Consider the following 118,012-nt stretch of genomic DNA (forward strand, 5'->3'; position numbering starts at 1 on the left):
TAATTAATCTCGAAAGAAGTATAAAAGTATTAACGAATTTATTTATTATTATTTATATAGGTACCGCAAACGCTTAGTTTACGAGATATTCGACCTTAAAGTTAAAAAATTCCCAAAATTCGAACATTTCAACAAGCTATTTTACCACATTAAACACTCTTTACTCACATTTTTCATTTCAAATTAATTAAATTAAACTATAAAGTTTTAAATAAATCTACATTTTACATTTTTAACTGTTTTTCTACCGAAGAAATCTTTATTTTAAAAATTACATTTTATACTCGTAGTGAGGAAATTCGCTGAAATGCCTTCTTTCCCAAAAATTCCTCTATCCATTCATGTGGATATGTTCTTTATTTAATTTAATAAGCAAATAAGTAATATTATATAGTAATATTATATAATAATATTATATATATTGTCACCTAATATACAAAAAAACGTATTATCAAAAATAAATGGAAAGCGCTGACAGATATAATAACCAAAATTTAACCATTTTATAACGAAAATTCAAATTTTGTTTCAATATCAGTGCAAGATAACCAAAAAATATAACGACTTTATAACAACACTCAATATATTTTTTTATTTTAACGCAGAAAGGAATACTATGAATGTCAAGAATCGATTCTTAATCGACTTCGACTACTGAAGATCGATTCCGAAAAATCGATTATTTTACGAGAAAACTCGATTTTCGAGTAGAATCGGAATCGAGTTTACCATCCCTACTGGCAGCCATCGCGTGCACATATAATAACCTCCGCACAATAACCACCACCAAAAAAAAAAAAGATTTTTTTTCCATGTAATTTAAATGGAAAACAGCAAATTTGAAATAGGCACCTCTTAATATTAATATTAAGAGCTCATCTTTTGAGTGACTTTCTTTTTCACATTTTCGAAAGTTTTTAGCCTGTTTTTCAGTTGAATATATATGTTTTCCTCTGTTATAGCACCTCTAATTTTACCTTAACTTGGATTATATATGGCCGAAAGTCATCTATTTTGATGGAGATTTATGGTGAGCATGCACCACCTGAGCTTGCGGGCTAAAAGTGGTGTGCACGATTTAAAAGTTGTGATTTTGATTTAATAGGCTAAGAACGTCCTAGGCGACCTTACTCGAAAAAAATTGCTTCAAGCAGCCATATCAAGAACTCTAGTAACATGGGCACATTTTCAAAGCTGATACATTTTTTGCCACACATGATTCAAATCAGTCCAGCAGAAAATTGCTGTTGTTTGCTGTATTCATAGATTTACCCATAGATTTACTCGTGGATTTACTCGTAGATTTACTCACAGTTTAAAAACTGAATACACTTGCAGACTTGCCTGTACTACATGTCAAGTATGACATACCGTCGCATCGTGTAAAGCCTGGTCTGCATAGCAAATTTTAGGTCTGCATACACGTATGAAAAAAATTGAAATGTTTCAATTTTTCTGTTGGTTGTTGCGACATGTACGTCCGTTTATTGTTCGCAATGCAGACAGAACCTCATACTTCGAAAGAATTCAGAGCGATAGGTAGTGCGCGAGTTAAGGAATGTATTCCTTATAATAGTAACAAACATCAAATCAACCTTTTGTTTCAGTAAACAGATTGCAGAAACAACCTTGAGTTGGAACAATTGAAATACACTATCACTACAACAAATAATCCTAAACGAACAAGTATCAAAACAATATTGAGTTTGAATACCACAACAACCTTATCTTAAAACAAAACAAATGTATCTAAGCAAACAATATAAGTATATGTAAACAAACCTAAACAAATAACACAATCTGTATTTAAACAAACTATCAACTAGTAATAAGTAAACATACTAGTTAGTATAAATAGAAGTAAGAAACATGTAATAAGTTAGTCTTAAGAGTATAAATAAAGAGTACACATTTCGGTGCAGCTCAAAATACTTATATTCTTTTGACTCATTTTTACTTATGGTAAAAATTAACTCGCGTACAATGGCTTTAACAGATAATGAGTTTTGGCGCGATTTTATCGAAGTGTTTAGAAATAAAAAAATATTATGGGAAGTAAAAAATGGCAACTACAAAAATAAATTAAATCGTTTACAAAGCTGGGACATTCTTTTAACAAAGTATACAGAATTTGATTCGAGTGCTACAATAAAAAAAATGTTACAACTAAGCGAAAAAGCATCAAGATAAGGAAAAAATGTAAAAGGTCATAAAAAAAACTGACACATACGAACGCCAAACCCTTTGAGGGTTTTACTATACTGACCTAGTACCATCACCCTGACTTGGAATTTCTCACCCCCCAGATTAGCTGTTGTACTGTGTAATCATCCGACGCTGACATGATGACCGTTCGCTACGACCTCAAAACCAGAGATAAAGAGATCCCCAACTTTCCTGTCACTGGAAATGTGAGAGCCGCTCACCTACCGAACTTTGACAATTGACTGGATTGGGTAAGTTTTGACGTTTCGCAATTGGAAGAAACGAGACGACCGGATTGACATCCCGCCAAAATAATATTAGAATTTAGGAATTCGTAACGGCCATCGTTTCTTCGCAGAAAAAAGAATTCGTAAAAAGTGAAGTTGTGAAGAATAAGTGAATAGTGAATGAAGTGAATGAAAATTGCTTAAATATGTAAGTATATAAATAATAATAAATATAAATCAGCAAATGTAAACGTAAGTACCATAAAAGTAATTTGCGTACATAATTATATATAAATCACATATTAATTTACAGCGAAAATGCCGAAAACACCAATGTGGAAAAAGTGCATTGTGGGCTGCAGCGAGGGAAATACCGTATTTAGATTTCCCAACGAGGGATCGGATCTCGAACGGTAAGTAATTTTAATAGACTATAAATAGTGCAAAAAGTGACTGAATAATAAATAATACAAATCCGGTGTTACAATATTTTTAAAAAACAGAAAAAGTGTAATAGAATTATCGATACATTTCGATATTTTGAAATGTAATTTCTTAAATATATAAATGAAACGTTAACACGGGTTCGTTTAAATATTTGCAATGTGATAGCACTATTTAAATAATATTTAATCATATAATTTAAATAATTAAACTCAATTAAGCCGAATAAAAAAGTGTAAGAAAAAGTTTCGATATTTTGAAATTTAGTTTTTTAAATATTTAAATGTAACGAATATACCGTTTAATTTGAATAGATAAGTTTATATGTTTGGTATTTTTGCACTATATGTAATATACATATGTAGTTATATGTTTCCGATGAATCACCTAAACATATTTTTGCTTGTGAGCGGCATTTTTCGGCAAAAATGCGCCTTGAAAAGCGATTACGTTCGAGGGCCGTTCCCGATATAAATTTAAAAGTTGAGCCTACATTTGACGTCCCAAATTCCGAATTAAAAAATACAATTTTATTGGGTCTAGAAGATTTTGCTCCCCAAGTTGAAGAAGCTGTCTCAAATGCACAAAATGCATCGAGGCAGCTTTTTCCAAGTATTGAAAATGAAATTGAAGATGGAATTTTAGAGCCTCTTCCATTTTTTGAGGAGGATGTATCTTTTAATTTTGATAAGGCCGCGCAAACAGGTAGGGGTCTGACCGCAGGTACAGAAAGGAAGAAGAAATTGAGGGAAGAGAATAGGTTTTGAAAATAAAGTTAGATCAAAAAGAGCAGGAAAATAGAAGTTTAAAGGCCCAGTTAGTTGAAATGGCCGCAGAGTTAGAAAGATGTAGGGAACAGCTAAGGAATAGCTCATTTAGGGAACAGTCAGACCCTCTTTCTTTAGTTTGTAGTAAAGTTCCTCCTCAGTTAGGTGCTTGCATTAGGAGTAGTTTTATAAATAGTAATCGCCGTACCCATGGTCGGCGATATGACAATTTTTTGAAAACGATAGCTTTGGGTGTATTTTTTCTATCGCCAGTTGCTTATCGGCACTTAAAGCACCAATTAGATTTTCCATCCGAAAGTACTTTGGAAAACTTTGTTACAGACTGGCCCCGTTTCCCAGGTTGCACCCAAAGTAGCATAAAATCGTTAGAGATTAGGAGTAGGGGATTCACTTTCGAACAAAAGTTCGTGTCGGTTTCATGTGATGAAATGTCACTGAAACGTCATTTGCAGTATGATAGGAAATTCGACAGGGTGATAGGTATTGAGGATTATGACGATGAAAATCGCACTTCTAGATTAGCAACTACTGCAGTGATTATAATGGTGCAAGGTATAGGTGGAGAGCCTTGGTCCCACCCATTGGCTTATTTTTTCGTAAAAGGTTCCTGCAAAGGGGATGTCCTCAAGAAATACATTTTTGAAGCCATTACCCAACTGCAACATATAGGACTAATTCCTTGCCATTTTGTTTGCGACCAGGGCACCAATTTTCAGAATTTCGCTAATTTGTTAGGTGTTTCAGCGTCACGGCCTTTTTTTAATGATAATGGCAAGGAAGTGTATTTTTTTTACGATAGCCCACATTTGATAAAAAGTAGTCGTAACTGTTTACAAAACTTAAAAAATACGGTTTTCTTTAAAAATAGACCGGTAAGTTGGTCGGATATTGTTCATTTTTATGAAACCGACTCTAAGTCGAGTTATCGGTGTGCGCATAAATTAACCGATGCTCATATTTATCCAAATACCTTCCAAAAAATGAAGGTTAAATTCGTGTCTCAAGTATTGAGTAATACGGTCGCTTCTGGTATGTTGTCCCTATATAGCTCGGGAGCCTTAAGCTCGAATAGTAGGAGCTTTATTAATACCGCGGAATTCGTTTCGGTTTTTAATAAATTATTTGATATTTTAAATAGCAGTTTCGTTGAGGCTGTTGTACCCACTAAAAAGTGTTTGTAGGTTCCCCTGAACAATTAGACTTTTTAAATGAGGCAGAACAAGTTTTAAAAACTATTCGGGTCGTAGACGAATTAGAAAGCAACACAACCAATAATTTTAGTTTTATAAAGGGGTGGGTGTTAAATATTAACAGTTTTAGACGATTGTGGCGATTTTTGTCACACTCATGTTTTCCGTACTTGAAGACGAGACGACTATGTCAGGACAGCTTAGAACAACGCCCTATATGTTCTCTAGTGTGTTTAGGAAATCGTGGGGCTTACGTAACGTAAACGTCGTAACAAAAGGAAACTGTGAGCTGCCTTTAGAACCTGATGCTACAGTAATTTCGGAACATAGTAATAATGTTCTACGTAATGTGTGTAATGATTCACTATTGAATGACCTTTCTTGGCAGGATTTTCAAGGTCTACCACGGCCTGAACACTCCCTCGTTAGATCAATAACATTAGATAGCAGATTTTTAGAAGAATTCGACAGTAATTGTCATAAAATTGGAATAGGAGATATTCTTTTTAATAAAATGGAAGATGTTAGGCCCTTTTTGTGTTGTGATAATTGTGACCCAAAAATAGTTATAGCCCTTTTTATTAGAATTAGAATATATTTCTTAACTAAATTTTTAAATAAAGACCTTTCTGTCCCTAATTTTAAAAATAAAATTTTGTGTGTTTCACACCTATAGGTTTCAATTTTTTTTTATTTTTTAGTGGTTACAATATGCGAACTCAAACTTACGATAGAATATAAAAAAGTAAAAATTTTTTAACAGGTAGGATAAAGAGGCTTCAAAATTAGAAAGCAATTTTTTTAACAAAAATTAGAATTTGGGATTTAAATGTAGGCATTTGTATATATGTATATATGTTATTTGTTATTATGCTGTGATATTTTTATATATTTTTTAAATGAATTGTTATTGTTTTGTTTTTATCGTTATATGTATTCACTTATCGTTTTGTTTTTTTTCGTTATATAATGAATTGTTATCGTTTTATTTTTTTATGTAAATAAATTTTTAATGGGTGATATAGGCCTAAAGGGGAACCGAGCACCCAAAACTAACTTCGGTAACGCGCCGTTTTGCATACCTCCTGGGTGGTGTGGAAAGTGCAATTGGGCATTTTAATTTAAATGCCCAAAAATTCTTATTTCGTTCGATCTGGCCACAATGGAAAATGTTATAAAAAACGCTTATATTCCTGCAGTTTGTATAAATTTATTTCAATTCCATACAGACTTATATACACACATATATTGAATAAAAAATATTCCGTTTTGTTTTCATTCATGTTTGTTTTTTACTGTGTTATAATAATAATTCATTATATTCTAAATAAAATAGTCGTTTACAAATCATATTTATTGAAAGAAAATTAATACAAAAATTCGAGTGTTTAGTAATCATGAAAATTATGCAAAAAATACGTTAAACTTTTATGAAAACGGTGCTCTAGTTCTCTGCATGCATGTATTCTTAAGACATTAAATACTTGGTTCATTCTGGATGATGTTTAGTGGATGTCTAAAGTTTGTGGAAGGTAATAAAATGGTACAGGGCTCAATTTTGCTTTCATGAACTTCGTTGTTTGAATTTTACTAACCAGAGATAAAGAGATGTTTAACTCCTCTCTCACTGGAAGTGAGAGAACAATTGCTAAACGTCAAAACCTCCTGAACTTTGACAGTTGATCGAGTTCAGGAGGTTTTGACGTTTAACAATTGGAAACGAGCGATGGCCAGATTGAAATCTTACCAAAAAAATATGTAAACAGAGGGATTTGTTGCATCGTTCAAGACCTCTTATCAAAAATGTAAAACAATGAAAATTAAATAAATTTGTGAAATTTAAAGGTATTTGATGAAATGTTTTGTAATTTGAAACATCATAGTATTATTTTCAATTGAAAATTATTAAAAACTTTTAATGATTGAGAGCTAACAAACTTAAATCCTATTATTGGTTATTGAAAGGACAAAAGTCAGTTGTTATAATATTCTTTAAAAAGATTTAAGTAGTTTCTCCATATAATAAATAACCACTATTTAGTAATTTTTACTCGTACTAAATGTTGGGTATTGGGTTGATAAATGCCCAAAAATTGTTATTTTCTTCAATCTGGCCATAATGGAAAATGTTATAAAAAACGCTAATTTTGACGCGCTCTCACACTGGAATAAGTTTAACATCCCTTTATTCCTGGTACTAACCATCTCCAACACCAAAAAGAGATGCTACTTTACGAATCGAGAGTCCGTCGCCTGATGCCCTAACCGATAAAACACGATTTTAAGTTGTCTATCAATTGGGATTTGCGCTATATTATTAGGATTGCGAAACATATCATTATCTTTAAATAAATTTAAAAGATAGTCAAATTCTTTTCGGGATACTCTCATTATTTGATAAAATCTATTATCGTCAAAATATTCGAATACATTCATTTCCGACAGGTTTGACTTTAGGGCTCCTAAGTGCACGCTTCGACGATTGTGCAATAATTTAAGCATATTTATTCAAAAGTTCTCCTCGATCTCCTCCTGTTCATCATCATCACCTAAAACAAACCTCATTTTTAAATAAAATCTATTCAATACATTTTTGATATTCCTTTTTATTTTAATTTCTTTTCTTTAAAATATATTTATATATATACTGTCATTTTGAGCTGAAAAAGGATATCGCTTGACGTAAAATATTAGGGGTATTCTCTTGCTCTTGCAAGATTGCAGATTGAAAAAATATACAAGAGCACGAGAGCACCCATTGCTGAATCTAGTGATATATGAACGGCTGATTCGCTCAATGTAATGTGAATGACTATTATGCATGGCTATTTTGAATTGACGCAGCTTCTGCATAAATTTTTAACAAATAAAAACTGCAACAAATCTTTATAATTTAAATAGAAATTATAAAATCTATTTAAAAATTACCTTCTTCAAAAATTAACGACGCAATATGTCTTTATGTAAAATGACAGCAAAAACAGGGTTGCAATTATATATTTGCGTGACATTGCACGCAAATATACATGGGTTTTGGTCTGACATACTTTACAGCCATTGCAAATAATTTGCTGAGTGTTTTTGTTGTTGTGTCAGTGCACCAAGAGGAAATATATGCAATTCTTGCACCGTGCTAGGGTTTTGCAAGGGCAAGAGAATACCCCTATTATATTATTTTTTCTAATTAATTGCCGAAATAGTTAATACAGTAGAACGAAAAATACTGGGGTACTCGCTTTCTCTTGCAAGATTGCAGATTGCAAAAATTATATACAAATATGCAAGGGCACGAGAGCACCCATTGCAGAATCTAGTGATATATGAACGGCTGATTCGGTCAATTTATTGTGAATGACTATTAGGCATGGCTATTGTGAATTGGCGCACCTTCTGCATACATTTTTAACAAAAAAAACTGACACAAATCTTTATAATTTAAATAGAAATTATAAAATCTATTTAAAACTTACCTTCCTCAACAATTTAACGACGTAATATGTCTTTATGTAAAATGACAGCTAAAACAGAATTGCAATTATATTATGGGTTTTGGTCTGATATATTTTACAGTCATTGCAAATAATTTTCTGAGTGTGTTTGTTGTCGTGCCGGTGCACCAAGAGGAAATATATGCAATTCTTGCACCGTGCAAGGGTTTTGCAAGAGCAAGAGAATACCTCCACTTAGTATGTGGTGCAACACGTTACTATAAATAAAGCAATTGTACAACTTGTGAACTCTCAAATAATTGTTGTCGCAACGGTTATTTAATTATCGCTAGGGTGATAAGATTTAGGTTGGTTGTCATCGAAGTCATCTAACGGTAGGCTCAAGAAACGTGCTGTTTCGACGGGGTCGGACCATAAGGACAGGGGTGTTAGATGAGTGGGGTTTGATGGGAATACAAAGAACTAGTTAAAGTCATACGGGGACTCATTGGACGCACTTGACGGTCAGTGCGTGTCTGAAACAGATTGCGTCCGAAATTCAATCGGCGTACTGTCTAATGTTGTCGACGTACCTTTTGATGTTCCTAGAAGGCGGCTCCGCTTCAAAGCAGACGATTTCTGAAGACATCAATAGACATACTGTAATCGGCCAGAATACAGTATTTACAAAGGTCTGTGTTCCACTACATCCAAGGGACCATATCTTTGGTTTTTTGTCTTTTCCATAAGCTGCCCGCTAACGACTTGAGGATGCGGCTCTGTACTTGGGCAGTTATCGGCACAAACTGTCGAATAAAACAACCCAAATTTTAAGGATGTGGGACGGATATTCGACTGTGGTGTTAAGATCCAGTCTGTGCTATTTCATCGAGTTCATAAATATAGTAGTTGTGACTAATAAGGGTGAATGGTTAAATTCATTCTAAATTAGTTAAAATCATTATTATGAAATAAAGTTCATTTTGAAATGTATTTTTGTTTGTTTATTTTCTTTTGCTAACCTACTGTCAAATTTATTTAACTACAGCTCAAGAAATAAGGAATTTTTTTCTTGAGCATTTACTTGAGAGCTGGAACCCAAATTCAAGAAGTTAAAACCTGCGCAACTAAGAATATTTTCTTGTTTTCGTACACCGCAGCTATCGATACGCGTCTTAGGATCTGTGTGAACATACTTTTATAGTGCAGTCGTGATTTGTTGCAAAACTATCGGAAATCGATGTTGTAATTTAATCGAATTAGTGTAGAAGGGTATATGTGTATGCGTGTTTCTTAAAATTATTTCTGTGAGTTGAGAGATTTTTTACAAATTATAGATAATATTTAGATTAACGCATGTGAATTGATGTTTGCTGCGAAATCTACAAAGTCTAAAGCAATACCCCAAAGTTTTCACAATGCCTAAAGTTGTTTCGCGTAGTATAGTGTGCTCTGATTCTAAAGATCAAGAAGAATATAATGAAGAAAAACCATTAAATATATACTACTGCCTCTGTGGGAAACTGACATTAATCCTCGGTTAGTAAAATTAAATGTGCCGTTAAAATTTTAAAAGTTTTTAATTTATACGCCAGATTGTACCATTGATATCCTACCACTGCGGCCTGCGGATGGAGCACGTGTTATTGATGGTAAAAAGCATGCCCATAAACTAGCTTTTCAAGAAGGACATTCTCTATATATTAAACGGGAAAAAGGATACGAACAGCAATTTCGCTTAAATGTACGTGGTAAATTTTAGAATAGCATTCCCCAATTTCCGGGTTAATTAAGATTAAGTAAATATAAAAAGTCCGTTGTACGCCATGTAGGGATTTACATCCATTTTTATTTTTCATCTCACTTTGGAAGTGCTGTCAAACTTTATCATTTCAAACTTGTCAACTGCTAACAAGCGGTTGTAGTTAAACATTAAAAAATTTAGGAAAAATATTAATAGAAATTGGGAAGATTAAAGGAAATATTGGCTGGGATTTAGAATAGCATCCCCGGATTTCGGGGATAAAATGGGTATCACTGGAAAGGTGACGTTCTCCAGATCACGGAAATATATATATATACATATAGTTGCCGCTGACTTATAGTTTTAAAGATATTTGCATTTAACCCTAGAAGGTCATCGCTATTTTTATAACGTAGAGGTCATCCCTCGTCGATTCGACGACGGCATTACTCAAATTCCTTAATATATTATCCTACCTATCAAAACCTACTAAAATCAATATATTCACATTACCTGGTTTATATATCTTCTAAATAAAACAATATCAAACAGTTTTTCTTATATCTTTTATTAAATAAATAAAATTTTCACAGCTGTGATTCATTCGGCTTTTGTACAAAATACAAACTAAGAAACTTAAAAAAACTAAACAATTTAATAACATATTTTCACTGAGTGGTATTTTGTCATAAAGGTAATAATATTAACTGAAAACATAAAATACTTTACGGAATGAAAGTTCTCATTTTGTACAGGAGGCACAAAGTTCTATTTTATGCTCCCCACAAAGAATTTTTTACATTTTGCACAAAATGATTTCGTCATCCGTCTCTTAGCAGGCGGACAAATTGCGCAAATCTTTCTCTTTTTTGTTAAATTTTTTGGGCGGTTAGTATCTGTGGCATTTTCATCAAAAGAAACACAACTTTCAATATTTGATCGCAACGACGTAGACATTGCTGGTACTTCAAGTCTGTTTGTCAAATTACTTTGAAAAAGGGCAGAATGCAATTTTTTCATAAAAGCGGAACGACTGAGAGGTATTTTATTTGTTTGAAATACGTTGTGTGAATAAATAATGTAGCTGTTAATAAAAGCCATGTTCAGTATACCAAAAAATTGACACATTGGCCATCGGTTGGTTTTGCGTGAACAGCTCATGACACTACACATTTGGTCAAAGGTGTCAACGCCTCCTTTCGCTTTGTTGTAAAATTCGATCATGTAGGCCTTATTTGATTTGGGGTTTACTGCTCCTTCCTCATTACAGGATGATAATAAATATATTACCTTACTATATTACGTAGTACTCACCAAATGGAAAGGTGGTTTTGTTTGATCCTTTTCCCAAATACGGCATAGCATCAACCATGTACTTTGTACCGCTATCACATATCATGACCATTTTGAGTCCATATTTTGCTGGCTTGTTTGGAATGTACATCCGGAAGCTACATTTTCCCCTGAACGCCAGTAGTTGCTCGTCGATCGTAAGGTATTCTCCAGGCTTACAATTTTCCCGGCACTTTTGAATGAACATCTCCCAAATTTTTCTAATGGGGGCAAATTTGTCTTCAACTATTTGAAGGCGTGCAGATTTATCGTCGAATCGAAGACACGACATAAGAAATTTGAACCTTGCTTTTGTCATTATCGAAATATATGTTATTCCACCATAAGATCTGTCAAACAATTCATCTGCAGACAGGTGCTGATCTTTCTTGACTGCTGTTAGTACCAAGAGTCCAATTAAGGCAGAAATTTCATTTGAATTTCTGCATCAGATTCTAGTTCGCTGCTGTCTAACTCATCGTCAGTTCTTTCTTCTGACGAACTTGCATGCCATATCTCATCGTCTAATCCATTCTCGTCGTCGCTCATTGCAAGAAATTTTTCAATTTCTTCGTCAGTATAAATTTTGCTGCCACTCATCTTGTATTACAACTATACAAACCAAACAGATAAATAAACAAGAAAAATAATTTCGGAACGAAAAACTCACACAAAGTTCATCGTTCGTCTTTTCGACTACGCCTGTTTAAAAAATAGATACTTACACAGATCGTACGAAGCCAACCAACTTCAAATATTAACAGCTCAACAGTGACTAACGCTGTAAAAAAAAGAGGCACTGTACAAACAATGGAACAGTGCGATAACGGCAAAATAAATACCCGCGTCGTCGAAACGACGAGGCATGACTTTCCAGGGTTAAAGTTGAAAAATTGCCAACCTTTACATTGATAATTTGTATATTGTGAGTAACTTTTTCACTTATATTATGCACTTTTTACGTACTAGCACTTCACTATAACGTTTCTGCATATTATTTTTTTTAATATTTGTTGTAAATAAAGCGCGACGCGAAAAAAAAGTAACCATGGCAATCCTTTTCTTATTGTGCAAATGCAGAGAATTGTAACTAAAATAAAATAATTGAAATAAAGCTTTGTATTTTTTGTATTGTATTTTTTTGCTCCTCTTAAGTCATTGGTGTTTTATCCACAGCACACATACATATGTACATATATAGTGGATACAATGTCTACTGTTAGTTAAACATTGAGAAATACCATGTGCAATTTAAACGAATATTTAAAAAAATATCATCATTATATTTACATATTTCTCCTCTGGAGAAGCACGGTTCCGATTACTTTGGCGAAGGCGTAAAAAACACGAATTTCCGTACGATTTGCAATCAGCACGCGTACTGAGCGGGCAGATCGACGAATACCGCCCTGTACCAGCTAACCTCGGAAATACAGAGCTCGCTGGATACGGGGGAGGTGACGTTATGCGCCTTCCTAGACATCGAAGGTGCCTTTGACAATGCGTCCCACGGGAGCGTGGCAAGGGCACTGGAGAAAAGGAATGTGGCACCTACAGTGCGCAGGTGGATAGAGGCTGTACTGCGCACCAGAATAGCTGAAACCACATCAGGAGGCACCACTATCAGTCTCGGAGTGCTATCCCCCCTGTTGTGGAGCCTAGTCGTGGACGAACTACTGGTGCTGCTAACAAACAATGGAATCCGCTGTCAAGGATATGCGGATGACATTGTTATCATAGCTAGAGGCAAATTTGTGAGTACTCTCTGCGATATCGTACAAAGGGGACTAGGTCTAGCCAAAGGTTGGTGCAACAGTGTTGGACTAAACATCAACCCCTTGAAGACGACCATCGTCCCATTTACGAGGAGCAGGTCTCTGCCTGGCCTAAGAAACTTAACTCTCGGAGGCAGAGAGATAGAGATGACAAACATGGTCAAATACCTAGGTCTCACGCTGGATTCCACGTTAAGATGGAAGCAGCACATTGACCTGACCATGGTCAAAGCTACTAAGGCACTGATGGTGTGCATCCGGCTGGCTGGTAGATCCTAGGGGTGCAAACCAAGGATTATCAGATGGTTGTACACTATGATATATATGTGCGTCCAACTGTCAGTTACGGAGCGGTGGTTTGGGCACCGAAAGCAGAGCAGACGACGGTAGCACTCAAACTATCGAAACTGCAAAGGCTCGCGTGCGTCTGTATGACAGGAGCTATGTGCACCTGCACTTGAGGCCCTGCTGGAGCTCACCCCGCTACACCTAATTGGTCAAGTCGCCAAGTACACTCTGCTTCAAATGACAGCAGAGGGGACTGGCAAAGGTAAAATAATCTCGTCCCAACGCATGGAAAAGCTAAGTGGCATAATACCACTGGCTCCTTTTCCAAGGGACGGCATTAACAAAAAACTGAACTTCACTAAGAAGTTTAAGATCACCCTCGGCAGCAAAGCCGAATGGAGCGACTCCACTCTCGAGCTGCTACTCAGGGATAGCTCTATCATGTGGTACACCGACGGCTCGAAAACGTCGGAGGGAATTGGCGCAGGGGTCGCAAGACCACGCACGAAACTCTCCATACCTATGGGTATGTTTCCGAGCATATTCCAAGCGGAGGTATTTGTTATAAGTCGGTGCGTAGAGTTAAACCTCCAACGCGGCTATTGCAACGAACGTATAGCTATACTAAGCGATAGCCAAGCGGCACTTAAGGCGATCTCGTTATACGAGTTAAAATCGCTATTGGTGCAGGAGTGTATAGACCCAATAGTCTTGCAGAATGCTACCAGGTGCACCTTATTTGGGTGCCAGGTCACAGAGGCATCGACGGTAATGAACTGGCCGATGAGCTTGCCCGCTCTGCAGCATCCACCAGCATGGTAGGACCGGAACCTTTCATAGCGGTGGGTCCCCACACCATAAAGGAACAGTTCCGCAATGATGAAGCAGTGGGTAGGGAGATACATTGGCAACACCTTTCAGGCTTGCGGCACGCAAAGTTGCTGATGAATGGTTATAACCTCAAAAGGTTTAAAATCATAATCAATCTCTCAAGAGTTAAAGTCAGGCTACTGATCGCCTTCTACACCGGCCATTGCAAACTCAAGAAGCACTTATTCAACATGGGCCTAGCTTCTTGTGCGAATTGCCGGTTCTGCGATTTGGAACCCGAAACTCCAGAACACCTGCTAATGGATTGCACAGCAATCTGTAGACGTAGGACCAAGGCCCTTGAATCCATGTTTCTAAATAGGGATCACATCGCCTCAATTGCACCTAGCAGTACTATATTGGAATTCATCAATTTGCTGGGGCTAGCTGAGACGCTGTGAGTCAGGAGAGGGCATAATAGACTCTAGGTCGCGGTGCAATCCTCATTAATTTATCTATCTAACGATTTTTCTTTTTTTTTTTTTGCGCGGTTTTTTTTCTGTATTAACTACAATAAAAAAATACTTTCCAACATTTTTCAATTTATAATTGAGTCGTGAACGCTTTTTTCATATACATACATACATATGTGTATGTATAACATGTGATTTATATTTAATAACCTATAATATTGTAAAATTTATATCATATCGGGGTGACCGAAGTACTTTCGCGTAGTACTCCTTTCTGCGTTGGCGGCCTTCGCCCGCGCTCTAAAAAAATAATCCTGATCAACCGAATACCCGGTGTTTAAAAGGTTACAAAATTTATTTTATTATAAATTTTATTTTTATTTTAATAATATAAAATAACGAAATTATATATTTAAATATTAAAAGTTTTATTTAAAAATGTTATCAAGCGGGGCGGCGGAACTCCAATGCCGAAGATGATTTGACGCTGCTGGTGATCGAATTTCCGCGCATCGATATCAAAAGTAGAAATCGCGGTGGAATAGCGTAGGTATCGACGCGGCAGTGTCTATGCGAAACTTGGTAGCGAATTGTCTGTGCGAATTATGATGTGGGATGATTGTATGACGAGTTGTGTAAACGAATGTATCTGCTTTCCCCTTGTCCATCCATTTTGATGAGTGGGTGCATGAGTATGGTGAGTTGTGTTGGTGTCATAAGCTGTGGTGAATTAAGCTGTCTTATTAGGGTGCGCCAGTTTTCACGGGTAGAGTGGGGGAATGCTTAACTCATTTAAACATCCTGGGCCCTCTAGGCGAATATTTTGTCTAGTTTTATATGGCGATCGTCGGATATTTAGTAATGGAGAATTGCTCCATATTTGCGCCTTTGTGTAGAAAACAGTTTTTCATTTTATATGAATTTTAATATGCGTCTAGGTGCTTGAGATAAACACCTTTAATTTGCTTGTTTATTTAATTTTACTGACGACTTATTATATATGCGAGTTTTTCTTTTATCAGTTTATTGTGCGGTTTATTTATTATTTGCCTTTTCTGTAGTTTTGGCGATTGTTGCAAATTTTTTTTTTTTTTTGATTGGCTTATTAAGGACCGCAACTCCATGCCTGTCTCAGGTATGGCCTGAATGGGTGCGCCTTTGAAAACATACCCTAGGGTACTGTTATATGAGAGGGATCTTGCGAGCGTACAGTGAATGGCCGTTAATTGAAATCGGCTTCAATTCTTGTTAATACTGTACACAACTGTTCATAGTTGTTTGATTAACATGGGGAATGCACCGCGACCTTTGGTCTATTGTGCCCTCTCCTAACTTACATAGACTCACCTAACCCCAGCGCATCGATGAAGTTCAATAGACTTCTGGGCGCTAGTGAGGCTATGCGATCCCTATCCGGAAACATTGATCCGAGGGCCTTAGTCCTGCGTCTACAGACCGCTGTGCAGTCAATTAGCAGGTGCTCCGGGGTTTCAGGCTCCAAGTCGCAGAACCGGCAGTTAATGCAAGAGGATAGGCCCATGTTGTACAGGTGCCTATTCAACTTGCAGTGGCCGGTATACCATGCGACCAGTAGCCTGAGTTTGTTCCTGGGGAGGTTTATTATAACCGTGAACCTGCTCAGATTGCATCCTCTCATTAGCAGCTTGGCATGTCTCATACCACGCGTTTGCCGCCAATGCTCCTCTCTGCCCACTCCTTCTTCCCTGCGAAGTAGCTCCTTTATGGTATGTGGACCTACCCCAATAAAGGGTTCTGGTCCCATCATCTTGGTGGAGGCTGCGGAGCGGGCTAGATCATCCGCCAGTTCATTACCGGCTCTACCGCTGTGACCAGGCACCCAGATTAGGTGTACCTGGTTACGTTCTGCAAGGCTGTTCAGCCTCTCCCTGCACTCCTGCACTAATAGCGATTTGATTTCGTAAGAAGAGATTGCTTTTAGCGCCGCTTGACTATCGCTGAGAATGGCTATTCTCTCATTGCGATAGTTGCGATGGAGGTTTATTTCTATACACCGACTTATGGCAAAAACTTCTGCCTGGAAAATGCTTGGGAACTCTCCCATGAGTATGGAGAGCTTAGTGCGTGGGCCCGCGATCCCCGCACCGATTCCCTCCGACATTTTCGAGCCGTCGGTGTAGCACCTTAGCGTACTATTCCTCAGCATCAGTTCGAGATTAGAATCATTCCACTCGTCTTTGCTGCCGAGGGTGACCTTAAACTTCTTCTTGAAGTTAACTGTTTTGGTAGCGCTGTCCCTCGGGAGGAGGGCTGATGGTACATCGCCACTTATCTTTTCCATCCTCTGAGACGAGATTACCCTACATTTGCCGCACCCCTCTGCCGTTATTTGCAGAATTGTGTGCTTGGCTACCTGACCGATAACCAAATGAAGCGGAGTAAGCTCCGTCAGAACCTCCAGTGCTGCCGTTGGACAGGTGCGCATTGCGCCCGTCATGCAGACACAGGCTAGCCGCTGCAGCTTCGATAGCTTGGTCTTAACCGAAGTCTGCGACGCTATTGAGGCCCAGGCCACCGCCCCGTATGTGATTATTGGTCGCACTATCATGGTGTACAACTACCTGAGGATCCTTGGCTTACAGCCCCAGGACTTGCCCGCCAGCCGGTTGCACACCATTAAAGCTTTTGTTGCCTTGTTCAGGGTCAGGCTTACATGCTGATTCCACCGCAAAGTAGAATCTAGCATCAAACCTAGGTATTTGACACTGCCGGTCATTCCTATCTCTCTGCTCCCAAGTGTAAGGTTCCTGAGACCGGGTAAGGACCTGCGTCTCGTAAACGGGACTACGGTCGTCTTGGAGGGATTGATGTTTAATTCAACCTCTTTACACCACATCTTCGCCAGGTTTAGACCTCTTTGTATTAGGTCACAGAGAGTGTCTTCGTATTTGCCTCTTGCTATAATTACAATGTCGTCCGCATACCCTTGGCAGCGGATCCCATTGTTAGGAGTACTTACAGGTCGTCTACAACTAGACTCCATAGCAGGGGTGAATACACACCTCCCTGTGGGCAGCCTCTTGTTGTGCCAAGACGAACCCTCTTGTCACCTACTGTGGTCTCAGCAACTCTGGTACGCAATACAGATTCAATCCATCTGCGCACGGGTGCTGCCACATTCCTTCTCTCCAGTGCCTTGGCTACACTTTTATGAGACGTGTTGTCAAAGGCACCTTCGATGTCCAAGAACGCGCAAAGCATCACCTCTCCATGCTCCAGTGAATTCTCTCGTTTGTGCCTCTGGCCAGAGCTTTATGCAGCCGGGCCGCCTCTGGCGTTGAGGTAACGTTCTCGCAGAATCTCCTGAAGCTAGCCTGCTTTGCAGACCTGATCTCCTTATTGTATAAAGTGAAATAGCTACTATGTTCGTCCCAGACCCTCGTACGTTTCGCTTTGTTGAATAGTCTGCGTACTTTTTTCCGGAGGTCTGATAGTTTCCTTGACCACCAGGGACTGTTTCGCCTGTCTGTGGTCACTTGTAGGGGGCAGCTGCAATGATAAGCGTTAATGACAGACTCGTTTAGCTTAGATAGCCTAATCTCCAAGCCTGGGCCTGACACGCTGTTATCAGTCTGCTCCCCCCTGCCCAGTTCCTCACCTAGTATAACCCTGAAGGCATCCCAGTTCGCCTTCCGGGGGGGAGTTTCCTGACCTTGCGCGCGAGCTGGCTCGTTGCTGTCGTTTCCCTTTGCCGGAGACGCGTTGTTTTCTTGGCTCTTGCTCCTCGCGAGAGCCTCCGCTGCCTCCGGGGTTTTCCCATCACGGAGGTGCCGTAGGTACCACTTCATGGTGGAACCACTCATACCTTTTCTGTGCGGGTCGTCGCACCCGCCGGGTTGGCCAGCTTCTGGGAGGGGGCGTTGCCCACCTCTTCTGCGCCTTCTCCTCCTCCCTCTTGCGCCGTCAGGCTCTGCCTGATGCGACTCGCTCGAGGCCGACCCACTACACCTGCCGGCGGGGGTCTTGGTGACCTTAGTTTCTGCTGCAGCGGCACCAGGCGTTACCACCAGGTGAGCTCCGCTGCAAGAGGGCACGTCGTCATCGTCCTCCCTGGCGTGCTCCTCTGGCGTAAGAGCGTCGAGGAAGCTAAACTTCCGCCTAGCCCCTCGACCCCCCTTACCTTCCACTGCCTCGATCTCCTTCTCTTTTTCCACTACCGTTGTCCTTTGTCGTTGCCCTTGTCCGTCATCGAGTCCAGTGCTTATGTTTGTTTTATTGTTGTTGCTGTTCATCTTTGTCTTTCGACCCTTGGCTCAAACATGGTGAGCTGTCGGGTCTATGTTCTGTATGGGGAACTGAAAAGTCCGCCACGCCAGAGCCCCTTGGCGCGGTAAGGCCACCGTTACTTCCCAATACGGCCCGGTGTTGGGAAGGCTCCGTTAGAATACAGCCACATTAACCTCCTGGCTGCAAAGTTCCAATGGGCACGGGAGTCGCATAACACCCTGGATTAGGAGGTGGTAGCTCTTAGTTAGCGCACGCATGCGGCATCCGACATCTCGCGTGGTCCGTGCTTAACAGCACCAACCGCACAGGATTGGGGGGCGCCGAGTATGCCTTGCGCCTAAGGCCCTGCACCGCGACAAGGTGCCTACCTTTCATAGTTAATTTGAAGCTTTATTCAGCTGATTCCCATAACCCACCCATATGAGGAGCGGTCGGATAGTTGTGATAAGAGCAACCTTAGCTTTTGTAAGAGTAGGTGCGTCAATGTATCCCATTGGGAGTATGCTGAGCCATTAACTTTCTTTTTGATTTTATTTATTTGTCGGTATGTGTCGGTTTTTCGACCTTTTGATACAACTGTGTTATATTTTCTGTTTTTTGTGCGTATGCACTAAATTGGCGTTTAGTAGTCCGCCACCGCTCTAGGATTTGTTCAGAATTGGTTTCTTGTTTTCATTATTGGCGAAAGCCATCCTGCGGGAAAGAAAAGTTGTATGTGTTTTTAATATAGGAGAAAGTTCCCCTATATCTCGATATTTCCTTAATTGTGAATTAAGGTTTGCATTATCCTCAACTTGAGTTGGTATGGTGGTAACTGGTTCTGAAACTAGTCCAATTTGTGTTTCGCTGTGCAGCGTTTGAATTTTTTGTGCCTTTGAGCGACATGCTGTCACTTGGCAATTTTTACAGTTTTGGGTTTCAGGATTTGCTTTTGCAATTAAACCCGTGGTTTTTTTAGTATGCGCCCTTTTTTGGGGTGATAGGGGATATGTGCTATAATGAAGCATTGTATGGTGCCTTTTATGACAATATAAGCATTTAAATTTGCGTTTGCAATTTGTAAATGTATGCGCATGTGACAGGCAATTTGTGCAAAGTCTTTTTGACCTGACAAAATTATTTCGTTCGTTAACTTTTAAGCTTTTAAACTTCTCGCAAGATATAAGTTTATGCCCTCTTTTACATAGTTCGCATGACGTTTGTATTCTTTGTTCGGATGTGAACGTTTGTGTTTTGTAAAAGCTTTTGTTTAAATTGTTTTTGTTACTAACTTGGGGTCTATTGAAGCTTCGGTTTTGGTCGTGTTTAATGTTCTTAGTTTTGATTATATTATATTGACGGTGAGAAAATCTTTCATTTGTTGCCACGTTGGGCATTTTTTTCGTGATGAGAGCGATTGCTCCCATAGAAGTAAGGACTTTTCTGGTAATGCGACGGTGCAAATATTTACCAGAATTGGGTCCCAGCTGTCTGTGGGAGATAAATCGAAAAAATATGATTTATTATGTGTATTAGCCATCAATTTGTAATATAAAATGAAAAATTGTGGAAATCATTTTTTATAATTTTTTGTTGAACTTTAACTACGAATAACTTTGAATGAGTTGACTCAGCCAAAAAATGTTCTAGACGTTTTTTGTAGATCGCTAAATTTCCTATAAGAGTAAGTGTTGATTATCGCTTACAAATTATTTGTTTCTGTACATTAAAAATCCAAACAAAAAGAACAAAATTTCCTGTATTATTTATATAGGAAATCGAAAATGTCGACGAGGCACCTCTTAATATTAATATTAAGAGCTCAGGTTTTACCAGAACTTGTTTTTAGTCATGTCGGATGAGATTTTCATGGTAACTAAGAAAAAAAAAATTAAAACTTTTTTTGGCCCACCTTAATATATATATATATGTATATATATGTGCCCATGATTTTGAAAGTGGTCATATTTTTTTTGTTTCGAGATGTTTAGAGCTTTGCATTTTAAAGGATTGAAAAAAATTCTTGCATTATCGATAATGATTTTTCGACAGTAAAGTAGTCCCAACAAACAAGTATTTATTATGATTGTGAAATTTATAGCCATTTTTTAAAGAAAATGTGATTTTGAAAGGTTTAAATGACTTGTACCACTTTCAAAATTAACTGCATGACTTTATAAATGACTTATACCACCAATGAAACAATTTTATTAGTAATTAACATTTTATTCAAACTCATTTCATTGTGACTAAGTAAATTATTCATTAGTATTTAGGGAAATAAAGTGTTTGTGAAAAATTGGTGGAATATAGGGTAGTAGATCCATCATATCTTTACGTTTTTCTTTTGTTATTGGTCTAATGGTTGTGTATAATGGAAGTAAATCAATATTTCCGTATACTCTAGGTTATCCTTTTTTAGGTGAGAGGTCTAACACTTTGAATTCGGAGTTGTCATCCAAGGAAGTTTTATAAAACATCTTATATGGGGCATTTTTTTAGAAATCTGATCCATTGTATTTTTAACCAAGGCACAGCTTCTCCATTGATGTTTTTCTTTCTAATATTCGTTGATTCTTTTAGTTGTCTTGTAGAAATAAAATCTTTTTGATCCATTTGTACTACCGAAAATGGGTTTCTCATCTTACATGATTTTATTAAATTATAATAATGCTCAGGGATGTTATTAATTATTTACGATTTTTTAATTTTAGTTTCTATCAAACCAAAAATCGCGATCATTTGGCAAAAAAGGATGGCCGGATACCATAAATTTATGATCAATTGTTTCAACATTATTATCAGATGATCGAACAATTTTTAACCATATTAAAGCTCTGTTAATGTTTCGATTTTGTCCTGAGCAGGCATCACTGTAAGCTATTATATGCTTTTGAGTGGTAATGTCCCGAATGTGCTTTAAAATACAGGACGTAACTTCCTGTGATGATCTTGAGGCGATTGTTTCATCCCATGCATACATTTTAGCATTTCCATTGTTGAAATTATGAAACCCTAAATTGTATACATACATGTTGCGCTTATAGTAAGCTACCGAAACAGAAAGTTTTGGATAAGGAAGCGCTTTCTATAGCTCAAATGTGAATCCGTAATTTTCACTCGGGTTATCTTTTGTTTTTTGTATATGATTTGTTAAACTTTCTCTAGCCTGTTCGGCACTTTTAAGATGTGAATCATGAATTTCCATAAGATGCAACTTCTCGTCTTCATTACTGGATGCTTCAATTTTTACTTTTATCGAATCACACAAGTGTCTTTACGAGGAGAATGAAAGTTTAGGTTGAACTCAGTATTAAATATTTTTCTATAACCTCTTCAGACCCGAGCATGATCTAAACATGGTTTTAATGTTTTTTTTTTGGTTTTTTGTAGTTGTGGAGGTATAAAAAAAACACATGCTTTGAAAGATATAAAAAATTTTATTTGTGAGTATGGAAAAAATCGGTTGCACATGTGTGTACTTCAGGTCTCACTTATGTTATTTCGAGTTGAGATTTTTCATGGTGTGATAGTCTTCAAAACAATTATTTTTTAAAATACATATTACATTTTACACAAATGGTGCGGCAACGTGAAGAGCACTTCGGATGACGACATTTTGAGACGAAGTTATTGTCTACGAATCTCGGCTGATGACCAACATTGTCCAGTCTGGTTTCGGTTTGTGGCTGTGGGATAATCTGGCGGCGTTTCTTTGCAAGAGGCTCATCATCATAGTCTAATTCGTCGTCTGTAACATTCAAACGGGATCTTTTAGAGGCACTGGTGCTGGAACGAGAAGTGGTTCCAGGAAGTTCAACTCTTCCGCCTGCATAGTTCATCATCGCTTTGGCCAGATCAAGTCTGTATGGGAGTAGTTCTAATTTGTCCTTGCGTTGGATGTCTTCTTCAGCACAGCAACGCCTGTACATAATCCAACAATTGACGGCAATTAGGTCAAGGAAATGACAGAAAGTTCTAACTGTCCATTTATCCCAGTCAGAAAAATGCCATTATTTTTTTGTAGCAAAAGCTCGGCCAGTTTTAGACTAGTAAAAAACCTGTCAAAATCCAACACCAGCCCATCTCGGGCAGCCAGTACAAAGTTCTTAAGACCAAGAGGATTTGGCTTAGAAGGCACATATTGGCGAAATTCACATCGTCATGAAAATGGAATCATTTGTTCGTCTATGGACATATTCTTAGACCGTGACAACTTATGGCATCTCTTCAAAATGGGGTCTATTAGTGGTCTTATTTTCCATAGTTTGTCATCAGCATTTGGCTTATTTAGATCTACAAAGTGAAGATAATTTCGAAGCTCAAAAACTCCGTCTCGGTTCATTGTATCCGCAATAATAGGCACACATAACTCTCTATTGCAGTAAAGCTTACCTTGAGGATATTTGAGGTTGCCCATCATCAAGTGCACGCCTGCAAATTTAATCATTTCAATAGCGTTCGTGTTCAACGATTTTAAATCCCGCTTTTGTGCCGAATATAGGTTGCTCTGCTCTGCTACTAACTCCCAGAATTCTACGCCCAGATACTCAAAAAAGCAGTACAATATATTCATGTCTGAAGTACCCTCCGAAACAAGTACATCCTCTGAAATGTCTGGCCCACGAGGAGTCATTTCAGTAGTGCGCCACAACGCTGAACGCAGTGTATTCTGCGATTCCTCTCCTGAATTCGTCTCGTTCTGTACCAGTTCCACACCTGCATCTTCGCCATCCATTTCCATGACATCTGCACCCTCTTCGCCACCCATTTCCATGATACCTGCACCTTCTTCGCTGTCCGTTTCCATGAAATCTGATGGTAGGTACTCATCATCGCTTTCTCCAGAGAAGTCCAAGTCGCTATCATTCAATAAAGCCTCAATTTCTCGGTCGTCCATTTTGAAGCTGAAAATCGGTCATACATTACACAAAACTAATGTTTAGTCCTGAGGTACACATATGTGCACCACAGAAAATAAAGAAAAGTTACGCGGGTAGAATTAAGAAAAATGTAAAACCTACCTTTTTACACGATAATCCAACACTTCGACTGTAGTATCCACTTTGATTTACCAAAAACAAGTGAACAATTGATTTTTTATTGATTTTCAAAGTTACTGACTAGGCGTCTCTTGCAAAAATTCTCAACTGTCATATTCAAATTAGATAAATACACAAAAAATAAGTGTTTAGGGCCACTTAGTGATAAATAGTGGAAACTTTAATAGCTTTAAAAGAATTTGTAGTACAAACCTTTACCATAAGATGTCACTAAGATGATTAAGTTCAGTGAAATTTAAAGTGCACATATGTGTACCCAGGGTCTGAAGAGGATAAGTCCACTCCTTTACACATGATGTAGTATTATTTTCACCTGAAGTGTGATGTGATCTCGTGTAATGACTCCCACATGCTGGAAAACTCAGAATATGATCTCGTACTACTTTAATTTTTTCTTCATCTGTTTTTCTAGATGAACTAGCCATTTTGCCACGACCATCCATTCCAGGCGTTTCAGAATTTAAGGCACGGCTTAATCTTCCGTTAGATATTTTGAAAGTATCCAAAAAAAAGTTTTGCAAACAGAAACTTCCGAATTCATACATACATATAGATGAAACTTAAGACTCCATTTTCTCATATATCCTTTGTGATTTCTCGAGCGTTTTTGTTTTATTGATTGTTTTCTAATCAAACCATACAGAAACATATTCTGTTTTTCGAAACTTGCTAAATTCCAAAAATAATCAAAATTAGCTTTCCTGTATTCTTATCCGATTCCATTTAAACACTTTTTGGAACAAAGACAATCTATATTTTCGAAAAGTTTAGCACTCACGGGATTAGAGTTTTTTGTTTCATATTCCTCTGCACGATATCTATGATGCACAAGATGTGTGTCCTCTTTCTTGATTTCATTTTGCTTTCTTCCATTTGTAAAGGTTCCGAACTCACTTTTAAACTATGGGCTAATTCATCAGAAGACGATATCATTCTTATTCGTTTCCATTTCTTGGGAGCATTACTTATATTTATTCGCCGTAAAATGTCTACAATTAACTTTAAATAGTAGGTTTTTACATTAAAAATTTTACTTCATCATACCTGAATCACTATCTGAAGACATGACAAAATTACTTTTTGAACACACTGACTTATACCACTATCAAAACGAACAATATCTGTATTTCAGTTAACAACTAAAAAATCTCTTCAGATTATGTTATTTTATTAAGATTTGATAAGTAATAGCTGATAAAATAGATTTTTAAAATTTTTGACTTATACCACTTACAAAATCAAGGGCTCATATATATATATTTTTGCCGAGTCACCACACTTTTTTGCTTTTTGTTTTGCTCCACTAAACTTTTTAATTTTTTTTTGTCTTTTGTTGTATATGTTACTTTTGTCTGTACATTTATTAGTTAATAATTTTGTCACTTCACCACACTTCATCGGTTTCTGTTTTGCTTTAGTTTGTGGTTTGTCTTGTGGCTGTTAATTTATAGTGCCTTTCTTTTAGGCTCGAAGGACCATGTTTAAAAGGTGACAAAATTTATTTTATTATAAATTTTATTTTTATTTTAATAATATAAAATAACGAAATTATAAAACGATTTTCGCTTTTTTTAATATTCAGAAAAATACTTCCACAAATTTTTTTACAAAATTATTATAAAAAATAAAGAGTTGTACACTCACAATGTGATAATCTGAATAACAATGAAAAATATTAATTTTTACTCGAATATTCTTCAGTCTTTGAATTTTTCTCATATCTTCTGGTTTATATCTTTCTTAAAAATAGTGATAGAACTTACAGATGCACTTTTCTAACTTAGTCTGGCGACGTGTCACTCTCACAGTTACCCTATGCTTTGAATGTAACAAATACTTTTATTTCCCCAAATTTTCAAAAATGGCATTTAAAAACTCCAATTCTGGCAAAAATTCCTGCAAATTGTGTCAAAGATATAGGGCGAAAATGGTTTTTTTCTATGGCTTTTAATAAGACGTCTTGTAAATTTACTATCAACTTCCTCAAAAACCGTATTGTGAGAATTTTGGAATTTCAGAATTTGCGTGGCTTCTAGTTCCTAAATTTTATATACTTAATATCGAAGATATTTTGTAAAAATTCACTTTTGTTCGAACCACCTCATGAAACTTGTAGGTAGGTAGATAAAGGGGGGCGGCAAAACATCCTTGGCCCCGGGCGCCCAAAGTTGTAGCTACGCCACTGACGCTGCTGTTGATCGAATTTTCGTCCATCGATATCAAAAATAGAAATCGCGGTGAAATAGCGTAGGTATCGACGCGGCACTGTCTATGCGAAACTTGGTAGCGAATTATGATGTGCGATGATTGTGTGACGAGTTGTGTAAACGAATGTATCTGCTTTCCCGTTGTCCATCCTTTTTGATGCGTGGGTGCATCGGTATGGTGAGTTGTGTTGGTGTCATAAGCTGTGGTGAATTAAGCTGTCTTATTAGGGTGCGCCAGTTTTCACGGGTAGAGTGGGGGAATGCTTAACTCATTTAAATACCCGGGATGACCGAAGTACTTTCGCGTAGTATTCATTTTCCTTATTATTATTAGATATAAAATTTGAGTTTTGGTTATAAAGTGGTTAAATATTGGTTATTATAACTGACAGCGTTTTCCATTTTTTTATGATACGTTGTTTTGAATTTTAGGTGACAATATACATATATAATGTTATTATATAATATTGTTATATAATATTATTACATAATATTACTTATTTGTTTATTAAATTTAAAAAAGAAAATATCCATGTGCATGAATAGAGGAATTTTCGCGAAAAGAGGAATTTCAGAGAACTGTCTTGTTATCGTATGGCAGCGCTCCATTTCGTCGTAATTGCCAGCACATAGATGTTGTTTACTACGAGTGTAAAATGTAATTTTTAAAATAAAGATTTCTTAGGTAAAAAACGTGCAAAAAGTGTAAAATATGGATTTATTTAAATGTTTATAGTTTAATATAATTCATTTGAAGTGAAAAAATGCGCCCCTTGACGTATTTCCACGAGCCTGGCTCGCGGTACAATTTGTGTGCCTAACATGATTATCACGAGCGTGGCTCGTGGTGCAATTTCTGCGCCTAATATGATTATCACGAGCCTGGCTCGTGGTGTGTAGAAGTGTACATTTGATGAAGATAATTGAAATTTTCCCGTTATTTTCGGCAAATAATGTAAACAAAAAACATTGCTTCAGTTGAGTGCATTATCTACTGCAAATCAGTTTTATAATGATTGTATTAAATCGTAGTATTTTATTTTATGTAAATTTTTAAAACAAGTGTGCGACAGTTCGTAAGCATCAAAACTGGTTTGTTTAGTGCAAGTTGCGTTCGAACAGTTGGAAGCGAATTTTGTTGCGACAGTTCGTAAGCATCAAAACTGGTTTGTTTAGTGGAAGTTGCGTTCGAACAGTTGGAAGCGAATTTTGTTGCGCTAATTGATACGGCAAGGGATTAAAATGTTACAATTTTTGAACTTTAACTTTTCGGTATATATGGTACTATATATTTTTTTATCGGACGAACTTCCTCTTTACAACGGTACGTTCAGATCGCGGCGCTAAGGAAATCGGAATTTTGCCGCTATTTCTTGTGATAATTCGTGTGGTCGAGCACGGTGTTCCGCTCGTTCCGTGGTTGTGATTGCCCGTGGGGAAATGGACGGCACAAATGATTCCACAGGAGATAATAAATAGGAACAAAAACTTTCTGGTAATAAATATAATTTTATTATAAAAGTTCAAATTGCACTTACCACGTCCTAACGGCCGAGTGACGTACGCGTACATTCGGGACGTTGGGTTCGTTGAGCATATCTAAGACTTCAGATTTTGTCTGAGTCTCGATTTTCTGCTGCATTTTGCATCAGAGGCACCTATCGCATAGATCGGGTTGTTTTGGGGGGGCGAGATTAGAAGATTGTGTGTATGTGATGTGTGCATGGGGTCCAACCCCTGGCCACCAGTCCAGAGCTGTAAGAAAGCTCAACTGGTAGTAGCTTCGGCTACGAGGTCTGACCAGAGACTTAATTCTGGTACCACGGGGAGCAGGAGCCCTTGGAATTTACTCCAACCTGCTCATGCGAACTGGCCCCTCGGGGAGTATCGTGGTGGTTGAGGTTAAAATCCAAATGCGGGAAGAACTGACTTTGTCAGTTGAATGTGGATTCAACCGGGTGCCGAACCCAAAGCACGGCCGCTGTACTTTTTAGCGCCGTGGGGTAAGACTATCGTCAGCAGGTACCCACGTTAAACCCACAAGTGACGTTGTTACCACGTCTGGATCGGGTGAGATGTCGCAAAAGAAAAAAGAGCGCAAATTTTAACCAATCAATATTTGGTTGTGTTCGAATTAAAACTTCGAAAGAACTTCGAAGAAGCGATAGCTCTGCCGACACAGACGTGACAAAAGAAATTGGGCAGAGGCAGCGTCAACATCATGTTAAGTTGAATGGATTTAAGTGAGCAGGAGGGCTTATACGCAGCACATAAGTTTTGGCCGCAACATTTTTGTCATCGTAATATGAATCAGAACTTATTCCTATTTTATTAATTATTCAACTTTTTGAGACCAATAACTAATTTAAAAGGTAAATTTTAGAACAGCATACCCCGATATCGCGCTCTAGACAGGGCATTGCGGGCTCAGGAAACACTTGTCAAACATGAGCATAGTCTCTTGTACGAACTGCCGGTTCTGCGACATAGAACAGGAAACCCCACACACCTGATTCTGGATTGTACAGCAATTTGTAGAAGCAGGCTTAAGGCCTAGGTTCCATTTAAGTGGATAGGGATCACATAACTCTAGTAGCGCACAGCAGGCTCCTGGAATTCTTCCGGATGCTGGATCTAGGTAACCATATGTGATTGTGATGAGGGCACAATAGACCCTTGGTCGCGGTGCAATACCTCGTTATTAACTATCTATCCATATATATTTTTGAGATATTTGAATTTAAAGCTCAAAAATCAATACAATGCGTGTTTCTCCGATTAATATTAATTTTTACGCTTATATTTTTAACTTTTATATCCACTAACACTTCACACTAATACGTTTCTACCCATTTATTTTATATTAAATAGGGCAAAAATAACTTTAATAAAATAGCAGGGGATGCTATTCTAAATCCCAGACAAATTAAATAGTCTTGATGTTCTTTTAAAAATTTTCAGCTGTTATTAGTCTTTTCCTCGTTACTCTAGCCCAATTTCCACGCAAGTCTCGTATAGGCATGTTGGAGTCAATTGGTGGCTTCATTAACTTTTGGGCTTTCCAAAGAGAATTTCGCTCGCCATTAACCGAAAACATATAAAGTACCATAACTAAGCACTAAATTAAGATATAAAACTGTATTTTGGTACAGAGGATCGCAGCAGCAAGGTGCACCTGTGTGACCTCAAGTTTAATGTCCATATCTCCTAAACCGCTTAAGCTACAACAACCAAATTTGCTGAGTACAAATCTTATAAGAACTTCTACAGACAGTGTGAAAATGGAAATGAAATCGGAGGATAACCCCGCCCACTCCCCATATAACGGTACTGTTAAAAAGTACTACAAGCGCGATAAATCAATAAATAAATACGCCAGAGACATTAAATTTTACCACCGAGATGGTACGGGAGAGCTTTATGAGAGCAGTTGTGAAAATTGGACGATGGGTGAGGCACTGACCACTTTTTGGTGAAATCCAATATCTTGGGTCCAGACCAACCGATTTCGACTAAATTTGGTTATGACATACTGTGATCAAATTGAAACTTTTAATTTATATTTCCAGTGTTTTTCGAATCGGTAATTTTTTTTCTGTAAGTTGGTAGTACTGTTAGTGACATCTATGCTAATTTTCACGACAAAATATTCATTAGTATTTGAGATACGCGTCGTTTTGTGAGGCTCTAAAAGTGAATTCTTTGATTTTTACTATGTCTGAATTTATTGAACAAAGAAATACGATAATGCACCGTGATCATTTCGCCACATTTTCAACTAATATCGTACCGCAACCTCCAAGGTCGCCGTTTTGACTCAATTGTGGATATAAAAGCTGAATCGAAGATTGCTTTCATGGCCATCACGATGGAGGATTTTCTAAGTGCTATGATCACCTGAAAACTCGTTGGCATAATTGTATTGCAGCAGAACCGGATTACTTTGAAGGTATGACAAAATTCCCCTTTCAATTTGACCACAGTAGTATAGCAGAATTTTAAATTCCACTTGATTCGTTCAGCTTCCAGTACGCAAATCAAGAAGCAATTTATATAACGGGATAATACAATGCACGAATAATGTCTTTAGTGTGTGCCACTTTATGACCAAAAATTATTTAAATCCAATAAAAACTGTTAAAACCCATAGGTACCGAATATTTAGACCCCGGTACCTATAGTTGACTTTTGATCGAAAATGTTGGTCAATGTGTGATATGTATAACTGAAATTAAAGGATAATCCTTCTCTTATTATGGTATGTCTGTATGTCAAAAATTAGCCCCATTATACCTAGTGTAAAGATTTTCGATCTTCGGGGTGACTTTCCACCGCACATACCGGCCAATATGGGAGTTATCTCAATGAAAATAAGACAGCGGGTTTTATTCATAACAGTGTATCGTTGTACCTAAAATAGATAAATTTGACCGAAAACTTGACCTATCCCCTTTATAACTAATATGAGGATTTTCGAACATCCGGCTCTCTTTACTCTATATGATTGGTTTTACACCGTAAAGTACTTCCCTGGCTTTGATTCTTGCAAGTTGTAAGAGTATAAAATGTTCGGTTGCACCCGAACTTAGCCCTTCCTTACTTGTTTATAGATATTATTGTAGCATGTAACTGCGCTGTAACATGAGATTCTAATTAAATTGATTTCATCGTTTTCTAACCAACACTGCTGTTCTACTATGTGTCCTTCCATCTGTGTGGTTTGTAACATAGACTCTTTAATCTCGGTATAATGAAATTTTTTTATTCCTAAGATGAGTTTCTGACAATAGCATTACATCTATATTATTTTCATCTAGAAATCTAATAAGTTCCAATTTATGTTGGTAAACACCGTTAGCATGCCATATACAAATGTTCAAAATGATCATTTTTTATTTAAAAAAGTTTGCAACGTATGTTTTTGTGCTTTGATCATCTCTTGAATATTATTTTGCATTGTAAACATAAATTGGGTAAGGTTGAAAATCATACTTTCAGCGCTTCCATTTGATTGGTTTTAGGGCAATTGCATTTGTGCAGTGTTGCCTTTCACCACGTTTACATAGCTCTCTTGTGTAGCATTGTCTTTAAGATTTACTGGTTTTAAAATATGGACAGCAGTTTATGGCGGGAATCACCAGACAATAGTATTATTGCTCATCCAAAACATCTCGAGTCATTGCGTAGATCTTTCAATCTGCGGTTAAGTGCTTCAAATGCTCGTTTGTGAACCATTGTGCATTAATGATGATTTTCGGTGCTTATAAAACTTGCAAATGAATACATTTGGAAGCAGTCTTATTAAAGTTTTTAATGAGTTCCACTTTAAAGGAAGATTTTAAGAGATAACATATATCGAATGAATAAAGACGCATTTGGGTGTTAAATTACGTTTTTTAAATCTTCTTTAAGTGGGGAGTCTGCTTTAGAAGCTTAAAAAAATCGATTTTTTTCTTGATTAAATCTCTTTAAAAATTATCTAGGAATATGCCCCCAAAGTTATAAATGGTAATTCGAAATAAAAAAAATAAATTTGAACATACGTTTAAACAACATAAAGTACAATTTTTTTGGTAAAAAACCACTTTCAAGTTTTGGGAAATTTTGGAATTATACACTTTTTTAATTTTCTTAGTTCAACAAGAACATTAGTTATTAACAAATATGAATCTCTTTGATTTTTTTTGTTTGCGCTAGAATTTACGGCCTGCATACTGCCATTTTTTCCAAAACTCAATAATTAAGACATTTCGTGTTTTATAATATGTTTTCCCCTTTTCGGCCCTGTCGTAGAATCCGACTTGGAATTGGTTTTTGCCGGAAATGAAAACCGATATCGGTTTCATTTGGTGTCGCGAAATTCTATCGGAATAAGCTTTTTTCGAACATGAGCAAAACCGATATTCAAATCAGCTGTTCCATTGATGTGTTAAATTAAATTTACGCTTATTTGTAAACAATAGAGCATTTTTAAATTATTTGAACTGTTTTGTGAAAATTCAAAGAAAATAACTGAAATATATTATGGCAGCTGCAATTGCCATATTACTTATGATGGAGGAGGAGCAGCAACACAGTTTAAAGCGGCGAATATTGCGAGATAAGAGCAACCCTCTCGAGCTGCCGGAGTCAACGTATACAAAACTTTACTTCAATGGCTATGTGTTTATAACTCACTTATTTGCAGATTTATTGCTCAATATCGCTTAAACAAAGAAGCTTTTGTTATGGTATTGGACAAAATTCAGCCACGCTTACGTTCATCGACGATTCCCGCAGTACTTCAACTTGCTGCAACGCTTCGTTTTGTGGCCGAAGGCGCATATCAGCGATCAGTGGGAAATGATGCAAACATAAGTATGGCAAGAAGCACTATATCTGAAGTGCTAACACGAGTGATAAAAACATTAGAACATTCTATATGTAATCAATGGATACAACTTGCAATGGGAGCCAGTGAAAAACAATACTCCAAAGACTATTTTTATAACAAATATAGAATTCCTGGCATCATTGGCTGCATCGATGGAACACATATTAAAGTTATAAAGCCTTCCACTGATGAACACCTCTACTTTAATAGAAAAGGATTCTTCAGTATGAACGCTATGATTGTAAGAAATAGAACAAGTTTATGCACCAAGTTACTATTAAATGTATATGTGTTTACTTTCAAAGGTTTGCGACAGTAATATGACGATTCGTGCAGTAGATGCAAGGTATCCTGGATCCAGTCATGATGCGTTTGTTTGGAGCATAAGCACCGTTCGACAGCACTTTCTTAGGGAGTACGAAATTGGCGATCGAACTTCCAGGTTACTAGGAGACAGTGGATATGGTATTGAACCGTTCTTGTTAACTCCATACAGAGATTCTGAGTACGGCTCACCGCAAAATACTTTTAACAGGGCTCATTCTTCGGCACGCAATGTGATTGAAAGAACGATAAGCCTTTTAAAAAGTCGCTTTCGATGCTTACAAGGTACATTGCAATATAACCCACAAAAGGTGGTTAAAATTGTCAATGTTTGTTGCGCACTGCACAACATCTGTCGGTGCTATAACATTGAATGCCCCAATATAGAAACTATCACCGTTTCCACAGAAGTTTACGAGGAAAATTGTGAAATTTTATCACATGGTAGAATGCAAAATGAGGGCCAACGGATCCGAAACGAAATAGCAAACGCTCTTTAAATCTATTGTTCTTTTGTTAAGGCACACAACATGAAATTGTTTATTTAAATACGTAAATCCTTAAATTAATTAAAGTATAGAATTCATTTTACATATGCAAATAGTTTTATTTTAACGTATTTTAAATCAGCCATACTCTTCCAAGGGATCATACTCCTCCTCCTCATGTTTGCGTAATACTTCAAGCATTTTTTTGCTGAATTTTTTGAATTCCTGTGTTAGGTTATTAACCGCGCTAACTAAAGCCTTGTCTGTCTCCCTCCCAATTTTTTGAAATTCGAGGATAGCATCCATTTTGTTAGATATATCCTGCTTCCATTCTTTGTCGTACTCAATAAACTTTTTTAGCCGCTCATTTGTTGTTTCTTTTGGCGTAGGTTTTTGAGCGATAGAGGTGTCAAGACGAGGACGTTTCGCAGAAGTTGAAGGGATATCGTCATCGCTTGATATTAAATATTCTTCCTCGAGACCAAATGATAGTCCCGAAACCCCTCCAACACTCTGAGCCATTCCACAAATGCGTACAATGGTTTCCTCCGTTTGGTTCAATGTATACTTAGAAAATGGTCCTCCACCAGTGGCTCGGGCTTCGATTTTATTCTGCGCCAACTTCTTTTTCACTTCGCTTTTCCAGTCCGTCCATATCTAAAAATAGGAGAAAAGAATTAGAAAATGGAATAGGATTTCCACTAGCATGAGTATGAAAGCATTGTTGATTACCTTCTTCCAACCGTTCACATCCTTTATTGGCGGGCCTGCGCTGTTAAGCGACTCTGCTAATTGTTGCCAAAGGAGTCCACAAGCGCCTTTTCTCGTTTGGTAAACCCTCTGGCGATGTCGGGATACTTCTCCATAAACTGCAACAGTACATCATTTTGTCCTCTATTTTTATGTTTTCCCCTGGAAATGTTGAAATAGTATCAATGGTATGTTAATATTCAAATGTGAATTACATTTTACACTTTGTACAAAATATATGTATGTACTTACATTTTATAAGAAATAGTAGCTACAGCGTGTAAATATGGCACATAAAATAAAAACGTTAGCGATCGTCTGACCGTTTTGTTTCCGATAAGAAAACCTACAAACCCGGAATTCGCGACACCTTAAACCTATAAAAATGCGTTTCGAACATGAAAATCGATAAGATCGGATTGTGCGACACCTTTCGAAAAAAACTGTCGGATTGAAATGCGATACCGAGAAAATCGGATTCTACGACAGGGCCGAAAGATAAATTAATTCGAAATAATAAAATAACTTGATTTCTTAACTTTCATTTCAATTCTGTGAGCAACTATCTTCTTGCTTTGTTTCTGATAGCAAAACCGATAAAATTATTTTCCGTGACACCCAAAACCGATACAAACTCTGTTTCGAATATCAAACCAATAATATCTGAATTCATGATACTATCTTCTTTTTTTTATCGGTTTAAATTCTGATTCCGAGAACTATCAGATTCCACAACACCCCTGAATGTGTCTTGAATGTTTTGGAAATAAGTGGCGCAAACGAAACAATCCAACTCTTGTCGTCAACGAAATCCATTCTGTTCAATTTTGTTGTAGTAGTTCGACCATTATCATCTGGTGATAGATGCTGATACAATGTATGACCACTGTTGCTTTCTTTTATACATATATTATATATAGAGAATTAAATAGAATTATTCTTCTCAATATAAACTATTCTTTAGTGTAAGCATTGCAGTCTGCCTTTATACTATCGCCACGATCCAGCATCTGATGTTACATTTATTATTCGAGGCTCGTTAGTTCGCAAAAAGACGGAAAATTTTCTTGAGTCAGAAGAAGTAATGACAGCCGATTCATCTATTGAGGGTGTTGGATTTGGTACTAGCGAAAAAATTATGGTAACCCGACATACAAAGCACATGGGGAAATTCAGTTCAGTTACTGTGTCAACCATTGACGAAGAAGAGGACGAAATCGAAGCTGTAAGGAAATTACTTATTATTATATATTTTTAATTTGCGTTTTTTTCCTTTTATATAGCGTGAAATTGCAGATAGTTACGCAAATAATGCAAAAATTATAGAGAAACAACTGCAGAGAAAAGGAGGAAAGTTGACGGATTTGACGTTACATAATAAAAAGGAAGAAGCACCCATTATAAAGAAAGCAAGAGGAACACTGCTTGATGTATAAATTATTTTTTTAAATAAATATCCACTTTGCATGAATATAATAATTCTAGTCATAATTTCTTAAGATATATATATATACGTATAATGAATGTTTCCAAAGGGGTACAAATCTGGAGCCTTCCTCCCTACAGGAATGTTTGCATTGCAACGGCACAACAACAAACACACGCAAAAAATTATTTGCAATGGCTGTAAAATGTCAGACCAAAAACCATGGTTATTTTCGTGCAATGACACGTAAAAACATAATTGCAACCCTGTTTTAGCTGTATTTTCACATAAAGTTACGTCGTTAAATTGTTGAGGAAGGTAAGTTTTAACTAGATTTTAGAATTTTTTCTTAAATTATAAAGATTTGTTGAATGCAGAAGGTGCGCTAATTCTCAATAGTAATGCACAATTGTCATTCTCAATAAATTGACAGAATCAGCCGTTTATATATCTCTAGATTCTGCAATGGGTGCTCTCTTGGCCTTGCATATTTCGGTATAGGATTTTTGCATTTTGTGTCATCGTGTAATCTTGAAAAAGCAAGCGAATCCCCCTATAGTCTTATTTTTTAAGATTACATATATCGGAATATGTGAATAAAGGGATAGCAAGACTTAACTTTATAAAAAGACAGAAACATAAGTTTTTGAACATTAAGTTTAAAATCTTACAATCAGCCATTAATTGGAACTTAGAAGTCAGCTTTTAGAGCAGCAAATAATGCGTCTATAATAGTAGTAGTGTAGCTAGTTCCCAAATCCGGCTTCAAACAGAAACGAATAAAGTGCAAAATACTATCAAAGCGATACCAATATTTGGGAAAAGTGTTCCTAATTTTGGTGCATGGATAGCATTCAATAAATTGTATGAAATAAGTTGACTTCCAAAATTTGCGTCGTAAACGTGGCTGAGGTGCTTCATTGGCAAAGATAAAATGATATGAAACACCTTTCTTACTCTCGCTTTGCAGCTGGCAGCGGACCATGATCTTTTTTCTTAGCTGCAACAAAACACAATCAGAACTGCCAAAACCAGTGCGCTGTTGATATTCTGTAGAATTAGATGTCGGTAGTTTGTAAAATTATTTACATTCCCCTACTGGGGAACCGAGCACCCAAAACTAACCTTGGTAACGCGCTTTTTGCATACCCCAATGGTAATGTGGAAACTGCAAAATTTCTAAATAAATATTTAATAATTGGCAACTCCAATTTATTTAGAGTGGCATCACTGATAAATACTATAAAAATGGGCATTTGGACAGCGCTCTCACCAAATGAAGAGTTTCGTATAATTTTTCTTTGTCATTGGACTTCTGATCAGATACATCAACGGAATACTTTTTTGCTAAATTTTTTTCAGTTGCGTTGAGTTCATCTCCTTTCATATTCTACGATATGATACCACAGAAATTATAACGATTTCTTTTGAATTCAATTTATTTTTTACGGCAATTATCATTAACTTATTTATGTAGGTTTTTTTTTTCTTGTTGATGGTAAAATCGCATCGACATGTTATAAATTTTCTGCAGTAATCTTGCATTCACTCTAAATTGCTTTAGGCCAAATTATGGTATCACAAGAAGACTTTCTATGTTTCAAACTCAGCGGCGATGGAGGAATTGTTGTCTTGAAGGGCCATGTTTCTGATGCATTTTAAATTCAAATCGCACACAAATTTGTTCATATATTGCAAAATTTCATAAACGTCTCCACGAGTTTCTGCCATAAGTTTGAGTTTTTTAACTTTTATCAATCCGGGAAGATTTTTCTCAAATGCCTCGGCGGCATTGATTTAGGAAGACCACTAAAGAGGATTCCGAATTTCTCAATTGAAGCATTTTTAAAAGACACAAAAAATTTATTGCTCTAAGTCAGCATTTACACGAGTTGGCTCAACCAAATTCAGCGTGAAGGCACCGCAGGGCTAATTATTTTGTTCTGTCCATGGAAATCTTCCAAAGAAATTATTTATTTTCCAATGTTTTGCAAATTAAAGAGACAATATATTTGCCGAATCTTTCCTGACAAACTACAATAAATTTTGCACTTCCTTTGCTTCTAATAACGTCCCGTTTCTGAACCGAGGTATTTTTGACGGATAAATCTGCAATTTCGACGCGAATTGTACTCTAACGCAAACGAAGATTTCAAGCTGCGTAAAATTTCGATAACAATAATTCAATAATTTTCGATCTAGTCTTCAACTCGATTGGAGATAACCATAACCATGGGAATTTTCTGCCAAAACACCAACAACGGTAGCGACGGACAAACCTTTATTTTTTCTCTTACTTTTTTATATACATAGTACATATGTATTTAAGCAAATTCTTATTTATAGATTTATTTTTCTGCGGCTGTACGAACTCTTCGGATCGGACAAGAGTCACAAAACTGATAACGCTGCCTTTGGCGCATTAGTCAAATTTTACTTTACCGCTAGTTTTGATGACGACGCATTGGTAACGATAGCATAAAATTATATAAATATTTAGTCCGATTTGTGTTTAACTGCATATGTATGTAAGATGGAATTTTGTAAATCATAAAGAAAAGACATTTTTAGAAATATTTTTTTCTAGGTTGATTATACATAGATTCTATAAAAAATAATAAAATAAAAGAATAGTTCTCTTCCGGGGAGGATGAACTCATGAGAAATTCACGCAAGTGGGGAAAGTTCTCTGATTGCCATTCACTAGGGAGTGGCCAGAAAATATTCTTTTACATAGGCCTCAAGCAGCTTCCAGTCCTAGACCAGCTAAAGTGGGAAGGCGAAGCATCACGTTCACAGGGTTGTGCGCTGAGTTTGAGACCCGCCACAATGAAAAGGAACAAAAAGCTTCGGAAGAAATATCTCTCTTTTAATAACGACCATGGCAAAAGAAATAATGATCAGTCACCGACTAACATTCGTGCTGAGCAGTTGTGTCGTTGTTATTTCCCATTTTCCGCTAATCATTAGCAACCCGCGTGTGCTTCAACTTTGCTTAATCTACTTTTGCAAACATATTTGGTTTGCCGTATATAAGTGAGTAAGAAAAACTTAATCACAGAATTGTGAGTGTGTTTTGATCAAAAATGCCCCAAGGGGCTACCCATTTCGGGGACAATAGGTTTGCTCTGCTTGCCCAGAGTCCCCAACCTAAGCGTAAAAAAGCGAATCAAAAACTGTCGGAAATTTTTCCTACTCTTCCACCTACAAAAAAAGACGATCCAAAATTTATTGTGCTAAAATCTGACGATATTTCCAAGCCTCTTTCAAAAATCTCGTGTTTTCGTGTTCACAATGCTATATTAACCATAAGCAAAAACATAAACAAAATCAGTGAATTGCGTGATGGAAGCCTACTTATTCTGGTAAATAATAAACTCATTGCTGAGAAATTTATAAAAACCAAACATCTTCCCTCAATTGGATCAGTCACAGCGACCTATCATGAACACCTTAACTCCAATAAAGGTACGATCTATGCACCATTCCTCATAGACGTCCCGGAAGATGAAATAATTGAAGGCCTAAAGTCATATGAAGTGTCCTCTGTCTACAAATTCAAACGAGTAGTTGATGGTGTAGAAAAATACACTGGAGTAATGCTTATCTCTTTTAACTCCTACTCTCTTCCGACTAAAATTGACATCGCATGGAGAATGACCTCTGTGCGCCCTTATGTTCCAAATCCAATGCGATGCAAATCGTGCCAGAAATTGGGACACACGGCCAAACACTGCCGTAATTCTCCAATGTGCGTTATTTGCAGCCTTCCAATACACTTCCCTGAGAACTGCCAGCGTACGATGTGTATGAACTGCTCCGGGGATCACCCGTCTTCCGCCAACTCTTGCCCTAAGTTTCAACAAGCAAAAGAAATACTGAAAATAAAAACCTTGGAAAAATGCAGCATGCGAGATGCTGTTAAAAAGTACAAAGAAACTCTTCCAACCAACACCTTAACTGAATCTTTTGCTAATGCACTAAAAACAACAACTCAAATTACACCGCACTCAACCTCAAATAATACAAACAACAACCAAACCCCAAATAAAAAAAATAATCAGTACACAGAAAACTGCTCAGCATCTATCTCCACTCCTTCCATAAGTGAACACAACTCTCCTCCGACAATAAATAACAACGATATTCCCATAGACAATAACTTCGCAATTGGTCTTACCTCTCTCAGTCCAACAACATCTTCCCTAATTTTCAGCACTCTAAATTCCATCAATAAACTTCCAACCGCCAACAATAATCCACCTAACGCAATGGCATCTCACAATAGCTATATGCATTGTTCTGATACACCCGCTATACACCAACATTCCAAACAAAAAGAACAAAATAACACAGAAAATAACGAAGTTGAATACAGCAAAGATCCTCAATAATCACTTGAGTGAGCTTTCAACAGTTGACACTCAGCCAAGCTGACAACTCATTCTAGTTGATATCTCATTCTCTCTTAAGCTTTCTCATCTTCTCCCTTCTTCAATATTTCTAGTTATCTTTAATCCAAGCGCTTAATAAAGTACTCTCCTAACATGTGTACGATAATGCAATGGAACCTAAATGGCTACATTAACAATTACAACGAACTCCAGCTCTTAATTAAAGATCACGCACCATCAATAATACTCTTAAACGAAACACATATTGCTTACAAACAGACTGCTCATACCCCCAAACAATACGATGGTATATTCCACAACCTTCCACATAACAAAACAAATAAACAAGGCATTGGAGTTTTAATAAGAAGGGACATTCCATACAAAGTGAAACATATCCAGTCTAACTTGGCTGTGCTATCGATTGAAATATTTCTAACACAAAGAATTCACGTAATATGCTTATATATTCCACCTGACCAACACTTCACCACCAACGATATCATGCAAATAACCAGTCAATTTCCTTCCCCAATGATCTTGGCCGGTGACTTGAATGCATGGAGCCCGATATGGGGTTCAACGACAGTAAACACGAGAGGAAAACATATAGAAGACGTAATCCTTTCCTCAAACTTAATCTCCTTAAACAATGGCTCAGCCACCCATTTCTCAACTTTCTCCACTTTTTCTCATGTTGACGTTACTTTGTGTACAGATACGCTCGCCGCCAAATGTGAATGGAACATACTAGACTACTTACATGGAAGTGACCACTTCCCCATAATACTAAAAGTGCACTTGGGACCAATAAACAAATTCTATAAACCAAAAAATATTTTCAAAACCGATCACGCTGACTGGGTAAAATTCCAAACTCTCTGCAGAGCTAAATGTGATAAAAGCCCAACAGCAGCAAATCCCAACCAGGAAACCGCTCGAATAACGAAAATTATTCGCGCAGCAGCAAACGATTCCATTCCACAAACTAATCATTCAAAAATTTCTAAAAACATCCCTTGGTGGAATAAACAATTAGCTTCTTTAAGAACAAAAAAACAAACTGCGTGGTATGACTACAAACGATGCCGCACACTAGAAAAACTCATTTGCTTCAAGAAAGCCAACGCCTACTTTCGTCGATCCGTCAAACAAGCCAAGCGCAAATGTCTCGAAGATTTTACGCTCAAAATCAATCCTTCTTCCAATCCGAGACAAATCTGGGCTGACCTCAAAAAGTTAGCTGGTTCGCCCACCACGTCAGCAATCAGGTGCTTAAATTTGCCTTCAGGTCACTTAAACAACCCAATAGATATCGCAGAAGAATTAGTCAACCATTTTTCCAACAACAGTTCTGACAACAATTTCAGCACTCAGTTTCAAGCCCTCAAATCATCCACACTTTCAGAAAACGCCTCTATGTCTCCATCTATGTCACCCTCAGCAAAACAAATCGATTCCAGTGTTCAATTAGATGAGTTTGAGTATGCTCTATCCGGAGTAAGCGGCAAAACCCCCGGTTTAGATAAAATATCTTACCCTATGATCAAAAACTTGCCAATTGAGCTCAAGCAACGAATCGTCAAACTTTACAATAAAATACTGGACACCGGTATTTATCCCCAATTTTGGAAGACATCGGGCGTAATCCCTATTCTTAAACCCAATAAAGAATCAACAGATATCGACAGCTATAGACCAATCTCTCTCCTACCATGCTTAGGCAAACTTTTCGAAAAAATTATTGCGAACCGGCTGTCGTGGTACGCCCAGCGGAATAAATTGATGACACCTAATCAAGTCGGTTATAAAAGAAGCCAAGGCACGTTAGATGTATTACTCCACCTCGACCACTCCATATGCAACGCTCTGTCCAGTAGGAATCATTTATCTATATTATCCTTAGATTTCAACAAAGCCTTTGATAAAATCGGTGCCCACATTGTGCTGCGGCAATTAAAAAACTGGAAGATCGGTCCAAAAATTTTGAATTTCGTTAAAAGCTTCCTCACTAACCGTAAATTGAAAGTAAATGTTAATGGATTCTTCTCCTCCACACTTCCACTCTCAAACGGCACGCCGCAAGGTTCGCCACTTTCAACATTCCTCTTCATCACTGCCTTTGATGAAATAAGTCGAATAATAAACACGCACAAAGGAATCGAGCACCAAATGTATGCAGACGATGTCGTTATTTACTCCAACCGTTCTGACCTCAACGCAGTCGAACATACATTTTCCAATATCCTTAATGAAATCTCTGAATGGTCGCTAGTTTCCGGTGCACAGCTATCACTAGAAAAAACGCATATCCTCCATATATGCAGAAAAACAAAATGCAGCGGAATAAAACTTTGCTTTAACAATACTAACATAGAATGCACAAAAGAATTAAAAATCCTAGGATTAGTTTTTGACTCTAAGTATAATTTTAATTCGCATTGTAAATACATTAGAAACTCTTTGCAATCAAGATTAAACATTGTAAAATATCTTTCGTCAAAATACTCGTTAATACATCCAAATACGCTCATCAGTGTTGTCAGATCGCTTCTTCTTTCAAAGATCGACTATGCGCTTCCGCTTTACGGACGAAGTTCGAAGAACAACATCAAGCTTATATGTGCCCCGTACCACTGCGCGATACGCCGTAGCCTCAGAGCTTTTCCAACATCACCCATTGAAATCATGCTTGCGGAGTCAGGTCTACCAAGTGTACAAAATAGGATTGTAGACGAAACCCACCGACTACTATCAAAAGCGGTTGAAAGCACAAACTCATCGCTGACCAAGGCCTTTGCTACTTCGCTGAGGCGTACCAGGCTACCAAGATTTCTTTCAGCAATAACAAAATGCGTTATCTTTGCAAAAAAAAATGCTCTTCCGCTGTCGGTGGGGAATAAAGTAAAGCCCCTTCATCCTCATTGGCTAATCCCGTGCGAATCACTCCCCAACAAACTATCCAAGCTGCCCAAACAGAACACACCAAACGATGTTTACAAAAAAACGTTTTTAGAAATGGAGCATGAATACGAAAAAAATGGCTGGAAGTCGATCTTCACAGACGGATCTAAGTCATCCGAATACACTTCCTTTTCCGTGGTCACGAACACAGGTAATACAATTTGCAACTGGCTTCTTCCTCATATGTGTTCGGTTTTCTCAGCAGAGGCATCTGCCATATTGAAGGCGGTCGAGCATGCAAAAAAACACAATGGTAAATATCTCATTTGCACCGACAGCAAGTCTTGCATCTCAGCCATTAAGTCGTTATCAAATTACAATCCGATAATAAGCAAAATCAGAGACGCCGTGATCAGCGCCCCGAGAAAAATCAAAATAATGTGGATTCCGGGCCACGTGGGAATAACTGGCAATCACCTCGCTGACGCCGCTGCCAAAAGTGTCAAAAGCATACCGGCTCTTACTTACAACTATCTTTCGAAACAAGACATACGCAACTTCATCAAACACAAAAGGCTCGAAGAAAACTTAAATGCTTGGAAACTATACACCCATAGTTACGCCATCATCAACCCAGATAGAATACCAACCGTGTATGGGCCCACCACGAAAATAAGCGCCATCAAAGCATACACTCGCCTCAGGATCGGACACACCATCCTAACTCACTCGCATATACTTATGGGAAAATCCCGTTCCAATTGCCCTTTTTGTGACAACTCCGTATCAATTCAACACATACTAGCAGACTGCCCAGTAATCCACTCAACAACACACTACTCTGACAACATTGACTTAGCACAAGCATTAAAAAATCCCTCAGATAAAAACGTAATGAATACATATAAATTTTTAAAAGATAGAAATTTACTAAAATACATCTAACACACTAATAACTAACTAACACAATAATAGTACCTAAGCTATTAATAAGGCGGCTGAAGGCCTAGTAGCCAGTGCTGCGATTTCATGTATTTATATAATAAATATTTTATTGTATAAATGATTATAAAATAAAAATAAATAAAAAAAAAGAAATAATGATTACTTTTTAAGGACGTGCACCTGGAATGTCCCATCCCTTAATTGGGAAAGGTGCCGCTGCCCTCCTGAAAATAAAGACTGACATCACCGCCGTCCAAGAAATGCGATGGACGGGACAAGGACTGAGGAGAGTAGGTCCTTGAGGCACTTACTACAGTGACCATATAAAGAGATTCGTGGTGGGAGATAGCGCATATATGAGAGCTGCCCACAGCACGATGTCAAAATCGTGCATGGCGTCTTAAACGCCAGGTTGGGCAAGGATGGTATCTTTGGCACAACAGTCGGAACACTCAGCCTCCACGATGAAACATCCCCAAATTGATTAGGGCTGATCGACTTCGCCGGGAACCGAAACATGGTTATCTGTAATACTAGATTCCAGAATAAGAAAATACATCAAGCTACCTGGCACTCTCGAGATAGAAAAGCCACCAACCGGATCGATCATGTTCTGATAGACAGAAGATACGTCCCCAGTGTTCTAGACGTTCGTACGCTCCTCGGGCCACTATCTTGCTGCAATCAAGATTCGATCGATCACGATGGGATAGATACCGAGAGTTGAAGAGGGAAGCAAGGCGCATTTGCAGGCAGAAAAAGAAAGAGAAATACGTGAGTATGAAGAGCTTGACCAGCTGGCCGACAGGGATAATGCTCGAAAATTCTACGAAAAAATGCGGCGACAAACAGAAGGTTTCAAGACCGTAGCATACTCTTGTAGAACACCTACAGGTGATCTAGTAACCGATGCCCAGAGCATTCTAAAATTATGGAGAGGACACTTCTCCAGCCTGCTGAATGGCAGTGAACGCACAACGCCAGGAGAAGGCGAACCCGATTCCCCAATCGATGACGATGGAGCAGACGTTCCATTACCCGACCATGAAGAAGTTCGAATAGCAATTACCCGCCTGAAGAACAACAAAGCGGCGGGGGCCGATGGATTACCGGCCGAGCTATTCAAACACGGCGGCGAAAAACTGATAAGGAGCATGCATCAGCTTCTTTGTAAAATATGGTCGGACGAAAGCATGCCCAACGATTGGAATTTAAGTGTGCTGTGCCCAATCCATAAAAACGGAGACCCCATAATTACCGTGGGATAAGCCTCCTCAACATCGCATATGAGGTTCTATCGAGCGTATTGTGTGACTGTCAACAATCTGATTGGGCCTTATCAGTGTGGCTTCAGACCTGGCAAACCAACAACTGACCAGATATTCACCATGCGCCAAATCTTGGAAAAGATCCGTGAAAAGAGAGTCGACACACACCACCTCTTCATCGATATCAAAGCTGCCTTTGACAGCACGAAAAGGAGCTGCCTTTATGTTGCGATGTCTGCATTTGGTATCCCTTCAAAACTAATACTGACATTGAGCAACACCAAAAGCTCCGTCAGGATCTGGAATCACCACCGTTCGATATGAAACGAGGTTTCAGACAAGGCGACTTTTTTCGCGTGACTTCTTCAACTTTCTTCTGGAGAAAATAATTCGAGCTGCAGAACTAAACCGAGAAGGTACAATCTTCTATTCATTTTAGTTACAATTGGGAAATCTTTTATCAAATTGTGGGCTTTTATACGTACATATGAAAGGTACTTTTATTCTGTTGATAGTCTGTTTTTTTTTTTTTGCTGTTGGTAGTAACGGTGCAATGCTATGTTTTTGCACTTAAAATGGTTTTAAGTAATCATTAAAGAATGCCTTTTGAAGCAGCTGGAACTTTAACCAAAGAACATCTTCCGAAATATTTATTATACGTTTTATTATCTGTCTTACATTTTATAAATTGATGGTAGTTATAAAGAAACTTAAAATTGTTAGGCAATTTTACAATTGTTACCCACAGTGCAACTACCCAGAACTACCTGTTGCTCTCAATTCTCTCTTCATGTTTGCCCGCATTGATCCTCTAATCTAGCCCTCAAAAAGTGCATGCGTGAGTTAAGGAAGATAACATTCCTTATCATCCTCACGAACCCAAATATATCAACAAATCCGTATCAGCTGTAAACATAAAAACGTGTATCATGACATATACATATATGTACATAATAATGTATTGTAATTATTAACAGATAAGAAGTTATCCAAATATATTTATCAGCTTAACTACACAACAGAAAAACATGAATGTTCTCTCGATAGCATCGTAAAGGAGGAGTAGAGTAACTATCAGCTGATGTTATGTAAACAAAGGCACAGCTGAGAGGTGCCACTGTAAACGTCAAGGGGAGTCCGGGGTTGAGTTTCTATTGGGATCCAAGATGGCCGACTTTTAACCGGAAAGTGGTATATAAATCTTTAATATATTTTCAAAAGAAAATCGTTTTATTTTAATATATATTCATAAAGATGAGAACAATATGAGCAAATACATGAGAAATTAAGTTTTTTATTTATGCCTCTTTTTAACTGTGGTAAGTTAATAAACGTTCACCACAGAAAAATGTTACGAACAAATAAGTAACCATGCCGAATAGTGGGGTCCAGATTATGCTCATTCACAGCCATATTTATATTTTTGCCATCGTAACGGAGGTTTTTGCAAGACAATTTGTTTGAGTTTATTTCTTGGTACAATCCTTTACTTGAATCTGGAAGAAGTGTTTGCAAATTTCCCTTCTTCTTCTTAATTGGCGTAGAAACCGCTTAAGCGATTATAGCCGAGTTAACAACAGCGCGCCAGTCGCTTCTTCTTCTCGCTACGTGGCGCCAATTGGATATTCCAAGCGAAGCCAGGTCCTTCTCCACTTGGTCCTTCCAACGGAGTGGAGGTCTTCCTCTTCCTCTGCTTCCCCGGCGGGTACCGTCGAATATTTTCAGAGCTGGAGTGTTTTCGTCCATCCGGACAACATGACCTAGCCAGCGTAGCCGCTGTCTTTTAATTCGCTGAACTATGTCGATGTCGTCGTATATCTCGTACAGCTCATCGTTCCATCGAATGCGGTATTCGCCGTGGCTAACGCGCAAAGGACCATAAATCTTTCGCAGAACTTTTCTCTCGAAAACTCGCAACGTCGACTCATCCGTTGTTGACATCGTCAAGACTCTGCATCATATAGCAGGACGGGAATTATGAGTGACTTATAGAGTTTGGTTTTTGTTTGTCGAGAGAGGACTTTGCTTCTCAATTGCCTACTCAGTCCGAAGTAGCACCTGTTGGCAAGAGTTATCCTGCGTTGGATTTCTAGGCTGACATTGTTGGTGGTGTTTACGCTGGTTCCAAGATAGACGAAATTATCTACGACTTCAAAGTTATGACTGTCAACAGTGACGTGAGTGCCAAGTCGCGAATGCGACGACTGTTTGTTTGATGACAGGAGATACTTCGTCTTGCCCTCGTTCACTACCAGACCCATTTTCTGTGCTTCCTTGTCCAGCCTGGAGAAAGCAGAACTAACGGCGCGGGTGTTGTGGCCGATGATATCAATATCATCGGCATACGCCAACAGCTGTACACTCTTATAGAAGATGGTACCTTCTCTATTTAGTTCTGCGGCAAATTTCCCTTGGGACGATAAATAACAGATCGGCTGGGATTTTATTCCAATAAAAGTACGAAATAACTAAACATGGCTTCGTTAATATTGCTGCGTAATGGGTCAGGTGCTGTTCCTATTTTATAATTTAAGAGATGAAAAAGCGATACGCGATGCTGTGAAGTACTCAAATGTAGTTATCAACTTAGTTGGTCGTGAATTCGAGACAAAATTTTAAATTCAATGACGTGCCCGTAGAAGGTGCACGTCGCATTGCTGGGTAAGCTAAAATTAAACTTTATTTCAATAGATTTACCATGTTTTTTTAATTTTTTTTTTTATAGAATCAGCAAAGAAGCTGTTGTAGAACGTTTGATTATTTGTCTGCTTTAAACGCTAGTCCCAAACCAATGAGCTTTGTGCTTGAGGGTGGAAGCAACTTTTTGAAGAGCAAATACTACGGTGAATGTGCGTCATGTGTGAATGTGTGTCAATTGCGCTAAGGATCCCGATACTGCTGGTCAGGTTTATGCTGTTGGGAAGGTTTTGAGCAAAATTGAATTTACATACTTTCTAATATGCTAAACACTCAACACACACCTTGCAGACCAAAACGTTACGAGTTGAGCGAATTAATTGACTGGTTTCATCGCGTTATGCGCAAAGATGAAAAATGGTGGGGATACCGTCGTTAAGACATGCGTTGCGATCCTACCTTGCTACCTATTCATCGAGCTTATCTGTCCTGGACAACCTATTGGTGAGCTACATATGGAACGTATCGATCGCGAATGTATTACCGATGTCGTTTGGGTTTACAATTGACCTCCACGGAAGAGCATGGGGATTGCGACCATATCGTGCTGCGTAATATTATGATGCCGAATTGGGAGAGTGGGAGGAACCAGCTCCACCAAAACCGCTAGAACATCGGGAAGAACTACGTATGTTTGCATAAAACTACTATAATGGCAAAAACGCTAACAACAACAGCCAAGCAAATAATAAACCACACTCATCAAATGAAAGTTGGTGGCGTTGGTGGCCAAGCAGCGATTTGAAAAGAAACATTTGCATCTACGCGAATTACAATTCGTCTTTACATCTAGCGAATTCAGGTCGATTATGAACGATGTGGGAATTTATAATTAAACTTTAAAAAATAAATAAATGTAATTTGGTTAATAATGAACCGCTATTAAAAATTAAGGAATTTGAGTTGTATTTTTATTTGGGCCAAACAGGTTATTTTCGATTAGGACAATTTCTAATGGAAGATATTTTGAACAATCGATGAATTTGTATAAACAACATCAAACTATTTCTTGCATAAAAATCTTATATTCACGTAGGTGTTAGTACTTTTTTAAATATGAAAGTATATAACTTATCGCAATATTCATACGTGCAGCAAAATCCAGTATTGCTATTGAGCATGTCAAAATAGTGTTGCGTAAGCTAATTTTTACTAATATATAGATATTGCAAATTCAAAAAATAATTTCTTTAAGAAACCTTTTTTATTTAAAAACTTAGCTTAGAACTAAAAAATAATATGGTAAATCTGTTAGGATGGTCAAACACTCCATTTGGGAATTAGTAGGATTCCTAATCGCCGGCGTATAGCTAAAATCTGACATATAAAACGTGTATGTAGTTTGTGATTACAAAAATTTATACTTAAAATGTAGGAAACATGACTATTATAATTATCTCTTGATTTATCTTATAATAAAAAATTGTGTGTTTACTGTTCAGACAAATTATTATGATATGTAATACCAATTTTTTCCACAATAATTATCTCTTTTGGTCCACTCATTATCAAAAATAATTTCCAATTTGTCCATTGAATAAGTTAACTAAAATGCTTAAAAATATGTATATAGCATATTTATTTATATCAAAAGATATAATTAAATCTTATGATAACAGCATTAAACTTCATTCTATAAGCAAAATTTAAAATAGTATTTCTAAATGTATAAATATAGTACTGTAAATTTATAATTTAATATTAAAGCATTTTTGCTTTAAGCAACCCGTTTGGGTCTGGCAGTGAACGAGGGCAAAACGAAATATCTCCTGTCATCAAACAAACAGTCGTCGCACTCGCGACTTGGCTCTCACGTCACTGTTGACAGTCATAACTTTGAAGTTGCAGATAATTTCGTCTATCTTGGAACCAGCGTAAACACCACCAACAATGTCAGCCTGGAAATCCAACGCAGGATTGCTCTTGCCAACAGGTGCTACTTCGGACTGAGTAGGCAATTGAAAAGTAAAGTCCTCTCTCGACGAACAAAAGCTCTATAAGTCGCTCATAATTCCCGTCCTGCTATATGGTGCAGAGGCTTGGGCGATAACAGCAACCGATGAGTCGACGTGACGAGTTTTCGAGAGAAAAATTCTGCGAAAGATTTATGGTCCTTTGCGCATTGGCCACGGCGAACATCGCATTCGATGGAACGATGAGCTGTACGAGATATACGACGACATTGACATAGTTCAGCGAATTAAAAGACAGCGGCTACGCTGGCTAGGTCATGTTGTCCGGATGGATGAAAGCACTCCAGCTCTGAAAGTATTCGACGCAATACCCGCCGGGGGAAGCAGAGGAAGAGGAAGACCACCACTCCGTTGGAAGGACCAGGTGGAGAAGGACCTGGCTTCGCTTGGAATATCCAATTGGCGCCACGTAGCGAAAAGAAGAAACGACTGGCGCGCTGTTGTTAACTCGGCTATAATCGCGTAAGCGGTGTCTACGCCAATTAAAAAGAAGAACCCGTTTTAACCTCTCGCCGCCCTTATTCACCAGAGGTGGTCATGATGTTTTTATTGTGAACGTACACTTGGGGGGTAGGTTAAGGACTGTGAATGGCTCTTTTACTATGGTGAATGGGCACTTTCCCTACTCCCTTGTATCAGGGTCGATAGTACAAATAGTTGTAAACAAACCTAATGTCCTTTAGTCTTAGCAGAGATACGGAGATGTCCAACTCCTCTCTCACTGGAAATGAGAGAACAATTGCTAAACGTCAAAACCTCCTGACCTTTGACAGTCGATCAAGTTCAGGAGGTTTTGACGTTTAGCAATTGGAAACGAGCGATGGTCAGATTGAAATCTTACCAAAAAAATATGTAAACGGAGGGATTTGTTGCATCATTCAAGACCACTTATAAAAAATGTAAAACAATGAAAATTAAATAAATTTGTGAAATTTAAAGGTATTTGATGAAGCGTTTTGTAATTTGAAGCATCATAGTATTATTTTCAATGGAAAATTATTAAAAACATTTAATGAATGAGAGCTAACAAGCTTAAATTCTTTTATTGGGCATTGAAAGGTCAAAAGTCAGTTGTTCTAATATACTTAAAAAAGATTTAAATAGTTTCTCTATATAATAAATAACCACTTAATAGTAATTTTTATTCGTACTAAATGTTGGGTGCTTAAATTTAAATGCCCAAAAATTATTATTTTGTTCAATCTGGCCATAATGGAAAATGTTACAAAAAATGCTAATTTTGAAGCGCTCTCACACTGGAATAAGTTGGGCATCCCTTTATTCCTGGTCTTAGAGTTGCCATCAAGCGTGAAGGTGGAGTTATTAAACTCAGCAAATAGATAAAATAGTAAACACAATAATCTTATTATTTAACTGGGGGCTCAACCGGGATCGCAAATCAACTATCAGCGATTGAATCAAGCCATTCGTTTAAAGGAGTATCGACGGTCGATCAACACGAAGCAATACGCTTGCACATTAACAACCCCATGGAAATTGACGTGGAATTATTCAAAGCACTTCCAAGGTTCGATGGAAACAAAGATCAATATAGATCCTGGAGATCGCAAGTATGGACCTTTATGGATGGTATAAAAGGATTCGCCAACCACCCTAGATACTACAGTGCACTTGGTGAAGTACGCACAAAAATAACAGGATCAGCAGCAGATATTACAAACTACATCACGAAGATGAATTTTTATTCCATAATAAATAGATTGGATTACACGTTTGTGGACCAAAGGCCACTATGCGTCCTTTTAGAGGAAATGAGAAAGACCGTACAAGGAAGGAAAACCTTAGCCGAATTCCACAGTGAAGTGAGCAAAGCGCTTAATTTGGCATTATCAAAAATTGAGATGTCCGAAAACCAAAACAATGGTTCTATGAAAGACTATGCGAATCAGGAAGCAGTAACGACCTTCATCCTAGGGTTAAATAGCAAATATACAAGTGGGACATTGAATAGTCATAACCCTAAAGATTTGGAAACAGCTTACGCAGTAGCTAGTACTATTTACCACGACAATGTGAATCGCCAATTCGAAGTACATTCTAACCTCCCAAGGGGGAACGAGCAACAAAGATTCCAGCAACCTGCTGATACAAGGAAATATAGTATTTGCTTCAACGAAGGCCAAGTTCATTCACATAGAGAGGACAGACAACATCATCAATACAGACCAAACGTCAGAATACAGAACAGTTATCAGCATAGAAATTATAATCAACCGCAACAACAACTTGCAACAGAACTAATGGAAGTGGACAATTCGCAGCAGTACCAGAGACCAACACATTATTTCAAACAAAGTAATCCGCGTCACCAACCTAATCCATTTAAAAGGGATGGGAACGTCTCGTCGCAAAACTTCAATCAACCAAAAATGCAGCACATCAATCAGACCGCACAAGCAGACTACGATGGACATTTTGAGACACGGAGTACTTTTTTAAAGCGAGTAAACGGGTTGCCTTGTATCAAAACAAAATGTGGGTTAACCGGCACACCCGTTACAATTTTAGTGGACACAGGATCAACTAATAATTATATTAGCAATAAATGTGAAATCGGTAAGTTAATACAAATTATTCCTTTTAAAATAAAAACTTTACATGGCTATTCAGTTATTAATTCAAAAAAAGTGACTGGGACATATTTAGTATATTATGAAATAGATAAGCTAAATGAATTCGATAGGACTTAGAACTCTTAAAGCAGAAGCGAATTTATTTGATTATGGTTTAAAGTACCAGAAGGAAGTGACCCATAACGTAGAGCAAAAAATTTATTTTACTATCCATAAGCCTCAATACGAAGAAGACATTAGAAAACTAATGCTAAAAATGTTCAAATAAGTGAAACTCTTCCTTTCACCACAACTATTCTGGCGACCATAAGGACCCAGACAGAGGATCCAATATGGACAAAACAATATCCATATCCCATTGCGGATAACGACTTTGTGAATAAAGAAAAAAGTTATTAATAAATGGAATTATTAAACCTAGTAAAAGCCCATATAATTCACCCATATGGACTGTTCCAAAAAAAGACATTGACAAACAAGGTATGCCAAAAAGGAGAATGGTAGTTGATTTCTAAAAAATTAATGCTCAGACATTCACAGATAGATATCCAATACCTTGTGTAAATATGACTATCCAAAATTTAGGAAAAGCAAAAGTATTTTCAACCATAGATTTAGAACCAGGACTCCATCAAATTTTAATAAAGGAATCAGACTCAGTCGAGTATCTTGGCCATATCATTAAGCATAATAGGATTACTGTGGATCCAAACAAGATTAAAACAATAAAAAGTTTCCCAGTTTCAAAAACTCTTAAAGAACTAAGATAATTTTTAGGATTAGCTAGTTATTATAGAAAATTTATTAGGAATTTTACATCTATCACTATTCATCTAAGAGGAGATCAAGGAATGATAAGAAAAAATCAGAGCGCCAAAGTAGAAATAAATTTAGACGAGGCAGCACTGGAAGCACTACAACAAATAGCACTTCGGGAACAAACCGAGCTCTTTCAACCAGATTTCTCGAAACCATTTGATTTAATTACTGATGCAAATAATTTTGCTATTGGGGCAGTCCTATCTCAAACTAAAAAACCAATTGCCTTCATTTCAAGAACATTAAATGATACTGAACAGAATTATAGCACAAATGAAAAAGAACTATTAGCCATAGTTTGGTCACTTCAAAAGTTACGAAACTATCTATACGGCAGCAAATTTAACTATCCACACAGACCATCAGTCCCTCATATATTCAATATTAGACAAGAATCCAAATACGAAATTAAAAAGGTGGGAAAATTTAATTGAAGAATATGGAGCAAAACTTGTTTCTAAACCAGGACACCAAAATGTTGTAGCAGAAGCTTTATCCAAAACAACAAATAAATGTTACTACTGATTGTTTTCAACATTTGGCAGAAAGTTCACCTATAGAACATTTCAAAAGGGTAAACCAACCATTGAATTCATAGTAAAGACACACAGACGTGCGTACCGCAATTATAAAAATAACACACAAGAAATTTATTTACACATTTTTGGCCCAACGTGAAGGAACGACAGTACAACAAAACTACAGTACAACAAAACTATGCATTCAACTACAAACCGGAAGACGTATTCTTCAATCGGGAAAAGTATCCGGAGATAGAAGATATTTTACTCAAAAATTCAAGGAAGAGTATTAAATTATCACAATAAAGATAGAAAGACAATTACATATAAGTCAGGTGATATAATTTACTCCCGAACGGACAGACGGAATAAAAGTGCCAATAAATATAACAGCCATACTGTAAAAGAAGATCACGGTGCAACCATTCTAGCTGAAAGAAGAAAAATTATCCACAAGGACAGCATTCGAAGACAGGCTACAGCATGTACGGCGGTATAATAATATTATTTACAGTTTACTCCTATTTTGCGGATTTAGGGACTGACCTCAGTAATAAAAATTTTGTTTTGACTGAGACAGACATAGTGTATTTAAAGACACATAATTCTTGTACCATGTAGCCAATTTAACGACTATACTTACACCGTACGAAAATATTATGAGAAACAGGTATAATGCAAATCCGAATGAAGAAGAGGCTATTCTTGTCAGTAAAATAGGGGCTTTAAAATGACAATTAATTCCCACAAACTACAGGGCACGACGTTCACTAAACTTTTTAGGCTCAAATGGAGAAATTTTATAATATATTAGAATATTCGGATATCCACTTTTGTATGTACAGGAATGCGATAATCACAGTATATAAATACCCTATCATTGATAATAAATGTAAATTATACAATTTAATTCCGTTAGCCTACAAACATGGAAAATTACAATTTCAAAGAAAAATAGCAAATTGTGAAAATAAATTTATAAGAGTATCCAAGTGTAAAAATAATGTAGGAATAAATATTTGTGAACAGGAATTGCAAGATAATTGGACCATCCCTTTACTAAATAAGGACAAAGCATATTGTAATATTGTTCAAGAAAACAATGTGCCATTATTAATATTAGATCACGGAAATATTATAATTGACGGAAACGGCCAAAATATTACAGGCACAAAATTAATTCAGTTTAATATTAGCTTTTATTAACTTTAAATAATAAGACATATTTTAACCATGATAAAAAAATAAAAAATATAATACATGGTCATCAAAATGAACAAATCAAAATTATGAAAATATTAGAATCCAAATCGAATTATAAATTTTCTAATATACAAGAAATGTACAAATATCTAATTTGAGGAACGCCTTTTACAATTTTTAAGCTATGCTATTACAGCGACTCAAAACACAGCGCCTTTGAAATGAGGACATTTCAATTTAACAGAGGGAGAGTTATAGCCCTGACAGACGACAGCGCTAATTCACATTAGCGGGCTTAATTTACATTTACTTGCGCATTTGACCCTTGTTAATGCAAATTTGTAATAGCCCAACAGGCGACAGCGCTAATTTGCATTAGCGGGCTTAATTTACATTAACTTGCGCATTTGACCCATGTTAATGCAATTTAGTAATGCACAAAAATTTCGTGCATTCAGCTGAATTTACTAAATTTGAGTAGGCAACACTGGTTAAAAATTGCCGATTTTTGCTATTGTTTGACAGATGTCGCTTGAAGTCTGCCGCCTCCTTTGCGTTTACAGCATCAGAGGATAATAGCCCTGACAGACGAGCAAAATTAATGCGCCTTAAGCAACGCTAATGCGCATTGAAATTTCATGGTGACAGACGGCAGACTTGTGCATTTAGACAGCTGATAGTGCAATTTGTTTATTTATTAAAAAACAAAGTGAAATAAAAGTGAGCGAAAAAGTTAGGAATATTGGAAAAATGGATAGCAAACTGTGCGCTGTTTATTTTCTGCCATCTAAAAATATTAAAATTTGTTTTTATTAATATACTTGCACATAATTTAATTAGCAATATAAAAAATGCTTACCTCTGAAGCTGTAAACGCAAACAAGGTGGTAAATTTCAAGCGACATCTGTCAAACAATAGCAGAAACTAGCCATTTTTGAGCAGTGTTGCCTACTCAAATTTAGGAAATTCAGCTAAATGCACGGAATTCTTGTGCATTACAAACTTGCATTAACATGGGTCAAATGCGCAAATAAATGTAACTTAAGCCCGTTAATGCATATTAGCGCTGTCGTCTGTCAGGGCTATAACAGTTTTTATATTGCTAATTAAATTATGTGCAAGTATATTAACAGATACATATATCCATTTATCCAATATCCATTTTTCCAATATTCTTAACTTTTTCGTACATTTTTTTCGAGTTACAATCAAGTATTGCTTTTAATTGCACTTTATTATCTTTTAACGTATTTAATAATAAACGAATTTTTTCGTGAAATTTATATTGATTTTCCAAAAAATACCGAAATTGAAAGTAATAATTTTTTCTTATCCATTTTTATTTCCCTTTTTTTTTAATAAAATCAGCTGTCTAAATGCACAATTCTGCCGTCTGTCATCATAAAATTTCAATGCGCATTAGCGTATCTTAATGCGCATTAATTTTGCTCGTCTGTCACGGCTATTAGATGTGTTCAAAACTATATATGCGTATTGAACAGTGGCAACATTGTTCAAATGAAAACAAAAAAGATAGCTGATTTCTACGGGCTCAACTTTTCACACATTTTGCTCGTTACGGGTGGCAACTGAGGAACGGAGGAGCGGATTTCGCTGATTCTGTTATTAGTCTTAGTATTGCCATCAAACGTGAAGGTGGAGACATGGATAATATGATACGAGACTCTTTGATTCGAGAGAGAGCTGTCAAAACTCGCATTTTTTATAACATTTGTCAATGATGCCACTGCTGAAAAACATTATATTGAGTATGTAATAAATTATACAAAACACTAAATAAAACACTTTGAAAATGCATACATATATAAAAGCTAAAATGCAAAATCATTAATAAATTTACATAAACATTTATTTTGCCAAAATATGTTTGCACAGTTCAATGAAATTTCATTTCACACTAATATCGTCAACTAATTATAGCGCTTTACTTCTGGCATCCCGCCTTTTCTGAAATCAACTGTCAAAAATTCTCTGATCTCCTTGGCTGTCAAAAAATCAGGGAACGCGTTTGAGGGAAAAATGAGAGCCAATATGAGAGTCTCGTATCATATTATCCATGGTGGAGATATTAAACTCAACAAATTAATAAAATATTTAACACAATATTATTATTATTTAATAAGATGCAATGTATTACCTGGACGTAAAACTATATCCAACTATGCTAGAAACGGCAGAATTCCGATTTCATTGGCGCCGCAAACGCTTAGTTTACGAGATATTCGACTCTAAAGTTCAAAAATTCCTAAAAATCCAAACCGGAAAATCGGAATTTTGCCCTTAATATAAATCTAAATGTCATAATGTAATTCTATTATCAATATGTTAAACTCTATACAACTCTGTCATAGCTTTAACCCTGGTCGAGACCAACGGTCTGATACACTTAGTCGAGACCAATGGTGCTTGGCTAGGCCTAGGCTAGTTTACATACATTTGTATGAAAATACGTGTTGTATTTACGCTCATATATGTACATACATACAATATAGATACATTTTTGAAATTTCTTACTTCTCGATTTGGTTGAAATCAAATTGACCGCCTTGTTCACTCTTGGCGTGGCAATAGCGTTCACTAAAAATTTAACATTTTGAGAAAAATTACATTTTTTCTTAACCTTTTAAAACGATCTAGCGGCTAAAGTATTTGACCTAGATAGACATACAAACCAATTTGGACATGTAACGAACAAGAAAACAGATAAATCAACCGTGCGAAGTGATAGAAACATACCAAAGACCTAGGTGGGTCAAATAAATTGCACCGGTTAGGTAATTTAAAGAGCTTTCAGGAAATGTATAATTCGCCCCCAAGGCCCCACCGGGGGCGTGGCAATAGGCGAAAATGGGTTTTCACCATATCCCCCCTTTGGTTTCACTACAGTTGTGGGGGCATGAGACCGGGGGGATCAAAACCATTTTGCGAGTTAGTTCACCCCTGGGGCTTTCAGGAAAGCCCTCAACCTCCCCTCTATCCCTACCAGGGGCGTGGCAATAGCGTTCACAAAAAATGTAGCAGTTTGAGAAAAATTACATTTTTCTTAACCTTTAAAACGCTCTAGCGGCTAAAGTATTTGACCTAGATAAACATACAAACAAATTTGGACATGTAACGAACATGAAAACACATAAATCAACCGTTCGAAATGATAGAAACATACCAAAGTTCATATATTTTCATACAAAATATATGGGGTCTAGCCAAGCACCATTGGTGCACTAAGGTGTAATATTATAATATCCTTTTTTCGTCCTTTTCGATACAATATCCTTGAATTTTTTTCTGAATTCTTTAGACAATAAAATTCTAGGAAGCTACCTGGAAGCGCAAGTCGTTTGCTACACTCTAAATATATTTAAATAACATTTAAAAACAAAATATGCCTGGCCAGACCCCAGGGTCTCGATGAGGGCTAAGAAAACGCCTTAGAGCACTATTACACGAGGCAACTTTTGTTGCGGCAACTCTTGGTTTATAGGCGAGGGGGCGACGAGGAGAGGAGAATCGCGCCGAGTTTCCAGTGTTCAGCAACTCGCTTTGTGTTCTTATTCGTAACAGTTCGCTGCGACGTTTTTCGGCATTCGTGTTCTTTCTTTCGTAGTACATAGTTGCATTTGCGTATCTTTTTTTTTGAAATTAATATTTTGAATATATTTAAAAAATTGAATTTCATCTTTTGGTAAGTAATTTGCAAATATGTATACAAATATACATAATATAATATTAATATTTTAGAAAATGGAGTATGACGAAAAAATCGAATTAATTAAAGATATTGTGAAATGTATGGAGGAAGCCATACAAATTGATTCAGACGATAGTAAAAAGGGTGATATATCTTTGTTTTAATAAATTGACAGAGCTGATTAATATATGTGATAGAGTGGCCCAAATACCTATAAGGAAAAAGAAACGACAATGGGTTAAAGTAAAGTGAAAGAGAAGGAGAAAAAAACTCGAACAGAGTTGCGCAACACAAGTTGCTCGTGTGAAGCGCTGAACACATAGAGCCCGACAGACTGCAAACTACATCTGTAAAATATTAAAATACACACGTTCTTATGGACACTGTTATTTTGACAGCTGCACGACTACACGACTGCAGGCCGACAGTTGTCGTTCTCGCTAACTTCAGTATCCTCCTATATTTGCCAACGACAGTAGGACGACAGTAGAGTTGACAGTAGAATGGAAGATAGAAAAAGGAGGTAGAGGGTGATGCCACTAATATGTAAAATGTAAAATTATTCACAGCTCTAACAGACTTGAGTTATTTTACAAATAAAAGCATAAAATAGCTCTACTACTGCAGTCTGTCGCAGTCATTGTGTTTACCACTTGAAGGTAATGGGCGACAGCAAAAGAGAATCGCCCGAGAATTAGCAACAAAAGTTGCTTCATGTAATCGCGGACTTAACGATTCTGAAAAACAGACGTTCGGCGACAAGAATATGAATAAAGCGTCACTTTGATTGAAACCAAAGATAAAATGATAGGAAACTCTTTGTTTGGTGAGAGCACTGTCAAATACGCATACGTATTCATCAGTGATGCCACTCTAAATAAATTGGAGTTAGGCATTATTATATATGTATTTAGAAAATGTGTAGTTTCCACTTCACCATTGAGGATTGAGATATGCAAAAGGCGTGTTACCGAAGTTAGTTTTGGGTGCTCGGTTCTCCAGTAAGGGAGTGTAAATAATTTTACAAACTACCGACATCTACAGAATTTCAACAACGCACTGATTTTAGCAGTTCGTTTTAGCGCTATTCTTCTCAGATCCTAGATTTTTTACTAACAGCTAATTGACGGGACCCTGATTATGTTTAGTTGCCAGCTCAGAAAAAAGATCAGGGTCCGCTGCAAGCTGCATAACTAGAGAGTAAGAAAGAGAGTGTAACAGTGAAAGCGGCCACCAGAAAAGTTCGAAAATCTAAGTAACCAGAAATATTTTCGTGTGTCTTTATTTCTTACAGTGTCAAACTAAGTTCAAAGGCTAATAGTTTGCATCCTTAGATACATAAAGAGATTATATCATTATACATTTCGTAATAAATTCTTTTATTCTTAAAATGCCAACCTTTATTTTATATTTATAACACATTTCAAATACAGCGTTAGAATGGACATACATACATATGCACTTATGTACATATATACATATATGTTCTATCTGATGTATCGAATGTGCACAAGTAAAACAGAGTTCTATAATGTTGCAGCAAATCCCCATAATCATATATGTTTATTTCTTTTGTTTTTTGAACATTTCTGTTACTCTTTAAGCAAAATTACGGTGTTATTCCTAACCTTTATATCAAATTTTAAGTTGAAAATTTTACATTTGTTCACCTTTGTTATTTTGAGCCCACTGGCAATTTATGAAAATGTAATATTTTCGAACGGCAGTTACTTATGCGCTGTCTATAAATTCTTATTAGATAAATCATAAGGCTCTAATTAGTACATTCGAAATTTTTTGCAGATCTTAATATTTTGTTGTTGGGCAAAATGTATTTATTTCTGTGCAAAAAGTTATGGATACATATTGAAAAATGAAGTTAAGACTTTAGAAAAGTAATAATCGAAGACGAAAAAATGAGACTTTTAGATATGCAATGGAATGAATATAATTTAACAAAACATTGTGAGCAATAAAAAGTTCAGTTATGTGTTAATATTACATGTATATTACTACATAAAATGTTGGTGTGCACAATTAATTTGTTTCTTTTTGTTTCATAACGATTTAGCGAAGATGGTATTTAATATGTACGCGCATTGCATGTGTCAAGCTTTATATTCTTTCACTATTTTATCAATATTTCGCTGTAACAGTTTGATTGGCTGATTATAATATAGTTTTGTGATTATATTGTATATCATGCGCATTTTTGACTCATCTTCTTACATCAGGACATCATATCATTACTTTCATTACATCACCGTGCACAACGGAGTCTCTCTTTTTAGTAATCTAAACGCGTTTACTGATCCTCATCACCAAGTTCGTGTTTAATTTTTGAAAAATCAAAATCTTCACCAGTGCCTCTTTTAAATATATCTAATACATCCAAACAAGTAGTCTCGAAGTGTGTAGTAGCGTCATAAGATTCCGAAATAAAAATCTGTGAATCAATACCATTGTCAATTGGCTCCAAATAATCAGAGATCGTAATAAACTTTTGTGCTATGGGTTCCAGCAAATCAAGTCCAGGCTTAATTTCATTCTCTGGTTGGTCAGATTCTACAGTAGTCGACACCATACCAACAAACCAGCCTTTAGCAGCTACCTGATGAGTATAGCTAACAAGAGATACATATATGTCCGATTTACGTCCAACTTGCTTTTGTGGAATGATTATCTGAGTAGATAGTGCGTCCTTGGTGTTCGCAACTGGGTGATCCAAAATGCAAATGCAACGAATTACTTTGCCCTTCTTGCGTACCTACACATATGACATATTTATTTATTAATTCTCATAATACTATAAGATAAAGCTTATAATATTTATAGCAAAATGTTACTATCTCAAGTGACAAAAATTAGTTTTCAAATGCCGTTTTAAAATATTCCCTTTTACGGTTTGCAACTTCACTGAGTTTAATTGAAATTAAAGCTATTACACTCGTGACCACGCAAAGCTTACCACTAAAAATTTTCAAGTATTGTGCATATTTGACAATACTTTATAGCTGCTACTTTTTGCGGTATAGACATTTTTTATTTAGAAATAAGTTAATGAAATATTATTTATTTAAACTATTAAAAATTAAAAACAAAACACATTGAGCTTTAGACAAAATCATTTGAAAAGTAGTGAGCTTTACAAAATGAGCAAATGAGAGAATGACATGCGATGAAAAATTATATTTTTAAATTTCATTTAATTTACACTATGATTGAAATTAATGTTTTATTTTATTTTTTTTTTTAATTGAAACACGAAGTTAAGTCGCGGTATTACTTTAAAAACAATAAAATCGGCCGCTTTGTATAAGCACAGAAAAGCTAGTTTGTGTTTTACTCATTAAACGTGATAAATTGAAAACTATAATTATAATTAGATAATATAATTTAGTTTACTTCTGCTTACTAAAAACTTAACAAAAAACATAATTGAAGAAAATCCCGAACGAACCAAAAACACCTAAGAAAATTTAAGAAAGTATAGTAGTAAGCTTTGCGTGGCCACGAGTGTAAATTTCAGATCATTCAAGTTTTTTTTGTATTATGAACGTTACTGTTAACTAAAGTTGTTAAGAAGATTTTAAATGGCATGACGCTACATTAAATCTCAAATTGACTAAAAAAATACATTCCTAAGAATAGTAGATGTATCAACTCCTAATGTTCGCAATATTTGTTTATTAATTTTATATTTCTTACATCCAAATTGATTCGAGCAGTTTCGTAATTTTTCCATGCTCTTATAGAAAATAACTGATCAAAATAGTTTTAAATTATTTTAAACAGTTTATTTATTTTTTTTCCAATTAATTAATTTTTTCTGGAAATAAGTTGCCTAGAACTGCTTTGAATAATTTGTAATTTTTTGATAATATAGTTGGAAACCGTAATTAGGAATTCAATTATGCCCGACTTATTTTTTATTTTTCTTAAATGCAGTGAGATATTAAATTTTATCATCGTATTCTTACCCTATCGGGCACATAGCTGGGGTCACAATAGATTTGCTTGCATTTCGCGACTTCATCTCCAGAGCGCACACCAACCACTTTACCTCCTTCGCCCAATACTATTTCATCAATTGGTTTATCTAACATATAAGTTCCCCCATAAATTGCAGATAAACGTGCAAACCCTTGTGGCAATTCACCAAGTCCATACATGGGGTACAAATACGGCGATTTTCCATACCGAGCCAAGGAGTCTGAATATAGCTTTATACGGCGAATTGTATTCGCTGCTGGTTCATTCAAATACTCGTCATCACGGAAAAGAGCTAACGCATGGCCAGTGAAATCTTGTGTATTCTTATCCAAGCCAAACTTATCGTAAAGTGCCTGCATATTTGACTTAGATGGATCGAAGTCTTTCCAGGTTTTTGGATCATCTTCCTTAAAGTCCTGAACGTAAACTAAGAAATTACGGAAACGACGTTTCTCAAACATGCCTGAAACAAGAAAAAACATATTTATAAAATATATTACTACTATAAACTCCATATGTACTGGTATTGTTGATTATATCCTAAATAATAACATACATTCGATTGTTATTTTGTTAAGCTATTATTAAATGTATTGAAGAATAAAACTTTAAAAAAATAAAAAACCTTCTTCAGACAGTTTACAATATTTCACAAAACCCATGAAATTTAAAATTAAATTAAAAGAAAAGCCTTGCTTTCTATTAATTAATGAAATTTTAAAATTTATTTTGAAGTTTCAATAGAAAAAAATGTATTTTGTAATAGATAACTTACGTTTTGCACGCTTTATCATTGAGCACTTCTATAGAATGCCATGCAATTTTCTTACCAGACAAGGTATCGCCAATAAAATTATCAATTGTTGTACTTTGAAAACGGTACTTTCCTAACATAAACAGAAAAATTTATATCCGATAAAGCGAAAAAGCATAGAGCATTTAAAAAAACGCTTGTTTACCTACAGTATATCCATATAATTATGTATATAAATACTATACATCTCGACAGACGATGTACATTGCTAACAATGTGTCAAACACATGGCCAATGAGGTTGGCAATATTCTTGTGTCAGCATTTGATATCATGAAATAATCATACGCTTAAAAATTTGAAAATACTGTGTTCTGGAGTTTAGAGATCTTTATGCTATGGAAGAGCATCTCCTAAAAGATATTTTATGGGAGGAACGACAGGATTTTAACAATTTTTGCAGAATGACTATTGCGCTACTAAATTTAAAATATCCGACATGAAACTGCCTTCGGTATATAAGTACATATGTAAATGAACTATGTTGACTCTTCGAAATTTTTATAGAAATGAAAACTGATCTGTCTCACTGCTAAAGTGACAGTTCACTGCATGCAATAGTTACGGGGCATCTCAACAGGCAAAAATTTATTTTATACTAACAACGTACGTATTGCCTGTGGAGATTCCAAATTGCTTTAATAATTTGTATGCCATGTATGCTCATATTAAATTTATTTTAATTGGTATATAAAATTTTTCTCCTTTTTTTTCCACATAAATTTTTTTCATCCATATAAAAGTTTAAACAGTTTAAGATCTCAAAACATGCGCTACATCAGCTCGAACCTACCTACCCGACGCCTTTTTAGCAATTGACAGTTGACAGAGTTCAGGAGGTTTTGATGTTTAGCAATTGAAAAATAGGAGGAAAAAATATGTAATCGGAGGAATTTGTTACCGCCGTTGAAGACCACTAATAAAATGTGTAAAACAACGAAAATTGAAGAAAATGTGGAATATAAATGTATTTGATAAAACGTTTTGTATTATGCTGCATCATAGTATCAATTTTTAATGGAATTTTGATTAATGGAGAGCTAACAAGTTTAAATGCCTTTATTAAATATTAAAAGTTCAAATAACAGTTGTTTTAATACACCATAAAACATACATATCACTGGTGTTGAAACGCCGTTTTAAATTTTTTATGACGATGGCAAAATTTATGTGGAAAATGAAAAAAGTATAATAGTGGAGCGCCGTAAGGTTTATAGCTCGGAACCCAGGGACAGTCAATGAATCCGTATAACATGTGTTTGACTGCATTATTAAAACCTCAAATAAAAAAGTTAAAAAAAAATTGGCCGCATATAACAATCCGCGTGATACTTAGCTTCCTGAGCTACTAAATCTAACACGCCTACAATTCTTTTATGGATATTGCGACAATATTCACTTCTCTCTTCACTTATCAAATTTAGTATCGTTTTCTTGAAATCAGAATTAGTTACGTAGCTGATTTGTTGTCCTGACGATTTGGATTTTCTTTTTTCCTTCCTTTCATCCGCTTCTTTTTCACATAAAAAGCACCTATTTTTCAAATCAAAATCAATAGGAGTAGCCGCTCGAAGTTTTTTATAGGTGGAGAGCAAGCTGGTGTGGTTTTTTTTTAATAAGAATTAATACACCCTTTATTTATATATTTTTGTCTGCATACTGAATGCACGTAGACAAATTCGCGGCGGCTATATTATATTCTTAATCTGGAACATCTGCTGTTTACAACCATATCACTTTTAACCCTGAAATCATGGGATAGTATGCTAAAGCTGTCCCTTTTTATTAAATATAGTACCTTATTTTAAAACTTATTCTGTCCGTATTTTGAATTGCCGGCATCTTGATTTATCGGTATTTTGATTTGTCGGTATTTTTATTGCTGAAGTTCTAAATTTCGAGATTTTAATTGTCGGCATTACGTTATATACAAGCATTTTTTCTACAAAGTTATTTCTCGGAAAAAAGATTCCATGTTTTAAGACTTAAATAATTGTTGTATAATGTTTATTTACCAATTCAATTAATAAATGTTTGATCAAAAGTCTATTATTGGTACTGGGGTCCACATATTCGATACCTACGAACTTGAACAGGTTTGGTTGGATTTGGACACCTTTTCATTATAAAGTGACACACTTTTATGGAATTATTCGTGCAAAGCTTTATCCCGTTATATTAATTGCTTCTTGATTTGTGTACTGGAAAATGAAAGAAACAAATAGAATTTCAAATGGTGTTATATTCGAAGTAGGCGTGGTTGTAGTCCTATTTTTGAACTGTGAAAAAGGAATATGATAAGAATTATACGTACTTAATTTAGTAATTTTCGAACTGTCGGTATGATTTCATATAGGATTTTGAAATTTGATTTTGTGGCTTTAGTGGTTTAGGAGATACACATTAAAGTGTTACATAGGTTTATGGGTTTCAAAAACTCGATTTTTTAATGTCTTATTAAATTCTACAACACCTTTAGAATATCTGTCTAAATTTTCAAGTTGATCCGGGTATAGTATCGGAAATACAGCTTTCAGAACTTGTGCGACAACTAGGCTAAGCGCGCCGTTTATTTTTAAACGAGTTTTTCTCGAAACTGTTGTTGTTTTAATGGTTTGTAAATCCTTGTTAGGATGGTAAGGTTTATCTGTTTGTCGTCGACGTCATCTAACGGGAGGCCCAGGAAACGTGCTGTTTCGACGGGGTCGGACCAAAGAAAAAGGGTGTTAGATGAGTGGGGTTCGCAGGGCATGCAAAGAGGTGGTCAGTGTCATGCGGAGACTCGTTGCATGCAGGACACACATTGGATATGTCGGGGTCTATTCTGGATAACCTAACCTGTAGTTTAACCTGCTACAATATCCAGAACGAAGCTGCGCTAGGGTCACTCGCTTTTCTTGAGGCAACTCGAGCTCTTCGTCTGCGATGGGTGGTGGTTTGACTCCAAGAACGCCAGGGAGTCGTTGAAGTTGTTGATAGCTCCACTGTGAATGGCGGTCAGTAGCTGTCGGAAGTCAGTTGCGTCCGAAGTCCGGTACTGTACGATGTCGTCGATGTAGTCAAGAAAAGACCTCTTGATGCTCCTAGGAGGCGGTTCTGCTCCAAGCAGGTGGCTGCAAGGGTGATTTCTACGAAAACATCCCAGCAGGAACTGCTTAGAGAGGAGTTCATTATGCTCCTTAACTGGGACATCAAGAGGCATCCCGTCGTGGTCCGGAGTGCAGTATTCTGACAAGTTTGGAGTTTCCTCATCTGCGTACCACTGTATCCAGGCGACCATATTGGTGCTGCGTAATTAAGGACCAGCCGGCCGACTGCCTTTTATGTTGCCAACAACGTTTCTTTGTCTTGTCCCCATGTGCTGCCGGCTAGCGACTTGAGGATTTTGTTGCGGCTCTGTACCTTGGCGATAATCACGGTCGTATGGGGAGTGAAGGAGCATAGACTATCAAAAGTTACACCTAAAATCTTTGGGTTATTGACAGCTGGAATTTTGACGCCATCGACTGCAATATTGAGTTCAAGTCTATACAGCTTCGTCCAGATCGTAAAAATGGTCGCTGTGGATTTTGTGAGAGAAAGTGTGAGGAGTGAGGAAACGAGAAAGACGCCATCGATTCCATTGCCCGACGTCAATATCGTGCAATCATCTGTGTACGAGATAATGGAAACCCCCTCTGGTGGCTGTGGGAGTTTCGAAATGTAGAAGTTAAACAGTAACATGGAGAGGACATCACCCTGCGGAACCCCCTGTTTAATTCTTCTCAGTTTAGATGTTTCATCTCGAAATAGTACGGATGATTGACGACCGCTCAGGTAGTTCATAGTCCATCTCTTCAGTCCTGGAGGAAGCGTAGTTTTTTTGATGTTCTGCAGTAGGGTTGTGTGGTTGACTGTATCAAAAGCTTTTGACAAGTTCAACGCCACGAGGATCGTTCTCTTTCGGGATGGTTTCTGCGTGAGGTCACGAACTATCTGAACGTTTATGACGCTAAGTGCTGTGGTGGTGCTGTGTACTTTTCGGAATCCATGCTGGTGGCTGGCTAGGCTCAGGTGGAGAGTGAAGGTCGGGAGTAGCAAGGCCTCAGGCTTTGCTTGACGACAAACACAGATTTACACTTACCGATCCAAATAAGGTTAGATCGCCGAAAAAACAGGTTCGGATGAAATCCGAGTCAATTCCGGTGCGTAGAACCAGCTGTCGTGGGAATCTCGAAACTGTTTTTCAAGCCGGTTGGCAAAATTACTCGAGTACTACTCAAGCGATATCGTGAAATTTTCCACAGATCAATTACAACTATTTAAAAAAAAATTTAATTTAAAAAAAAAAATGTCCTCCAAAAATCCAATTTTCGGTTTTTTTTACATCCAAATTTTAAGTCATGGTTTTGACTAGAACACTTATTTTTACCCTTTATATAAGAAGTTATCTTGCCAAAGCTGGCTCATCTTTTTTCCAAGGGGTCACCGGAAATGGCGTCACAATGGTCGAGTTTAAAATATTTTTTTCCAAAAATTTCGGAATTTCCTTGTTAATGGTTAATGTTTGTAACAATAAAAAACTCTAATAATATATTTAATTTTTTATATGAGACAAAAAAATTGAAGAAAGGCTGTTTTTTACCCGAGGAAACCCCCTTAAACTTATTAGAGGGCGACGAAACGTCGCCTTTTCCAAAATGTTTTCCCCACGGGTGCTCCTTGCAACTGTGATCCCCTGTGTAAAATTAAAGTTTTATATCTTAATTTTGTGCTTGATGACACTTTATAGGTTTTCGGTTTAAGTCGTTGTGTGGGGGTGGTAGCCGTCCGATTACGCCTATCTACGAACTCGTATTTTTGTTTACTAAGGAACGCGCGTGCCAAGTTTCTTCAAGATATCTCAATTTTCACTCAAGTTGCAGTTTGCACAGACAAAGGGACGGACGGAGAGAAAGACCGTCACCCGGATTGTAAGCATTGTAAGAAACCGCTTGGAGATAGCAATCCAAAAAGCCGGCGGATTATCAGAGAGACAATACGGCTTTATTAAAAAGAGGTCCACTATCGACGCACTAAGAGAAGTAGTCGACACTGCGAAATGTGCAATAAGTGGAAAAAGATGGAAAGGTGGTACAAAAAAATACTGCGCGCTAATAACCCTGGATGTAAAGAACGCGTTCAACTCCGCAAAATGGGCAAATATAATAAAAGCTCAACACGATATACACGCTCCTCATTATCTAATAAATATTATAATGAGTTACTTTCAAAATAGGAGATTGCTATTCGAGACGGACGAAGGCACTCAGAGCTACACTATCTCCAGTGGAGTTCCGCAAGGCTCGGTTTTAGGCCCGCTGCTATGGAACCTGATGTACGACGGAGTGCTAAGAATACCGCAATCACAAAGTGTGAAAACAATCGCATATGCGGATGACCTCATAGTGGTAGCTGTAGCTAAACATCTGGATGACCTTCGGATCAAATGCAACGACAGCATAAATGGTTTGCGCAGATGGTTCGCTACCATGAGTCTAGAGCTCGCTGAGCAGAAAACAGAAGTCCTGCTCATAAGCTCCAGGAAAATTGAGGAGAAAATATCGCTCACCATAGGAGAAAGTGAGATTACTTCACAGCCGCAGTTGAAGTACCTTGGGGTAATAGTGGACTCGCGACTCAAGTTCAAGGAACACTTGGAAAATGCGACGCGTAAAGCAAATAAAATATATAATGCGTTATCTAGAATGATGGCAAATAAAGGCTGTGTGCGTTCCAGCCGACGATGTTTAATAGCTAAGGTAATAAGTTCAGTTATCCTGTATGCGGCTCCAATATGGATACAGGCGCTAGAAATAAAATCATATGCTAGACCAATTAACACAGTGCATAGGCTTTCAGCAATACGCGTGATAAGTGCTTTCCGAACCATTTCAAATGACGCTGATGAGGTACTAGCCAGTATGGCACCGATTGACATCCAGGGAGACGAATTCGCGCGAATATATAACTTGTCGGAGATGTCTACCACAGCAAAAAGAGGTGAGAGAATTAAAAGCATTGAAATGTGGCAGCAGCGGTGGCAAACTTCATGCAAAGGACGTTGGACCTACCGACTGATCTCGGACATACATTCGTGGATAGGTAGACAATATGGGGACCTTGATTACCACCTTACCCAAATACTCAGTGGACATGGTTGCTTCAGAAGCTACCTATTCAAATATCGTCATGACTTTAGTCCATACTGTCCGACGTGTACAGAGTGTATAGAAGACTCTGAACACGTGTTCTTTTATTGCCCTCGGTTTTCAAGAATAAGGGAAAAGTTGAAAACCACCCTGGGGGGTAGTTTCTCGGTGGAAAATTTGACTGCACTTATGTGCGAGTCCTCTGTAAAGTGGAAAGCTGTTAGCGGAGCGGCAAATCTAATTATGACAAAATTGAGACATTTAGAACAGATTAGGCGTCAGTCAGTCAGTGCAATAAGGAGACTTAAACGTCTTCTTCTCTCCCATGAAGTAATACTTTGTCCAGTGGTCCCGTGGGAGAGACATAAGGTGGGAGTAGGTTAGGTTTAGCGGATTAAAGTCCCGCACTCCGACTTTCGATGCTTCCTCCTACTATAAAAAAAAAAAACGTCACCCGGATTTCAACTCGATTTCATCCTGATGATTTATATAAAACCCTATGTCTATCTCGCTTAGTTTTAGGTGAGGGATCACCAACCGTTAGGTGAACAAAATGTTGTTTGTACATGTTGCCTCTTCAAAATGTTAATTGAAATGAAAACCGCTCTATCAAACCATATAACAATATTGTCAGCAATCCAGATTTTAAGCAATCTTAAGTTATCTGTAGAGATACCCTTTAAGTAATATATTCATTAATGTTTGTTGCTCATGCTTCCCTCTTGTAAAATTTATTAAATACATTTGTTCATCAATGAATTATCTTCTTTGAGAATCGGTCGGACATTAATGTATGATAGAGAGAAGCCCTTCAATTCTAAGTTTTTATTTATATACATAACCAAAAATTTTTTATTTTTTTTTTTTTATTTTATAAAAGCTTACATAATAATACAATTATTATACAAACTTAAGAAACTACGCAGCACTAGCATCATGGGCTATCGGCCGACTGGTTATGTTATATGCGTCGAAGAAGGTCGCTGTCTTTCAAAAAGTTGTAGATTTTCGAAATGTTGTTGTTTGAGGGATCCATCAATAAAATTATTGGATCAGTATTATTGAAGTTTGACAGTCTATGAGTTTGAAGTGCTGGACAATGTTGCAGAAGATGCAATAGATTTAAATCTGAATCACAAAATGGGCATTGGTAGATCTGAGTGCCATTTAGTATGTGAGCGTGTGTGATAATGGAGTGGCCAATGCGAAGTCTGATATATGGAATGATATAATTAGATGAAAGCGATGACGGAAAGGATGGTTTGATACGATTTGAATTTATTCTAGAGTAGTGGTGTCTGTAATTCATCCAATCAACCGCCAATTTAGTGGATCTTTGTTGAATAATAAGCCGTTTTATATCACTCTTAACAAACAAGGCAGATGTAGTTGTTGGAGTGATGCACACCTCCTTAGCCACCGAGTCCGCAAAAGTATTTCCAATGATTCCAGAGTGACCGGGTATCCACATTATTTTTAGTCTATGTGCTAACGAAAACAACAGCGATCTAATGCCAATAATGACGTCATTGTAGTTACTGCGGTTTTTTAAAGCTTGAAAACACGATAGACTATCTGTACAGATGATGAATTTACCAAGGTTTTGTTGGGCATACTGGACAGCTTTGAGAATACCCGTAGCTGTAGCGGTAAAAATTGAACAAAATGGAAATAATAAACCATACGATTTTCTTTGTTGGTTATCATCAACTACAGCAAAAGATGTATGCGACGATTTGGAGCCATCAGTATATATAAACTGCCAACCAAAAGATTTGAAGTGCGCAGATAATTCCAAAAATCGAGATTTATACACAGTGCTTGGAGTGATGGATTTGCGAAGAAAAGTAAGATCACTAATGAAAGAAGATTCATTTACTTTCCACGGTGGAATATATTTACTGCAAGGCAGCAATATTTTTAAGCGGCAACTCATTGGTTTTAGCAAACAAAGCGCTTTTAAAAATAGAAGACGGTATTTTAGGAGACCTCTTTCTGCAAAGTGATGATTGAAAGTCCTTTTTTATAGTAAAGTTCGTGCTGAGTATGAGTTTTGAATAAAGCTTATTTAAGCTATCTTCCACTGCATCTTTTAGAGAAGGTAGGCCAGCTTCCGTCAGTATGTTTTTAATTGGCGATGTTGGAAACACTCGAAGAGAACAACGAACTGAAGAATGATAGGGCGCAGCAAGCATCTTTAGATGATTCTTAGAATGATGTCCATAAATTTCCAAGCCATAATTAATTACAGATGAGATGAGGGCTTTAGTGACGTTGACCAGAAGTAAGAAAGCCGAGCCGATGAGTGAGCACTTACATAGAGAGGTATTTAATAATATTTAAATTAACAAAAAGTCTTTTTCTTATATACTGACAATGTTTCTTAAATGTATACTTAGAGTCTAATACAATACCAAGGAACTTAATACTATCTGTACACAAAATGTTTGTATTATCAAATGTGAGCGTTGGGATAGTACATTGATGTTTTTTACAAATATGAAAAAGTTTCGATTTAGGAAAAGATATTGATGTGCCTGAAGTAGAGGACCAACGAGAAAGACGCAATAAAATTTCAGAGAAAGTAATTGTTACTGAAGTCAAATTTGAAGTTTTTGAGAATAAAATTAAATCATCAGCATAAATCTGATGCCGGATAGTAACAAAATCTGATAGAATGGTACTGATTTCATCAAATGCAATAGTAAAATGGGATCACCGAGAGCGGTGACCCTTGTGGGAATACCATTATCTAATGGTAGAACAGAGGATGAAACATTGGATATGATAACACTTAATTTACGGTTGGATAGGAAAGATTTGACAAAGTTAAAAATACGAGAACCCACTCTCCACCTACTAAGCTGTCTTAACACTACGTGAATCCCAATCCTGTCAAATGCTTTTAGGAAATCTAAAGAAAGAATAGAAACATGATTTTTGTGGGACAGAGTATCAGAGATAAAGTGATCAAGGTGCAGGAGAGCATCCAACGTACCCTGCCCCCTCTTGAACGCAACTTGGTTGTGCGAAATGAGATTATTAGATTGAGCATACCAGGCGAGTCTAGTAGCAATAATCTTTTCAATCAATTTACCAAGGCAAGGAAGAAGGGAAATGGGACGATAACTGCTGACCACACCAGGAGGTTTACCAGGTTTTAAAATAGGAATAATCGCGCTAGTCTTCCAGAGGACAGGGTAGTTGCCACTGAGAAAAATACTATTGTAAAGTTTGACTAGACGGGATATAAGGAATGGAGGAAGGTGCTTGATGATAAGGTAAGAGATTTTATCAATGCCAGGAGTTTTGCCCTTGACTGACGAGAGGGCTAAATTAAAATCAAGTTCAGATATATCGGCATCTAAATATTCAGCTGATTGAGATAAGGTGGAAGGAGGAAGGTAAGGAGAGCAAAGATAAGAAAGTTTACTAGAGGAAAAATCAGAAGAGAAATTGGAGTCCAAAGAAATATTGGAAAAGTGGGTGGCAAACTCTAAGGCTATATCTTTGGGATATAGTAGAGTGCCCCGAGGAGTATTTAAATAAGTGATAGGAGAAGAAGGTGATAAACCAGCCAGTCTTTTCATATCAGTCCAGATTTTTCTAGAATCCGAAGAAGAAGTGATATTATTCGTAAATTCTTGGAAACAATGAACCTTAGCAGCCTTAGCTTTATGGCGAAAAAGTGCATTGTGGATTTTTGTAAGCTATTAAGTTTGCACTAGAACGTAAACGTTTAAATTGATGCCATGCGATCTGTTTCAGATTTCTTAGTGCAGAAAGCTCATTATTCCACCAAAGAGGAGCAAGCTTGACTGGTTTAGAAGAAGAAAGGGGAAAAGAATAGTTAGAAGCAGAACGTATAATTTTTTGGATTCTAGAAGCCTCTTGATTTATATTGGAAGAAAATGGGAAATAACGTGAATGCGAAAAACAGGCTTCTTCAAACCTATCCCAATCAGCCGAATCAGTTCTAAACCGAATCCTGGGCTTAAAAAATGAATGAGGGCGAGAAGTAGATATTTTGGAAAGGATGGGAAAATGATCACTGCCATGGAGATCATCAATACAACACCAGGATATTTTTGAGGAGAGGGAGGCAGAACATATGGAAAGATCAATATTAGTGAAGGTAGAGTGAGTGGAAAAATGGGTGGGGGAACCATCATTTAAAACAATGCAGTTGGATCTTAGTAAGGCATCCTCAATGCTACGTCCCTTGGAGTTAGCCGAAGCAGAGCCCCAAAGGGGACTCCAAGCATTGAAGTCACCACACAAGATAAAAAGGATTTGAACCGGAAGGAATAAGATTTAAAAATTCAGTAGTAGAAAATGATTGATCAGGAGGGGAATAAGCACAGATGATTGAAATTTTATAGGGGGCGAGGATCTCAATAGCTACAGAAGAAAAAATTGAAAGGGGTATGGGAAGTAATACGTGAGGTAGATTTCTTTTAACTAGGATGGCAACTCCCTGCTTGTTGGTGGTGTTATGTGGGAGATTAATAAAATATCCCACATAAGCCCTAGGGGTAAAAGCTGAGGCATTATAAGATAGGTGAGTTTCATTCAACAGGATAATAGATGGATTGTACGATCCCATAAGTAACTCTAAGTTAATATAATTATTAACATAACCGTTAATGTCCCATTGAAGAAGTGTAATCATATCATATGTAAACTTATAAAAGAAAAAAGTTAAGCTACGAATATTTTATTTAAACTAAATGTCTTCATTGTAAGAAGGAAAATTGGGTAATGCAAGAGGATCTTGCGAGCAGGAGAGGGTGGGGGAGGGTGTGATAGGACAGGAGGAAAGGATATTGAGAGGAGAGTCAGAGATGGATAAAGGGGAAAAGAGAGGGGAAGGAGAAGTGACAGAAAAGGAGGTAGGATGGGTTGGAAGGAATTGTTTAGATGAATTGATGTCTGTAGTTGTTGTTAGATTAGTTTTGGTAGGATTGTTGGATTTGTTATTAGGTGTTGTTTCATTATTGATTTGATTAGTATTGTTAGAAATTTTAGCTATAGAGGCAAAAGAGTTTGCATTAGAAGTTGTATGAGAAAATTGAATTTTATACTTGGTAACAGCTTCACGCATACTACATTTATAAATAGTTTTAATTTTTAATATTTCTTTGGATTGTTGACATTTAGGGCAAGTATTAGATGATGCCGGGTGGTCGCCCGAGCAATTTGCACACATTATTCTCTTACATTCAGTAAGGTGGGGTATGATCGGAAGGGAGGTTGCAGAGACACAAGAAGGTGAATTACGGCAGTATTTTGCTGTGTGGCCAATTAATTGACATTGCTTACAACGCATAGGATTAGGGTAATACGGACAGGACTAAGTGAGGTTCTCCAGGCAACATCAATTCTTTCAGGAAGTTTGTATTTATCAAAAGTTAATAAAACTACACCCGTAGGATACTACGGGAGCCGTCAGCAATTCGTGAAAACTTATGTACAGCAGAAACACCCTGCTCCTTAAGACCATCAACAATATCTTCTTCTGATAAGTTATTCAGGAATGGGGCGTATATGGTGCCTTTAACCGTATTCAAAGTATTATGAAGCTTGACATTGATATGACCTCCGCCAGGTAAAATTTTTGCAGAAAGAAATTTGCTAGCTGTTTTGTTGTTATTTACAAAGAGCAGTAGTTGTCGTCCAGCGATGACATGACCAAAAATTTTGGATCATCCGTGTTTGAGACTGGTAATTCTGGAAATTGGTCTAACGGGATCGGATTTGGTTTTTTTCTTTTCTTTTTCATTATTGGAGATAATAGGGAAAACCTATTATCCCCTAATTTGGTGGCCCCAGGGGCCATAGTAAACGCGAATTTTAGTTTAACAAATTAAGAAATTAAGTGATTGAAAAGATATAAAACGATAAAAAAATAATTCACAAACAAAGCACGAGCGTAATATAAACGCAGAACAAACCGTTATACTGTTTTAACAAACTCAATAAGCACAGAGCGAAAAGCAACCGGTTACGATGACAGTTCGACGGTGTATGTAACCAAAAATTAATATCGGTTTTTGTTTGCAAATTCCTTTTCGTTAGTTGATCGCTTGCACATAGTTTCTATAAAAAAAATATTGAGGTAACCAAAGAACATGGTATATTTATTTACATGACACGACAAATACCAGTGTTGCCACATATTGTGTTTTGAAAAAATTATCATCATATCATTTTGTGTTTAACATACATATATGTATGTATCGAGACAATGGTACAAATGGTTTATGTATCTTATGTTAAGAACACCATTATATTTGCATACATTTACAGTGCACTATAACATGTAATTTAATTTACATAGGACATTTAGCGTTGAGCTAAGAAAGGTGGAGAATACAGTGGACCAAAAAAGTTTACATACACCTAGTTCTATTAAATTTCGACACGTTTATTTGTTTCAAAATGGATAAATTTTGTGGTTTTTTTCTATCCATTTCATGATATGTATATTTAGCATTAAATATAGCATATCAAAATATTTTTTTTTTTTACACAAATAAAAAAAATTAAAGTTAAAGCTTAAAATGAGCATAATTTATATCAAAAAAGTTTACGTACACTTATGATTGTTTACATAAAACAAAAGTAATTACAATACTTTTAACGGGTTTTGGCCTACATTTTGTTGCTATTAGTGTCCCTAGACATCGTTGTATGCTCCCCACTCAATTTCTAGTATTATTTCCGGATGTTTTGACCCATTAAGTCCATGATCCAGCTTTTTGGCCTTATTTTGATGAAATTCGATGTTTTCGAATACGGTTTTCCAAAAAGTTCCAGATATTTTGAATAGGATTAATGTCTAGCGATTGCGGGACCTATGGAGTTATTTTTATTTCCATAACAACCATTCACGTACAAGATAAGTTGTGTGTTTTGGGTCGTTATCCTGTGGTAAATAGAAATGGCTGCTATTAACAGCCGATTTAAGCACACTTAAAATTTAAATTTTTTTCCTAAAATGTTCAGATACATATGCTTATACATTTTTGAAATGTACACAAAAAAATAAATCCCCAAACAGTAAGGAATTTGTTGAAGAGTGCTGGTTATCATAGACGAGTCGCGCGTCGTAAGCCATACATATATAAGGTTAATAAAAAGAAAATGTCGGCGTTTGCTAAACAATATTTAAACAAACCGTATTGGTTTTGGGAAAACATTGTGTTCACCGACGATTCAAAATTTAATAAATTTGGTTCGAATAGATCACGAAAAGTGTGGAGAAAGATCAATGAAGAGTCGCAAGGACAAAATGTATTGCCAATGGTAGAGCACTGTGGGGGTAATGTTATGGTTTGCGGGTGTATGGTTGCATCTAGAGTTGGACATTTGGACTTTATTAGTGAAAACATGGATAAGCATATGTATCTGAACATTTTAGGAAAAAAATTTAAATTTTAAGTGTGCTTAAATCGGCTGTTAATAGCAGCCATTTCTATTTACCACAGGATAACGACCCAAAACACACAACTTATCTTGTACGTGAATGGTTGTTATGGAAATAAAAATAACTCCATAGGTCCCGCAATCGCTAGACATTAATCCTATTCAAAATATCTGGAACTTTTTGGAAAACCGTATTCGAAAACATCGAATTTCATCAAAATAAGGCCAAAAAGCTGGATCATGGACTTAATGGGTCAAAATATCCGGAAATAATACTAGAAATTGAGTGGGGAGCATACAACGATGTCTAGGGACAGTAATAGCAACAAAATGTAGGCCAAAAACCGTTTAAAGTATTGTAATTACTTTTGTTTTATGTAAACATTCATAAGTGTACGTAAACTTGTTTGATATAAATTATGCTCATTTTAAGCTTTAACTTTAATTTTTTTTATTTGTGTAAAAAAAAAATATTTTGATATGCTATGTTTAATGTTAAATATACATATCTTGAAATGGATAGAAAAAAAACCACAAAATTTATTAATTTTGAAACAAATAAACGTGTCGGAATTTAATGGAATTAGGTGTATGTAAACTTTATTGGTCCACTGTATGTACATATACAGAAATACAAATTCTTTTAAAATGTTCTAGCCAGATGCATAGTCCTAGTAGGAGTTTCTCAAAAACCATTTAAAATAGCTATTTCGAAATGGCGTAATATCCTTTGTTCGGATGAGTCCCAACTGTCAGATGGAGTAGGACATGGAGCATCTTCCAAATAATACGGCCAAGGTAGTAAATCTAAGTAGCCTTAAAAGTTTGGTATGGCACTCTTTTTATTATCAATAAAAATGATGGATAGGATCATGGATCAAAATACACATTTTATGGGGATATTCAGGAACATTGTGCAGCCATATGCCAGTTGAAATAAGCATCTTAAAATGAACATTCCAGAAGAATTACGATCCAAAACAGTCTCTATATTCTTATTGCTTTAAAACTATGTGCAAGTGATCAACTAACGAAGGGGAATAAACAAAAAAAAAACGTTTATAAGTATACATATATTTTGTCATATACAGGGATGGCACACTGATTAGCACACCCTCCTATATACACTAAAATAACAGAAAAATAAGAAAAAAAAAATATCGTGAAAGGAATTGAAGTATAGGTATACTGAAACTTTTATTAAATAATGTTCAACGAAAACAAATCAGTAATTATAAAAAACATAATAGAATCATAAGACAGGCCAACTCAACAATGGACTTTGGCATCCACTAAGTTTGTTTTCCTAAAGTCGCTGTCTAACAGTCATACTAGGAATGTTTCGCCACATTCCTCGTGCATTGAAGCTCGTATTTGTTAGGAAGTTGCAAATGGATCTTTAAGCACCTGCCGAACAATGAGGCCTTTTTGAGTAGTGGAAGTTCTCCTAATTAAAAAATATATATGGTTATAGATACCGCAAACGATTAGTTTACGAGATATTCGACCTTAAAGTTCAAAAATTCCTAAAATTCGAACATTTCAACAAGCTATTTTACCACATTAAACACACTTTACTCTTTATTATCACATGGCAGCGCTCCATTTCGTCGTAATTTTCAGCACACACATGATGTTCACTACAAGTGTAAAATGTAATTTTTAAAATAAAGATTTCTTCGGTAAAAAAAATGTTAAAAGTGTAAAATGTGGATTTATTTAAAAGTTTATAGTTTAGTTATTTGAAGTGAAAAATTTGAGTAAAGTGCGTTTAATGTGGTAAAATACCTTGTTGAAATGTTCGAATTTTGGGAATTTTTGAACTTAACCCTTAAGGTCGAATATCTCGTTAACTAAGCGTTTGCAGTACATATAACCTTATATATTTTTTTAATCAGGAGGACTTCCTCTTTCCAACGGTACCTTCAAATCGCGGCGCCAAAGAAATCGGAATTGTGCCGGAAACTCCAATTAAGTATGCCGGCAAAATTCCGATTTCGACTTTAAAGCTTAAAGCTATTTCTCTATATTTAACAGACTTTTTGCACATTTTTCACTTCAAATTCATTTAATTAAACTGTAAACATTTAAACAAATTCACAATTTACCCTTTTTGCAGGTTTTATAAGTAAGAAATTTATATTTTAAAAATTACTTTTTACACTCGGGGTGAGCATCATTTAACCATGCTAACCATTATGAGGAAATGGAGCGCTGCCATATGATAATAAGCAAATATGAGCAATTCGCTGAAATTTCTCTTTTCCGTTATAATTCCTTTTCCTTTATTCAATCTTAGGGCTTTGATTTATAATAGCATCCCACGACTTCGGTGTTAAAATGGGTATGTACGGATAGAGGAGATCCCCCAGATCAAGAAATCCAATTTATACCGAAATTTGTGTTTTTTATCCGACCGCCAAAGTAATCGTACCAGGATGCCGTAATTAAAAATTGTTGGAGGAAATAATTTTTTTTCAAAGTGATCTTAATTTGCCTAAAATAAAAAAAAATCGCAAAACTCCTGTACGTGATACAACGAAACACTCCAATAGTCAAAAGCAAGGTTTTGCAAAGAACATTTGAAATTTAGCAAAACAGTACAGATATATGAAACAAAGATGAACCTTGGACTCGATTTTGACAAACTCTGTACACTCTACAAAGTATTAACGTTGTGAGTGCTTTATGCTATAACTCTTTAAAAATAAAATTTCTTAATTTTCGCAGATAGGTATTTGAAGTTCAAAATTTCCACATAACCGGCATATATATATGATTTAAGGTTTTTGATATAAGTGATTTAAGTTAAGGGAGGGACACCCCAGTGTTGGACAGAAAATATAAAACATTAGAATACCGTTCATGGATTTCGAGTATAAAATGGGTATGGGCAAAGCCGACCCTAATACTATCAAAACTGTAACTTTACTCTCTTTACCTTGCATATAAATTTTGAAATAAGACTTTCTATTTATCATTTGTATTTCTTGGTTATATTTATATATCTTCTTTTGCGCCCAATATTTGGTTTTTGCAGACTTTGTCCTTGTCTAACCGATCCTACTAGGTACTAATCTACGCCCCTTACTCTCAACAAAAGCGAAATCGTTTTATAAATGGTTGACGATACGTGTCACGATTTACCAACGAGAAGCAGTAACGATTACAAAAAAATATACATATATAGTATACGATGACCGAAACAAAAAAAATTACTGGCAATGATTGGAAGTTGTCTTCTACGATTTTAATTTAAGATATTATATATATATTCTGACTCACCCATTAAATCAGAAGCTAAAGCTTCTTTCTGGTCAACTGGGACTTTGGCAATTTTTCCTCCCTTGTATACATAACTTCCTTCAATGGATTTGAACTCAAGATAGCGAGTCACGCCCGTATGGATAAGTAATTTTACCAACTGACCATTAGCCATAAGGAACTTAGGTATAAGATCAACATTCCAATCACGTCCTCGCCCATATTTTTCACCAGGAGCTTCAACGTTAAAACGTTGGAATAGTTCCTCTAATGGTGTAATTGATGCAGACTCGCCGCCATAATACTTATTCCGGTCGATATGCAAAACTTTTTTGCCTGATACAGAGAGCATTCCACTTAGAATACACTCCTTTAGACCGGTACCTAACACAATTGCGTCGTATTCTTCATTCATGTTAAAAATATAATATTTTTATAGTAAAAATATTATTATTTTAAATAAATATATTTTTTCTTTATATATGACGAAGGAAAACCCGAACTACACTTTTCGTCACCAAAACGGTCGAATATTCAATAAAATTTTCTACTCGTCAACGAAGATTTGCAAATTGAATACAAGCAAAAAAGAGATGCCGCTATATACAGAAAATACGTTGACTTTCTCTGTATTTTTTGGCTCAGAGTTTACTACTTCCTGACAAGCCTAATTAAAAAGAATATGGTGCATACACACCTAAAAATTGCAGTATACAACAATAAGCAGATTCCTTGCTTTTGCATGATTGCACGATGACACAAAAAGCAAAATATCTATACCGAAATAAGCAAGGGCACGAGAACACATATTGCGCAATCTAGTGAAATAGGAACAGCTGATTCGGTCAATTTATTAAGGGTATGCTCTTGCTCTTGCAAAACCCTTGCACGGTGCACGAATTGCAGAGTTTTCTACTTGGTTCAACGGCTCAACAAGAAACACACGCAGAAAATGTTTGTAATGGCTGTAAAATATGTCAGACCAAAACCCATGTTTATTGTTATGGAAAGCAACGTAAAAATATAATTGCAACCCTGTTTTAGTTCACATTTTACATAAAGACATATTACGCCGATAAATTCTTGAGGAAGGTAAGTTTTAAATAGATTTTATTTTTTTTTTTTTTTTATTTTATAAAAGCTTACATAATAATACAATTATTATACAAACTTAAGAAAATACGCAGCACTAGCATCATGGGCTATCGGCCGACTGGTTATGTTATATGCGTCGAAGAAGGTCGCTGTCTTTCAAAAAGTTGTAGATTTTCGAAATGTTGTTGCTTGAGGGATCCATCAATAAAATTATTGGATCAGTATTATTGAAGTTTGACAGTCTATGAGTTTGAAGTGCTGGACAATGTTGCAGAAGATGCAATAGATTTAAATCTGAATCACAAAATGGGCATTGGTTGATCTGAGTGCCATTTAGTATGTGAGCGTGTGTGATAATGGAGTGGCCAATGCGAAGTCTGATATATGGAATGATATAATTAGATGAAAGCGATGACGGAAAGGATGGTTTGATACGATTTGAATTTATTTTAGAGTAGTGGTGTCTGTAATTCATCCAATCAAGCGCCAATTTAGTGGATCTTTGTTGAATAATAAGCCGTTTTATATCACTCTTAACAAACAAGGCAGATGTAGTTGTTGGAGTGATGCACACCTCCTTAGCCACCGAGTCCGCAAAAGTATTTCCAATGATTCCAGAGTGACCGAATTATCCACATTATTTTTAGTCTATGTAGCTAACGAAAACAACAGCGATCTAATGCCAATAATGACGTCATTGTAGTTACTGCGGTTTTTAAAGCTTGAAAACACGATAGACTATCTGTACAGATGATGAATTTACCAAGGTTTTGTTGGGCATACTGGACAGCTTTGAGAATACCCGTAGCTTCAGCGGTAAAAATTGAACAAAATGGAAATAATAAACCATACGATTTTCTTTGTTGGTTATCATCAACTACAGCAAAAGATGTATGCGACGATTTGGAGCCATCAGTATATATAAACTGCCAACCAAAAGATTTGAAGTGCGCAGATAATTCCAAAAATCGAGATTTATACACAGTGCTTGGAGTGATGGATTTGCGAAGAAAAGTAAGATCACTAATGAAAGAAGATTCATTTACTTTCCACGGTGGAATATATTTACTGCAAGGCAGCAATATTTTAAGCGGCAACTCATTGGTTTTAGCAAACAAAGCACTTTTAAAAATAGAAGACGGTATTTTTAGGAGACCTCTTTCTGCAAAGTGATGATTGAAAGTCCTTTTTTATAGTAAAGTTCGTGCTGAGTATGAGTTTTGAATAAAGCTTATTTAAGCTATCTTCCACTGCATCTTTTAGAGAAGGTAGGCCAGCTTCCGTCAGTATGTTTTTAATTGGCGATGTTGGAAACACTCGAAGAGAACAACGAACTGAAGAATGATAGGGCGCAGCAAGCATCTTTAGATGATTCTTAGAATGATGTCCATAGATTTCCAAGCCATAATTAATTACAGATGAGAGGTGAGGGCTTTAGTGACGTTGACCAGTAAGCCGAGCCGATGAGTGAGCGCTTACATGAGAGGTATTTAATAATATTTAAATTAACAAAAAGTCTTTTTCTTATATACTGACAATGTTTCTTAAATGTATACTTAGAGTCTAATACAATACCAAGGAACTTAATACTATCTGTACACAAAATGTTTGTATTATCAAATGTGAGCGTTGGGATAGTACATTGATGTTTTTTACAAATATGAAAAAGTTTCGATTTAGGAAAAGATATTGATGTGCCTGAAGTAGAGGACCAACGAGAAAGACACGCAATAAAATTTCAGAGAAAGTAATTGTTACTGAAGTCAAATTTGAAGTTTTTGAGAATAAAAATTAAATCATCAGCATAAATCTGATGCCGGATAGTAACAAAATCTGATAGAATGGTACTGATTTCATCAAATGCAATAGTAAATAGGATCACCGAGAGCGGTGACCCTTGTGGGGTACCATTATCTAATGGTAGAACAGAGGATGAAACATTGGATATGATAACACTTAATTTACGGTTGGATAGGAAAGATTTGACAAAGTTAAAAATACGAGAACCCACTCTCCACCTACTAAGCTGTCTTAACACTACATGAATCCCAATCCTGTCAAATGCTTTTAGGAAATCTAAAAAGAAAGAATAGAAACATGATTTTTGTGGGACAGAGTATCAGAGATAAAGTGATCAAGGTGCAGGAGAGCATCCAACGTACCCTGCCCCCTCTTGAACGCAACTTGGTTGTGCGAAATGAGATTATTAGATTGAGCATACCAGGCGAGTCTAGTAGCAATAATCTTTCAATCAATTTACCAAGGCAAGGAAGAAGGGAAATGGGACGATAACTGCTGACCACACCAGGAGGTTTACCAGGTTTTAAAATAGGAATAATCGCGCTAGTCTTCCAGAGGACAGGGTAGTTGCCACTGAGAAAAATACTATTGTAAAGTTTGACTAGACGGGATATAAGGAATGGAGGAAGGTGCTTGATGATAAGGTAAGAGATTTTATCAATGCCAGGAGTTTTGCCCTTGACTGACGAGAGGGCTAAATTAAAATCAAGTTCAGATATATCGGCATCTAAATATTCAGCTGATTGAGATAAGGTGGAAGGAGGAAGGTAAGGAGAGCAAAGAGAAGAAAGTTTACTAGAGGAAAAATCAGAAGAGAAATTGGAGTCCAAAGAAATATTGGAAAAGTGGGTGGCAAACTCTAAGGCTATATCTTTGGGATATAGTAGAGTGCCCCCGAGGAGTATTTAAATAAGTGATAGGAGAAGAAGGTGATAAACCAGCCAGTCTTTTCATATCAGTCCAGATTTTTCTAGAATCCGAAGAAGAAGTGATATTATTCGTAAATTCTTGGAAACAATGAACCTTAGCAGCCTTAGCTTTATGGCGAAAAGTGCATTGGATTTTTTGTAAGCTATTAAGTTTGCACTAGAACGTAAACGTTTAAATTGATGCCATGCGATCTGTTTCAGATTTCTTAGTGCAGAAAGCTCATTATTCCACCAAAGAGGAGCAAGCTTGACTGGTTTAGAAGAAGAAAGGGGAAAAGAATAGTTAGAAGCAGAACGTATAGTTTTTTGGATTCTAGAAGCCTCTTGATTTATATTGGAAGAAAAGGGGAAATAACGTGAATGCGAAAAACAGGCTTCTTCAAACCTATCCCAATCAGCCGAATCAGTTTTAAACCGAATCCTGGGCTTAAAAAATGAATGAGGGCGAGAAGTAGATATTTTGGAAAGGATGGGAAAATGATCACTGCCATGGAGATCATCAATACAACACCAGGATATTTTTGAGGAGAGGGAGGCAGAACATATGGAAAGATCAATATTAGTGAAGGTAGAGTGAGTGGAAAAATGGGTGGGGGAACCATCATTTAAAACAATGCAGTTGGATCTTAGTAAGGCATCCTCAATGCTACGTCCTTAGGAGTTAGCCGAAGCAGAGCCCCAAAGGGACTCCAAGCATTGAAGTCACCACACAAGATAAAAGGATTTGAACCGGAAGGAATAAAGATTTAAAAATTCAGTAGTAGAAAATGATTGATCAGGAGGGGAATAAGCACAGATGATTGAAATTTTATAGGGGGCGAGGATCTCAATAGCTACAGAAGAAAAAATTGAAAGGGGTATGGGAAGTAATACGTGAGGTAGATTTCTTTTAACTAGGATGGCAACTCCCTGCTTGTTGGTGGTGTTATGTGGGAGATTAATAAAATATCCCACATAAGCCCTAGGGGTAAAAGCTGAGGCATTATAAGATAGGTGAGTTTCATTCAACAGGATAATAGATGGATTGTACGACCCCATAAGTAACTCTAAGTTAATATAATTATTAACATAACCGTTAATGTCCCATTGAAGAAGTGTAATCATATCATATGTAAACTTATAAAAGAAAAAAGTTAAGCTACGAATATTTTATTTAAACTAAATGTCTTCATTGTAAGAAGGAAAATTGGGTAATGCAAGAGGATCTTGCGAGCAGGAGAGGGTGGGGGAGGGTGTGATAGGACAGGAGGAAACGATATTGAGAGGAGAGTCAGAGATGGATAAAGGGGAAAAGAGAGGGGAAGGAGAAGTGACAGAAGAGGAGGTAGGATGGGTTGGAAGGGATTGTTTAGATGAATTGATGTCTGTAGTTGTTGTTAGATTAGTTTTGGTAGGATTGTTGGATTTGTTATTAGGTGTTGTTTCATTATTGATTTGATTAGTATTGTTAGAAATTTTAGCTATAGAGACAAAAAGAGTTTGCATTAGAAGTTGTATGAGAAAATTGAATTTTATACTTGGTAACAGCTTCACGCATACTACATTTATAAATAGTTTTAATTTTTACATATTTCTTTGGATTGTTGATATTTAGGGCAAGTATTAGATGATGCCGGGTGGTCGCCTGAGCAATTTGCACACATTATTCTCTTACATTCAGTAGGTGGGGGCATGATCGGAAGGGAGGTTGCATGAGAGACACAAGAAGGTGAATTACGGCAGTATTTTGCTGTGTGGCCAATTAATTGACATTGCTTACAACGCATAGGATTAGGGTAATACGGACGGACAGTGAGGTTCCTCCAGGCAACATCAATTCTTTCAGGAAGTTTGTATCAAAAGTTAATAAAACTACACCCGTAGGATTACGGGAGCCGTCAGCAATTCGTGAAAACTTATGTACAGCAGAAACACCCTGCTCCTTAAGACCATCAACAATATCTTCTTCTGATAAGTTATTCAGGAATGGGGCGTATATGGTGCCTTTAACCGTATTCAAAGTATTATGAAGCTTGACATTGATATGACCTCCGCCAGGTAAAATTTTTGCAGAAAGAAATTTGCTAGCTGTTTTGTTGTTATTTACAAAGAGCAGTAGGCTACCATCACGTAGCTCAGTAACTTTACTTACTTCCTTACTGATTGCTTGAATACCTTTATACGTAGCGAAGCATGATGACGAATTAAGTGGCTTGTTGTCGTCCAGCGATGACATGACCAAAAATTTTGGATCATCCGTGTTTGAGACTGGTAATTCTGGAAATTGGTCTAACGGGATCGGATTTGGCTTTTTTTTCTTTTCTTTTTTCATTATTGGAGATAATAGGAAAACCTATTATCCCCTAATTTGGTGGCCCCAGGGGCCATAGTAAACGCGAATTTTAGTTTAACAAATTAAGAAATTAAGTGATTGAAAAGATATAAAACGATAAAAAATTAATTCACAAACAAAGCACGAGCGTAATATAAACGCAGAACAAACCGTTATACCGTTTTAACAAACTCAATAAGCACAGAGCGAAAAGCAACCGGTTACGATGACAGTTCGACGGTGAATGTAAATAGATTTTATAATTTCTGTTTACAGTATAAAGATTTGTTAAAAATTTTTGTTAACGGGGCATCTCGACAGCCACAAATGTATGGCATACTAACTATCAAAACTACTGCTATTGCCATTGCCAAATCTGTATGTGAGCATTTGTTATCATAATATATTCATTTGCGCAAAGGGGTCGGGTAGGCAGGTTCGAGCTGATGTAGCGAATGTTTTGAGCTATTGAACTCTTTAAGTCTTTTATGTGGAAAATAAAAAAAGGAGAAAGATCCTTTTTTTTTACAAGTGTATTTCTGGGAAAAATAAGAATTCATATTTTTGGACTACTATATAATAATTGTGGCATAAATTTCATATTTTAATTAAAAATAAATTTATTATGAGCAATGATATTTTGATTTATGCTTTTATAAGTTAATTAAATTTAAGACTTCGCTCATTCCCAATAAATGGAATACTAATTAGTATGCCGTATATTGAAAGCAATAAGCTGCCACTTCAGCAGTTTGACGGCGCAGTTTCCATTTCTATGAAAATTTCGAAGGGGCAACATATCCCATTTACACATATACCGACGGCATTTTCATTTCAGTAATATTAAATTTAGTAGAGCGAGTATTAAGACGGTTGAGTTAGTCCAAAAATATAATTTTTTATATTCCACATAAAAAAATTTAAACAGTTCAAGAGCTCAAAGCATGCGAAATCGAATTGACAGCTAGTATGCCATAAATTGTTCACTGTCGAGATGCCCCGTAAGAATAAATACAGAATGTGCGCCAATTCACAATACTCATGCACAATAGTCATTCTCAATAAATTGAACGAGTCAGCCGTTCATGTGACACTAGATTCTGAATTTTTTCTTGCCCTTGCATATTTCGGTATAGGATTTTCGCATTTTGTATCATCGGTAATCTTGAATGAGCAAGAGAATCCCCCTATTGTAAATGACTATTTTGCATAACCCCTGCAAGACGGAGGTAACAGATTGCGCAAACACATTGAAACATTTTCAGCTGTTCACTAACACTGTTAGATTTTCTGGAATTTTCAATTGAATGGGAGAATACGTAAGTAAGATAGAGAAAAACTATCGACGTACTTAACATATTGTAATATTAACTTGCTAGAATAGGAGAGACGAATGCCCAATTTTTCAAGAAGAAGAAAACGAAAAGCGCACTTTATTTTGGATTTTAAAGAGGTAAGTTCGTTATTTCATAATTTGATATTTTATAATTAGTTTCTTATATACATTTATACTATATATGTTATTAATTTCTTTTATATAGAGTAAGCGAAAAAGATTAACAACGAGGAAAAGGTAAGCATTGTGAATTGAATGTCGTGTGTGTAATTAAAATTTTTAATATTACAGAAATCATTTGGAGCATTTGGATGCCTATAACAAAGACGCATCATTCAATTAGCCGCATCACCGATGACTTGGAGGACGAGCATTACGTGGAGCTCGCTATTAGTTTAAGTAAATATTTTATTATTTTGATGTTATATTAAATAAAGTGAAATAATAAAAAAAACTGAATTTTATTTAAAAGAATTGAATTTGCTAGAAGTAACAAATGGGTAACAAATAATCTTCTGCTTATTCCTACTACCATGTTTATATGTTATGGGTGACAAAGTGATAACGAAAATAATAACACTAACAGATATTCGAGTAACAAATACTTTTTATTATCCATAACACATAGGTAACCTATGCGCTAACAAAAGAATTTGTTACCCGTAACATACTGTGAAGAGATTTGCTAACAAATGTGTGTATTTTGTTAGAATAAGGCAGCATCCGATATTTGCCATTGGTTAGAGCGAGATAACCATTGAACATTAAATAGCTGTGTGTTACTTTTTTCCCACTCTCTGAACAAAAGTAACAAATATTTTAACGAATGCAAAAGTGAACAATAACAAGCCGCTTACACGTTTGCTAACAGCTACCCGTCTTGCAGGGACTATTGTGCATTCATTCTTAATGTTCGTTTCCAGCTTTCAAGTAAATGCTCAAGAAATAACCCTGCCCTGATTTAAAAATTTTAATTACACACACGGCATTCAATTCACAATGCTTACCTTTTCCTCGTTGTTAATCTTTTTCGTTTACTCTATATAAAAGAAATTAATAACATATATAGTATAAATGTATATAAGAAACTAATTATAAAATATCAAATTATGAAATAACGAACTTACCTCTTTAAAATCCAAAATAAAGTGCGCTTTTCGTTTTCTTCTTCTTGAAAAATTGGGCATTCGTCTCTCCTATTCTAGCAAGTTAATATTACAATATGTTTAGAATGTCGATAGTTTTTCTCTATCTTACTACGTATTTTCCCATTCAATTGAAAATTCCAGAAAATGTAACAGTGTTAGTGAACAGCTAAAAATGTTTCAATGTGTTTGTGCAATCTGTTACCTCCGTCTTGCAGGGAAGGAATTTATTTCTTGAGCTGTAGTCAAGTAATTTTGACAGCAGGTTACGCATTATGAATGATCGACATTTAAAGAGCAAGAGAGAATAAACAAAGAAAATAGACTTTGTGTGTAATTTGTATGTATTTATAGTAAAATCCAACTGACAAAACTTTTCTAAACAAAGCCACAAAGGAGCTGAAAGAAAAATTTGCTGATTTCAAAAATAAATCGATATCCGAATATATTGCGAGTTTAAATTATAGAAATAATGAAGACCATAAGATGTGGAACGCTACAAAATACATAAAACGGCCTAAAAAAAAGGTGTACCTATCAAAGACAGTAACAACGTTTGGTGTAGAACAGATAAAAGTAAAGCAAATGCATTTAGTAAATACCTTGAGGCAACTTTTACTCCTTTTGATAACAGTGGCAGGAACAATGATGCTGAAATATTAGAATTCGTTGCAGCATGTCAAATGTCTTTACCACTGAAGCATATTACACCCGCTGAAATACGTACTGAAATCGAGAAATTGTCTAACAAGAAAGACCCAGGATATGACAAAATTGATGCCAAAGTAGCTAAATGCTTACCTAAAAAAGGAATTTAATTCTATTTTAAGGCCAAGAATGATAGAATATAAGATTACGACACTAGTTTACCGTTAGTTTTTTTCGGTTTAGCTCGTGACAATTCTTACAAAAGCAAATACATACATTGTGCAAGAATTTCGTGACGTAACAATTTTGCGTTGCGAAGAACAAGCATAGAAATGCATACAAATTGAAAACAGAAAAGTAAACACTTTTGGAAATTCCCAAAATAATATTAATTCATTCGTCTTTGCAGGAAAAATTTCAGTGGAATGTTTAGAATATTGTTGCGAGAAAGGATATAAGTAGTTTTAGGCACAATAAATAGAGTAGCATGTGTGGAAATTGTTCAAATGAAGAAAACCAGTGAAAGTGTACTGTTGTATTTATTTAAATTTCTAAGCATAAATATATTAATTTTTTAAAATGAAATGTGCAGTGGCTTGTTGTAATAATTAATATGCAATTAAAGGATCGAAAACGAGTTTTTTCAGTTTTCCGGCCGATTTAAAAGTTGCCAAAAAATGGGTGTTATTTTGCAAAAGAAATGATAAATATGTTACAAATATATCTTCAATATAATTTTACAATTCTTTTATCATAATTTCATACATCTGATACATCTGAACTTATAATATATGTACATATATATTTATATACAACACAAGAAACGTCTTCTCCATTTGAATCACAACTTAATAGACAATTTTATTATCAATAGGCCGATATATTTCTTTAGAAATGATTCAAATCTTTTCACTCAACAATATTCAATCGCTTCACTAAAACTTTTCATTATAATCGAAAGAATTAATAATATTTTGCGAATTTACAAAAGTGTTTACTTTTTTTTTTACAATTTGCAAGCCATTTGACAGTTTTTTACTCTTGTTCTTCTCAACACGGAACTATGACGTTTCGTAATGGCGGTCGTCGTAATCTTATATTCTATCATTCTTGTTATTAAGGCTTAACCATTTCTCTACCCAGTGGAAATGTGCTGATATTGTGATGGTGTCTAAACCAGCTAAATCTGAGAACGAAATCACTTCATATAGACCAATCAGTTTGTTGTCTCTATTCCCCAAAATATTTGAAAAAATATATTTTTGCGCAGAGTATTACCAATACTAAAAGAGAATAAGGTGATACCTGAACACCAATTTGGGTTTCGTCGATATCATGGTACTCCGGAACAATGCCACCGTGTAATTGATACATTATTGATGCTTTAGAACGTAAAGAATATTGTTCGGCTGCGTCTTTAGACATTCAACAAGCATTTGATAAAGTTTGGCGTCAAGGTCTACTGTACAAATTAAAAAAAGTATTCTCCTCGCAAGTATATCTAATTCTCAAGTCCTATTTAACAAACAGGTCGTTTTATGTAAAGATAAATGACGATACGTCTTATATAAAATACATAAATGCAGGAGTACCACAGGGAAGCGTTCTTGGCCCTGTACTATACACCATCTTTACATCTGACATTCCAGAAACTGAAAATGTATTAATTGCTACTTATGTTGTTGACACTGCTCTATTGTCGTCAAGCCAGACGCCAATTGAAGCAACTAATTTAGTGCAAAGAGAATTGAACAAGATACAGACTTGGTTAGATTGCTGAAAAATAAAAGCAAACGTGAGTAAATCCGTACACGTTTTATTTACATTAAAGCGAAGCGACTGCCCTCCTTTGCTTTTAAATGGCAATACTAATCCTAAAAGTGATAACGTTAAATACCTCGGCACGCACTTGGACAAACGATTAACTTGGAAACAGCACGTACAAGCCAAAAATAAACAATTAAAAATAAAAACCAAACAACTTTATTGGCTATGACCAAGTCGCAGTTATATCTTGAAAATAAATTACTATTATATAAATCTATACTAAAACCTATATGGACATACGGTGTGCAACTTTGGGGCACTGCTTGTAATTCAAATATTGAAATTCTACAAAGATACCAATCGAAAACTCTAAGATTAATTACAAACACGCCTTGGTTCATAACAAATAAAGCCATTCATTCAGATCTGAATATACCTTTTGTTAAAGATGAAATTAAAATATTTAGTTCAGCATATTTGCACAGGATAAGTTATCATGACATCAACATTTCAAAATGAACTACACTTCATAATAATGATTTTAACTAATTTAGTATAAATTTAACGATTCCTTTGAATTTCCAAGGAACAACTGTTGATTTCATGTTTTTTCGCAAAACCTGCGTTGCCATATTCGCATTTCACTGAAAAAATGTATTAAAAATTATTACTAGATTTCTTTAGAGCTGCATACTAGTACACGAAAATTTACCCCAGGAAATTTAGACCTATATATATTTAGAAGCTCAAACAATTGGCTTGGCAAGAATAAAATCTAACTAGTAAATCAAAATAGATCCCAACTGGAAGCTTATATCTCTGCCTCACCAGAGAATGTAAAGTATAGAGAAGGTGCAAATCGAAATCTGTATGACGGTTCGATTGCGCGGCTAACAGAGTTGATAGAATCAGATGAAGGAATTCGCCGAGCTCTGGCTATTTAGCAGAATTGAGCACTTTCAGTGGCAGAAATATATGTAAAATGACTGAGAATAAATAAAGAGAATTGCTATGTAGAAAAATATACAAAATATATAAAGACACACAGAGAATGTAAAAAAGCACTCTCTGAGTGACATATGCATGCTTATATTGGATTATATGAGCCATTGTCCCATATGCGTGATTACTTTGGTAAAAATGGTAAAAATTTTATGTGATAAAATTAAATAAAAAATAATTTTAAATAAATTATTATTTCAAAAATTATATTAATTTCGTCTATTATAAAATGAACTTAAATGTGCTTATATAAACACTTCCATTCATTCCTTCCATTTCTAAAAACAAATTAATGACCTTCATGAAATATGCATATTCGCATTATTTCGTTATCATTTCCATATTTGTACCAATAGAATTTCTATGACACATGCATATGTACATATATATATTATTTCTCTGGCACATTTGTCTGTATGTTGACGAATGCAAATTGCGAGCCACATACATATGTGCATACAATCATAATAACAAGTGTCGCACGCTTCTTTCGCATCTCCGTTGTCACGGTCAACCAATGGCCGAAACTTGCGTTTTGTCAAAGAGTCAAGTGCTGAACAAATTGAGCACGACAGACTGCAAGCGACATCTGTCAAATATTAAAATACACACGTTCTTATGGACACCGTTATGTAGTTGTGCAGCTAACTTAATAACTGTGTCCCTAAGAACGTGTGTATTCTAATATTTGTCGCGCTCATTGGTTCAGCACTTATGTGATAATAGAAAATCCAAGCTGTGCCGAAAAAATAAACTAATGGCCGCCGATTGTCACCGCTTCCCTTGCCGCTGTACAGCTCCGCCAACAAACCAGCGTAAATATGTATGAAGATGTATGAGCGTGAATACATATCGACGCAGATTTTTGCGAGTCACGGAAAAATATATTAGACAAATATTGTAAATCGACAACGGCTATGTTGCCACTTTTGTCACTTCTTTATGTGAAGAATCATCAGAAAGTTGTTCAATTTATGATTTTTAGCTTTTGCCATCGTCGCGAAAAGACACTTGTAGGCAAAGGCATGCTCGGGGAGATGTTACGGCGTCTGTTTTTATGAATGAAGCGAGGTCGCTTGTGGCATATGCGCCTGCGTTTATGAATGAAATCGTTTTTGTTGTAAAATTTACTACATTTGGCCTTCGCAATTAGGCTGCCATATTGACTTGTGATGCTTCTGCTATTTAGACAGTTGTTGTTTTTGTAGAACAATGCTTCAATGTATTGTTGGTGTGGTATGCTTGAATGCGTGTGCATTATTTGTTCGGCAATGTATGTATGCAAATATATGTACATATAAGTATATATGAATGTATGAACATACAGATCAATGCGCGCGCATGTCAATGTTGTCGTATATCTCGTACAGCTCATCGTTCCATCGAATGCGATATTCGCCGTGGCCAACGCGCAAAGGACCATAAATCTTTCGCAGAACTTTTCTCTCGAAAACTCGCAACGTCGACTCATCAGTTGTTGACATCGTCCAAGCCTCTGCACCATATAGCAGGACGGGAATTATGAGGAATTATAGAGTTTGGCTTTTGTTCGTCGAGAGAGGACTTTACTTTTCAATTGCCTACTCAGTCCGAAGTAGCACCTGTTGGCAAGAGCAATCCTGCGTTGGATTTCCAGGCTGACATTGTTGGTGGCTGGTTCCTAAATAGACGAAATTATCTACAACTTCAAAGTATGACTGTCAACAGTGACGTTAGTGCCAAGTCGCGAGTGCGACGACTGTTTGTTTGATGACAGGAGATATTTCGTCTTGCCCTCGTTCACTGCCAGACCCATTTGTTTTGCTTCTTTGTCTAGTCTGGAGAAAGCAGAACTAACGGCGCGGGTGTTAAGGCCGATGATATCAATATCATCAGCATACGCCAGCAGCTGTACACTCTTATAAAAGATAGTACCTTCTCTACTAAGTTCTGCAGCTCGTACAATTTTCTCCAGAAGCAGGTTGAAAAAGTCACACGATAGGGAATCGCCTTGTCTGAAACCTCGTTTGGTATCGAACGGCTCGGAGAGGTCCTTCCCGATTCTGACGGAGCTCTTCGCGTTGCTCAACGTCAGTTTACACAGCCGTATTAGTTAAAATCATTAGATAAAATCATGATTTGAATTTCTGAATGCGCACATGCGTATACATACATACATAATAAGATTATGATATGAGCATGTGCAGAGACATAAGATTAATATGATAGAAGATGTACATATATGCATACATACATATGTACATATGTATATACTGTTGTGATAAATTTAATTTCTGTTAGTAGGAAATATAATATATAAAATAATTATTAGAATAGTATATTATGTAAAAATCAAAGAAAATTATTAAATGTGCAAGTCCAAATTGACGAAAAATATTACTATGCATGCATTCATACAAAACTATACTCATATCATAATTATGTTTACATGTCAATATTGAATTGCCGACGGCAAAACGCAAAAGCATACATATTTGCATACATTGCGATTCCCAAGTTGAAAGAAAAATTGAAGCATGAAAATATCACAATGCTGTTGTTGGGAGCAGCATAAGGAGCATGCATACATATATTTATGTCTCTTCATATTCTTGGGCATGTGAGACAAGAACATAAAAAATTTGTTTATGTTCTCTGTGTGAGAGGTGTGTTTTGTACACATTTTTCGCTCTTCAAAATGAAATAAAATATAAACAAGCAAAACGAAAATCGTCATGGGCATTTTAATATATTTATCTCTCTTCATATTATCTGCTTTGGCATATATGCCATGCCATCATATGCCGAAAATACATACATATATTTCTTTCTCTCATATTCTTTGTTGAATATGTGGAGAACTGTTAAAAATGTTAAAATTGCGAGGCGAATTCCGACCTACAATGTTAACAAATGCGGCGAATTCCTCCATCTGAATCTATCAAATGTTCGCTGTCGAACCTGCACCTTCTCTATACTTTACATTCTCTGGCCTCACTACGTACTTATATTTTAAACACTTAACTAAGACGAAAGGCGAAAGGCCTGGCAGCTCTTACTTTGTAAGATAATAATTGTAATACTATTTTTCATTTAATAGATAAATAAATAACTAAGACGATTATAAATTATGAAAATTATTTATCTTTTATTGTGAACTATTGAACAAGATGATAAATATTAGTTATAACTAAAACTACTAGATTGCTTTCAGTAAAACACCATTAAGTATATTTTGAATTCTAAGCTAAAAATTAGTTTAATAAAATTAAATGTTTCAATTACCCTGCTGTGAATATCGTTCATTTCATTCAAATGAAAGTTACAGAGTTGCTTATTCCGCGCATCAAAAAAAAAACACTGATTGATTCAACCCTAAGGTTTATCAAGTGATAGGAAATTCTGAAAGAAATTCCGTTTCTCATCACACGAGAATAAATTTTTTACTGGCCGTATAATCATTATTTATTTATTTATTTAGTCCTATTCGTTTGCGAAATATGGTAACACTTATTTTTTCTTTGCTTGCAATCATTTTGTTATTGAGGTTATGTAGCAAACGGTAGAAAAATTAAAATTCTAACAGATAGAAGTGAAAAATTTTCGTTGTGAATTATAATAATCCTGACAACTTACATATATGAATACAGGGGTCGAATGGTTACATCCGAGCACGGATCGTCACACATACGAAAGAAAATTAGGTGAAACGTCAATCGTATGCGGTGATTGGCGTTACGGGGCATCTCGACAGGCAAAAATTTATAGTATACTAACTGTATTGATGTGCGTATTGCCTGTGGAGACCCCATATTGCTTATGGAATACAATATATAGAATTATACGCTGCAAGACGGGTAGGTGTTAGCAAACGTGTAAGCGACTTGTTATTGTTCACTTTTGCATTCGTTAAAATATTTGTTACTTTTGTTCAGAGAGTGAGAAAAAAATAACACATAGCTATTTGATGTTCAATGGTTATTTCGCTCTAACCAATGGCAAATATCACATGCTGCCCTTTTCTAACAGAATACATGCATTTGTTAGCAAATCTCTTCACAGTATGTTACGGGTAACAAATTCTTTTGTTAGCGCTTAGCTTACCTGTGTGTTATGGATAACCAAAAGTATTTGTTACCCGAATATCTGTTAGTGTTATTATTTTCGTTATCAGTGTGTTACCTATAACATATAAGCATATTAGCAAGAGCAAGCAATAACAAGATTATCTGTTACCCATTTGTTACTTCAAGCAAATTCAATTATTTTAAATAAAATTCATTTTTTTAATTATTTTGCTTTATTTAACAATAAAATCAAAATCAGATATTAAGTTAAATTAATAATATGCCTATTATTATTGCATAAAATTAGAAACTTCAACTTAGAACTAATATAAACAACTTAAAACTAATATGTTCAACTTAGAACTAATATTTACAACTTAAAACTAATATGTACAACTTAAAACTAATACGCGCTCTTCCGATGACATAGGCAGTTTCGAAGCGAGCTCCACGTAATGTTCGTCCTCCAAGTCACGGGTGATCCGGATAATTAAATGATGCGTCTTTGCCGCTATGACGCGGCATTCGCGCAATAATTTGCTTTGTGCCTGCACCTCGGCCTTTTCTGGCATCTAGAAAATTAAATTATAAAAATTAGCTTCTGTTTTAATTTGGTAATGTAATACTGCGTTACTTACTTTGTCTGTTAGGGACTTTTTAATGGCAGTGAGTCGGGTCTCAATGGCATCCAGCTTCTGGATTATATCTGAAAAACATAAATGTATTTTTATGAAGCAAATACTAATACATACATTTATATAATAATACATTATACCTGCATGGCCGCCAGAAGATGGTGACGGTACCACAATTTGTGATGGTTCTACTCGAGGAGCGCAAACGAGGTTGTAGATACTTTTTTAAACACTTTATCTGTAAAAAAATATTATTAAAAAATGAAAAATATTTATGTTCAATACAAACTCTATGGGGGCTCAACGGTTGTGAGCATTCAACTTCGGAATCCATTTCTTCCACTAAGTCATCGAAATTCATTCTATGAAAAATCATAAAAAAGGTGATGATTAATGATATTTTAATTTTAATTTAATTTTTAAAATCATGCTTCGGAGCAGAAATGCGTATATGCATATTCGAACTATGTTCGCTTTTATTCATTATGAAACACCAATGTTGTTTTTATTTTAAACAAATTTAGATATTCTGCATACAAACAGATATCTTAAACGAACAAGTGAATATTTTTAGTTATAGAGGAGGTTCTTCAGTTCAAGAGTATATATATGTACTTATACTCGCGGAAATTTTCGAGATATTTGCGTTTAGAGCTGAAAATTACCACTATTCGAAGAACGTATTTTTCGGTTTAAAATTAATTTTACACTTATATTTCGCATTTTTATGTCCACTAACACTTCACTAATTCGCGTGGATTTTTTTAATATTAACTTATTGTTCAATTATATTTATTTAACATCAATTAAAGGATTACACTATTGATCAGCAGAACCTCCTCTATCCGACCATACCTATTTTATTCCCGAAATCCTGGGAATTCTAAATTCTACACAATTATAATTGTAACCGGACAATTCGTTTCAATTAAGATTTTAAATTTTTTACATTCACAAAAATTCACTATCTATAACAACTATATGAATTAAATATGCACTATTTAACTTTAATAATTTAAAACTTACTCTCTTATTTGTTTGTTATACGCAATAGATTTGAATTTACCAAATGGTCCAAATGATTTCTGTAATATTAAAATTTTGAATTATACACACAACATTCAATTCACAATGCTTACCTTTTTCTCCTTCTTAATCTTTTTCCTTTTCTCTATAATATATAGAAGAGTGTTAGTGAACAGCTGAAAATGTTACATATTCTGGAATTTTCAATTGAATGGGAGATTACGTAAGTAAGATAGAGAAAAACTATCGACATTATAAACACATTGTAATGTTAACTTGCTAGAATAGGAAAGACGAATACCCAACTTTTCAAGAAGAAGAAAACGAAAAGCGCAGGGTAATTACCCTGCAAGACGGAGGTAACAGATTGCACAAACACATTGAAACATTTTCAGTCCACCATTGCACACCATGTAGAGTCATCCTTGGATAATATGATACGAGACTCTTTGATTCGAGAGAGAGCTGTCAAAACTCGCATTTTTTATAACATTTGTCAATGATGTCACTGCTGAAAAACATTATATTGAGTATGTAATAAATTATACAAAACACTAAATAAAACACTTTGAAAATGCATACATATATAAAAGCTAAAATGCAAAATCATGAATAAATTTACATTAACATTTATTTTGCCAAAATATGTTCGCACAGTTCAATGAAATTTCATTTCACACTAATATCGTCAAGTAATTATAGCGCTTTACTTCTGGCATCCCGCCTTTTCTGAAATCAACTGTCAAAAATTCCCTGATCTCCTCTTCAGCTGGTTGATATCCCCGTGAAAATAAATGGTGATATATCGCCGTCCAGGAAATGCGATGAATAGGACAAGGACTGAGGCGAGCAGGTCTTTGTGGCATTTACTATAGTGGCCATATAAAGGAGCGCAAGTTTGGTGTGGGAATCGTGGTGGAAGAGAGACCGAGGAGAAAAAACAGACTGCCTACCTTGCAACGTTACGATCGACCACAACACGTGCGGGATGGAATAGATACACAGAGTTGAATAGGAAAGCGAGACGCATTTGCAGAGAGAAAAAGAGAGAAGCCAAAATGCGTGAGTATGAAGAGCTTGATAAGCTGGCCGAAAAGGGTAATGTTCGAAAATTCTACGAAAATATGCGGCGACTAACAGAAGGTTTCAAGACCGGAGCATACTCTTGTAGAACCCAAGGAGGCGATCTAGTAACTGATGCCCAGAGCATACTAAAATTATATCGGGAACACTTCTCCAGCCTGCTGAATGGCAGTGAATGCATAACGAAAGGAGAAGGCGAACCCGCTTCCCCAATCGATGGCGATGGAGCAGATGTTCCATTACCCGACCATGAAGAAGTTCGAATAGCAATTGCCGCCTGAAAAACAACAAAGCGGCAGGGGCCGATGGATTACCGGTAGAGCTATTCAAACACGGCGGCGAAGAACTGATAAGAGCAAGCATCAGCTTTTTTGTAAAATATGGTCAAACGAAAGCATGCCCAACGATTGGAATTTAAGAGTTCTTTGCCTAATCCACAAAAAGGGGGACCCCATAATCTGCGCCATCCACCGTGGGATAAACCTTCTCAACATCTCGTAGAAGGTTCTATCGAGCGTATTGTGTGAAAGATCAAATCCCACCGTCAACAAACTGATTGGACCTTATCAGTGTGCCTTTAGACCTGCCAAATCAACAACCGACCAGATATTCACCATGCGCCAAATCTTGGAAAAAACCCGTGAATGGAGAATCGACATACACCACCTCTTCGTCGATTTCAAAACTGCTTTCGACAGCACGAAAAGGAGCTGCTTTTATGCCGCGATCTCTGAATTTGGTATCCTCGCAAAACTAATACGGCTGTGTAAGCTGACGTTAAACAACACCAAAAGCTCCGTCAGGATCGGGAAGGACCTCTCCAAACCGTTCAATACCAAACGAGGTTTCAGACAAAGCGACTCTCTTTCTTGTGACTTTTTCACTTCTAGATAAAATAATTCGAGCTGCAGAACTGAACTGAGAAGGTACAATCTGCTATAAGAGTGTACAGCTGCTGACATAACACCCGCGCCGTTAGTTCTGCTTTCTCCAGACTGAACAAGGAAGTAAAGCAAATGGGTCTGGCAGTGAACGACCGTAAGACGAAATATCTCCTGTCATCAAACAAACAGTCGTCGCACTTGCGACTAGGCACCCACGTCACTGTAAAGTTGTAGATTATTTCGTCTATTTAGGAACCAGTATAGACACTCTTGCCAACGGGTGCTACTTCGGACTGAGTAGGCAATTGAGAAGTAAAGTCCTCTCTCCACGAACAAAAACCAAATTCTATAAGTCACTCATAATTCCCTTCCTGCTATATGGTGCAGAGGCTTGGACGATGACAACAACTGATGAGTCGACGTTGAGTGTTTTCGAGAGAAAAGTTCTGCGAAGGATTTATGGTCCCTTGCGCGTTGGCCACAGCGAATATCGTATTCGATGGAACGATGAGCTGTTTGAAATATACGACGACATCGAAATAGTGCGCAGAATTAAAAGACAGCGGCTACGCTGACTAGGTCATGTTGTCCGAATAGACAAAAACACTCCAGCTCTGAAAGTATTCGACGCATTACCCGCCGAGGGAAGTAGGGGAGGAGAATATTTTCCTCAGCTGGTCGTAATAGGGACACATTTGAGCAATTTTTGCTGATATTATTAAAAATGATTTATCGCGTTACCATGAGCCAGTCATTGGCTTTACGGTACTATGCCTTCAAATGCCGGACCTTTCACCGCACCAGATCTCATGAGATATCCAACAGCAATTTTTCTAAAAATCGTTTATAAAACAATTGCGCAGTTGTAGCCTGAAAAGATATCAAACCGAATTAGATGAAAAATTCAAAAAAAAAAAAAAAACGTATAAACTTACCTCAAATTCCGCCTTTTCCATTAAAAACTGTACTATGGAGTGCACGTCACTCTCCTTCCACTTCTTGTTTGGCGGCCGGGGGCGCAACTTCAGTAAAAATTCTTTAGAACTTAAATAGTAGAATTTATAAAATCTATTTAAAACTTACTTTCCTCAACAATTTAACGGCATAATGTGTCCTTATGCCAGCTAAAACAGGGTTGCAATTATATTTTTACGTGTCATTGCACGAAACTAAATACGGGTTTTCGTCTGACATATTTTACAGCCATTACAAATAATTTTCTGCGTGTGTTTGTTGTTGTGCCGTTGCATCAAGTGGAAAATTTTACAATTCGTGCACCGTGCAAGGGTTTTGCAAGAGCAAGAGCTTCTTTGAAAACCCAGGCCGTCAGTGGAGCAATTGATATAACTTCTTTGTATCTCACACCTCGATTCAATATAAGCAAAGAAACTTTTAATTAGATCCCAGATTTTAAGCCGGAAGTGATTTCAATGCCAAACGTCGGTGGGGTTCACGCCTTACGAATACCAAAGGCCGCGAACTGTAAACTGCGTTTCTCAAAATAACCTAAATGTTTTATCTGCTGGCAGACCGACATACTGGCCGACCGATCCCTACAAAATTCCGGATCTAATTGACTTCGCAATTTATGCCAGCATAAGCCCACATCATTCCGCTCTCATTATCAATATGAATATGACTGTTGTTGTCACATCTCGAACGTGTATTTAAAATAGAAGGTCGAACATACGATTTTTCCAAACTTGGCTGGAGCCTCACGTAAACCTAAATATGGAAATAACAACAAAACTAGACTTAGATGACGCGGTGGAAAACTTCATCCAAAAAATACATCAAGCCGCTTAGTTAGCTTATCCTCTTAATTCATCTAAACCATACTGTATGAACAATGTGCCATATTCAGATGAAGATGGTACAAAATAAAAGACTACTTCGAAGGATCTGGCAGAATAGCAGAAATCCGCTTGACAAAACCAGGCTAAACAAAGCAATTAAAGGTTTAAAATCCAAGTTGGCAGAGCTGAAAGAAGATTCTACTGTAGAATTTCATAAGAATGCCGAACCAAATAAGTCCGATGAATATAATCTGTGGAAAGCTACCAAATATCTGAAACGTCCTCCGAAGCGACAAGTGCCGATATACGATGAAAACAACACTTGGTGTAGATCTGACAAAAAAAAAAGCCGACGCTTTTGTCAACTACCTTGCGAATACTTCAAGCCTTTTTCTCTCAATAGTGACTATCAGCGCCAAAATGTTCAGGCTTTGTTTGAGAGTCCATGTCTAAGGGATAAACAAATACCTTACATAAAACTGACTGAAGTACAATTAGATGTGTCGCAGTTGAAAAATTCTAAATCACCTGGCCCAGATAATATTGATGCATTGACAATCAAACAATTACCAAAGAAATGTCTGCTATTCTTAGTTTTAATCTTTAATTGTAGTTTTAGGCTAATTCATTCTCCTACGTAATGGAATCCCGAGAACGAAATAACCTCTTACAGAGCAATAAGTTTGCTGACAATATTTTCCAAAATATTCGAAAGAATATTCTTCGTCGATTATTGCCAGTTCTGGAATCCTTCTTATTATCCCAGACCATCAATTTGAATTCAGGCAACTACATGGAACTCCTGAACAGTGCCACGGAATCGCCAAAAAATACTAAAATATCTTGAAAAGAACAGTACTGTTCGGCAGTTTTCTAAGGCATTCAATAAGCTTTCGATAGAGTCTGGCAAGAGGGTTTGTTATTTAAAATAAAAATGAAACTACCACTCTACCTATTTCTTAGGTCATACCGGGATTGCAGACATTTTTACGTTAGAATTAATGATGATACTTAGAACATAGACGAAGTCAAAGCAGGTGTTCCGCAAGGCAGCGTGCTTGGAACAACATTGTACACGATTTTCACTGCCGTAATGCCTATAATCAAGACGAAAAAATTGTACTGGTTACTGGGTCCCAAATCGAAACTTAGTCTCAAAAATAAGGCGATTCAATATAAACGCATTTTAAAACCGATTTGGGCATATGGAATGTATATCTGGGGAATTGCAAGTAAAACGAACGTAGAACTAATTCAAAGATATCAGTCGAAATCACTCAGGTTGACTCCAAACACTCCATGATACATTAAAAATATTAACTTCCTCAAAGGACTTGAAATAAATATAGTGACTCTGTGAACAGCGAGATTCACAAACTCAGTTCAAGATATCTCAATCGCCTAAGCTGTCACCCCAACATACACGCCATTAATCTGCTGGACAAGAGTGAAGAGACTCGCCGACCGCAAAGGCTACATCCCTTAGACTTACCATTTAGATCTTAAGTTTAACTGAAATAATTAAGTTGTAAAGTATGCATATAGTATAACACTAATTTAAATCAAATCTTATACTTCAAATGTCCTTATGTGTTTAATGGACAAATTGCAATTTTAGCGTCAATGAGAATCTTTAGTTACGAGTATAATAACATTGGCTTATTGTCACACAACATATTGTAAATAATATGAAATAAAATGAACTCAGTTCATAAAAAATAATTTTTTAAAATGTACTGACGTTAATTTGCTAAAAAATTTTGTTCCTGGCGCCTTACATAAACAAACCTGATTAGTCTAAATTAAATCAAATATGAGGCTTGGGAACAGCAGTTTTAAAAAAAGGATTATAGGTCTATAGAACAATATAAGATTTTATTTCAATTCCTATCCTTAACAATATTTTTCTAATTAGGCTATCGACTGGGCTGTTTTTCGTTACCATAACAACATGGAAATGCAGTTACCTGGAAAAACTTTGATTATCCCACACTCATTCAATTTAATCGCATATTCAGAACTGGCTGGTGAAACAAGATTACATATTAACTACTTCCCCCAGTCGTAAATCGAAACAATTTTTAATTAATATTTTGCGGACCGATTTAAAAATAGTAGACAAGCAATAATAAATACCCCTGTACAGAAATGAATTAACAAATTAACTGAAACCAAAAATACTATCGAATGAAATGAAAAATATAAACAATATGAAATATTATTGGCATGGTACCAATTACACTCGCAAAGATTCAAGTTATTAACGTCGCAGATGGTGGTGATAAGTTCTTGTCAATTGGTAACTGCTCCGACACACTTACCAAGACTTTCGCTAAGGAATTATCCTTCAAGACATGCGCGCAACAATTACATTTCGGTTGCACGACGTATTGCAATTACCCACTCTGTTCGAAGTAGCACCTATTGGCAAGAGTTATTCTGCGTTGGATTTTGATATTATTGTTGGTGTTGATGATGGTTCCAAGATAGACAAAATTATGTACCATTTCAAAGATATGACTGCAGGAGGTATTTCGTGTTGCCCTCGCTCCCCACCAGACCCATTTGCTTCGCTTCCTTTTTCTGGAAAAAGCAGAACTAACGGCGCAGTTGTTGAGGCCAATAATATCAATATCATCGGCGTACGCCAGCAGTTGTTCACTCTATTAGAAGATAATTCTACAGCTCGAATTATTTTCTCCAACAGCAGATTGAAAAATTCGCCCGATAGGGAGTCGCCTTGTCTGAAACCGTTTGGTATCGAACTGCTCGGAGAACCTGACGGAGCTTTCGGTCAAAAGTTGCTTTGAAATTGACGAAGAGGTCGTGTGTGTCGATTCTCTTTTCACGGGTATTTTCCAAGATTTGGCGCATGATGAATGTCTGGTCAGTTGTTGATTTTCCACGCCTAAAGCCACACTGATAAGGTCCACTCAGTTTTTTGACGGTGGGCTTTAATCTTTTACCTAATACGCTCTGTAGTTTTTTTTTGCGATGTTGAGGAGGCTTATCTCACGGTATTTAGCGTATATTGTGAGATCTCCGTTTTTGTGAATTGGGCAGGGCACCCATAAATTCCAATCGTCGGGCATGCTTTCGTCCCACCATATTCTACAGATCTTCGCCGCCGGTTTTGAATAGATCGGCCGGCAATCCATCAGCCCCCGCCACTTTGTTGTTTCAGACGGATAATTGCTGTTCGGACCTCTTTATGGTATGATAATGGAACGTCCGCTCCATCGTCATCGACTGGGGAATCGAGTTCACCATCTCTTGGTGTTATGCTTTCACTGCCATTTAGCAGGCTGGAGAAGTGTTCCCTACATAATTTTAGTATGCTCTGGGCATCAGTCGCTAGATCACGTCTGAGAGTTCTACAAAAGTATACTCCGGTCTTGAAACCTTCCACTCACGCATTTCGGCCTCTCTCTTTCTTTGTCTGCAAATGCGTCTCCCTTCCCTCTTAAACTTTCGGTATCTATCTCATCCCCCACGTGTTGTGGTCGATTATAACGTTGCAAGGTAGGCAATATGTTTTCTCTCTTTTGCCTTTTCCGAAAACCAATAGTTACGTTTTCAGCTGTCCGTAAAGAGAGTGAAATGTCGTCCCACATACCGAGTCGATAGAAAATCGTTCGGCTGTCTGTTGTGATTTCAGCTTGTTAACATGCGGGGTGGCGAGTGTATATCTTGGCTGCAACAAGGACCTCCGAGCGTATGTACCAGGGATAAAGGAATGCCCAACTTATTTTTTTTTACATAATTTTCCATTGTAGCCAGATCGGAAAAAATAATGATTTTTGGGCAATTAAATTAAAACACCCAACATTTATTCCGATTGCAAAGTGTTAAATGTTGGACTTTTAATATATGGCGAAACTACTTAAATCGTTTTTTATGATTTTAAGTACATTAAAACAACTGACTTTTGATCTTTCAATACTTAATAATGTGAATTAAGACTGTTAGTTCTCAATTAATAAATGTTTTAAATCATTGCTAATTGAAAATGAATTATACTATGCATCACATTGCAAAACGTTTCATGAAAAATATTTAAATTTCGATTTTTCTTTGATTTTCATTGTTTTACATTTTTTATTAGCGATCTTGAACGACGGCACCAAGTCCCTCCATTCACATATATAACCAAATTTCGGACCCCAGCGAAGTCGATCAGTCTCATCCCATTTGGGGATCTTTCATCATGGAGGTTGAATTTACCGAACGTCGTGCCAAAGATACCTTCTTTGCTCACCCTACATTTCAGCTACTCCGTATCTGATAATAATTCTCGTTTTAATTCTAATAATAATAATTAATACTAAATATAAAAATCATCAATCCACTGAAATCAGGTATTGAGAATAAATGTATGTAAATTTCAAATAATTTGTAGTGTTCACACTCCCTGGAGTAACCGAAAAATAAGGGAGAAATTTTAGATTAGCATCCACCAAATTCTGGGTTAAAATGGGTATCTGCGCATACTGGCGCTAAAATCGCTAACTGTGCGTTCACAGCTAGTCAAGGAGTGTTTGTTCTCGCTGGAAATGACATCAACCTACTTCATCATCAGAGTGCCTGGTTATAGCAGTATCGCTCGCAACTACAAAGCCGATAAGCTAGCCATAGGAGGCTCTTCGACGCTGGTCGACTATTCGCGCTTGTACGAACTCGAGATCCTTTTGGCCTAGAGAAGAATTTTAGAGAGCTTCGGCATTACTTGCCCTCGTTATAGCGAAATCGCCGAGAAGGATTTCCATTGACGTCTTCCGTTCTAGCATTGGATCAATAGACCTCGCATGCGTTTAGCAGGTGCAACTGCATGATTATTTTTGATCTAGAGTGGAACAGATGAGATCTACTGCACTACTTTTTCTTAGCAAAGTTCATCTTACTGCAATCGTAAAGCTTCTTGCAGAATATTGCCAATTAGGCATTCATGCGGTAAGACTAAAAATTTTGTCGAACGCTAGTTGTCAAAGTGGTATGAAGGAGGAGGAGGTGAAACATCCAGACACCTTCTCTTCCATTGTCCAGCCTTTGCAAAACTGAGGCTGAAATATCTATCACCTTCGGCGAAGCAAAAAATTTAGTCGAAACTGACATTAGCCGTCTCAACAAATTTGTGATAAGTTCAAAGCGCTTTGTCAATTTATAAGGGTATTAGGATCTATTACTTGTATATAGTAGCTTTAGATATCACAATGGAACCACGTTCTAAACTGTTACTGTGAGGACTAACCTCTACAGAGGATAGCGAAGACTCTCCAAATTAAGTATAACTGTAGTTTTAAGATACTCGCTTTTAAAGTGCAAAAATTACTCAATATAAAGAATGCAATTTTTCTATTTCTATTGAAATTTTCACATATATAGTTGACTTTTGTATCCACCAACACTTCACTAAATTGTTTCTATAAGTTATATAGTCACAAATAGTTTGAAATCATTAGGGGTATCTTGCTCGTGCAAGATTGCAGATTGCAAAAATACTATACCGAAATATAAAAGGGCTCGAGAGCACCCATTGCTGAATCTAGTGATATATGAATGGCTAATTCGGTCAATTTGTTGTGAATGACTATTAAGCATAGCTATTGTGAATTGGCGCACCTTCTTTATACATTTTTAACAAAAAACAAATCTATATAATTTAAATAGAAATTACAAAATCTATTTAAAACTTACCTTCCTCAACAATTTAACGACGTAAGCTTAGTACGCAGCTCTCAAGAAACGTAAAAACTGCATATAAAAAACGCTTAAGAAACGGTCAAGAAACTTTCCTGCGATAAATTTACTTGTGCTAGTACGCAGCTCTCAAGAAATCTAGTACTAATTTTTGATACTTTTTTTCAGAAAAATGTGAATATGGCAAACCTGGTTTTGCGAAGAAACATCAAATCAACAATTGTTTCTTGAAGGAAAATCGAAGTAATCGTCAAATTCATCCTAAATTAGTTGAAATCATTATTATGAAGTATATTCCATTTTGAAATGTTGTATAAAACCTACCAATCATCAACAACATTTCTTAAATCTCAATGAAAATATTTATGTTACCATACACATACACACATACATATTACGCACAAAGTTTGTTTTCTTTGTTTATTCTTTCTTGCTCTTCTAATGTGGATCATTCACAATGCGTAACCAGCTGTCAAAATTACTTGAGAAATAATGTATTTTTTTTCTTGAGCAATTACTTGAGAGCTGCGTACCAATCTGTAATATGTCTTTATGTAAAATGACAGCTAAAACAGGGTTGCAATTATATTTTTGCGTGACATTGCACGCAAATATACATGGGTTTTGGTTTGACATATTTTACAGCCCTTGCAAATATTTTTCTGCGTGTGTTTGTTGTTGTGCCGGTGCATTAGGTGGAAAAATCTGCAATTCGTGCACCTTGCAAGGGTTTTCCAAGAGCAAGAGAATACCCCTATAGTATTTTATATAGTAAACCCCAAAAAAAGCTTTAACAGCCCTATTCTGAGAAAACCCTGATTTTTGAGAAAATATTTGCTAGGTTTGTTGTGAGGTTTATTTTATGAGGTTATCCTTACTGAAAACCAGCTGTTTCGCAAAAACAAAACAAGACAAAATAATCAAATAGGCAATCAAGAAAAGAAAGTATATAACTTTGCATATCTATTAAATTTGTAGCATATATAATAATTTAATTTATTTCAAGGATTTCAAAATGTGAAAGAACGACTTAGGAACAGCTGCAGCATTACTGCATATTATTAAAATATAAATATCTTTTAATTCTTACACGTAAAAAATTCTAAATACATACATATTTGCAAGTAGAATCGTGTCAGAATTAAAATATCCTCAGGGAGAATACTTCCTCCATTCTATTTCACTACAATAATTTCAAAATTCTTTAAAAATATTGAAAGTAACAAAACAAACACAACCGAGTTTGCATTGTGAGGTTTGCTTTCAGACATCACAAATTTGTGAGGTAATTGTTTGCATTTGCGCTTTTGAATTCACCTTTAAGTTAAAAATCGAAAAGCTTTATTGTGTACACAAGTCTTGAATAATATGAGGAAGTGAAAACACCCTATTAGTGTTGAATAACTACTAAATTTTGCGAACAACAGCCAACCAAATGATGAACCAGTGTGTAGAAGACGTAATTACTCGTTTTCATCTATTTATCTATATTTTTTGAGTGATTAGCAAAAGACGAGGGGCGCAAATGACAATTGAAATACCATTAAAAAAGTATAGGTGAAAATTATTAAAATTTATAGAATCTAATATGAAAGGTTGACACTTATATTAGGAGGTGAAATATTATTTGATAGTTATGTGCTTTCGATTGAGTAAAAATGTAACTCGTTCCATTTTTTTATCTACATGCATAAGAGATTGTGTTTCATATACATATGTACGTATTAAATTTTGTGCTATTGAAAAAAAATGTAGAGGAATGCAATTGAGGACACGCAAACAGCCTATTTATTTTATATACTGCGGATACTCTAATAAATTGCAATAGTATAATTAATAAATAGTAATCAATCAACGACCAATCAGTACATAACAGAAAAGTGTAAAAAGAATATAAAGTTCAACAAAAAATGTGCAATTTGTAAAAAATGGTTCTTATTTAAAAGTGTTCTTGTGCAGCTTCAAGAAAAGAACTGAGAAGGAAAATCGATTTATTAAAATTTATCTTCGTAAACATTGCCAACTTAAGTTAATTTTTGCGGTCTGATAAATTGTAAACTTAATTTTGCTTGCGTTGACAACTCCAATCGGAAAGAACACCAGCAAACTCTTTATCTGTGTACGTAAGCAAACAAATATTATTTTTTTTTTTTACTTTTTGAGCATTGTTAGGGTACATTTTGGCTGCGATTTAATAGGGGAATGTTTAGTTTAGTATCTCATTTTGAAGAGGTTTTGCGCAAAGGGGGAAGGGGTTGGGGGCTTGCTGCCCCCCTCATTTGAAAGGTAATGAATGGAGCTTTTGAATAATAGCACCCTTCCCCCCCTAGGACCACGGGGGGCTCCAGGGCAGCCTCCTGAAAATGGTGTAAAATCGCAGTTTTTCCATACAATTTTCACTAATTATTATAAAATGTATGTATTTTTACGCATAGAGTGACTCTATGTTTATTATTTTTATTATTTCAATGAATTAAAGTGGAAATCCACTTTATTTAAATAATAAAAACACTGAAAAGTAAAAATTGTATATGTAATATCATTAATACCAGGAGATAACCCAACCAACCATTTATACAAGACCCTGAAAAAAATTGGGCAATATATTACGTCCATATAACGAAAATTTTGAATAAAAAATCGCGCTTGTTTCAATGTAATATATTATACTGAAAATATAATGAAAATTTTGAATAAAAAATCGCGCGATTTTTTATTCCAAATTTTCCCCTGCTGTGCTTGTTTCAATGTAATATATTATATTGAATCGTGCGATTTTTTATTCAAAATTTTCGTTAAATGGACGTAATATATTGCCCACTTTTCAGGGTCTTGTATAAATGGTTGGTTGGGTTATCTTGGTATTACCGATACATATACAATTTTTAATTTTCAGTGAATTTCCACTTTAATTCATTGAAATAATAAAAATAATAAACATAGAGTCACTCTATGCGTAAAAATACATACATTTTATAATAATTAGTGAAAATTGTATGGAAAAACTGCGATTTTACACCATTTTCAGGAGGCTGCCCTAGAGCCCCCCGTGGTCCTAGGAGGGGAAGGGTGCTATTATTCAAAAGCTCCATTCATTACCTTTCAAATGAGGGGGGTAGCAAGCCCCCTGCCCCTTTGCGCAAAACCTCTTCAAAATGAGATACTAAACTAAACATTCCCCTAGATATCTTGCTTAAAATAAGCATTTTATATTTTACATAAATATTATTACACACACAATAACAATAAGGGTTCCGTGTTGTCAAATAATAAGTGTTACCATATCCCAAACGATTGAAAACAATAAAAATAAATAAAAAAACTCAAATGCAGGAAAAAAATTACCCTGGGCGATCCAATACCGGGGTGTGTCAGGTTTTTACGATAAAAACTCTTTTTTGCTTTGTCGGCCTTCGGCAGCGCGTCAAAAAAATAACCCTAGCCGATCCAACACCGGGGTGTGCCTGTTTCGAGAAAAACTTCTTTTTGCTTTTTACGGGAAGAATTTAGTATACCGTCCCAGGATTTCAAGGATAAAAATGATATGGTCGGATAGAGGAGATTATCCTGATCAAGGATATATACAGTTATAGCCGCAGGAAGCTTATAGTTTTCGAGATATTCGATATTAAAGTTGAAAATTTGCAATGTTTTAATTACATATATTCGATATATAAAATTAATTTTGCACTTATATTTTTCACTTTTATATCCACTAACACTTCACTAATTCCTTTGTACACATTTATTTTATATAATATAGTGCAAAAATAGCTTTTAATATACATTTAAATTATTGTTGTATTATGATTATTTGAGAATAACAAATGAATTACAAACTGTCAAATAATCAGTGTTACCTTATCGACATCATTTGTAATAAAGTGAACAGATTATACCCCAAATACGAGAATCAACAACCTATAAAAAAATAACCCTGGCTATAACCATATATGTTCGTGATCTGGAGAGTCTCCTCTATCCGACCATACCCATTTTATTCCCGAAATCCTGGGACGGTATACTAAAGCCGACCCAATAATATTTATGTAAAATAAAAAACGCTTATTTTAAGCAAATATCTAAAATATTAATAAAAAATAAACATGTAGAAATATTGTAGTGAAGTGTAACTGTATAAAAAGTGGGCACAATTCCGATTTCTTTGGCGCCGCGATTTGAAGGTACCGTTGGAAAGAGGAAGTCCTCCTGATTAAAAAATATATAGCGTTATAGGTACCGCGAACGCTTAGTTTACGAGATATTCGACCTTAAAGTTCAAAAATTCGAACATTTCAAGAAGCTATTTCACCACGTTAAACCCACTTTATTCACATTTTTCTCTTCAAATTAATTAAATTACACTATAATCTTTTAAATAAATCCACATTTTACACTTTTAGCAGGTTTTTTATTTAAAAAATCTTTATTTTAAAAATTACATTTTACACTCGTTTGAACCTCATTTGTTTACCAAAAATTACGAAGAAATGGAGCGCTGCCATGTGATGACAAGGCAATTCGCTGAAATTCCTCTTTTTCCGCAAAAATTCCTCTATTCATGCATATGGATATTTTCTTTTTTAAATTTGTTATGCAAATAAGTAATATTATATACATGTATTAGTAATATTATATAACAATATTATATATACATATGTATAAGTAATATTATATAACAATGTTACGTAATAAAGTGTAAGGTTACAGTACAGTACGAAAACTCAAATTTTGTTTCAAAATGTATAAGTGCATGATAACCGTAAAATATAACCACTTTATATCCAAAACTCATATTTTAAATATAATAATATATATATCGTCTCCTTAAATACAAACCAATGTGTCATAAAAATAAATTGAAATCGCTGACAGATATAATAGCAAAATGTATAAATTTTATAACGAAAACTTAAATTTTGTTTGAATATTGGATATAAAGTGGTTATATTTTTTTGGTTATCATGCACTCATATTGAAACAAAATTTGAGTTTTGGATTTAAAGTAGTTATATTTTTGGTTATTATATCTGTCAGCGACTTCCATTTATTTTTTATGATACATTGGTTTGTATTTTAGGTGACGATATATATATTATTATATTTAAAATATAAGTTTTGGATATAAAGTGGTTATATTTTACGGTTATCATGCACTCATATTGAAACAAAATTTGATTTTGGATATAAAGTATGCACTCAAACTCATATTTTAAATATAATAGGGGTATTCTCTTGCTCTTGCAAAACCCGGTGCACGGTGCAAGAATTGCAGATTTACAACGGCACAACAACAAACACACGCAGAAAAATATTTGCATTGGCTGTAAAAATATGTCAGACCAAAACCTATGTATATTTGCGTGCAATGTCACGCAAAAATATAATTGCAACCCTGTTGTAGTTGCCATTTTACATAAAGACATATTACGTCGTTAAATTGTTGAGGAAGATAAGTTTTAAATGGATTTTATTATTTCTATTTTAAATTTTAAAGATTTGTTACAGTTTTTTTTCTTAAAAATGTATGCAGAAGGTGCGCCAATTCACAATAGCCATGCTTAATAGTCATTCACAACAATTTGACCGAATTAGCCATTCATATATCACTAGATTCTGCAATGGGTGCTCTCGTGCTCTTGTATATTTCGGTATAGTATTTTTGCAATCTGCAATCTTGCAAGAGCAAGAGAATACCCCTAATATATATGTATATGTATATATATCGTCACCTAATATACAAACCAATGTATCATAAGAAATAAATGGAAATCGCTGACAGAAATAATAATCAAAATTTATCAATTTTATAACGAAAACTTAAATTTTGTTTGAATATGAGTGCATAATAACCAAAGAATATAACCACTTTCACCACTTTATAACAAAAAAACCAATATATTTTTTGTTTTTAACGCAGAAAGGAGTACTACGCGAAAGTACTTCAGTCATCCCGGGTATTCGCTCGGCCAGGGTTATTTCTTTCCGCCAACGCAGAAAGGAGTACCACGCGATATTATTTCAGTCACCCCGGGTATTCGCTCGGCCAGGGTTATTTTTATAGAGCGCGGCCGAAGGCCGCCAACGCAGAAAGGAGTACCACGCGATAGTACCTCAGTCACCCCGGGTATTCGCTCGGCCAGGGTTATTTTTTTAGAGCGCGGCCGAAGGCCGCCAACGCAGAAAGGAGAACTACGCGAAAGTACTTCAGTCACCCCGGGTATTCGCTCGGCCAGAGTTATTTTTTTAGAGCACGGCCGAAGGCCGCCAACGCAGAAAGGAGTACTACGCGATAGTACTTCAGTCACCCCGGGTATTCGCTCGGCCAGGGTTATTTTTTTAGAGCGCGGCCGAAGGCCGTCAACGCAGAAAGGAGGACTACGCGAAAGTACTTCAGTCACCCAGGGTATTCGCTTGACCAGGGTTATTTTTTTAAATCGCGGTCGAAGGCCGCCAACGCAGAAAGGACTACTTCGCGAAAGTACTTCAGTCACATAAATTACGTATTACACATATATGTACATATGTAGAAAGTATTTTTTTATAGTTAATATAGAAAAAGAATCACGCGATAAAACAAACAAAGAAAAATTGTTAAAAATCCTACATATTTACCGTTTAAGATGTGGTAAGGCTCGCTTTCCTCATAATTGTAAACAATCTAACCTTTTCAACGATGAGTGTGCTAAGTGATTTTAAAATTAACAAATTTAGGTAAAATATAACAAAATAAAAGTGAAATGTGAACTTGTCTCCAATGTTTAGAGTGTATATTTAAATATACAGAGTGAAAAACGTGAAAAAATTTAGTAAAACATAGAGAAATACCATGTGTTATTAGTGCAAATTTTCGAACTTTTAATCGTGAATATTTAAAAAAATATAAATTCATCCTCTAGAGAAGGTCCCCTATCCGCACATACCCATTTATACGGAACTTCGGGTTTTTTATCCCTCCGCCTAAGTAATCGGAATCGTGCCGAAATTTGTATTTATAATTAAACAGATAAAAAGATTCAGTTCGGCATATTTTACGCAAGATCAGTTATCGTGACTTCCCTTGGCAGGCATGTTATTAGATGACAGCAATGATAAAATTATACTTAAAAGGCAAGTAAGGCCGTGATCTGAATTTACCGTTGGAAAGAGGAAGTCCTCCTGATAAAAATATATTTTACCACATTTAACACACTTTATGCATATTTTCACTTTAAATTCATTTAATTAAACTGAAAACATTTAAATAAATTTACACTTTTACAGGTTTTATAAGCAAGCAAATCTATATTTTAAAAATCACTTTACTTACACTCGTAGTGAACATCATTTATGTTCTAACAATTAGAAAAATGGAGCGCTGCCATATGATAATAAGCAAATATGAGCAATTCGCTGAATTTCTCTATTTCCATATAATTCCTTTTTCTTTTAGAAAGAAGTACTACGCGATAGGGCACGATTCCGATTACTTTGGCGGAGGGGTAAACAAACCAAATTTCCGTATGTGCGGATAGGGGAGCTTCTCCAGAGAAGAAATATCCAAAAGTAATATAAAAATAACTGTTATTTTTTAAAATATTCACGATTAAAAGTTAAAAAATTTGCACTAATAACACATGAGGAATATTCTCTTGCTCTTTCAAGATTGCAGATTGCAAAAATACTATACCGAAATATACCCCATTGCAGAATCTAGTGATATATGAATGGCTAATTCGGTCAATTTGTTGTGAATGACTATTAAGCATGGCTATTGTGAATTGGCGCACCTTCTGCATACATTTTTAAGAAAAAAAACTGTAACAAATCTTTAAAATTTAAATAGAAATAATGAAATCCATTTAAAACTTATCTTCCTCAACAATTTAACGACGTAATATGTCTTTATGTGAAATAGCGACTACAACAGGGTTGCAACATGCGGTTGCAAATTATATTTTGGTTGCATATTTTACAGCCCTTGCAAATAGGTTGCTGCGTGTGTTTGTTGTTGTGCCGTTGTAAATCTGCAATTCTTGCACCGTGCACCGGGTTTTGCAAGAGCAAGAGAATACCCCTATGGTATTTCTCTATGATTTACTAAATTTTTTCACGTTTTTCACTCTGTATATTTAAATATACACTCTTAACATTGAAATAAGTTCACATTTCACTTTTATTTTTTTATATTTTACCTAAATTTATTAATTTAAAAATTACTTAGCACACTCATCGTTGAAAAAGTTAGATTGTTTACAATTATGAGGAAAACAAGCCTTCCACATCTTAAACAGCAAATATGTAGGATTTTTAACAATTTTTATTTGTTTGCTTTTTCGCGTGACTCTTTTTTCTATAATAACTATAATTCTACATATGTATATGTGTAATAAGTGATTTATGTGACTGAAGTACTTCCGCGTAGTACTTCTTTCTGCGTTGGCGGCCTTCGGCCGCGCTTTAAAAAAATAACCCTGGTCGAGCGAATACCCGGGGTAACTGAAGTACTTTCGCGTAGTACTCCTTTCTGCGTTAAAATAAAAAAAACATATTGAGTTTCGTTATAATGTGGTTATATTTTTTGGTTATTACTGCGGTTCTGTCTGTCGGCAAAACACAAACTGCATCAATTGCAAGATTGCAGGAACATTTAAACAAAATATTTGAATAGACAGCTAAATGGCGAATAAAATTAAACGAGACTAAATCAGTTCACATTGATTTCACATACAACAATACTAGATATATGCCTCTGTACTTAAACGGTGTGCAAATACCATATCACAATACTGCGAAATACCTAGGCATAACCCTGGACACAAAACTTAGATTGAGTGCACATTTCAAAAAGAAGAAAAGAAGAATTAGAAATAAAATTCAGAAACATGTATTGGCTATCGTGTTGAAACTCTGTTCTTTCCATATATAACAAAATTCTAGTCTACAAGCAGGTGTTCAGACCAGTTTGGACTTATGGGATACCACTTTGGGGCTGCTCAAGCCCTAGCATTGTTACTCAAATCCAGCGATTTCAAAACAAAGTTTTAAGATGCGCCGTCAATGCGCCTTGGTATGTTTGCAGTCACGATCTTGAACGCGATCTCGGAATTGACTCAGTTGCTGCATCAATTAAAAAATGTGCAAAGTCTAAATAAAATAAAAAAAATAAAAAAAAAATAAAAATTTTGCACTGATATTGAAACAAAATTTGAGGTTTCGTTATAAAATGGTTAAATTTTGGTTATTATATCTGTCAGCGGTTTCCATTTATTTTTGATACGTTTTTTTTTGTATATTAGGTGACAATATACATAATATTATTTTATTTTATAATATTATTATATAATATTACTATATAAAATTACTTATTTCTTTATTTAATTAAATAAAGAACATATCCACATGAATGGATGGAGGAATTTTTGGGAAAAAAGCGAAATTCCTTATTATCACATGGCAGCGCTCCATTTCGTCGTAATTTTTAGCACACACATGATCACTACGAGTGTAAAATGTAATTTTTAAAATAAAGATTTCTTCGGTAAAAAGACTGTTAAAAGTGGATTTATTTAAAAGTTTATAGTTTAATTTAATTAATTTGAAATGAGAAGTGTGAGTAAAGTGTGTTTAATGTGGTAAAATAGCTTGTTGAAATGTTCGAATTTTGGGAATTTTTGAACTTTAAGTTCGAATACTAAGCGTTTGAGGTACCTATAACCCTATATATTTTTTAATCAGGAGGACTTCCTCTTTCCAACGGTACCTTCAAATCGTGGCGCCAAAGAAATCGGAATTCTGCCCGCGAAAGTACTACAGTCACACCGATATGATATAAATTTTGTAATATTAAAAGTACTTCAGCCACCCCGGGTATTGGCTCGACCAGGGTTATTTTTTTCGATCGCGGCCAAAGGCCGCCAACGCAGAAAGAAGTACTACAGTCACACCGATATGATATAAATTTTGTAATATTATAGAGTTTTACTTATTTGGAATAAGTGTTAACAACTCAATTATAACTGGAAAAATTTTGGAAAGTATTTTTACTATAGTTAATTTAAACGAAGAATCACGCGAAAAAAACAAACAAAGAAAAATCGTTGAAAATCCTACATATTTGGTGTTTAAGATGTGGCAATGCTCGTTTTCTTCATAATAAAGTGAGCTAAGTGATTTTTATTATAATAAATATAGCTAAAACATAACAAAATCAAAGTGAAATGTTAACTTATTTCAATATTTAAAATGTATATTTAAATATACAAAGTGAAAAATGTGAAACAAATTAGTGAAACAGTGTTATTAATACAAATTTTTGAATTTTTAATCCGGAATATTTTAAAAAATATAAGTGTTAGCAAGTGCAAGACAGGCACGATTCCAATTATTTTGGCGGTCGGGTATAAAAAACGAATTTCGGTATAAACGGGGTATGTACGGATAAGGAGGTTCTGCAGATTAAAAATTCAAAAATGTGTATTAATAGCACTTAGTATTTCTCTATGTTTCACTAAATTTTTTCACGTTTTTCACTCTGTATATTTAAATATACACTCT

General features: G+C 36.0%; 3 protein-coding genes, 1 long non-coding RNA gene and 2 pseudogenes across 8 annotated transcripts; 3 read left to right on the forward strand and 3 right to left on the reverse strand.

The window, feature by feature from the left end:
- The first annotated feature begins 9,700 nt into the window (after window positions 1-9,700).
- LOC120781414 (UPF0428 protein CG16865) lies at window positions 9,701-35,633 on the forward strand. Of its 5 annotated transcripts, XM_040113627.1 has the most exons (6): window positions 9,943-10,026; window positions 30,023-30,168; window positions 32,251-32,353; window positions 32,407-32,833; window positions 32,898-33,201; window positions 35,119-35,203. In XM_040113627.1, exons 3-6 carry the CDS (start codon window positions 32,271-32,273, stop codon window positions 35,121-35,123), a joined length of 819 nt encoding a protein of 272 aa, XP_039969561.1. In that variant the 5' UTR covers window positions 9,943-10,026; window positions 30,023-30,168; window positions 32,251-32,270; the 3' UTR covers window positions 35,124-35,203. The 5 variants fall into 5 exon arrangements, with proteins under 5 accessions (XP_039969564.1, XP_039969561.1, XP_039969563.1 ...); XM_040113628.1 differs by lacking the exons at window positions 9,943-10,026; window positions 30,023-30,168 and having other exon boundaries at window positions 30,755-32,353; window positions 32,898-33,057; window positions 33,128-33,201; XM_040113630.1 differs by lacking the exons at window positions 30,023-30,168; window positions 32,251-32,353; window positions 32,407-32,833; window positions 32,898-33,201 and adding exons at window positions 9,701-9,821; window positions 35,438-35,633 and having other exon boundaries at window positions 9,878-10,026; window positions 35,119-35,379.
- LOC120781415 lies at window positions 22,879-23,600 on the reverse strand. Its single transcript, XM_040113631.1, has 2 exons — window positions 23,345-23,600; window positions 22,879-23,245 (listed from the first exon to the last, which is right to left on the reverse strand). Exons 1-2 carry the CDS (start codon window positions 23,583-23,585, stop codon window positions 23,112-23,114), a joined length of 375 nt encoding a protein of 124 aa, XP_039969565.1. The 5' UTR covers window positions 23,586-23,600; the 3' UTR covers window positions 22,879-23,111.
- On the reverse strand, window positions 23,730-24,452 carry LOC120781416. The gene is made up of 3 exons (XR_005706059.1): window positions 24,205-24,452; window positions 23,974-24,099; window positions 23,730-23,856 (listed from the first exon to the last, which is right to left on the reverse strand). It is a non-coding gene; the product is annotated as an uncharacterized LOC120781416 (long non-coding RNA).
- An 11,798-nt stretch (window positions 35,634-47,431) lies between the features above and the next one.
- Window positions 47,432-47,993, forward strand: LOC120781734 (annotated as a pseudogene).
- Window positions 47,994-48,038: 45 nt separating this feature from the next.
- On the forward strand, window positions 48,039-48,449 carry LOC120781733 (annotated as a pseudogene).
- Window positions 48,450-59,874: 11,425 nt separating this feature from the next.
- On the reverse strand, window positions 59,875-80,819 carry LOC120781449 (rab GDP dissociation inhibitor alpha). The gene is made up of 3 exons (XM_040113664.1): window positions 80,298-80,819; window positions 62,589-63,064; window positions 59,875-61,375 (listed from the first exon to the last, which is right to left on the reverse strand). Exons 1-3 carry the CDS (start codon window positions 80,689-80,691, stop codon window positions 60,914-60,916), a joined length of 1,332 nt encoding a protein of 443 aa, XP_039969598.1. The 5' UTR covers window positions 80,692-80,819; the 3' UTR covers window positions 59,875-60,913.
- Window positions 80,820-118,012: the final 37,193 nt, after the last annotated feature.

Source organism: Bactrocera tryoni, unplaced genomic scaffold, assembly GCF_016617805.1.
Source record: "Bactrocera tryoni isolate S06 unplaced genomic scaffold, CSIRO_BtryS06_freeze2 scaffold_7, whole genome shotgun sequence".
Classification (NCBI taxonomy): domain Eukaryota; kingdom Metazoa; phylum Arthropoda; class Insecta; order Diptera; family Tephritidae; genus Bactrocera; species Bactrocera tryoni.

Bases quoted from the DNA above. Each gene is read 5' to 3' on its own strand.
- LOC120781415 (XM_040113631.1), bottom strand. From the start codon at position 23,585: ATGACTCCTCGTGGGCCAGACATTTCAGAGGATGTACTTGTTTCGGAG. The intron at 23,246-23,344 runs GTAAGCTTTACT...TTCACTTTGTAG, and splicing joins CAACCTCAAATATCCTCAAG to ATCTAAATAAGCCAAATGCT.
- LOC120781414 (XM_040113626.1), top strand. From the start codon at position 32,244: ATGGCAGCTGCAATTGCCATATTACTTATGATGGAGGAGGAGCAGCAA. The intron at 32,354-32,406 runs GTATACAAAACT...ACTTATTTGCAG, and splicing joins CTCGAGCTGCCGGAGTCAAC to ATTTATTGCTCAATATCGCT. The intron at 32,834-32,897 runs GTAAGAAATAGA...TTACTTTCAAAG, and splicing joins TCAGTATGAACGCTATGATT to GTTTGCGACAGTAATATGAC.
- LOC120781449 (XM_040113664.1), bottom strand. From the start codon at position 80,691: ATGAATGAAGAATACGACGCAATTGTGTTAGGTACCGGTCTAAAGGAG. The intron at 63,065-80,297 runs GTGAGTCAGAAT...TTCTTGTTTCAG, and splicing joins TTTAGCTTCTGATTTAATGG to GCATGTTTGAGAAACGTCGT. The intron at 61,376-62,588 runs GTAAGAATACGA...TCATATGTGTAG, and splicing joins CCAGCTATGTGCCCGATAGG to GTACGCAAGAAGGGCAAAGT.